Source organism: Erinaceus europaeus, chromosome 7, assembly GCF_950295315.1.
Source record: "Erinaceus europaeus chromosome 7, mEriEur2.1, whole genome shotgun sequence".
NCBI lineage: Eukaryota > Metazoa > Chordata > Mammalia > Eulipotyphla > Erinaceidae > Erinaceus > Erinaceus europaeus.
The window spans coordinates 110,052,189-110,196,367 of NC_080168.1; the positions used below are offsets into that span (position 1 = coordinate 110,052,189).

A 144,179-nucleotide genomic window follows, 5' to 3' on the forward strand; every position below is an offset into this window, starting at 1 on the left:
CACTGTCTGGCATCCAACCCAGGAGGACCTCATACTTAAAGATCCAATACTTTGTCTACTGCACCACCTCCTGGACCACTCCCTTTTTGGTATTAAGAGGATCATGAAACAAAACACTTAAGAAGCCAATACTTCGGTATAGCATCCAATGTAAAAGGCACAATAGGGATCACAAGAGAAAATGTTCTCTTCTACTGCAGTCTGTCAACCAACCACTTAGACTCCTGCTCTGGAGGCACTAAAACCACAACACTCATTCCTTGGGTGTCCTCCCAAGATGGCGATCAGCTGTGAGTGGGCAGCTCCTACACGCACCGCACACCGGAGGCAGGTGTGTACGTATGCGTGCACCTCTTTCTTTCTGCAAGTGGTAGCATGCCATACACAGTCCTTTATTTTTTAATATTTATTTATTCCCATTTTTTGCCCTTGTTTTTTTTATTGTTGTAGTTATTATTGTTATTGATGTTATTGTTGTTGGATAGGACAGAGAGCATTGGAGAGAGGAGGGGAAGACAGTGAGGGGAAGAGAAAGACAGACACCTGCAGACCTGCTTCACCACCCATGAAGTGACACTTCTGCAGGTGGGGAGCCACAGTCCTTAACAATTCATTTATTTCGTGGTAGCAAGAGGCAGGCTAGAGCAGCACTCTCATGCATCGACAGAGATGGAACTTGGACCTTGGGACCTCTAAGCGCTGCACCACCTCCCGGGCTGCAATGCTCTCTTATGCCTTGTTTTATTGGGTTTGGTAGATATTAATAAAGGTTTTTGTGAGTGGTTATGGTCACTTACACTTCAACAAAATGGTATCATGCATTTTTTATTTAATTGTTTATCCACATTGTTGACTCATAGATTTTCTCATTTATTCAGTAGATTTTAACCTAGTGCTCTATTTAGAGTCATGCTAATGCACACATATTTTATGTCTACATAAAATGTATGCATATTTATAGTGTATAAATAGATGGATTTTTGTCAATTTAACACTGATTTACAATATTTTAAGACTGTAGGAGTAGAGCTTCACACCTGTGTGTTTGTGTATACACAATGCAAGCACCAAAATTCCTTGAACAGCATACCAGCTAGAAACCCTTTCCCCCTGCCCTCTGAGAGCCACTGTGATTTTTCAGAGTCTAGGAGTCTTTGAAATTCTTAGTATTTGCAAGGCTGTTTGTTACTTATATCCACATCAAGTTGTCTTTTATGTTTCTGTTTCACCAGCACCATCACTTCCGGTTCCATTCATTTTTGTCCTGAACACAATGTCGTCTTTGTTAATGACTCCTTTGAGTATATATCCCATAATATCTTTACCCAGTTATCTGGTTATGGAAATGTGTTGATTCCATATTTTAGTTACTGTGAACATAGGAGTACACACACACACACACACACACACACACACACACATACTTTCAAATTAGTGTTTTGGTATCCTTTGACTATATGCCTAGGAGTGCTATTGCAAGATTGTATGGTAATTTCATGTTTTTAAGGCTCTACCTTGCTAGGGAAGTAGTTCAACTAGTATAGCCTTGGACTTGATGCCCAGGGTTCATGGTCCATGGTTCTATCTGTGGCATCTGCCATGCCAGAGTGTTGCTCTGGCATCTCTTTCTTGTTCTGTCTCACATGAAACTCTCATATTAATAAACAGATACATTGTAAGAAGGAAGGAAGAGAGGAAGGAAGAGAGGAAGGAAGGGAGGAAAGAAGGGAGGAAGGAAGGGCTGGGTGGTAGAACACCTGGTTCAATTCACATGCACATAGTACAAGCTCAATGATCCCGGTTCAAGACCCCAGATCCCCCACCTGCAGGGGGGTCACTTCACAAGCAGTGAAACAGGTCTGCAGGTTTCTATCTTTCTCTCCCCCCTGTCTTCCTCTCCTCTCTCAATTTCTCTCTGTCAAAAAAAAAAAATGTCATCTGGGAGGTGGTGCAGTGGATAAAGGACTGCACTCTCAAGCCAGAGGTCCTGAGTTCAGTCCCCGGCAGCACATGTGCCAGAGTGATGTCTGGTTCTTTCTTGTTAATAAATAAATAAAATATTAATAAAGAAGAAGGTGAAGAAGGAGGAGGAGAAAGGAAGGGAGAAAGGAAGGAAGGAAGGAAGGAAGGAAGGAAGGAAGGAAGGAAGGAAGGAAGGAAGGAAGGAAAGGGGACTTTCTATATTGTTTTCCAAGGGACTACACCAATTTGCATTCTTGCCAACAGTATATCAGAGTTCCCTTTCCTCTGCAACCTAGCTAGTACTTGTTTCCAGCCATGTGAGGTGGTGTTTCATTGTGGTTTTAATGTGCATCTCTCTCTTATTTATTTATTTATTTTTATTGCCTCCACTGTTCCTGGAGGTCATTTTCTTCATTTTGTTGTCCTTGCTGTTACTGTTATTGCTGTTGTTTTTGTTGCCATTGCTACAGTTGTTGGATAGGACAGAGGGAATTGAGAGAGGAGGGGAAGACAGAGAGGGGGAGAGAGAGATAGACACCTGCAGACCTGCTTCACCGCTTGTGAAGTGACTCCCCTGTACTTTGGGAGCCGGGGGCACGAACCGGGATCCTTACTCAGGTCCTTGTGCTTTGCGCCACCTATGCTTAAGCCACTGCACTACTGCTGGACTCCCACACTCTGCCTTTTTAATTGCCTCCTGGAGCTTTAGATTGCAATAACAGTAGCAGTGGGGGTGGGAAAGAGTTTTATAAAGGAGATATGGGGCTGGGCGGTGGCACATTGGGCTAAATGCACACAGTACTATCACAAGTACCTGGGTTTGAGCCCCCACACCTCACCTTCAGGAAGAACGCTTCACAAGCAGTGAAACAGGTCTTTCTCTCCCTCTATCTTCCTTCCCTCTCTCAATTTCTTTCTGTCGTATCCAATGGAAAGAAAAGAAAGAAAAAGAGAAAAAGGTCGCCTGAAGAGGTGGATTTATAGTGCTGGCAACGAGACCCAACGACTAGAGGCACAAAAGGAAGAAGGAGAAGGAAAAAAGGAAAGGAGGAAGGGTGGAAGGAAGGAAGGAAGAAAGAAAGAAAGAAAAAATGGCCACCAGGAGGAATGGATTCATAGTGCCAGAAGCGAGCCCCAGTGACTGGAGGCAAAATAATAATAATAATAATGATGATGATGATGATGATGATGATGATAATATAGCATTGTTCTTTTATTTTTCACTTAAATTTTTTAGTAAAAATATGCATGACAAAAGTTGCCATTTTGGTTTTATTTTTTCTTTTTTTTTTTTTTCTTTTACCAGGGTACTGCTCAGTTTTAGTTCTAGTTTATGGTGGCAGTGGTGGGATTGACCCGGGGCCTCTGAATCTCAGGCATAAAAACTGTTTGCATAACCATTGTAGCTATCTCCCTAACCTATTTTAAAAAATTACTCATTTTTTGGAAAAAGAAATTGAGAGGAATGGAGGAGATGATAGGGGAGAGAAAGAGAGAGAGAGAGGGAGAGAGAGCTGTAGCCCTGCTTTACAACTCATGAAGTTTCCCCCTGCAGGTAGGGGTCAGGGTCTTACACCCGGATCCTTGTGCGCTGTGATGTGTGTGCTCTACCAGGTGCGCGTCACCTGGCCCTGCACTAGCCCATTTTAAAGTGTATAATTTAAGGCTAATTTTTGTCATCTCCAGAATTTTTTCCCCAGCTGATGCTCTGTCGCCACTAAATAACAACTCATCATTGGCCTTTGACAGTCACCTTTTATTTTTATTTTTTAAGATTTTCTTTATTTATTTATTAATGAGAAAGATAGGAGAGAGAGAAAGAACCAGACATCGCTCTGGTACATGTGCTGCTGGGGATTGAACTCAGGACCTCATGCTTGAAAGTCCAGTGCTTTAGCCATTGCGCCACATGCTGGACTACTCACCTTTTATTTTTAGATGATTAATTACTCTTGAGTCTTCTGGTTCTCATATCTAGATATCGGTTACCGGATTAAAGAGATTTTAAGATGGAGAACATAGTTCTGGCAATTTAATTCCTGAGGTGATAGGTTTCTGTGAGCAGTTAAATACATGAAACTAGAACATTAGAGAGTATTCTGGAGTAGAAATAAATATTGGCGACATGTTTAAAATATGTAGTATATAAAAAAATTGAATAAAGGCTCAACATGGAGGGTTCATGTCAAATTTCACCAATACTGAATCTCTAACCCAATTATAGTTCCAGTTTCTCTTCAAAATTAAATTTGAAATCAGTGAGCCTGGAGTTTCTGGGTCAACACACTCTGCAGTAATTTGCAAAATTAAGGCCCCCTCTTTGCCCTCAGGGAAGGTCACTCCCCAGAAGTCTTTTTTTTTTCCCCACCTTTTAAAAACCTTGCATTTTGCGGGAGTTGGGCTGTGTAGCGCAGCCGGTTAAGCGCAGGTGGCGCAAAGCACAAGGACCAGCATAAGGATCCTAGTTCGAGCCCCGGCTCCCCACCTGCAGGGGAGTCATTTCACAGGCAGTGAAGCAGGTCTGCAGGTGTCTATCTTTCTCTCCTCCTCTCTGTCTTCCCCTCCTCTCTCCATTTCCCTCCGTCCTATCCAACAACGATGACAACAACAATAATAACTACAACAATAAAACAACAAGGGCAACAAAAGGGAATAAATAAAAATTTTTTTTAAATGATATTTCTTAAAAAAAAAAAAACACCTTGCATTGTGAACAACTTGCAGAGTCTTTTCCACTTGCTAGATGGGATGTTACCCAGATTCTTGTTGTTTATAAAGTAAATTAGATCTCTAAAGTTATTTGCATTTTTTTCTTTAAGAAGATGGAACAGGTCCTGACCTCCAACCTAGCAACTCGGATACATTGAAACATCCCCAAGCAAACACCTGGGAACCCACTTCATCTTCTGTTTTGATCTTTACCCAATCCCCTTAAGCTGTGGTATAAATTCACCTGGTATCTCCTAATAGCGTTCAAGCATCTTGACTATCTCCCCTTTCATATCCCACATGTTTTGTCTTCCTAACCTTCTTTCTAGCTTTGGAATATTCAGTCTACAATATTCAACTGCTGTGAGGAAATAAATTCTCTTCTTCCCCCGGTGTAAATTGTTAGTGTGAAGTGTTTATGCTTATTTCTCAAACTGTGTTGTTGGCTTCTGGACTCTGAAACTTTGAATCAGATTCAGGATGGCCCCGAGGTAGAGTCTTGTTAACAAGTACCTCCCAGGCATGTTTCTGAACTGGTCTCTTCATGCAAAATATTACGATCTATTCAACATGGGCGCACAGCTTCCAGAGGTCCATCCTGGCTCAGGAGGGACTAGGATTGAACCTGGGAACCTCGGGGCATTCAAACCAGTTCTCCCCAACCGAACCTACTCCCTAATTACTTTATTGCGCTTTAAATGGAGGCACATGTGTGGTTTATGTAGGTGCATCTAAAACTAGGTTGGGATAGTACCAATTTCTCTATGCATATGCATTCTGCAGCATGTCCACAAGGTGGCGGCAAGACAACACTGTTAAGGTTTTTCCAAGCATTTTGACGACCATTGAGAGCACAGCCTTTGTATCAATGTATTTTTCAAGTGTGTATTTTACTAGTCCTTCCAGATACTGTCCCTTTTACTATTATGTATTGAGTGAATTTTTATGATTTCTTGATATTTATTTTTTTATTTAGTCATTACTGTATCTCAGAAATTTGGCACTTAGATTCCACAAATCAAGATCAACTCTGATTTCAGGTTAATATGGACAGTGAGCATAAGTCAAGGGGAGGGTAGGAGAGACAGGTGGATGTAGAAGGAGAGAGACAGTGCGGGAAGTTGGCACTACTCTTACGACTCCAACTCTTACGAAGCTTACGAAGCTTCCTCTGTGCAGATCCTTCATGTGGAGGCCAAGGGCTCAGCCCTGGGGCCCGGGAAATTCAATACATGCTCTCCACTAGTGAGCCACCGACCCAGTGGCTCTCATGTTTAAGATGAAGGTGCACTGTAGATGAAGGTGCAATGAGGTAGATAGCATAATGGTTACGCAAAGAGACTATCGTGTCTGAGGCTCAGGAATCCCGGGCTCAATCCTCCGCATCACTATAAGCCAGAGATGATCACTACTCTGGTTAAAACAAACCAACAGAAAAACTACATTGGGATCCATTTCTCTACTCAAATGCATTCTACAATATGTCCACAAGGTGGCAGAAAAACAACACAATCCAAGAGATTACTGTGCATTTTGAGGAATTCTAAGGCATGTTGAGACATTCAGATTGTCCTTTCCACTACTAAGACAGTTCCCAGGAGATTATATTTTGCTGTAAATGAAGGAAGTAGTAGAGTTATTAATAAGCATATAGAACACCTGATTTTTTTCTCTTCTCCTTTTGGATGCATTCTTCAGTTTGTCCACAAGGAGGCAGAAAAACACCCTATGAAGAATTTGTAAGCATTTTCGGGTGTATTGAGAGAGCACTGACTTTATACGTAGCGGATTTTTTAACTTACAAGTCATTCCAGAAATCGTTCTATTTACTTTAACACATTGAGTGAATTCTAAATCATTGTTTATTTATTTGCTTTTATTTGACAATTATGGCACTTGCAGGATTCCACAGATCAGGGTCGTCTGCTTTGTCAGGTTGCAATAGGTCGTCAGTGCAATTCAGTAAGGGAGATGATAGGAGAGCAGATGGGGACTGAAGGAGAGAGATGGAAACAGTGAGAGAAGTCGAGGCACCACAGCACAGCTTGTGAAGTTTCCCCTGTGTAGTTGCACTGAGTCCCAGCAATAACCCTGGTGGCAATAAAACAAATAACAAATAATTAAATAAATATTTTAAAATCCAATAAAGGCTTAACAACAAATAAATACATTAAAGGTTCAAGGATAAAAGATATTTATTTATTTATCTATTTGGATATTCGAATTCGAATTTCTCTACTCAGATGCATTCTGCAGCATCTCCACAGGGGGGCAGAAAAGCACCAATGTCCAAGTGATTTCCTAGCATTTTAACGAATTTGGAGAAATACTGAGACATTCAAGTCCTGCGGTACACCATGGAGACATCTGCCAGGTGGTTTTGTTCTGTTTTGAGTGAAGGCACTAATGTAGCTATTAATTTACTAAGAGGGCATGGGATATATGGGATATATATTTGGTAGAGACAGAAATTGAGAGGTAAGAGGAGATAGAGAAGGAAAGAGAGACAGCTGTGGCTCTACTTCACGACTTGTGAAGCTTTCTCCTTACAGGTGGGGACCAGGTGCTTGAAGCGGGATCCTTGCACACTGTAATGTGTGTGCTTACCCAGGTGTGTTACCACCCAGCCCTGAACACAGATTCTTTTCACCTGTGAATCACAGACATTATTCCAAAAACTCTTTTGTTTCCTACGGCATATTGAGTGAACTGCTTTTATTTTTATTACTTCCGTTATTTAGTAATGACTGTATCTCTAGAATTAAATGCCTAGAGGAGTCACAGGTTGTGAACAACTCCTTCTTCCCATTTCTTTTGAGGGTGCCAGGAAGAAAGACAGAAGAGAAAGATGGAGGTATAAAATGAGACAGAAAGTGAGAAAGGAGAGATACCGTCGCTTGCTTAGCTCCCTCCGTGCAGACACCCACTAGTAGTAGGATGCTAGAGCAGCATTGCACATGCATGGCAAAGTATTTATCTAATGACCACATTGTGATCTTACACAATTCCCTTTATTCAGGTGGCTTCTGCAGCGTGTCCACAAGGCAGCGCAAAACACCGCAGACATATAGATGGCTGGGCGTTGTAATGTATGCTCTCAGCCAGGGGTGCCAGCACCTGGACCCATACAGTAGATTTTCACATGTGAATTACACAGATTATTCAAGAGACAGTTCGTTTTTCATGGAGTATAGAACCAATTGTCTTGAGCAAGCATTTATTTTTCGTTTAGGAATGACTGTATATCTGAGATTAGGTGCCTGCAGGTTTCTGTGCATCATGATCACCTCCCTTTTCCTGTGAATTTAGATGAAGTGAGTTACAGACAGAGCTGAGTCAGATGGAGCTGGAAGGAGCGAGAGACGTGAGACCTAACAGCTTAGCTCCACCTCCTGTGACACCCCCGTACAGATGCCAGTATGTGGTGGTCAGGAGCACACAGATGGTAACCTGGGTGTGGGCAATGTCCAAGCACTCGTGTACTGGTTTCCTTTCTTTCCTGAGCAAGAAGTGGCAGGATAAACTGTTGGGTTTGTGGACTGCAGGGCTAGGACTCCTGGCTCCTCTCTTTTCTCACTGTTGTCAAACTGTCATGGAATGCCTCTGTCCTATGCAAATAGCTCTTAAACTCAAAGACAGAGGAGAGCACAGTGTAGAAACCTACCTGCTTGTTGACAAGACAAGACCCTCCCTCAAAGCTACCGTGGATTGATTTAACTGTTTCAAACAGCACAGCTATGGCTGGGCTGTGCCTCCAGGCTGTGGAAGACTGCTTTGGCCTCCATCAGCCCCTCCCCTGGGATGCATTGGATCGACCTTTTCGTGGTGCATCCCGTGAGTACCCATTCATTGGGGAAACTGACGATCCTTCCTAGCCGACTGAATCCACATGGATCCCAGTCACTTTCAAAGCCAGCAACAAGCAGCTCCTGACAGCTTTCAACCTGACGCTGTTGACTGGCTACGGAAGAAGGGCAAATGCTAGAAGAAGAAGCCCCTCCCCTGGTGCATTTCTGGACAGGCTAAGTATAAGAATTTTAAAGCCATTTGCCCTGTTTCTTGAAATGCTGAAGTTTTTTATTTTATTTTGTCAAACTAAAGACTGCTAGAGCAATGGACACGCACACCAGAGGCCAAGGGTGGTTCCTGGTGTTGTAAATGTTGTTCAATTAAAATTACTTGTTGCAAGGGTAGAAAACATAATGGTTATGCAAACAGACTCTCATGCCTGAGGCTCCAAAGTCCCAGGTTCAATCTCCTGCACCACCATAAGCCAGAGCTGAGCAGTGCTCTGGTTAAAAAAAAAAAAAAAAAAATTACTTGTCAAGGCAAAAGATAAGGAGTTGAAGCAAGGCATTTATTCTTTTTGCAAAAGGGTGTGCCACCAACAGTGGCAGTCAGGCAGCGCACTCCCTCAGCCTTCTCCCATCTTTTATACCTGACACAGAACTGTTTCCTCCAGCCCTGGGCTGGGCTTCAGAGCTCACAGTCTCCCCATTGTCTAAATAGGAGAAGAGGAGGAGTCTGAGGGTCTCTGCCTGAGGGTTAGCAAGCACTGCAAGGAGCTATGATCTGACCTAAAGAATACAAAACCACTGGCCACAGGTGGTCATAAATAACCATTTATAAGAAGAAGTTTTGTACTAAACAGTTGTTCTATTTGTGTTCCTTTGAAGAGAAGACAACCCTCTCTCACACTGGCAAAGCCTGACGCCATTGGTAGACTTCAGTCTTCCAAATTCAGAACCATCCAATTAATAATTGAATAGTCTATTGAAATAGCACAATGGGGGAGGGGGAGGCAGGGCAGTAGCACACCCAGTGAAGTGCTCATGGTGCAAAGCACAAGGACCCATGCAAGGATCCAGGTTTGAGTCCCCAGCTCCCCACCTGCAGGGGAGTCGCTACGCAAATGGTGAAGCAGGTCTGCAGGTGTCTTTCTGTCCTCCTCTTTGTCTTTCCCTCCTCTCTCAATTTCTCTCTGTCCTATCTAACACAGCAACGACAGCAACAACAATAGTGGAAAAAAGATGGCCACCAGGAGCAGTGGATTCATAGTGTAGGCACTGAGCCGCATCGATAACCCTGGAGGCAAAAACAAACAAATAGCACTACAGGGTGGGGGAGATAGTATAATGGTTATATGAAAAAGGCTTTCATGACTGAAGTTTCAGAGGCCCGGGTTCAATCCCCCACACCCCAGTAAACCAGAGCCGACCAGGGTTCTGGTAAAGTTGATAAAATAAGCAGCATCATAGATAATAAACATATTCTCTTTCAAATTAGTAACAATCTGTTAAAGTACATGCGAGGTAGAGATTAGCATTTCCAGCTTCCACACCTGAAGTAGAAAGCAACTTGATGTTCTTCTCCTGAAAACAGCCTGAGGGCCTGAAACTGCAACTCTACTTCCGAGCCCAGGCCCCTGGCCCCAGGCCCCTGGAGAAACCACAAGCTAATCACACGAGAAGACCCAGCCTAGCAATACCCCAGGGAAATGGACACATTCTAGAAAGAATAAAAATGACCAGCTGGCTAGGAAATGGACATTTGCAAGGAAAAAAAAAAAACATTCAAAAGACCTGTTCTCCTCTGGGGGTCCTGGAAATACCAACTACAATTCCTACTCCAGAAGATGAGTCACTTACAGAGAGATAGGGAATGGGTTTTCCAGCCTAAGGACACTGCATACAGGAGGGGAAAGGGAGCCTTTAAAAGTAGGTACAAAAAAAAATTTAAAGAAAAAGTAGGTACAGACTTTGGGGGAAGTAGATTTGAGATTGGGGGTATCCCAGCTTCCATGTTATCCAGTGGCTTACGTTTTTATTATTTTTATTGAAGAATGTTTGTTTATTTGTTTTTCTCTCCTCTCCTCTCCCAGATAACTAGGAATACCAAAGGAGACCACCCGGACCTAAATAAGACAGGACTAGAATGACCACAGGAACCCAGTAAATCACCCGTGAGTACAAACACGCGTGGCTGGTGACAGAGAGGAGAGAGGGGCCTAAGGAGAGATTAAGTGACTGCTAACAGTTCAACAGTTTATCAGTGGAGACACCACCTCCAGTCTGCTCCACAACAAGGGGACAGCTTAAGGGAGGAAAGGACTCCCCAGAGACTCACCAAGTGCAACTCTGAGTCTCCATTGCTACTACCCTCAGAATCTGGAGCAGCAACAGGGAGGGACACCAGGGGACAAAGATCTAACCAGGAAACTCAGGAGAAGACCTATACCTCGGTGGCATAGCTGAGGGGCTGTGAAAGTCTCTTTGCATAACCACTGGATTATCTCTGCCACACCCTGCTTTATCTCATGGTCAGGAGTCAGTGATTAAGCTAAGAAACCTATTGACAGTTTAAAAGCCCTCAGGCTCCCATAGCCTACAGGGAAGAAAAAAAAAAAAGAGGCTTTTAAACCACTGAGCTCCAACTCAGGGATTGAAAAAACTGTTAACTTCCACCACGGTAAACCCTTTAATTAAATTATTTAGACACAAGTCAATCCAGGCAATAGTGATCAATAATTTGAAAAGTACTGATAAAGGGAACTCATAACATAATATATAAAATGGTTAAAACAACAAGAAAAAATATTGGAGACTCGAACCAGGACAAGAGTCCAGCTAAAAGTCCTCCAGAGGGTGAAGCACAAAATAACGAGTTCCACATCCAAACATTAGCTAAGGAAATAATAACAGGAGTGAGTAAAGAATTTGAAAAAATTGTAATCAGAAATGCAGGAACAACAAATGAGAATATGGAAGAAAATACTAATTATCTCATGGTTATTAGAGAGCTGAAAACTGAAATTGCTGAGCTAAGAAGGCAACTAGCTGAACAAGCTAAAACAGTATCAGAGCAGGGCAACAAAATAGATGAACTCCAGAAAGCAGTAGAGGGCAGAGAGAATAGAATCTATGAGGCTGAAAACAGAATTAGCAAGATTGAGGATGAATTAGAGACAACTAAAAAAAGAAGTAAGAGATCTCAAAAAGAGATTAAGAGATGCTGAAAACAACAACAGAGTCCTATGGAATGACTTCAAAAGAAACAATATACACATTATTGGCATACCAGAGGAAGAAAGAGAAGGAGAGGAAGAAAGCATTCTCCAGGCCATAATAGCTGAAAATTTCTCTAGTCTAGACAACACCAAAGACATAAAGATTCAAGAAGCCCAGAGGGTCCCAAACAGAATTAACCCAGACCTAAAGACACCAAGACATGTCATACTTAGAATGGAAAGGAATAAGGATAAAGAAAGGATCCTCAAGGCTGCAAGAGAAAAACAAAGAGTCACCTACAAAGGAAAACCCATAAGATTAGCAGCAGACTTCTCCATACAAACACTACAGGCCAGAAGAGAATGGCAAGATATCTATCGAGTGCTCAATGAGAAAGGCTTTCAGTCAAGAATACTATATCCTGCTAGACTGTCATTCAGACTAGATGGAAGCATCAAAACTTTCTCAGACAAGCAACAGTTGAAGGAAGCAACCATCACCAAGCCTGCCCTGAAAGAAGTTCTGAAAGGTCTCCTATAAACAACCAGACCACCACAAATAGGACATATATCAAAACACTCTAAAACTCTTCAAGAATGGGGTTAAAATATCTTCAATCTTTGATATCAATAAATGTGAATGGCCTGAATTCACCTATTAAAAGACACAGAGTAGGAAGATGGATGAGAAAACACAACCCAACAATATGTTGTCTACAGGAAACTCACCTAACTCAACAAGACAAACACAGACTTAAAGTGAAAGGATGGAAAACTATCATACAAGCCAATGGCCCACAAAAAAGGGCAGGAACAGCTATTCTCATATCTGACATGATAGACTTTAAAATACATAAGATTAAAAAAGATAGAAATGGACACTACTTAATGCTCAGAGGATCAGTCAATCAAGAGGACTTAACAATTATTAATATCTATGCACCCAATGAGAAGCCATCTAAATACATCAAACTTCTACTGAAAGAGCTACAGCAATATATTAACAGTAACACAATCATAGTAGGGGACTTCAACACCCCACTCTCTCAACTTGACAATCATCCAGGAAGAAAATCAGTAAAGACATAAGGGAGCTAAATGAAGACATAGATAAACTAGAACTATTGGACATGTTCAGAGTCATTCATCCCAAGAAACTGGAATACACATTTTATTCAAATCCACATGGATCGTTCTCAAAGATAGACCATATGTTAGGCCACAAAGACAGCATCAGCCAATTCAAGAGCACTGAAATCATCCCAAGCATCTTCTCAGACCACAGTGGAATTAAACTAACACTTAACAATCAACAAAAGATTAGTAACAGTCCCAAAATGTGGAAGCTCAACAGTACACTTCTTAACAACTTCTGGGTCAAAAAGGAAATCAAGGAAGAAATCAAAATGTTTCGAGAGTTCAATGAAAATGAAGACACAAGCTATCAAAATATTTGGGACACAGCTAAAGCAGTCCTAAGAGGGAAGTTCATAGCTATACAAGCACACATTAGGAAACAAGAAAAGGCACAAATAAACAGCCTGATTGCACATCTTAAAGACCTAGAAGAAGAACAACAAAGGAACCCTAAAGCAACCAGAAGGACAGAAATCACTAAAGTTAGGGCAGAAATAAATAACATTGAGAATAGGAAAACCATACAAAAGATCAATGAAAGTAAATGTTGGTTCTTCGAAAGAGTGAACAAAATCGACAAACCTTTAGCCAGACTCACAAAACAAAAAAGGGAGAAAACCCAAATAAATCAGATAGTAAATGAAAGAGGAGATATCACAACAGACACCGCAGAAATTCAACATATCATGCGAGGCTTCTATGAACAACTATATGCCACCAAGGAAGAGAACCTGGAAGAAATGGACCATTTCCTAGATACCCACCAACTTCCAAAACTAAGTAAAGAGGAAGTGGATAACATGAACAGGCCCATCACAGCTAATGAAATTGAAACAGTTATAAAAAATCTCCCCAAAAATAAAAGTCCTAGACAAGATGATTTTACAAATGAATTCTATAAAACCTTCAAAGAAGAACTTATACCTCTACTTTTAAAAGTCTTCCAGAAGATTAAAGACACTGGAATACTCCCTGCCAGCTTCTATGAAGCCAACATTACCCTGATACCAAAAGCAGACAGCGACAGAACCAAAAAAGAAAACTACAGACCAATATCTCTGATGAACATAGATGTGAAAATATTGAACAAAATTCTAGCCAACCGGATACAGCAGTATATCAAAAAGATTGTTCATCATGACCAAGTGGGGTTTATCCCAGGGATGCAAGGTTGGTTTAATATACATAAATCAATCAATGTGATCCACCACATCAACAAAAGCAAGACCAAAAGCCACATGGTCATATCAATAGATGCAGAGAAAGCCTTTGACAAAATACAACATCCATTTATGATCAAAACACTACAAAAAATGGGAATAGATGGAAAATTCCTGAAGATAGTGGAGTCTATATATAGCAAACCTACAGCCAACATCATACTCAATGGTGAAAAACTGGAAGCATTTCCCCTCAGATCAGGTACTAGACAGGGCTGCCCACTATCACCATTACTATTCAACATAGAGTTGGAAGTTCTTGCCATAGCAATCAGGCAGAAGCAAGGAATTAAAGGCATACAGATTGGAAGAGAAGAAGTCAAACTCTCCTTATTTGCAGATGACATGATAGTATACATGGAAAAACCTATGGAATCCAGCAAGAAGCTTTTGGAAATCATCAGGCAATACAGTAAGGTGTCAGGCTATAAAATTAACATTCAAAAGTCAGTGGCATTCCTCTATGCAAACACTAAGTTAGAAGAAATTGAAATCCAGAAATCAGTTCCTTTTTCTATAGCAACAAAAACTATAAAATATCTAGGAGTAAACCTAACCAAAGAAGTGAAAGACTTGTATACTGAAAATTATGAGTCACTACTCAAAGAAATTGAAAAAGACACAAAGAACTGGAAAGATATTCCATGTTCATGGGTTGGAAGAATTAACATCATCAAAATGAATATATTACCCAGAGCCATCTACAGATTTAATGCTATCCCCATCAAGATCCCAAGCACATTTTTTAGGAGAATAGAACAAATGCTACAAATGTTTATCTGGAACCAGAAAAGACCTAGAATTGCCAAAACAATCTTGGAGAAAAAAGAACAGAACCGGAGGCATCACACTCCCAGATCTCAAACTGTATTATAGGGCCATTGTCATCAAAACTGCTTGGTACTGGAACATGAACAGACACACTGACCAGTGGAATAGAATTGAGAGCCCAGAAATGAGGCCCCACACCTATGGACATCTAATCTTTGACAAAGGGGCCCAGACTATTACATGGGGAAAGCAGAGTCTCTTCAACAAATGGTGTTGGAAACAATGGGTTGAAACATGCAGAAGAATGAAACTGAATCAATGTATTTCACCAAATACAAAAGTCAATTCCAAGTGGATTAAGGACTTGGATGTTAGACCAGAAACTATCAGATACTTAGAGGAAAATATTGGCAGAACTTTTTCCCACATAAATTTTAAAGACATTTTCAATGAAACGAATCCAATTACAAGGAAGACTAAGGCAAGTATAAACCTATGGGACTACATCAAATTAAAAAGCTTCTTCACAGCAAAAGAAACCACTACCCAAACCAAGAGACCCCTCACAGAATGGGAGAAGATCTTTACATGCCATATATTAGATAAGAGTTTAATAACCAATATATATAAAGAGCTTGCCAGACTCAACAACAAAACAACAAATAACCCCATCCAAAAATGGGGGGAGGACTTGGACAGAATATTCACCACAAAAAAAAAAAAAAGAATATTCACCACAGAAGAGATCCAAAAGGACGAGAAACACATGAAAAAATGCTCCAAGTCTCTGATTGTCAGAGAAATGCTAATAAAGACAACAATGAGATATCACTTCACTCCTGTGAGAATGTCATACATCAGAAAAGGTAACAGCAGCAAATGCTGGAGAGGGTGTGGGGTCAAAGGAACCCTCCTACACTGCTGGTGGGAATGTCAATTGGTCCAACCTCTGTGGAGAATAGTCTGGAGAACTCTCAGAAGGCTAGAAATGGACCTACCCTATGGCCCTGCAATTCCCCTCCTGGGGATATATCCTAAGGAACCCAACACATCCATCCAAAAAGATCTGTGTACACATATGTTCTTGGCAGCACAATTTGTAATAGCCAAAACCTGGAAGCAACCCAGGTGTCCAACAACAGATGAGTGGCTGAGCAAGTTGTGGTCTATATACACAATGGAATACTACTCAGCTGTAAAAAATGGTGACTTCACCGTTTTCAGTCGATCTTGGATGGACCTTGAAAAAATCATGTTGAGTGAAATAAGTCAGAAACAGAAGGATGAATATGGGATGATCTCACTCTCAGGCAGAAGTTGAAAAACAAGATTAGAAAAGAAAACACAAGTCGAACCTGAAATGGAATTGGAGTATTACACCAAAGTAAAAGACTCTGTGGTGGGTGGGTGGGTGGGGAGAATACAGGTCCATGAAAAATGATGAATGAAATAGTGGGGTTGTATTGTTAAATGGGAATCTGGGGAATGTTATGCATGTTCAAACTATTGTATTTACTGTTGAATGTAAAGCATTAATTCCCCAATAAAGAAATAAATTATTTTAAAAAAAAAGAATATTTGTTTATTTGGGGTAGAGACAGAAACTAATATAGAAAAGAGGAGACAGAGAGAGACACCTGCAGTACTGCGTCACTGCGTGTGAAGCCTCCCCTCTGCAGACGGGGACTGGGATCTTGACCCAGGTCCTTGCACATGGTGCCACTACCTGGCCGCTAAATGAAGCACTTTTCCTAGTACAAACGAATTGATGAGGCTCTTAAGGGTCATGAACAGGTGAATCCAGAGATGCGTCTATGTTGGCTCTACTGCAGTTGGTGAAACCTAGAAAGGACTTCCCCTGTCCAGGGTTCATATCCCATGGTGGAGATAGGCAGGTGCAGGAGATACTGGCTCATATGCTAAACCCAGGAAATCTGGTGCTGGTAGACTAATGGGAAAATCAGAAGACTGAAGTTTAGTGAATTCTAAGTAACTCCAGTCTTTAATAGAAAAATTCAGCTGGGGGGAGGGGTGGAGATAGCATAATGGTAATGCAAAGACTCTCAGGCCTAAGGCTCCAAAGTCCCAGGTTCAGTCCCCTGCTGAAGCTGAGCAGTGCTCTGGGAGGAGGAGGAGGAGGAAGAGGAAGAGGAGGAGGAGGAGGAGGAGGAGAAGAAGGAATTCAGCTATTGGTGTAAAACTGATTTCTTTAATGAAAATGTTTGGTTGAAAGGGCATCTGGTCTTTGAGGCTGTGGCCTCTTAAAATGCTGGGAAATACAGGTCTCAAACATTGCTGTTCAGTTGTGGTAGGTATTTATTTATCCATCTGAGGTCTAGGCTAAAATGGTCATGTGAGAAGCTTCAATGTTTATGTGAAAATACAGCTATTTTGATAGTTTGATCCCCTTTGGAAGCAGGGGAGGGGCTGTGTGTGTGTAGGCCGCTCATTCAGAGGGTGGCAGATGCTGTAGCTGTGCTGGGTGCAGTTGGAGCAGGTCAGCAGGAAGGTGACTGAGTATGCAGTGTGAGGGCACTCACTGGTGTGATCCCCTCTGACTAGGGGTGGGCTTGCTGAGAAAGCAGAGTAGTTATCTGGCTACCCACTCTCCCCTGTGCATCCTATTGTACTCCTCTGCATGCCTGTCCTCCCCTCCCCTGACTTGGCACAGATGCTTAGTGGTGGCTGACTGACTTGTCCTGCTCCACAGAAACTCTTGGCAGCTCCTTGTGGTTTCTCTGTATATCTAGGCTGTTGAAAATGAAACATCCTGGGGGACAAACATTCTTCCTAACTTGTGTTTTAGGCTAAGTATTTTTGCTCAGCTGTTTCTAATTGTACATGGAGATGTTTGTCTAATTAAAAAACAAAAGTTCCTGCTTCTAACTGTGCATGGAGATATTTGTGTGGTTAAAAACAAAATAAAACAAAAAATATGGGCTGGGATAGATAGCATAATGGTTATGCAAAGAGACTCTCACTCCTGAGGCTCTAAAGTCCCAGGTTCAATCCCCTACACTACCATAAGCCAGAGCTGAGCAGTGCTCTGGTAAAAAAAAAATAATACCTGCAGTCCTAGGTTCAGATCACAGCACCATCATAAGCCAGAGGTGAAGAGTGGTGTGTGTGTGTGTGTGTGTGTGTGTGTGTGTGTGTGTGTGTGTGTGTGTGTGTGTTTCTGTGCCGCTCTCATTTAAAAAAAAAGGAAAGTCTTGGGAGACAGCACAAAAGCTATACAGAAAGACTTTCTTGCCTGAGATTCTAAAATCTCAGGTCCAATCAGTCCCCAGCACCACCATAAACCAGAGCTGAGCAGTGCTCCAGTAAAAGTAAATATATTTTTTTTAAAAATCCTAGCAGTGAAAAAATGGGTTCTTCTTGGATAAGAAATGCTAGTGTAAAATATGAGTCTCATGTACACATATGTTCTTGGCAGCACAATTTGTAATAACCAAAATCTGGAAGCAACCCAGGTGTCCAACAACAGATGAGTGGCTGAGCAAGTTGTGGTCTATATACACAATGGACTACTACTCAGCTGTAAAAAATGGTGACTTCACCGTTTTCAGCTGATCTTGGATGGACCTTGAAAAAATCATGTTGAGTGAAATAAGTCAGAAACAGAAGGATGAATATGGGATGATCTCACTCTCAGGCAGAAGTTGAAAAACAAGACCAGAAAAGAAAACACAAGTCGAACCTGAAATGGAATTGGCATAATCCACCCAAGTAAAAGACTCTGGGGTGGGTGGGTGGTGAGAACACAGGTCCATGAAGGATGATAAATGACATAGTGGGGGCTGTATTGTTAAATGGGAAACTGGGGAATGTTATGCATGTACAAACTATTGTATTTACTGTTGAATGTAAAACATTAATTCCCCAATAAAGAAATAAATTTTTTTAAAAAAGGCATTGGACTGAGCTGATAGCATAATGGTTATGCAAAAGTCCTTCTTGCCTAAGGCTCCTAGGTCCCAAGTTCAATCTCCATCATCACCATCAGCCAGAACTGAGCAGTATTCTGGTAAAATAAAACAATAGTAATTAAAAAAGGAATAAGTAGGGAGTTGGGTGGTAGCGCACGCAGCAGGTTAAGCACACATGGCACAAAGCGCAAGGACCAGTGTGAGGATCCCGGTTTGAGGCCCCAGGTCCCCACCTGCAGGGGAGTCACTTCACAGGCGGTGAAGCAGGTCTGGAGGTGTCTATCTTCCTCTCCCCCTCTCTGTCTTCCCCTCCTCTCTCCATTTCTCTCTGTCCTATCCAACAAAGATGACATCAATAACAACAATGACTACAAACAATAAGGGCAACAAAAAGGAAATAAATAGATATTAAAAAATCTTTTAAGAAAGGAATAAATAAATTAAATCTTACCCTTATGACATTTGATCAAATATCATCATAAAAGTGGAAGAATAATATGCTTCATCCCATATGTCATATATTTGGATTTGCCTCCAAACACTACACAGTCAATAAGCCTTCAGCAAAGATTAAGGCTTCTTTTTTTATCTTGTTTTATTTTATTTTTATTAGTGATTTAATATTGATTTACAAAAGTGCATGTCAATAGGAGTATAATTCCACACTGTTCCCACAAGCAGAGTTTTAATTCCTGATTCCTCCATTGCAAAAAATATTCTCCCATGGTTGCAAATATGGGTTAACTATCATCTCAACAACTATCTGTCTGTATTTGTACATAATTGACCCCTTTTTCTTCATCTCTTTCCCTCCAAGCCATTCATAACCTTATTACTACATCCAAAAGTTCCTCCCTATCTCCTCCTCTCTCTGTGGGTTCTGATGGGCCTGGAGTTGTTAGCTCAGATCTACAGGGATGCAGAGGTCACATAGGCTCCTGAGCTGAATATGGGCCCCAGATTACATTAAATGGATGGGGTTTACAGTCAACAATATTTATACACCTTTCCCATATTTGGGAGCTACTCTCTTCCCTGATCCAGCTTTCTGGTCCTTTTTCCAACCATGACATCACCTCTCCAGACAATAACTTGGGTCCACCTACATATCAGATTTCAGGCTCAGAGAAAAAAAAAAAATTAGTATAGCCACAGGCTCTTTTTTAAAAATTTTATTTAACTTATTTGTTATGCAGAACTTTTTTCTGCATAAATTTTAAAGACATTTTCAATGAAACGAATCCAATTACAAGGAAGACTAAGGCAAGTATAAACCAATGGGACTACATCAAATTAAAAAGCTTCTTCACAGTAAAAGAAACCACTACCCAAACCAAGAGACCCCTCACAGAATGGGAGAAGATCTTTACATGCCATACATCAGATAAGAGTTTAATAACCAACATATATAAAGAGCTTACCAGACTCAACAACAAGACAACAAATAACCCCATCCAAAAATGGGGGGAGGACTTGGACAGAATATTTACCACAGAAGAGATCCAAAAGGCCGAGAAACACATGAAAAAAATGCTCCAAGTCTCTGATTGTCAGAGAAATGCAAATCAAGACAACAATGAGATATCACTTCACTCCTGTGAGAATGTCACACATCAGAAAAGGTGACAGCAGCAAATGCTGGAGAGGGTGTGGGGTCAAAGGAACCCTCCTGCACTGCTGGTGGGAATGTCAATTGGTCCAACCTCTGTGGAGAATAGTCTGGAGAACTCTCTGAAGCCTAGAAATGGACCTACCCTATGACCCTGCAATTCCCCTCCTGGGGATATATCCTAAGGAACCCAACACATCCATCCAAAAAGATCTGTGTACACATATGTTCTTGGCAGCATAATTTGTAATAGCCAAAACCTGGAAACAACCCAGGTGTCCAACAACAGATGAGTGGCTGAGCAAGTTGTGGTCTATATACACAATGGAATACTACTCAGCTGTAAAAAATGGTGACTTCACCATTTTCAGCCGATCTTGGATGGACCTTGAAAAAATCATGTTGAGTGAAATAAGTCAGAAACAGAAGGATGAATATGGGATGATCTCACTCTCAGGCCGAAGTTGAAAAACAAGACCAGAAAAGAAAACACAAGTCAAACCTGAAATGGAATTGGAGTATTACACCAAAGTAAAAGACTCTGTGGTGGGTGGGTGGGTGGGGAGAATACAGGTCCATGAAAAATGATGAATGAAATAGTGGGGTGGTATTGCTAAATGGGAATCTGGGGAATGTTATGCATGTAAAAAAAAAAAAAAAAGAAGTAGAAACGCAAAGCAGAAATTGACTGAGTTTGGAGTATGGCACCAAAGTAAGAAAGCAGAAGTATACTAGAGTTTGCAGTGAGTACCTCCCTAATACTTCCTCTCCACTTTTCCAAGCTTTGGGTCCATGATTGCTCAACAATTTGTTTGGCTTTGTATGTTAACTCTCTTTTCAGTCACCAGGTTCCAGGTGTCATCAGGATGCCGGCCAGACTTCCCTGGATTGAAGACACCACCAATGTGTCCTGGAGCTCAGCTTCCCCAGAGACCCATCCTACTAGGGAAAGAGAGAGGCAGACTGGGAGTATGGACCGACCAGTCAACGCCCATGTTCGGCGAGGAAGCAGTTGCAGAAGCCAGACCTTCTACCTTCTGCAACCCTCAATGACCCTGGGTCCATGCTCCCAGAGGGATAGAGAATGGGAAAGCTATCGGGGGAGGGGGTGGGATATGGAGATTGGGCGGTGGGAATTGTGTGGAGTTGTACCCCTCCTACCCTATGGTTTTGTTAATTAATCCTTTCTTTAATAAAAAAAAATTTTTTATTTAACTTATTTGTAAAACAGAAAATATTGAGGAAAAAAAAAAAAACAACATAGTATAAAAGGGGTAAAAATTCCACACATTTCCCACCACCAGGTTCCAGGGTTCCCCTCCACTGGAAGCTTTTCTATTCTTCATCTCTCTGGGAGTATGGACCCAGGATCATTATGGGGTACAGAAGGTGAAAGAACTAGCTTCTGTAATTGCTTCTCCACTGGACATGGGCATTGGCAGGTCTATCTATACTCCCAGCCTGTTTCTATCTTCCCCCACCACTAGGGAAAGATAGAAAAAGGCTTCTTTCTTAACCAAGTGGCACACATAATGCCATAGGCCTGCAGTTTCTCTCTGGTCTTTATCCATTAAGCACTGTGCTTGAAGCATGCTCTTAGGTGAACTCTGTCATCTCCTGCAATTGGGAAAATCATTCCTCCCAACTGAGAGCCCTGCTTCACCACTTCTGAAGCATTCCGCCTGCAGGTGGGGACCAAGGGCTTGAAACCAGGTCCTTGTGCACTGTAACATGTACTCAACCAGGTGTACCACCATCTGTCTCCTGAATACACTTCTTCAAAGAAGATATTCAAATGGTCAATAGACATATGAAAAAATGCCCAACATCACTGATAGCAGAGAAATGGAAATCAAAACAACAAATGAGATACTATCTCAGACCTGTAAGAAGGGCCTATATCAAAAAGAACAGAAACAATAAGTGTTGGCAAAGATACACAGTTGGTGGAAATGCAAATTAGTGTAGCCCATGTGTCAAAGTTTGGAGATTCTTGAATACATTAAAAAACAACTTAACATATAACCCAGCAATCCCTTTCTTAAGCATCTATCCAAAGAACACAAATACATAAATATCCAAAAAAAAAACCTATCCCACCCACATTTGGAAACAGTTCTAGTGCCAACAGCAAATGAATGCTTAAAGAAGTTGTGACATGTGGTCAGGGAGGTGGCACAGTGATAAGGCTTTGGACTCTCAAGCATGAGGTCTTGAGTTCCATCCCGGGCAGCACATGTGCCAGAGTGATGTCTGGTTCTTTCTCCGCCTAACTTTCTCATTAATAAATGAAATTTCTTAAAAAAAAAAAAAAAAAAGAAGAAGAAGTTGTGACATGCAGGGCCAGATGGTGGCATATCTGATTAAGCACACATATTACAGTGTGCAAGGACAAAGGTTCAAGCCCCTGTCCCCACCTGCAGGGAGGGGGTAAGCTTCATGAGCAGTGGAGCAGGGCTACAGTTGTCTCTCTTTCCCTATCTCCTCCCTTAATTTTTTTGTCTCTATCCAATCATAAATAAGCAAATAGAACTTGTGACACAATGGAATCCTACACAGCTGTAAGAAACAACAGCACATTCTCCTTTCCTTTCCTTTCCTTTCCTTTTCTTTTCTTTTCTTTTCTCTTTTTAAAACATTCTCCTTTTCTACACTATGTGTGGTATCAGGTTGAGCAAGATAAGCCAAGAGAAGGATGAATACTAGATAATCTCACTCATAGATGGGATCCAAGGAACTACGTAAAGAAAAATCCAGGGTGAATCCCAATGGACTGCAGTCCATTGCAGCAGATTTGGGGACTCAGAAGCAGGAAGGGAGGAGTACTAAGGAAGTTTGGGGACCTAAGACCTTATGGTGGAACAAGATAGTGGTTTCGTTGAGGGTGAAGCTGACTGATACCTATCTTGGTACCATCAGAGTCCCATGTGACAACAGAAGTACTACAAATCAACATTTCTGAAGTAAAGTGATATTGGAGTTGGAAAAAATTAAAAAATGCAACCATGGCTACCCATAAAATATATTCAAACAAAAAACAACCATTACCAAGATAGCCAAATTCTATAAATTTTTTAAGAATTAATATTACTAGGAGGGCTTTGTTAAGCACACACACACCTTACCATGTGTTAGGACCCCATTACCATGTGTAGGGACCAGGGTCTGAACCCCTGCTCCCCACCTGCAGGGAGGACACTTCATGAGCAGTGAAGAAGGTCTGAAGGTGTTTTTTCTACTTCTCTGTCTTTCACTTCTCTCTCAATCTCTCTCTGTTCTATCAAATAAAATAGATTTTAAAAATATTTTTAATACTTTTTAATTGTTTTCTTTATTTTATTTATTCCCTTTTGTTACCCTTGTTGTTTTTATTGTTATAGTTATTATTGTTGTTGTTATTTTTTAAAGATTTTATTTGTTTATTTATTTTAACCAGAGCACTGCTCAACTGGCTTATGGCGGTGTGGGGGATTGAACCTGGGACTTGAAAGCCTCAGGCATTAATGTCTTTTTGCATAACCATTATGCTATACCCCCACCCTTATTGTTGTTATTAATGTCGTTGTTGTTGGATAGGACAGAGAGAAATGGATAGAGGAGGGGAAGACAGAGAGGGGGAGAGAAAGACACCTGTAGACCTGCTTCACCGCCTATGAAGAGACGCCCCTGCAGGTGGGGAGCCGGGGGCTCGAACCAGGATCCTTACACAAGTTCTTTGTGCCACCTGCGCTTAACCCACTGTGCTACCGCTTGACTCCCAATAAAATAGATTTTAAAAAAGAAAGAAGGAAAGAAACCTCCAAAGGAATGCTATGGAGGAAAAACAAAAACAAACAAAAGACCTACTTGTTTTCTTTGCAACACTAGTAAATGAACCAGAGGCCTTGTACACACTTGACATCTCCAAGCAGTCTCTCCAGGCCATTTTTATTTTTTTAACTTTATTTACTGAAAGGTAGGGGAGAAAGCGGGACAGCGTGAAAAGGAGAAACGAGAGGCACCAAAGTACTACCCCACATCCGTGGAGTTCCCTTTCTTGCTACTCATGGTACTCCCACGAAGTATGGGGGGGGGGGGTGAAACCAATAAATACACTGTGCCTGCCACGTGTGTGCTCTAGCCACCTGAGCAGTCACCCAGAAAATTTCATATATATTATTGGATAGAGACAGAAAAATTGAGAGAGGAGGGGTAGAGAGGGAAAGAGACAGAGACAGTGACAGCACTGCTTCACCACTCATGAAGCTTCCCCCTGCAGGTGGGGACCTGGGTCCTTATGCACTGTAATGTGAGCACTTAACTACGTGTGCCAACCCCTGGTCCCAAAAAATATCTTTCTAATTCTGTGAAAGAACATTTATCTGGGTAAATAAAAGCATCCCGCCGTGATGTAATAAAGAAGGTTGGCTGAGTCTTCAGCAGGCTTTCCAGGGAAACAGAAACACACATACCATCAGCACTCCGCCCAACACCCCCCCCCCCCCCCCCCAGCCGCGCAGAAGCAAAGCAGCTCTGGGCAGGATTCTTGAGCCAGGTTTCCCAAGGCATCTATGGCAGGAAGCAGCTCTGCGCTTCCCCTCCAGGGCCGAAGGCGGGACAGAGCCCTGGAGGGACTGCAGCTGTGGCTTCTTTACCTGGCTTTGCCCACCTGTTCCACCCAGACCCCCACCCCCACCCTAGCAAACCCTTCCCCACCCGCTTCCCTCTGCACCCACCCATCCACCTAGCACCAGACTCCTCCTGGCTCCCTCCAAAAATACTTAGTTTTGAACATTTGAATCCACCAATCAGCGCGGCGCACCGCACTCCTGTGGGCGGCCAGGCGGGCGGGGCGCGGGGCTGCGGGCGGGGGCGGCGGGCGCCCGCCCCGCTCACACGTGGCCTGGGCTGAGTGGTATATAAGCTCCCTCCTCGCCAGCCTCGCTCTCGCTTCTCTCCCGGACTCCTTAGTAGTCTGTTAGTGGGAGAACTTCATCGTTTCATCGTCCTCCTCTCCAGTCCCGCGGAGCCCTACAAGTTCTAGTCATGGTAAGTTGCGGGGAAGGAGGGAAGGGGGGGTTGCGGGGGAGGAGGGAAGGGGGGTTGCGGGGGAGGAGGGAAGGGGGTTGCGGGGGAGGAGGGAGGGGGGTCCCCGTCCCCGGGTACCCCCGGAGTCCTTGGGTCTCTGTGTGTGTGGGGGGGGGACGGTGCGGTGTGAAGGAACCACTGGACCAGACTGCGCATGGGGCAGAGTTCAGGCTGCCAGCACCTATACTGGCTGGTCCTTACAGGGGATCTGAGTTCATCCGGGAGACTCCTTTTAGGGTGCAAAGTTCTCCCCTTGGTGGATCCTCTTGTCAGGGTCCCCAGCTACCCAATGCAGGGACGGGGAGCTTCCATATTGCTTAGGACTTAAGGAAACTAAAAAAAATCCGGCCTTTCCCCTTCCCATGATGACCTCACCTCCCCTTAGGCGGCGACCCTGGGAGCACTTCCTGCACTTTCATACTGACATACTAAAACTTGGGGTGCGCCCTGTGACTCTGTTGTGAGTCACCTGTGCTCAGGGGTCTGGGAAGACCTTAGTTGCATCTGTCCACCCGTAGGCCAGAGGCAGGCGCCTCCTACGAAGGGAATTACTATTGGCCCCTTTGTCTGGCCCCGCATCTCTATTGTTTAGTGGTCAGTGGCTGAGCCCGTCTATTTAAAGCAGGCTTTTAAAAAGTTCATAAAAGGACATTTTCTTATAAAAACTACGGAGCAAAAATAATACTGACAGTTTTAAAAAAAGAAATACTCTTGGTTTTAAAGAAGCATGGAATTATACGCGGCTTGAGTAGTCTATAATTTCCCAGAGGTATTGAAAACTCTTGACTTTCTTCCAAAAGTTAGCCATGTTTTAAAACGATTATGTGTCAAATGTTTCGTATCCAAAGTATCTTTGGAAGAACAATACAAGAGTAATTGGCCTGTTGCCAGTTCAGAGACTGCCACAGTTAGAAAAAGTATCTTTTAAAAAAAAAAAACTTTGATTTGAGAAACACCAGAGCACTGCTCAGATCTGGTTTATGGTGGTGTGGGGGATTGAACCTGGGACTTTGGAGCCTCAGGCATGAAAGTCTGTTTGCATAACCATTATGCTATCTCCCCCACCCAGAAAAAGTATTTCTGACTGTAAGAACTTAGTTTTTTCACCCAAACTTACTGGGTGGGAGGTAAACAAATAGTAGCAACATTAAAGGCCACAGAGTCACAGACGAACTAGTTAAATTAATAGGGTTTCGTATTTTTTGAAGCAAACTGCTGCTTGCTTGACTATTAGAACTAGACTAAGTGGTTTCACCTGTGTGGCACTTACCTGCGGGCCAGGGGGCCACAGGAGACCAAAGCTCTCAGCTTTGCTGGGTGCAATTTATAGGCTAATGCAGTGCAGGTGAAAGGAAGTTGGGGGAGCTCCAGAGGTTTCATAGAAGAAATCCTTAGTTTCTCGCTGACAAGATCTCAGATTTTTATATCCCTGGCCTTGGGGACTGTCATAAACAGAAAGATAACTCTCCAGCTTTCTGGGGCTATGAAATAGCCAAAGTTCAGTTAAAGGCAAACATGATGCAATGGTGGACTACTCCTACTTGTGGGTTTTACTAGAACCACCCCCACCTCCCTTTCTCCCACACTGAAAGAGGCAGGCCAGTGCTCACTGGTCATAGTGAGTTTGCTGACTTGGTTAAAGTACCATGATTGTTTTATGAGTGGAGGTGGAAGATCATAAGTCAGGCTGTGTTGACTGGGGATTTTATTATCTCAGGTTATGGAAATGGGCCCTTGCAAGGCTTTGCTAGTGTCTTTTTCCTATTTACAGCTTTAAAACACTCCAAATCTTCTGGCTTTGTGTGTGTGTGGGGGAATGGAATGGGACACCTGTTGGTGATAGTTTGACAAGTCTCAAAGAAATTTATCTTGATTAATGGTAGATTACAACTAGTACCTCTCCCCCTTCAGTGTATAGTAAGATTCTGTGCCCATGCCCCTATTTTACTAACTAGAAATGAGCTTAAGTCCTGAGGGATCTTGTTTGACAAAGTATCAAAAATTCTTGAAACCATGGACTTTACATTTTTGCAGATAACTAAGTGTTTTTGCAGAGACTTTCTTTCCTGACATCTGATGTTCCTTGTTTAACCCTGGGCGCCACCATAAACTGAACAATGCTCTGGTTATAAAAGAAAATTCCACAGGGCTGAACACAGCCTCTGACCACAGTATTCAAAATACAGCTAATTGCTGCTTATCTGGCATTTTCCCCATGAGTCATTTAACTGTAGTTTGCTGGTTCAAGCTGGTTTTTAAAAAGGGGAAAGGGAAAAACTCTTGTCTTCCCCAGGGTTAGGATTAAAGGGCCAAATGAGCTTACCAGTTAGACAACAGAGAGTTAGTGAAAGCTTAGATGCATGCATTTCAGGGCTCTGTAGTCTTTTTCCCTGATGCTGAGGGAAAAGGCCCACCTCTCTCTGCTAATAAAATAGTGTGGGCCTGAGACTGAATCCTAATGTGGCCACAAAATCAGGATGTGGTCTCTGGTTTTGTTTAGCAGTTCATTAACATCTTTGGTTTTCCGAAGCATTGTCTGAGTTCTTTCGCAAAACTTGCTTGGGTAGTCCCTGGATAGGAGTGCCCATCAGAAAGGTAGTTATCCAGAAGGTTATTTTAGGTGTTAATCATTCCTAAATAGTCCATATTCTGTGTCTTATAAAGGCATCTTCTCTCTTACCTTCCTACAGCGTGAGTGCATCTCTATCCACGTTGGCCAGGCTGGTGTCCAGATCGGCAATGCCTGCTGGGAGCTCTACTGCCTGGAACACGGCATCCAGCCTGATGGCCAGATGCCCAGTGACAAGACCATTGGGGGAGGAGATGACTCCTTCAACACTTTCTTCAGTGAGACAGGCGCTGGCAAGCATGTGCCCAGGGCAGTGTTTGTAGACCTGGAACCCACAGTCATTGGTGAGTTGTTTCTCTTACAGTGTGGGTGAGATCCCAGGTGTGGGACAAGGTGTGTCCAAGGGCTCCATTGATTCCCAGGGTTGGGCAGTCTTACACAGAGTTAGTGATGGGTGGCTGGTGTAATTTCCTCTGCAGACGAAGTTCGCACTGGCACCTACCGCCAACTCTTCCACCCTGAGCAGCTTATCACAGGCAAGGAAGATGCTGCCAATAACTATGCCCGTGGCCACTACACCATTGGCAAGGAGATTATTGACCCTGTCTTGGACCGGATTCGGAAACTGGTAAGTGAACACCAGTATTTTAAAATAGGTTGGGAGTTCTTAAAAGAGTTTTAGCTGAGACCAAACTATAAGTTATTTAGGACAACTACCTGTTTATCTTATGAAGAAATGGACAGCTGTGCTCCTTCAGTGAGGGCAGTTTATCTGGAGTCAAGGTGAAAACTAGGAAGCCTTAACAGTTTTAATGACATTTAAGACCACTAACCATCCTTGTTCATACATTGATCTCAGGTGATTGGGTGGAATAAGGACATCCAAACACCTCATCAGAGTTTTTTGATGAGGCAGGTTCCTGGAATTATCATAATCACCTTTATCATCTTTTACTATCTAGTCCTTACTGTGGTGAGTACTAAGTTCTCTTAGCAGATGAAAATTAAGCAGAACTTACCCTCCCACTTCCAAAACTGGCTCCTAAAGGCATTCCTGACCCCCTGATTCCTTTGCCTTCAGAAGTGAAAGTTCGTTTTAAAATGACTTTTACCCAGAGGGATAGAGAATGGGAAAGCTATGGGGGAGGGGGTGGGATATGGAGATTGGGCGGTGGGAATTGTGTGGAGTTGTAACCCTCCTACCCTATGGTTTTGTTAATTAATCCTTTCTTAAATAAAAAAAGAAAAAGAAAAATAAATAAATAATAAATAAAATGACTTTTAAACAAATTCTCTCAACAAGGATTTATTGTGAAAGTTTCTCTATATCAATTAGAAGTTCCTTACAATTGACTATTTTTGTAGGCGTTATTCACATTTTTTTTTAAATTTATTTTTTTAACCAGAGCACTGTTCAGCTCTGGCTTATGGTGGTGCGGGAGGATTGAACCTGGGACTTTGGAGCCTCAAGCATGAGAGTCTGTTTGCATAACCATTATGCTATCTACCCTCCGCCCATCTTTTTTTTTTTTTTTTTTTTTTATGGTTCATGGTATCCATGAATTCAAAGGAACCATTGAAGCTTTCCCCAAAACTTAAAATCTAATCTTTATTTTTTTCTGCAGGCTGACCAGTGCACAGGGCTTCAGGGCTTCCTGGTTTTCCACAGCTTTGGCGGGGGAACTGGCTCTGGGTTCACCTCTCTGCTGATGGAGCGTCTCTCTGTCGACTACGGCAAGAAGTCCAAGCTCGAATTCTCCATCTACCCAGCCCCCCAGGTCTCCACAGCTGTAGTGGAGCCCTACAACTCCATCCTCACCACCCACACCACCCTGGAGCATTGTGACTGTGCCTTCATGGTTGACAATGAAGCCATCTATGACATCTGTTGTAGAAATCTGGATATTGAACGACCAACCTATACTAACCTCAATCGCCTTATTAGTCAGGTAGTGTCCTCCATCACTGCTTCCCTCAGGTTTGATGGAGCCCTGAATGTTGACCTGACAGAATTCCAGACCAACCTGGTGCCTTACCCCCGCATCCACTTCCCTCTGGCCACCTACGCCCCTGTCATCTCCGCTGAGAAAGCCTACCATGAACAGCTTTCTGTTGCAGAGATCACCAATGCGTGCTTTGAGCCAGCTAACCAGATGGTGAAGTGTGACCCTCGCCATGGTAAATACATGGCCTGCTGCCTGTTGTACCGTGGTGACGTGGTTCCCAAAGATGTCAATGCTGCCATTGCCAGCATTAAGACCAAGCGTACCATCCAGTTTGTGGACTGGTGCCCCACTGGCTTCAAAGTTGGCATTAATTACCAGCCTCCCACTGTGGTCCCTGGTGGAGACCTGGCCAAGGTCCAGCGGGCTGTGTGCATGCTGAGCAACACCACGGCTGTAGCTGAGGCCTGGGCCCGGCTGGACCACAAGTTTGACCTGATGTACGCCAAGCGTGCCTTTGTTCATTGGTATGTAGGTGAGGGCATGGAGGAGGGAGAGTTTGCTGAGGCCCGTGAGGACATGGCTGCCCTGGAAAAGGATTATGAGGAGGTTGGAGCAGATAGTGCTGATGGAGATGATGAGGGTGAAGAGTATTAATCTGACTATGGAATCTTGCACTCCTGTTTGTCTTGGAATTGTCTTTATTTGTATTTTGAGACTGTTGTACCCCTAACCTGTCAATAAATTTGTATGTGATTACCAGAATGGTCTCTTCCATGTAGTGGTAACTTTTTTAAAAATTTACTTATGACAAATACAAGAGAGAGAACCAGATACCACTCTGGTACATGTGCTGCTGGGGATTGAACTTGGGACCTCATGCTTGAGAATTCAGTGCTTTATCCATTGCGCCACCTCTGGACCACATGTAGTGGTAACTTTTAACCTGTTCTAAGGCCATTGGAAAGAGGAGGCTGGGTCTAGATTTCATCTGGTTATTTAGATCAGTTCAAGTGCCTGCTGTGTGCCCTGTTCACTCTTGGGTGTGGTTTAGTAAATCTGAGTGGCTGGGGGAAAATATCCTCCCATGTCCAGGGAGATTTCAGAATGGTGTTACCAACAGCCTTTCAGTCCTGAGGTTAGAGGGTGCTCTTGGATTCCATCCCTAGTACCACCACAAACCAGAGCTGGCTCCAACTTCAAGTAGAAACAGTCTAGTTATTCTCAAATGAAAAGTTGTCAAATAATAAGGTACTTGAGCACATTTGATCATTTTCACCAAGAATAGAAAATATATATATTGAGTTGCACAGTTGCTATCTGAGGCAATCATCCTAGGCCTGGAAGAATACAAATGCTAAGTCTTTATATTTCTGTAGCTAGTTCAAGTTGCAGGAGAATGGAATGTTGGGAGGGGATTGGAAGCCATAGGCCTCTTGCAAGATTCTTCATAACAAAGTTTAGTTTTTTTCTGTGACTGGCTCAAACTGCAAATTCTCTGTTCTGTGAGTTACATTTAATCTTTTGTTTTTAACCAGATTTTATGGTAGTTGTGGAGGATTGAACTTGGGACTTTGGAGCCTCAGGATGTGAAAATCTTCCCACCCTACATTTACTTCTGGTCATATTTACTGAAATAGATGGTTCCATGGTCCTTCTGACTTGAATGTTTTTTTTCTAGACATTTAAAAATGTCAGTGGTGATTTGCAAGATGTAAAGGTTATAGGGCACTATTTCACACCAAGTTATGTGCCCTACTCTCCCAATAATAAGCACCATTAATTCTCACTCTTAGAAATACATGAACATGCCAAAGTAAACTGATCATTTTTAAGAATATGATTCTCAGCCTTTTTATTGTAGAAAGGATCTTTATTTTGTCATTACAGAGGCTTTAACTTCCCAGGCCAGCTTTTTCAAACGGAGGAAGAGACATCACAGCTCTTAAGCTTTCTCTGGTGACATAACTCATGCCCTGTACGGGTGAGGTGGGGGGGCCTCTACCCTGGATGGTGTGCATGGCCAAGCAGGGCTCTCCCTTGTTAACTAACCAACCCCTGTAAAAGATTTTAGCAGGGCCAATGAAATAGCTCACTTGGATAGTGCACTGCTATGGGACCCAGGTTTGAGCCCAGCCCCCACCGCATTGCTTTAGCCATTGTGCCACCTGGATCACTATGCTAGAATTCTAAAAATACTGCATAGTTTTCTTTGAGATTTCACAGTTCCATGAGGTGGAGGGAATCTGCCTAAATTACAGTTGATAATTGACTATTTTTATTGTACTGCAAGAGGTCAATGCAGTTATGTATGAAAAGAGAACCCATAGTCCCAGACATTCCAAGCAAGAATTCCAATAAATAAATAAAAGCAATAGTTATTCATAGGAAGGCGTTCCCCTCCATTACATCTGATGCACAATTCTTACACTTAAAGTGCTCTAAGATAACATACTGGTTATGCAAAAAAACTTTATGCCTGAGGCACCTGGTGTCAGGTTCAATCCCCAGGACCACCATAAACTGGAGATGAGCAGTGCTCTGTTAAAATTTTAATTGATATTTGGAGAATACCATGCTGAAGCTGCCTTTTCCAAACATATATATATATATACATATATGTATATATGTATATATATATATGAAAAACTTGTTTAGAGACTATTTAAATTCCCCTGCCCACAGACTTACTAAGAACAAAGAGCATTTTCGAGAGACTAGCCAGATGGGGCAAAGGTCTTTAAAATTACATTATGCATGCTCTGATTCTTGTTGGCGTAAAAAATTCTGATCAACCTTTGTCATTCTTTTGGCTGGAAAAAAAAATGCAAGTGCCCCACCCAGTGTGTTATTCTTTTGGTCCCTAAAATTACTTGGGAAGAAAAAATTCTTTGTTCCAGATTTTTCTACATGGCTACTCATAAAAATTCCACCGTGGTGCTAATATGCTGGATATATCTGGATTTTACAAGACCCTCTCCTGGGAGGAAGGGGATCTAGTTACTGATGGACCAGTATTTTGCCCAGGAAAGAAAGGTTCTGGCACCAAGGTAACATTCACATTCAATCTGCTTATCTAAAAAATCAATCAGTAATTGTTTTTAAAAAGTGAACTGTTGGGCAGCATAATGGTTATGCAAAGAGACTCTCATACCTGAGGCTCTGAAGTCTCAGGTTCAATCCCCTGTACCACCTTAAGCCAGAGCTGAGCAGTGCAGTGCTCTGGTTTATAATAAAAAATAAAATAAAAAGTTGCAAGAAAAGGTCTCAATTCTGAGAAGTGTTTGGTTCTAGATGAGCTGTTATATATACACCACCTCCTCAGGGAACCCTGTTCTTAGGGAAAGGAGGAGACTTTACTCCTTTCATTATCCATCTCCAGTGCAGGGCTGAGAACTCCACCTGTACTTTCATCACTGCTCACGGGAAGATCAGCATAGAAGACTCAATGGCTTTGTTCTGCATGGAATGCATTTTGCTGAGTGCAAGGTGAAGGGAGGTCACACAAAAAATTAACCTGGGAGTGTGAGGTGTTAAATTGTGACATTGGGTGTGACTTGACATGAGGCCATTAAGTTCTGTTACTAGTTTCCAAACTCAGATCAGTTCTGATTGATCTGAAGACCTTTCTGTGTGGGAGGTCTTTTCACACAAGGGCCTAAGTCCATTTGCAAATACATTTATATACATTTGTATATTTATATATATTCAGTGTATGTCTGCATTTACCATCATTTCAGCCCTAATAAATATATATATATATATATATATATATATATATATATATTTTTTTTTATCATGATTTCAACTTTTTGAAAAGTGTATTTTAGTAAGGAAACTAGTTGTGGGGGATTGTGAACAGTTTCTCCTGGTTGTTCTCTTGGACAATTCTTCTTCTTCTAGCGTTTGCCCTTCTTCCGTAGCCAGTCAACAGCATCAGGTTGAGCCTGATGTAAAGTTTCGAGACCTCCTTTGAATCTGGAGAGGTGGCAGTTGTTTACTATGTGGGTCATAGTCTGTCTGATAAGGAAGCAAAGTTAGGGGCTGACTGAGAGTGAAAATGAGAGGAACATTTTGGAGATTGAAGAGTAGTGAAGGAGAGGGTCCGGGTGGTGGTGCACCTGGTTGAGAGCACATTATAATGTGCAAGTACCCAGGTTCAAACCACTGGTTCCCACCTGAAGGGGGAAAGCTTTGCAAGTGGTGAAGCAGTACTGCAGGTGTGTCTCTTTCCCTCTCAACCTCTCCTTACCCTCTTAATTTCTGTCTCTGCACAACAAATAAAAATAATTAAAAAAATTTAAAGGAGATATAAAAAAATTACAGAAGAGTGGAGAGGTTACGGAAGGACATTATAACCGCTGAGCAATGTAAGGCCCACTGACCCACAGGAATTTCAAATGCATCTGTTGGCCTGTCACAACCATGCCTGCAGGGGTGGAGTGGGCAGGACTAGATTTAATCAGCTTTGAATTTTGCTAAGTGAGCACAATGAAGAAAATGAAGCAAGGGAATGGTAGGAGTAAGCGAGAGCTAACTGTTGGGCTATGAGAAAGACCTGTGAGGGGGCCAAGCCATAGCGCAGCCAGTTAAGCACACATGGCCTGAAGTGCAGGACCAACGTAAGTTAGATCCCGGTTTGAGCCCCCGGCTCCTCACCAGCACAGGGGTCGCCTCACAAGCAGTGAAGCAGGTCTGCAGGTATCTATCTTTCCCCCGTCTTTCTCAGAGAGAAACTGATATTTCTCTTTGTCCTCTCCAACAACGACAGCAATAACAACAATAATAATAACAATTAAAAAAAAGACCTGTAACTTGTCAGCCCCATGCCATGGAAAGGTTGTCAGGGTTGCATTTCTAGTACTAGAGAGGAAGGAGGCAATGATGGAGTAGTGGGATGCTTAAAATTGGAATCATCATGAGAGATGAAGTGCTTAGCAGAGCTAAAAATGTAAATAGGAGATAGCATAATAGTTATACAAAAAGACCTTAGTACCTGTAGTTTCAAAGTTCCAAGTTCAATCGCCTACACTGCCATAAGCCAGAACTGAGCAGCACCCTGGTTTAAAAAAAAAAAAAAGGTGGAATGGAAAGCGACATGGGGGGAGGGATGACCAGGTAGTGGCACACCAGGTTAAGCGCACATAGTACACAGCACAAGGACTCTTGCAAGGATCCCGGTTATAGCCCCTGGCACCCCACCTGCAGAGGGGTCACTTCACGAGTGGTGAAGCAGGTCTGTAGGTGTGTATCTTTCTCTCTGCCCCCTCTATATGTTCCCCTCCCCTCTCAATTTCTCTCTGTCCTAACAAAATAAATTTAAAAATAAATAAAATGGGCACAGGATTCCTAGTGCAGGCACCAAGGCAAAAAAAATGACATGGGTAAACAAAAGAGGAGAAAATACAATAATAACTCAAGGAAATGATACTATGTTAGTTGGTTTACTCCTACATTTTGCAGACAAAGAGACTTAAGATTCAAGAAAAAAGAAGCATTAGTTTCTAAATATCCAAAGAGCTAAAGATAGCTCATCTTGTCATGTGTATATCATGCTTGACACCAGGGAAGCTCCATGAAAGATGGAGCAGTGCTGTCATGTCTCTTCTCTCTGTCTCTCTCTTCCTCTCTGTCTCAAATTGAAAAGGAAACATAAAGGTTTGCTGGAAGTAGTGAAACCTCACAGGCATGAGGCCCAGCAGGTAAAAATAAAGTGGCTCAAAGGTGGCACAGTGATCGAATTCTGGATTTGCAGGCATGAAAGTCTCAAGTTCAATTCCTGGTATCACCTGTGCCATGGTGGTGCTTTGATTCTCTCAAAATAAATAAAATAAAAGGAAAAGAGGAAGGAGGGTAGGAATGAAGAGGGATTCAGAGTGGTATACCTGGAAGAGTATGCATTACCAGGTGCTAGGATCCAGGTTCAAGCCTCCTGTCCTCACCTGCAAGAGGAAAGTTTTACACACAGTATATCAGTGGTGCAGCTGTTTTACTTTCTCCTTCTCTCTTTCCCTATTTATCTCTGCCTCTATAAGAAAAATAAAGAAAAAGAAAAAATAGCCACTAGAAGCATTAAGTTGCTTAGCAGGCACTGAGCCCCAGAAATAAGCCTGGTGGGCAGATAAGAAAAGGAAGCAGGGAGAAAGAGAGAGAGAGAAGAGAGAAGAGAGAAGAAAAAGAGGACCCTAGAGTATGAGAGCAAAAATAAAAACTAGAGCATAAGTAGAACATTAATAAAATTTGAAGAAACACCAGGGATAGAGGGCAGATAATACAAGTATAAGAAATAAATACTTTTTAAAGAATTTATTTATTTATTCATGAGAAAGATAGGAGGAGAGAAAGAACCAGCCATCACTCTGGTACATGTGCTGCCGGGGATCAAACTCAGGACCTCATGCTTGAGAGTCTAGTGCCTTAGCCACTGCACCATCTCCCGGACCACAAGAAAGAAATATTTTGTTGAGGGTAGTACCATTATCAGAGCTCAGGTTGTATTTCTTAATCCCATCACTAAACTAGGACTCTAGGTTACCTACTAGGAGTGAACAGGTAACTGTAGGTTAGGAACTTGAAGGAAACAGAAGAGCTGAAAAAAAAAAAATCAGATATACCTTGAGTAATAGAAGATAGGTTTAAAAAATCATACTGTGTGAAATGAGAGAAGTTGAAATCTGAAGAAGTTGAGAGATTGTATTCATGCCCTGTACCTCTCTGTAATACAGTGTACTACTGAGGTGGGTTAATTATCTAATTACATACAAGGCCGATCACATAGACATTTTACCACTGTCATTATAAGCACTACAACTATAGAGCCTCTAAGATCCTCTTGAGCTCCAGATCCAGATCCTCACAGTTACTATTCTGAAAGGATCCAACCTTCTCAACAGGACTGACAAATCACTTGCATCCACATTTTGTCACATGGGAAGCACAGCTTTCAATCCCTGGCTCCCTGTGGCCACTCATGGATGGCACCAAAGGAACTCCATGCACAGTGGAATGATGATGTTTTCTCTCTTTCTCTCAACCTCTCTTTCTCCTTCCCTTCCTCTCCCCCTCTGCCTTTCCCCCCTCTAGGTATGTAGAATTTCAAATTCTACATACCTAGAGGGGGGATAAAAATGTAGCCCTTTAGCAGGGCCAGAAACCTCTGGGTATCAACCTCAAGGAAAAAGTAACCCCAAAGCATAGAGAGTTTGCCTTGTGAGCCCTAAGAAAGGAATGATGTAGATACTGAGACCTGAAGGTGATTAGCTCAGTCTGGGTCAACAAAATAGCTGACATCAAACTGTTTGGAAGATTTGTGAGAACTATGGTGCTTATCATTCGGAGGTTGGAGGGTGGGGATATGGAACTTTGGTGGTGGATGTGGTGTGGAATCTTAGATTTAAATCTTAGAAGATTTAAAACATAATTAAAAAAAAAAAGAAAGTACCACATCCCCACCTGGAGGGAGAAAGCTTCATGAGTGAAGCAGAGCTGCAGGTGTCTCTCTGTCTCTCCCCCTCTCTGTCTCCCCTTCCCCTCTCAATTTCTCTCTGTCTCTGTCCAATAATGAATACTTATTTTTTAAATAAAGAAACTTTATTTTAAAAAAGAAATTACCACAAACTGTAAGTTCTAAATAACATACATTTTTTTTGGAGGGTTTATGCCCTATTAACAGGCTTATGTTGATGTTCCTGATAGAAGTGACTGGTGATGGTAGAGAGAAGGATCTATTAGAGGTCTAGGAAAATTGATATATATATATTAATTTATTTCTTTATTGGGGAATTAATGTTTTACATTCAACAGTAAATACAATAGTTTGTACATGCATAACATTCCCCAGTTTCCCATTTAACAATACAACCCTCACTATGTCATTTTTTTTAAGATTTTTTTTTATTTATTTCCTTATTGGTGAATTAATGTTTTACATTCAACAGTAAATACAATAGTTTGTACATGCATAACATTCCCCAGTTTCCCATTTAACAATACAGCCCCCACTATGTCATTTATCATCCTTCATGGACCTGTATTCTCCACACCCACCCACCCACCCCAGAGTCTTTTACTTGGGTGCAATATGCCAATTCCATTTCAGGTTCTACTTGTGTTTTCTTTTCTGATCTTGTTTTTCAACTTCGGCCTGAGAGTGAGATCATCCCATATTCATCCTTCTGTTTCTGACTTATTTCACTCAACATGATTTTTTCAAGGTCCATCCAAGATCGGCTGAAAACAGTGATGTCACCATTTTTTACAGCTGAGTAGTATTCCATTGTGTATATATACCACAACTTGCTCAGCCACTCATCTGTTGTTGGACACCTGGGTTGTTTCCAGGTTTTGGCTATTACAAATTGTGCTGCCAAGAACATATGTGTACACAGATCTTTTTGGATGGATATGTTGGGTTCCTTAGGATATATCCCCAGGAGAGGAATTGCAGGGTCATAAGGTAGGTCCATTTCTAGGCTTCAGAGAGTTCTCCAGACTGTTCTCCACAGAGGTTGGACCAATTTGCATTCCTACAAGCAGTGTAGGAGGGTTCCTTTGACCCCACACCCTCTCCAGCATTTGCTGCTGTTACCTTTTCTGATGTATGACATTCTCACAGGAGTGAAGTGATATCTCATTGTTGTCTTTATTTGCATTTCTCTGACAATCAGAGACTTGGAACATTTTTTCATGTGTTTCTCGTCCTTTTGGATCTCTTCTGTGGTGAATATTCTGTCCAAGTCCTCCCCCCATTTTTGGATGGGGTTATATGTTGTCTTGTTGTTGAGTCTGGCAAGCTCTTTATATATGTTGGTTATTAAACTCTTTTTTTAAAAATTTATTTCTTTATTGGGAAATTAATGTTTTACATTCAACAGCAAATACAATAGTTTGTACATGCATAACATTCCCCAGTTTCCCATTTAACAATACAACCCCCACTATGTCATTTATCATCCTTCATGGACCTGTATTCTCCCCACCTACCCACCCCAGAGTCTTTTACTTGAGTGCAATATGCCAATTCCATTTCAGGTTCTACTTGTGTTTTCTTTTCTGATCTTGTTTTTCAACTTCGGCCTGAGAGTGAGATCATCCCATATTCATCCTTCTGTTTCTGAATTATTTCACTCAACATGATTTTTTCAAGGTCCATCCAAGATCGGCTGAAAACGGTGATGTCACCATTTTTTACAGCTGAGTAGTATTCCATTGTGTATATATACCACAACTTGCTCAGCCACTCATCTGTTGTTGGACACCTGGGTTGCTTCCAGGTTTTGGCTATTACAAATTGTGCTGCCAAGAACATATGTGTACACAGATTATTTTGGATGGATGTGTTGAGTTATTAAACTCTTAACTGATGTATGGCATGTAAAGATCTTTTCCATTCTGTGAGGGGTAGAGAAGATTTCAACTTGGTGATATAATCTACTTTTTAGAAAAATAAAATACATAGTTATAAAATGTTTTGATTCTCTTTCTATCCTAAAGTAGTGGGAGAAGGTGCCACCAAGGGAATGGTTACTAATTACAGGAAGGATTAGTAGACGCTTGGTGTGAGATGATTCTGCTCTAGTATATGGAGTAGAAATGCAGGGGAGGGGGTTGGGCTGTAGCGCAGCAGGTTAAGCGCACATGGTGTGAAGTGCAAGGACCACTATAAGGATCCCGGTTCGAGACTCTGGCTCCCCATCTGCAATGCAGTCACTTCACAAGTGGTGAAGCAGGTCTTCAGGTGTCTATCTTTCTCTCCCCCTCTCTGTCTTCCCCTCCTCTTTCTATTTCTCTCTGTCCTATCCAACAACAACAATAATAATATAAGAATATACACAACAACGATAAAACAAGGGCAACAAAAGGGGAAAAATAAATAGCCTCCAGGAGCAGTAGATTCATGGTGCTGGCATCAAGCCCCAGCAATAACCCTGGAGGCAAAAAAAAAAAAAAAGAAAGAAAGAAAAAAAGAAAGAAAGAAATGCAGGGGGAAATACAACCTACTCAACTATTTCAATTAATCACTGTATGGAAACAGTCCTAAAGCATTATATTTTCTGGGTATATAAAACATATCAGAACAAGTCAAATGATATTTCAGAGAAAACAAAATAGGAAACTTCAGAGGTGAAAGCCAATCTTCTCTTTCGATCACCCAGAATGGAAAGCCCTATCAAAAGAGAATTGACACTGAACCCTGCTCTAAACACAGGAAGAGAACTTTGAACACAGTTGTAAGAGGAGCTGGAGACAGAGATCACTGGGTGGGGCATGTTCCTTGCCAATCTTGTGACCCAGGTTTGAGCCTCTGCACCACATGGAAGGCTCTATGGTATCAGAGGAAGCTCCAGTTCTAAGACCCTATGTCTGTCTGCCTATCTCACTGTCTGTCTGTCCATTTATCTGTCTATCTGAAAAGGTAGCCCCCACAAAAAAAAAAAAAAAATATATATATATATATATATATATATATATATATATATATATAACCCAGGGTGGTGAATCCACACATATATGAGTCCAAGTGGTGCACCTCCTAACAAAGTCACAGAGCCTACATATAGATCAGAGCCCATGAGACAGAACACATGTGCACATGTACCCATAAGTTAGGGGGAAATACACACCTTAAAGCAAAAGTGCACCATAGTTTCTAGTGACTCTAAACAGAAAGCAAATAGGAAGATCTAAAAAAAAAAAAAAGACTGTAAAATGATACTTATATACTTTCCCCATATTTGGGAGCTACTCTCTGCCCTGTTCCAGCTTTCTAGTCCTATTTCCAACTCAGACACCATCTCTCCAGACAATACCTTTCGTCTACCTGCATGTTAGCTGTCAGGCTCAGGCAAAAATTAGTAAAGTCATGGGCCCTCTGAAATATACCTATAATAAACCTATTAGCTTTTTCCAAAATGGGGAAGTCAAAACTCATCTGCTATAATCTTTCCTTTAGGTTCCTGACTATTAAGCAATTAGTTTTCTTTATATCTTAATGCTTTTTGAGCCACTAAGTTGCAGATGCTACCATGATGCCCACCTGACTTCCCTGGACAGAGAACCTCACCAGTGTACACTGGATCCCCACCTCTCCAGAGCCCTACCCTACTAGGGAAAGATAGGGACAGGCAGGGAGTATGGATCAGCCTGATAATGCCCATGTTCAGAAGGGAAGCAATTACATAGGCCAGACCTTCCACCTTCTGCACCCCATAATAACCCTGGGTCCATGCTCCCAGAGGAATGAAGAATGGGAAAGCTTTCAAGGGAGGGGATAGGATATGGAACTCTGGTGGTAGGAATTGTATGAAATTGTACCCCTCTTATCCTATGGGCTTGTTGATATTTTTTATTTTATAAATAAATTAATAACAATAAAATGCAAAAAAGAATTATAAAGGCTGCCAATATTTACATGATAATATGGGCAGTAAATAAAAGAAGTTACTATGGAATGTTTTCTTTTTTATCTATTGTTTTATTAGTAATTTAATAATGGTTAACAAGAATGTAGGATAAGAAGGATACAATTCCATATAATTCCCACCACCAGAGTTCTGTATCCTATCCTCTCCACGGGAAGTTTCCTCATTCTTTTTTTTTTTTTTTTTTCCTCCAGGGTTATTGCTGGGCTCGGTGCCTGCACCATGAATCCACTGCTCCTGGAGGCCATTTTTCCCCCTTTTTGTTGCCCTAGTTGTTGCAGCCTCGTTGCGGTTATTATTGCCATTGTTGACGTTGCTTTGTTGTTGGATAGGACAGAGAGAAATGGAGAGAGGAGGGGAAGACAGAGAGAGAGGGGAGAGAAAGATAGACACCTGCAGACCTGATTCACTGCCCGTGAAGCGACTCCCCTGCAGGTGGGGAGCCGGGGGCTCGAACCGGGATCCTTCCGCTGGTCCCTGCGCTTTGCGCCACGTGCGCTTAACCCACTGCGCCACCGCCGGACTCCCAGTTTCCTCATTCTTTATCCCTCTGAGCCTATGGACCAAAATTCTTTATGGGGCCCAGAATGTGGAAGAAGGTCTGGCTTTTGCAATTGCTTCTCCGCTGAACATGGACATTGGCAGGTCAACCAATACTCCTAAACTGTTTCTGTCTTTCTCTAAACGGGTAGGGGTCTGGGATGGTGAGGTTCCAGGACACATTGCTGAGGTCATTTTGGTGAGATATACCAATTCCATTTCAGGTTCTACTTGTGTTTTCTTTTCTGATCTTGTTTTTCAATTTCTGCCTGAGAGTGAGATCATCCCATATTCATCCTTCTGTTTCTGATTTATTTCACATAACATGAATTTTTCAAGGTCCATCCAAGATAGGCTGAAAACAGTGAAGTTACAATTTTTTACAGCTGAGTAGTATTCCCATTGTGTATATATACCACAACTTGCTCAGCCACTCATCTGTTGTTGGACACCTGGGTTGCTTCCAGGTTTTGGCTATTACAAATTGTACTGCCAAGAACTTATGTGTACACAGATCTTTTTGGATGGGTGTGTTGGGTTCCTTAGGAAAAACCCCCAGGAGAGGAATTGCAGGATCATAGAGTAGGTCCATTTCTAGCCTTCTGAGAGTTCTCCAGACTGTTCTCCACAGAGGTTGGACCAATTGACATTCCCACCAGCAGTGTAGGAGGGTTCCTTTGACCCCACACCCTCTCCAGCATTTGCTGCTGTTATCTTTTCTGATGTATGACATTCTCATAGGAGTGAAGTGGTATCTCATTGTTGTCTTGATTTGCATTTCTCTGACAATCAGAGACTTGGAGCATTTTTTCATGTGTTTCTCAGCCTTTTGGGTCTCATTTGTGGTGAATATTCTGTCCAAGTCCTCCCCCCATTTTTGGAAGGAGTTATTTGTTGTCTTGTTGTTAAAAGTTACTATGGAATGTTTTCTCACAAAATAAAATAGCATATAAAGTAGAAGACAGTATCCTGTTATTTTGTGTGTACAAGGGATAAAAAAGGGGGAAAGCTGTTTAAAACAAAAACACAGATTTTTTCCAAAAGTTTATTTATCATCAAGAAGGTGGTTGAAGGTTCCAGATGCTAGCAGGGTGCGACCAGACTTCCCTGGACAGACAACCCCACCAATGTGCCTTGGAGCACTGCTTCCCCAGAGCCCTTCCCCACTAGGGAAAGAGAGGCAGGCTGGAGTATGGATTGACCTGTCAATGTCCATGTTTAGCGGGGAAGCAATTACAGAAACCAGACCTTCCACCTTCTGCATCCCACAATGACCTTGGGTCCATAGTCACAGAGGGATAAAGAATAGGAAATCTATCAGGGGAGGGGTTGGTATACGGAGGTCTGGTGGTGGGAATTGTGTGAAGCTGTACCCCTCTTATCCTATGGTTTTGTTAATGTTTCCTTTTTATAAATGAAAAATTTTTTAAAAAAGAAGGTGGTTGAACTTAATTTTAAGGAGACAAACATATAGCTATTCTTTAGAGGTCTTGAAAGTAGGAGAAATTCTCCTTTTTCTGATTTTATTAGTAGTAGCCTGGCCTTAAGACAATAAATTCAATAAGTTGTTTTTCTAACATATCCTGTCCTATGAGCTAGGGCCAGTAATAGGCTAACACACGACTCAAGTAAAAGTGGAAGTTTAGGCATTTAATCTTGGAATTTTGTATCTTGTGGTTTAAGGAAAATTACTTCAAGTCTCAGGATCTTATTTCACATATTGCATAATAAACATCTTTGTTAAAATTTAATTTCAAAAAAACCTCTCCAAAGCACTATTGGATTAGAAGACCATTTTGTTATATGTTGTTATAAGAGCCCAAAATATCTTTACACCATTATTGTTTGTTACATGTAATTTACAACTGGACACAAATGAATTCTTCAATGTCACTGACATCCTAACTTAAAAAATAGAAATTAGGGTCACTGAAATAACTCAGTTGGCCAGAATGCTGCTTTGCCATGAGTGCAACCCAGGTTTGAGCCCAATCTCTAGCACAGTGAAGGAAGTTTGTGTTGGGTGTGGTCTTTTTCACAATCTGTGTGTCTTTGAAAAAAAGAAGAAGAGAAAAAAAAAAAAAAACAGAAGCATAAGGTCCAGTTTTATCTGGATTATTTTATTTTTTTAAATTTTTTAAATATTTTTTATTTTTTAAATTTATTTCTTTATTGGGGAATTAATGTTTTACATTCAATAGTAAATACAATAGTTTGTACATACATAACATTCCCCAGTTTCCCATTTAACAATACAACCCCCACTGTGTCATTTATCATCCCTGGATTATTTTCTATTTACTAATGTCCAGACAGAAATTTCAAGTCCAAAAGCTCCCTGGGGCCTGAGTAGATACATATCACTCTTTCCCTAAAGCATTGTTAATTCCAATAAAAGATCCAAGTATTGTTTTATCTACCATATGTATCACTGATTCTTTGGATGCTTTGTCTGACTGAAGCATGGTTTCAAATTTGCCTGAATGAAAATAAAAATTGGACCTAGGCAGGCTACCTTCCCCCCACTGGTATAGTGCATGGGTGAGGCCCTCATTTCCTTTGGAGGGGAAGGGGCATTAAAAAAAACAGGTTGTGGGAGTCAGGCGATAGTGCAGCGGGTTAAGCACTGGTGGTGCACAGCTCAAGGACCAGTGTAAGGATCTCTGTTCGAGCCCCTGGCTCCCCACCTGCAGGGGAGTCGCTTCACAAGTGGTGAAGCAGGACTGCAGGTGTCTTTCTCCCCCCTTCTCTGTCTTCCCCTCCTCTCTCCATTTCTCTCTGTCCTATCCAATGACAATAATAACTACAACAATACAACAATAAGGGCTATAAAAGGGAATAAATAAATATTAAAAAACAAGAAAAAAAACCGGTTGTAAAGTTTAAAAAAAATTTTTTTATGAGAGACACACCAGAGCACCATCTAACTCTGTCTTATAGTAGTGCCAGGGATTGAACTAAAATAAGTGCTAGGGAGACAGCATAATGGTTCTGCAAAAAGACTTTCATGTCTGAGGCTCGAAGGTCCTAGGTTCAATCCTTAGCACCACCATAAGCCAGAGCTGAGCAATAACAAATAAATAAATGAAAGTTAATAAAAAGTGGTCTGGGAGTGGCTGATGACGCACCTGGTTGAGTGCACATGTTACAATGTGCAAGGACCCAGGTTCGAGGCCCCAGTCCCCACCTGCAGGGGGAAAGCTTCACAAGTGGTGAAGCAGTGCTGCAGGTGTCTTTCTGTCTCTCACCCTCTCCAGCCCTCCCCTCCCTCTCGATTTCTGACTGTCTCTATCCAATAAATAAAGATAATTTAAAAAAAAGTGGTCTAGGAGGGGTGCAGTGGATAAATCACTGGACTCATAAGCATGAGGTTCCATGTTCAATCCCCAGCAGCCCATCTACCAGAGTAATGTCTAGTTCTTTCTCTCTTCCTATCTTTCTCATAAGTAAATAAAATTTATTTTAAAAAGATAATAAAATATAAAAGAATATATATTGTTATGTTAGCATGAAGTTGCAAAGAAAAAAATAACTAAAAGAAAGGATGATTCTGAAGAAACTTTTGGGGAGGATCTGACTAGCATCTGTGAGAATCTTGAATGCCTCAAGAAAGGACAGCACCCCCGCCCCCACTGTGTGGTCTTCAACTAGTTTAATTTCTCTGAGTCCTGGTTTGCCCTTTTGTAAAGCGGAAATAACAAACACGGTTTGTCTTGTGGGTAGAATGTTATTAGTATGGTGGATAAAGCCAACTCTTCTGCTTAGTGAGTAACCAGAAAATGGGATCTGATGCGCAGGAACCTGGGCTCTAGCTTCTGCTCCACATGGGCTTCATGAACAGTGAAGCATGTCTGTAGGTGTCTATCCTCTCTCCCTCTGTTTCCTTCTTCCCTCTCAATTTCTCTCTGTTCTAGCAAATTAAAATAGAAAGAAAGGAAGGAAGGAAGAATGGAGGCAAAATGGCTGCCAAGCCCTAGTAATAATCCTAGTGGCAATTTAAAAAGAAAGAAAGAAAGAAAGAAAGAAAGAAAGAAAGAAAGAAAGAAAGAAAGAAAATAAAGAAAAGGCAGTTACCATGACAAACTGGAAGTCTGCTTTGTCATCGACAGGAAAGAAACCGTTGTGCTGGTGAAATAGCTCACTTGGATAATCTGCTGCTTTGCCATGTGCACAGCCCCAAGTTCAAGCCCAGCCCCCACCACACTGACGCTTTGGTGTGGAATTTTTCATCCTCTTTGTATCTAACCCCCCTCAAAAATCAAATTAAAAAGATTGTTAGGAACAAAAAATAATTATCTTAATAAAAGACAGAAAAGGAGCCAGGTGGTGGCACACCAGGTAGCCAGGTAGTGTGCAGAGTGTACACATTATAGCATGCAAGGTTCAAACCCCAGGCCTCCAGTGTTGGGGAAGCAGGGAGAAGCTTTACCAGCTGTAACACAGTACTGCAGGTGTTTCTCTCACCTATCTCCCTCTTTATCTTCCCCTTCTCTCCCAGTTTTTGTCTTTATAAAAAATAAATTATATATATACATATATACATATATATATATATATATATATATAATGAAAGAGAAAGATAGGAAAGTGAATAAAGAAAAGCAATCAAAGGGGCGGGGCAGTGGCTCACCCTGTTACGCGCACATAGTACTAAGCGCAAGGATTCACACAACGGTCCCGGTTGGAGGCCCTGGCTCCCCACCTGCAGGGGGGGGGGTCGCTTCACAAATGGTGAAGCAGGTCTGCAGGTGTCTTTCTCTCTCCCCCCTCTATCTTCCCCTCCCTTCTCAATTTCTCTCTGCCCTATTGAAAAAAAAAATAGAAAAAATGGCCACAGCAGGAGCAGTGGATCACAGCACAGGCACCAATTCCCAGTGATAATCCTGGAGGAAAAGAAAAAAGAAAAGAAGAGAAAAGAAGGGGAAAAGAAAAGAGAAAAGCAATCAAACAGATGAGATATGTTTAGGGCCAGATGATGGTATTTAAGAGCCTTGAGGTGAGCAGACACCTGTGGCCCAGCTATTAGGCTGCAAAGGCCAGCAGTGCTGGGCGGGTAGTCCAGGCCTTCTAGGGAGTTCTGTGGCAGGGTGGCTAGCAGCTACACAGGCCCCAGTCCCCATGGCAGGAGGAGCCTGAGGGGAGCAGGAGGGGAGGTGACTGTTGTTGCAACTCCCTTTACCTGTGACTGAGCTCCCCAGGCTTTGCCTACCTGCCACCCCAGCTCCCTACTCACTGAGGCCAGTGCAGATGCTCCTCTAGCCTTTTCCCTTTCATCTTGCACATGCTCAGGCCCAGGTATCTCCTCTTCCTAGTTCTCTTGGCCCCTTTGAAGAGTTTGGCAAGCATGGGCCCAAGCTCCAGCCCTCTGCACTTACGGTCAGATGAGGAAGGGTATGTAAGTCCAGTGAGGGGGGTGGACCACTCTGCTGCATCTCTCCCAGATTCCTTGGACCACCCTGAACACGCCCGATCTCGTCTGATCTCGGAAGCTAAGCAGGGTCGGGCCTGGTTAGTACTTGGATGGGAGACCGCCTGGGAATACCGGGTGCTGTAGGCTTTTATTTTGACTGGGTACTGGGGGATCAAGATCAATAACCACAGAAGGGCATGGAGATGGGGTCTTTGTCCTGGACGGCGGACGAGAAAGTTGCCGGAGGACCTTTTCGTCACCTGCCTTCTCCAGTGCCCCAGAGCTCTGTAAGTCCTCGTCATGGTGAATCTGAAGAGGCTGGAGGACAGGGTGGTTCCAGGGCTATCTGAAGGGGTGGCAGGAGTTCCGCTGCACTTTGAGCTGCATAAAGGCTGTCACCTTGTCTGGTCTAGTAAGACAAGGTCACCTGGGTGATTCCTCCTGGTGCTCAGGAAACCCCAGCAAGAGGACCCCCTCCCATGGCTTACTGCCATAAAGATTTATTTACAGAAACTGAAGTCCTCCCCCTCCCTTCTCCCACAATGATTTACTTTCCCACTGCCTTAGGGAGGGACTCTTGGAACACCTCCTATGCTTCCACAGGAGATGCTAGTACTCTGGCATGCTCTGGCCAGCACCCCTGTGAGTCTATGATAGGGGGTGGCTACCTCTGCTGAGTCACCTGTGTCTAGAGCTCTAGGGAGAACTTCAGTTGCATCAGGCGGACTCCTCCTATGAAGGGAATTATTAACTGTTGCTTTGTCTAGTCTTGCATTTCCACTTTCAGTGACTTGTCTATGTCTGAAGAATTCTATTTAAGCCAGGTTTAAAAAAAAAAAACAAGTTCATGAAAGGATGGTCTCCTATAAAACCGCAGAGTAGGCCAGGACTAACAACTTCTTGGGTTTTAAAGAAGCATGAAATTATATACAAGTTGAGTATTTTTTATATAACTTCCCAGAGATATTAGAGACAACTGTCTTTGAGTTTGTCTTCCTAAAACAAGTCATATTTTAAAGCAATTGTGTGTCAAATATTAAAACAGTATCTTTATATTCTTTTTTTAAATGGGTGATTTAATAATGGGCTTTTAAGTATCTAATGAAGAACAAGTAACAGTGAGTAGTTGATCTATTGCTCCTTCAGAGACTAGCACACAGTTACAAAAGTATTTCTTTCTTTTTTTAAAAAAATTATTTCTTTACTGGGGAATTAATGTTTTACATTCAACAGTAAATACAATAGTTTGTACATGCATAACATTCCCCAGTTTCCCATTTAACAATACAACCCCCACTATGTCATATAACAAAAGTATTTCTGACTGTAATAATATACTTGAGTGCTTTTCACCAAAAGATACTGAATGGAGCAGTATCTAATGAGTCCTACTGGTTAAATTAAAACTCTTTTCTTTTGTTTTTGATGAGACAGCTGCTACTTTTGAATTAGATCTATACTGACTCCACCTGTGTGCTGCTTACCTGCCTAGAGTCCAGGGGAATGCAGGAGAGCAGAGCTGTTGCCACATGGCTTTGCAGGATGCAGTTTAGACTGCAGCAGATAAAAGAAAGTTGGAAACCTCAAAAGGCTCTTCTTCAATGAAAGAAGTCCTCAGTCCCACTGACAGCATCTTTTCAGGTATTTCATAACCCTGGTCTTGGAGACAGCCATAAACAGATCTCCAGTTGTCTCCAACTGTCTGGGGCTGTGAAATAGTTAAAGTCCAGTTAAAATTGAACATGATGTAGTAGTCTACTCCTACTTATGGGTTCACACAAACACAGTCTGAATGAGACAGGCAGAGCACACTAGTGACAGTGAGTTTGCGACTTGGTCAGAGCACCATGATTGTTTTATTGGGAGAGGATGTGGAAAGAAGGGGATCAAAAGTCAAAGGTTGTGATAACTGGGGATTTATTGTCTCATATGGAAATGGGCCCTTAGAAAACTTAGCTAGTGTGGAAAGTTCTTTAGTTTCCTTTTCACACTTTTTCAAAGCTTGAAATCCTCTGGCTCAAGGGGAAATGCTATGGGATATTTGCTGGTGATAACTTGGAAGTCTCAAATTATCTTCTATAACTTATGATTAATTACAATCAGCACACTTTTTAAAATTTTCTTTTATGCGTTTAGATATAAATTTCCTATTCATTCTTTTTGCTAACTGGGGATGAGTTTGGTAACTAATGGGTGACCTTGCTTAGCAAGAAAAGGAAAGTAGTTTCCTGGTATCATTAAGTTCTCAAAAACTGTAGAACTTCTTCACTCCGATAAATAATATGTATTTTACTAGGAAACAGCAAAGTCTTTGTGACACATCACTCTTCCCTCAGGAGTGTTGGTAGTAAAAGGAAAATGTTCTGAAAAAAAAAAAAAAAATCTGTTCCACAAGGTTATATGCTGCCAATATTTAGAATGTATCTAACTTCTGCTTATCTGGCATTTTCTCCATGAGTCATTTGACTGTAGTTTGCTGCTTCAAACTTGTTTAAATAGAAAAGGAAAAGTTCTTCTAAAAGAATAGGATTAAAGAGTGGTCCGGGAGGTGGTGCAGTGGATAAATCGCTTGACTCTCAAGTGTGAGGTCCTGAGTTCAAGCCCCAGCAGCACATGTACCAGAGTGATGTCTGGTTCTTTCTCTCTCCTCCTATCTTTCTCATCAATAAATAAATAAAATCTTTAAAAAAAAAGAATAGGATTAAAGAAAGGCCAGATAACCTCAAAAGTTACAAGGTTAACAGAATGAGTCAAAGCTGGGAGGAGGAATATTGCATGCATTCAAGGACTCACCGGGCTTTTCCCCAGATGCTGAGGGAAATGGTGCAAGAGCTATTTCTCTGTCATTGTAAATTGGTGTAAGCCTGACTCTGAATATCAACTGTGGCCACTAGGGTGTGGTCTCTAGTCTTGTCTAGCATTTCATTAATGTCTCTGGATTTCCAAAGCATTGTCTTTGAACTGTCTTTCACAAAACTTGTTTGGGAAATAGTCCCTGGGCAGGAGAGGCTTCCAGAAAGATGATTATCCCAAAGGTTGGTTAGTTAGTCAGGTGTAAATCATTCCTTTTCTTTTTTGTTTATTTGGTTTTTTATTTTTATTAGTAATTAAATGGTTTAAAAGATCATAAGATTACAAGAGCAGGTGTAGTTCCACACCACACAACCACCACAGTTCAGTATTCTCACCACCCATCTCCCTTCAAGAATAACCACTATAATTTTCACAAAGTCTGGCCTTTTTTCCCCTATACAAGTCCGTGTGTTTCAGTTCTTTATATTGAACATATAAGCTAAGCCATCTGGTTTAGAAATGTAAGTAATTTGACCATGGGTATAAACATAGTAATAAGAGTCCTTGAACACATATATCAGATTAAATAACCTCAAAGTATTACATATGATAAGAGGGATAAAAAAAAAACCAGAAAGAGATGTAGGAGAGACTCAAACATACTAGAGAGAAAAATACTTCATTTAAAGTGACATAGAGAACTGTATATGTTATACATAAAAGTATTACATAGATTTTATATCAATACATCTAAGAGGTTTTTAAGAAATCTTTATTGGGGGGATTAATGATTTATATCAACAGTAAGTGCAGTTTTTGGTCCATGTCTTAAATTTCTCTGCAAAGTTTCTCTTAAAGTTCTCTGCAAAACACTCTAACCCCTCCCCCCACCTAGGTGGTTCTCCACCATCATGCACCAGGATCTGAACTCCTAATAGTCTTTAAAAAAACAAACAAACAAAATTATTATGAGAGAAAGATACAGAGAGACAGGAGGGACCAGAGTATTGTTTATAGTGATGACAAACAGTACAAAAAAAGACATAGACCAACATACTTTTCTTTTTTTAATTAAAAAAATTATATTTACTTATTCCCTTTTGTTGCCCTTGTTGTTTTATTGTTGTAGTTATTATTGTTGTTATTATTGATTTCATTGTTGTTGGATAGGACAGAGAGAAATGGAGAGAGGAGGGGAAGACAGAGGGGGAGAGAAAGATAGACTGCTGCAGACCTGCTTCACCACTTGTGAAGCGACTCCCCTGCAGGTGGGGAGCTGGGGACTCGAACTGGGATCCTTACGCCAGTGCTTGCACTTTGCGCCACCTTCACTTAACCCACTGTGCTACCACCCGACTCCCTGTCTCACTGTTCTTTTCTTGAGCAAGATCTATCCATTTCTTCTTCTCATTTCATACTTTAAAGTTTTTTCATGTCTTTTTTAAATGGTTATATTTTTAATTTTTTATTATCTTTATTTACTTATTGGATAGAGATAGCTAGAAATTGAGAGGAATGGGGAGATAGAGAGGAAGAGAGATGGAGAGACACCTAATGCTGCTTCACTTCTTGCAAAGCTTTCTCCTGCAGGTGGGGACCAGGGACTCAAACTTGGGTCCTTGCACATTTAACATGTGCACTCAACCAGGTGCACCACCACCCGGCCCTTCTTGTCTCATATTTTTATGGCTGTGTTCCAGGGTCTGTTTTACTGAGCATCATCACTTTGTTGAGAGTTCAATGTTCCTTATTTATTTCTCAGTGACATTTCTTTCAGTAACTCTTGCAAAGCACGTCTGCCCGTGGCAAACTCCTTTTGTTTTTCTATGTTTGATACTGTTTTGATTGCTCCTTCACATTTGAATGATAGTCTTCTGGCATAAAGTGTGTGTGACTGGCAAATTTTATATGAGTGTAGCCAGTCTGTCTTCTATTTCTGATGTTCTCTTATACATGGGTTAAGTATACTTACTTTACTTGCTATTTGAGACTGGAATGTATTTATAGTGTCCTTCATACCCTCTTGTTTTAAAACCTTGAATATACCACTTCCCTCTCTCCTGGCCTCCACGGTTCCTGCAGTAAAGTCTTCTGTGAATCTCACTACACTGCATGCACACATGTGTGTGTGTATGTCTCTGTGTGTGTGTGTGTGTGTGTGTGTGTGTGTGTGTGTGGAGAGAGAGAGAGAGAGAGAGAGAATCACTTTTTTCTTTCACTTTTGATAATTTCACAGTGATGTTTCTTAGTGTAATCCTATTTGAGTTTAGAAATTTGAGAGTTCTGTCTCCTTCCTGAACATCTACCTTCTGACCATATCCCACATTTGGAAATGTTTCTATTATCTTTGAATGTAGTTTTTTTCTCCCTTCCTTTTTCTCCTTTCCTTCTGAAACACTCATAATCCTGATATTACTTTTCTAATAAAGTCTTCGATCTCTTGAAGAGTTGCTTCATTTTTCCTAAAGGTTTTTTCTCCTCCTACTTTGAATTCAAAAAGTATAGCTAGGGGGTCGGGCGGTGGCACAGTGGGTTAAGCGCACGTGGCGCAAAGCGCAGGGACCAGCGGAAGGATCCCGGTTCGAGCCCCCAGCTCCCCACCTGCAGGGGAGTCGCTTCACAGGCAGTGAAGCAGGTCTGCAGGTGTCTATCTTTCTCTCCCCCTCTCTCTCTGTCTTCCCCTCCTCTCTCCATTTCTCTCTGTCCTATCCAACAACAAAACTACGTCAACAATGGCAATAATAACCGCAACGAGGCTGCAACAACTAGGGCAACAAAAGGGGGAAAAAATGGCCTCCAGAAGCAGTGGATTCATGGTGCAGGCACCGAGCCCAGCAATAACCCTGGAGGAGAAAGAAAAAAAAAAAAAGCATAGCTAGTTTGTTTTCTATTTCTGCTGTTCTCTCTTCTACATGGGTAAGGGTACTTCCTTTACTTGTTATTTGAATTGGAATGTATTCAAAGTGTCTTTCATCCCCTATAACTCTGTTTTCAAGTTTTCCATTTTCCTACCAAGGGATTCTTTAAAGTCATAGATTTCTTTCTTAATCTGTTTCTCCATATAAAATTGAGAGCTTTGTATTTCTTCAAATTTCCTGACAGTGCGTCTGCTAAATTCTTTCTCTAGTGATAGCTCTTCTGTAACTGCACCGTAAGTTTCTTGGTTTTGCAGCACCCGCATTTTCCTAGTTTTACCATCTGTTTGGTTTCTGTTGTTGGCCAGCAAATGGTGCTGGGTTCTGCTTTGTATGTGAGTTGCAATGGGGATGAAATAGTACTGCAGTATTATGACACCTGGTGTCCCTTACACAGAGTCTGTCGCGGACAGGGGAGGGGGAGGAGGATTCCAGACCTCCTACTCTTTCCAGACTGATACCTAAAATTGGGAACTCAAAGTCACTTTCCGACCTGCAGGATAGTCTGACCCCACTCACCAGGGTTTCTATGGCATTTGGGACAACTTAGAGTTTGATAAGTTTGCTGGTTTCCATGAAGGTAGAAAATTCATTTCCCTAGTGCTCCTGGAGGCTCTCTGGGGTTCACTCAATAGACTGTGGCTTCTAGATCTCTACACAACAGTAGCTTAAACTCTTTTTCTCAGGCCACTAGGTTCCTGAATGGTTCCCAGGAGGCCCTTTAATATCCACCAGGTGGATTTGAAGCAAATGTAAATATGGTAGCTGCTGTTCAAGCAATGCTGCATTTCTTTCCAGAGCACTGCTCAACTCTGGTTTATGGTGGTATGGGGGATTGAACCTGGGACTTCAAAGCCTCAGGCATGAGAGCTACTTTGCATATCCAGTATGCTGTCTATCCCTAGTCTCAGTGCTGCATTTCTGCTAATGTCTTTCTCTCCTTCCCCTCCTGGTCTTGCAGTCCATACTGCTGCCTTTCAAATAGTAACGTTCCTTTCTTTACCAGAATCCCCAGCTGTTCTCTGATGAAATTTTTTTTTATTTATTTTTTATTTAAGAAAGGATTAATTAACAAAACCATAGGGTAGGAGGGGTACAACTCCACACAATTCCCACCGCCCAATCTCCATATCCCACCCCCTCCCCCGATAGCTTTCCCATTCTCTATCCCTCTGGGAGCATGGACCCAAGGTCATTGAGGGTTGCAGAAGGTAGAAGGTCTGGCTTCTGTAATTGCTTCCTCGCTGAACATGGGCGTTGACTGGTCGGTCCATACTCCCAGTCTGCCTCTCTCTTTCCCTAGTAGGATGGGTCTCTGGGGAAGCTGAGCTCCAGGACACATTGGTGGTGTCTTCAATCCAGGGAAGTCTGGCCGGCATCTCTGATGAAATTTGTTGAGTTATTTTGTTATAATAACAACATTTGTTTTCTGATGAAGAGACAACTGTCTGTGAATAGGCCACCATAGCTCCACCCTGGAAGTCTTTTTATTGCTACCAGGGTTATCGATGATCTCCTTACCTACAGGAATACACTATTCCTGGTTGCTATTTTTGCCTTTTTTTCATTTTATTTGATAGTATAGACAGAACTTGAGAAGTAAGGGATGGGTAGAAAGAGAGAGATAGAGACACCTTCAGCTCTGCTTTACCACTTGTGATGTTTCCCTCGAACCAGTTTCTTTGCACATGTTAATTTGTGCACACAACCAGGTACACCACCACCCAGCACCCTGAGTATCAATCATTTCTAAATAGTTCACCAGCAGAGGGGATAAATAGCACAGTGGTTATCCAGAGACTCTCATGCCTGAGGCTCCAAAGTTCCAGATTCAATTTCTCCCCCACCACCACTACCACCACAAACCAGAACTGAGCTGTGCTCTGGTTAAAAAAAAAAAATGCTATATATATATATATATATGCATATTCTTCCCACCGCATGAGTGCTTCTCCATCCACATTGGTCAGGCTGGTGTGTCCAGATCAGCAATGCCTGTTGGGAGCTCTACTGCCTGGAACATGGCATCCAGCCTGATGGGCAGATGCTGAGTGACAAGACCACTGGGGTTGGAGATAACTCCTTCAACACCTTCTTCAGTGAGACAGGTGCTGGCAAGTATGTGCCCAGGGCAGTGTTTATAGACCTAGAACCTATAGTCATTGGTGAGTTGGCCTCAGTAACCTGGGTGAAATCCTAGGAGAGTGTCCTGGTCCTCCACAGACACCTTAAGGCTAGGTAGTCTTTTTTTTTTTTTCCCTTTTTTTTTTTTCCCCTTTTTTTTTTTTATTTAAGAAAGGATTAATTAACAAAACCATAGGGTAGGAGGGGTACAACTCCACACAATTCCCACCGCCCAATCTCCATATCCCACCCCCTCCCGCAATAGCTTTCCCATTCTCTATCTCTCTGGGAGCATGGACCCAGGGTCATTGAGGGTTGCAGAAGGTAGAAGGTCTGGCTTCTGTAATTGCTTCCTCGCTGAACATGGGCGTTGACTGGTCGGTCCATACTCCCAGTCTGCCTCTCTCTTTCCCTAGTAGGATGGGTTTCTGGGGAAGCTGAGCTCCAGGACACATTGGTGGTGTCTTCAATCCAGGGAAGTCTGGCCGGCATCCTGATGATACCTGGAACCTGGTGACTGAAAAGAGAGTTAACATACAAAGCCAAACAAACTGTTGAGCAATCATGGACCCAAAGCTTGGAAAAGTGGAGAGGAAGTATTAGGGAGGTACTCACTGCAAACTCTAGTATACTTCTGCTTTCTTACTTTGGTGCCATACTCCAAACTCAGTCAATTTCTGCTTTGCGTTTCTACTTCTTTTTTTTTTTTTTTACATGCATAACATTCCCCAGATTCCCATTTAGCAATAAAACCCCCACTATTTCATTCATCATTTTTCATGGACCTGTATTCTCCCCACCCACCCACCCACCCCAGAGTCTTCTACTTTGGTGTAATACTCCAATTCCATTTCAGGTTCGACTTGTGTTTTCTTTTCTAATCTTGTTTTTCAACTTCGGCCTGAGAGTGAGATCATCCCATATTCATCCTTCTGTTTCTGACTTATTTCACTCAACATGATTTTTTCAAGGTCCATCCAAGATCGGCTGAAAATGGTGAAGTCACCATTTTTTACAGCTGAGTAGTATTCCATTGTGTATATATACCACAACTTGCTCTGAATGACTCTGAAAATGTCCAATAGTTCTAGGTTATCTATCTCTTCATTTAGCTCCCTTATGTCTTTACTGATTTTCTTCCTGGATGATCTGTCAAGTTGAGATAGTGGGGTGTTGAAGTCCCCTACTATGATTGTGTTACTGTTAATATATTGCTGTAGCTCTTTCAGTAGAAGTTTGATGTATTTAGATGGCTTCTCATTGGGTGCAAAGATATTAATAATTGTTAAGTCCTCTTGATTGACTGATCCTCTGAGCATTAAGTAGTGTCCATTCCTATCTTTTTTAATTTTATGTATTTTAAAGTCTATCATGTCAGATATGAGAATAGCTGTTCCTGCCCTTTTTTGTGGGCCATTGGCTTGAATGATAGTTTTCCATCCTTTCACTTTAAGTCTGTGTTTGTCTTGTTGCGTTAGGTGAGTTTCCTGTAGACAACATATTGTTGGGTTGTGTTTTCTGATCCATCTTCCTACCCTGTGTCTTTTAATGGGTGAATTCAGGCCATTCACATTTATTGATATCAAAGATTGAAGATATTTTAACGCCATTCTTGTAGAGTTTTAGAGTGTTTTGATATATGTTCTATTTGTGGTGGTCTGGTTGTTTATAGGAAACCTTTCAGAACTTCTTTCAAGGCAGGCTTGGTGATGGTTGCTTCCTTCAACTGTTGCTTGTCTGAGAAGGTTTTGATGCTTCCATCTAGTCTGAATGACAGTCTAGCAGGATATAGTATACTTGGCTGAAAGCCTTTCTCATTGAGCACTCGATAGATATCTTGCCATTCTCTTCTGGCCTGTAGTGTTTGTATGGAGAAGTCTGCTGCTAATCTTATGGGTTTTCCTTTGTAGGTGACTCTTTGTTTTTCTCTTGCAGCCTTGAGGATCCTTTCTTTATCCTTATTCCTTTCCAATCTAAGTATGACATGTCTTGGTGTCTTTAGGTCTGGGTTAATTCTGTTTGGGACCCTCTGGGCTTCTTGAATCTTTATGTCTTTGGTGTTGTCTAGACTAGAGAAATTTTCAGCTATTATGGCCTGGAGAATGCTTTCTTCCTCTCCTTCTCTTTCTTCCTCTGGTAAGCCAATAATGCGTATATTGTTTCTTTTGAAGTCATCCCATAGGACTCTGTTGTTGTTTTCAGCATCTCTTAATCTCTTTTTGAGATCTCTTACTTCTTTTTGAGTTGTCTCTAATTCATCCTCAATCTTGCTAATTCTGTCTTCAGCCTCATTGATTCTATTCTCTCTGCCCTCTACTGCTTTCTGGAGTTCGTCTATTTTGTTGCCCTGCTCTGATACTGTTTTAGCTTGTTCAGCTAGTTGCCTTCTTAGCTCAGCAATTTCAGTTTTCAGCTCTCTAATAACCATGAGATAATTAGAATTTTCTTCCATATTCTCATTTGTTGTTCCTGCAGTTCTGATTACAATTTTTTCAAATTCTTTACTCACTCCTGTTATTATTTCCTTAGCTAATGTTTGGATGTTGAACTCGTTGTTTTGTGCTTTGCCCTCTGGAGGACTTTTAGCTGGACTCTTGTCCTGGTTCAAGTCTCCATTATTTTTTCTTGTTGTTTTAACCATTTTATATAAGTTAACAGTTTTTTCAATCCCTGAGTTGGAGTTCAGTGGTGTAAAAGCCTTTTTTTTTTTTCCCCTGTAGGCTATGGTAGCCTGAGGGCTTTTAAACTATCAATAGGCTTCTTGGCTTAATCAATGACTCCTGACCAAGAGATAAAGCAGGGTGTGGCAGAGATAATCCAGTGGTTATGCAAAGAGACTTTCACAGCCCTTCAGCTATGCCACCGAGGTATAGGTCTTCTCCTGAGTTTCCCGGTTAGATCTCTGTGCCCTGGTGTCCCTCCCTGTTGCTGCTCCAGATTCTGAGGGTAGCAGCAATGGAGACTCAGAGTTGTACTTGGTGAGTCTCTGGGGAGTCCTTTCCTCCCTTCAGCTGTCCCCTTGTTGGTGGAGCAGACTGGAGGTGGTGTCTCCACTGAGAAACTGTCGAACTGTTAGCAGTCACTTAATCTCTCCTTAGGCCCCTCTCTCCTCTCTGTCACCAGCCACGCGTGTTTGTACTCACGGGTGATTTACTGGGTTTCTGTGGTCATTCTAGTCCTGTCTTGTTTCGGTCCGGGTGGTCTCCTTTGGTATTCCTAGTTGATCCGGGAGAGGAGAGGAGAGGAGAGAAAGCGATCTGCTGCTCGTAGCTCTGCCTCCGGAAGTCGAATCCAAGGCTAGGTAGTCTTATACAGGGCTAGTGGTGAGACGCTGCTATGATTTCCCTTTGCAGATGAAATTCACAGTGGCCCCTACCACCAGCTCTTCCACCATGATCAGCTCATCACAGGCAAGGAAGACGTTGCCAACAACTATGCCCATGGGCACTACACCTTGGCAAGGAGATTACAGACCCTGTCTCAGATCAAATTTGGAAACTGGTAAGATAACATCACTTGCTCAATGTAGGGTGGGAAATTTCCCTGACAGTTTTAGGAGAGCCCTAACTACAAGAATTCTTTGCGTACTGATGACCCTCACTGAACATCTAGACTTCTAAACCAAGATGATATTAGGCTATGGTACAAGTATTTGCAGCAAGACCAGTTTCTCTTTTATCTATTTCTTTGTCTTATTTTAATGACATTTAAGACCAGTAACCATCCATGTTCATAAATGGGTCTCAGAGAGGTCAGTGGAGAATGTCCACAAATCTGAGCACCTTTTTTTTTTTATTTTAAGAACAAAACAGGTATATTTCTATTAGACCACCTGATACAGAGGATAGTGTGGTATGAATGGATAGTATGAATGACAAATAATACAAATATATTTTCTTTGACATAAGCAAAATACTTACACAGCTCAACAGATCACTCAGAAACAAACTCTTGCTTGATTGTATTACAATCAAGTGATGAGTGAAAACAGAGCTGAAGCACAAACACCTTTTTGACATGTCTTTGGAGATAGGTAGGAAGACACTGCTTGGTTTTTAAAAAACTAACCTTCCTTAAGGCCTAGTCATATTAAGTGTAAATGATGTAAATGAATCCACCATTACCAGTTGTCATTATCATATCAATGTCACCTGTGTATTCTGAGATGATGCAAACTCCTGCCAGTATACCTGGGAAGGGTTGCTATATTACAGTTACATCTGAGTTCTTGGCAGGCATGAAGAGAAATACGGAGCAAGTTTTATATACTATTTAGAACATATCTCTAATATTCCATTAAATAAAAATGTTATCCATTTCACTTTGGTTCATTTTCAGTTTTTATGATGTACATAGTTATTTGTTTTGCTTTATATAATCCTGCCACAAAGTATTAAAGCCTAAGATACTTATCACTCCTCTAACATTTGCACTTTCCAAGTTTTATATTCTACATCTCTAGTATGTCAGCAGTTCTCAAATATTAAGAAAATAATAATAAATGGGCAAAAACTCTTCTAAAAATGCAGATGTCTATAACAATAATGGTACAAGATGGGAAGGAAATACCGAGGAAAAGGAAAAAAAAAACATATTCATGTGCAGGGAATGTGCTTCAAGTCTTTGGATTTAAAAACAACTTCCTCATAGAAGTTGTCTACAATGGAATTTTCAGAAAACTTCTTTTGCCACCCTCTTCCCCCTCAATGACCTGAAAAGCCCTACTCCAATTTTCTGGATATTATAGTTATAAGATGCTATAAATGACCAAAGTACAGTTGGAGGGAAAAGAATGAATGTCTTCCATTCAGCGATAGTTTATAGCATAGCCTCATTAGGTGGTGAATCAGTAAAAGCCATTCAAGTACCAGAAGTGCTCTGAAGGGTACAGGTAGAAAAGTACTGAGCACAATACCTGTCTGTATCAGTAACAGGATTTCATGGTTAGGAAATTTTTCTAAACAGGAAAATTGCTCCTGGATAGATTGCTTACTCCATCATTAAATGTGGCAGAATTAAAAAAAAAATAGAGTGAAAACAGAAAATCAAGGCAGAGAACACAAAGAACCAAGACAATGCTATAGGTTCAACAGTATTTCATGAGGCTAAAAAAACTTGTTAACTTTTGCAAGCCCTAGCAAAATATCACTCTTGTTTATAAATCACTTATATATCATATGACCACATGTTAAATCCTTTCTTTCCAAGTACTGAAGAATCCTATATTCAGCCTTTAAGCATTCTGCATTTCTTTGCCAATCTTGTAGCTAAGTATCTTGTTCCAGTCGATTTTGGTGCGGGTAACTGGAAGCTGCCGGCGCAAGGCCTTGAATGTGGTGTCTGACATTGTTTGATAGTTTTCACTAATTGCTGTCTGATACTCATTTTCTGCATGCTCTATGATTTTAATAAACTCCTTGGCAGTTTGGGCTTCATTCAAAACAGTTACTGAATCCTGTACATCTTTATGACTAACCAACTGAACATTGCCGTCTTCATTATAGTGAACCTCAACCACTTGAGCTGTAGGTGGTGTGATGGTGAACTTCCACTCTGATCTCCAATGACCATTCCAGAAGTTTTTAGGCTGAAACTGGTAACTTTCAATACATGCAATAATGGTCTGCTGTCCATCTATAGTTTTAGCATAAACAGTACAGAAGCCATTGGAATAATGGTCTTTCACATAGGCTCTTAAAGCACTGTCACAGGATTCTTTCCAAGATTTCAGACCTCCATCTGCTTCTTCTGGATGAGGGTCACTTGCTTCTTTCTGTAAATGATCAAATTTAAAGGAAATTTTGTTTTTTGGATCTAAAAATCTGCTATTGCCCAGGTCACCATGTTTTGTAATTAAGACCTGTTCTTCATATCCTTCTATCTTCACTGGTGTGAGCTGATCCATGTTATACTGGGCAAATGCATGTGCTGCCCCTTCCCTGAGGAGATTGTCATTATTAAGTAGCAGCCGGACATCGTTGAATACTTCATTAAATTCCCCTGGGGGTGCATGGGTGATGAATTTAGCAGCTATGCTACCTTCTCCTCATCCGACACCCAATGCTCGAAGTCGGCCATCTTGGGCTGCTCTGGTCCAGCCCGGCCCCGGCACGAGGCAGGCCAGGAAGGAAGCTGAGTGATGGAATCGCTGTGGGGGCCGTCGGAAGGACCCTCCCGGAAAAACTCTGAGCACCTTTTGATAGGTGAGTGTTAGCTACCAAATTTTTTATCATCCATTCATAGAATACTAGTTTGCTAGCCAACACTGCCCATATAAGTAGGAAGCCCCAATGAGGTGTGTGTGTGTCTTGAATTGTGATAATCATTTTTATCAGCTTTCTGGTAACTACTCCTTACTGTGCTGAGCACTGTTCCAAGTTAGCATTTAATCAGTGAAATATATAAGACTGCAAATTAACTTTGTTAAAACCATACAGCAAGGAACCTGCTAGAGCCAGACCTAAACCCAACCTGACTCCAGCACCTGACTCCACTGGAACTTGACTGTTCTGATATATTCCTGCTCAGAAAGCTGCTACCAAATCTCTTTCTTTCTTTCTTTCTTTCTTTCTTTCTTTCTTTCTTTCTTTCTTTCTTCCTCCCTTCCTTCCTTCCTTTCTTTCTTTCTTTCTTTCTCTCTTTCTTTCTTTCATTCATTCATTTCTTTTAGTGCTTTTTTTTTCTTTATTGAGGGATTAATAGTTTGCAATTGACAGTAAACTGTGGTAGTTTGTACATGTGTAACATTTCTGTTTTCCACATAATAATCTAACAGCCCCCCTTTCACCCCCATCTCCTCTGCTATCATGTTCCAGGACCTGAACATATGACCCCCCCAGTCTTTTACTTTGGTGCATTACACCAACTACAGTCCAAATTCTGCTTTGTGTTTCCTCTTCTGTTTGCTAAATCTTTCTCTTTTTTAAATTTTTTTTATTTAAGAAAGGATTAATTAACAAAACCATAGAGTAGGAGGGGTACAACTCCACACAATTCCCAACACCCAATCTCCATATCCCACCCCCTCCCCTGATAGCTTTCCCACTCTCTATCTCTCTGGGAGCATGGACCCAGGGTCATTGTGGGTTGCAGAAGGTAGAAGGTCTGGCTTCTGTAATTGCTTCCCCGCTGAACGTGGGCATTGACTGGTCGGTCCATGCTCCCAGTCTGCCTCTATCTTTCCCTAGTAGGGTGTGTCTCTGGGGAAGCTGAGCTCCAGGACACTTTGGTGGGGTCTTCAATCCAGGGAAGCCTGGCCAGCATCCTGGTGGCATCTGGAACCTGGTGATTGAAAAGAGAGTTAACATACGAAGCCAAACAAATTGTTGAGCAATCATGGACCCAAAGCTTGGAATAGTGGAGAGGAAGTGTTAGGGAGGTACTAGTGAGTACAAACTCTAGTGTACTTCTGCTTTCAGGTATATATTTTGCAGTAGTTTATGGATACGTGTGAACATAAGCTCTCTCTCACAGAAACTGGTGTATATCTAGGTTTTGGGACTTTGTTAGAAAGTGAACCACCTGAGATGAAATTAGAGTGTACTATAAAAGGAAAGGTCTCACCCGAGTAATGAAGCTGAAGGGTTGTCATTCCACACGTGAGGTCTCCGGACACAGTCTGAGCTGAAGCATGTTGAGGTGGCAATTGTTGTGTTGGTTAGGTTGTGGCCGGCAGATGCAATATTATTTGATATGGATTGGGAGAGGCATACGGGAAAGTGGGCCCTATCCAAGGGTTCCAGGACTGGGGGAAGTAGGGGCTCTATAGTGGAGATGTGAGGTTCCTGCTGTCTTAGGGTTCAAAAATACAATAGATAGTTAATGTTATCATCACATTATTTGGTAATTGGGTTAACTTTGAAAAGTCCTTTTGTTAGGGTTTGCTGTACAGTACCCAGTATCTTGTATATAGCTGTGCTATTGGATGCTTCTAATCTACTTGGTCTAGGCTTTTGAGAGAGTCCGCATATCAAATACACAGCCTATATATTAAAAAGATTCAGTTTGTGTTTTGAAAAACTTTGAGACATACAATTGATTTTCCCCCTCTCATATTAATTAACTAGTGATTTATATGTCTACATTTTACTAGGAGTGTACATAAACACCATTCCCACCACCAAAAGACTGTGACCCATCCCTCCCACCCACTCCCAACCCCCACTGGCCCAGGAAGCTGCATGTCTACCCCTCACCACAGGGCTTTTACTTTGGTGCCCTACTTACAATTTGGTCAGGTCCTGCTTTTAGTTTCCCTTTCAGATCTTCTTCCTCAACTTCTGTTGATGAGTGGGATTATCCCATACTCATCTTTATCTTTCTGACTTAGCTCACTTAAAATAATTCCTTCTAGCTCTGTCCAAGATAGGTCAGAGAAGATGGGTTCATTGTTCTTCATAGCTGCATAGTATTCCATTGTGTATATATACCACAGCTTTCTCAGCCACTCATCTGTTGTTGGGCACCTGGGTTGCTTCCAGGTTTTAGCTATTATGAATTGTGCTGCTACGAACATAGGAGTACCCACCTCTTTTTTGTTGGGTGTTATGGAGTCCTTGGGGTATAACCCCAGGAGAGGAATTACTGGATCATATGGAAGGTCCATGTCTAGCCTTCTGAGAGTTTTCCAGACTGCTTTCCACAGAGGCTGTACCAATTTACATTCCCACCAGCAATGTAAAAGGGTTCCTCTGTCCCCACATCCGCTCCAGCATTTGTTGCTGCTGTCCTTTTTGATGTATGCCATTCTTACAGGAGTGAGGTGGTATCTTAGTGTTGTCTTAATTTGCATTTCTCTGACAATCAGTGACCTAGAGCAGTTTTTCATATGTTTGTTAGCCTTTTGGATCTCCTCTGTAGTGAATGTTTTATTCATATCCTCTGCCCATTTTTGGATGGGGTCATTTGCTTTTTTGGGCTAAGTTTGCTGAGCTCTTTATATATTTTGGTGATTAGTTTCTTGTCTGATGTATGGCATGTGAAGATCTTCTCCCATTCTGTGAGGGGTCTCTCTGTTTGTTTAATAGTTTCTTTGGCTGTGCAGAAGCTTTTCAATTTGATGTAGTCCCATTGGTTTGTTTCTGGTTTAGTCTTCCTTGCAATCGGGTTTGATTCATCAAAGATGTCATTGAGGTGTAAGTGGGAAATTGTTTTACCAATGTTTTCCTCTAAGTATTTGATTGTTTCTGGTCTGACATCTAGGTCTTTGATCCATTTGGAGTTGATTTTTGTTTCTGGTGAGATAAAGTGGTTCAATTTCATTCTTCTGCATGTTACAACCCAGTTTTCCCAGCACCATTTATTGAAGAGAGCCTCCTTTTTCCATTTAATCCTTTGGGCCCCCTTATCAAAGATTAGATGTCCATAGGTGTGGGGATTTATTTCTAGGCTTTCAGTTCTGTTCCACTGGTCTGTGTGCCTATTTTTGTTCCAGTACCATGCTGTTTTGATGATGATGGCTTTATAATATAGTTTAAGGTCTGGGAGTGTGATGCCTCCATTTCTGTTTCTTTTCCTCAAGATGGTTTTGGCAATTCTAGGTGTTTTCAGGTTCCAGTTAAATGACTGTAGTGTTTGTTCTATTCTTTTAAAGAAGCTTGGTGGAACTTTGATGGGTATTGCATTAAATTTGTATATGGCTCTGGGGAGAATATTCATTTTGATGATATTTATTCTTCCAATCCATGAGCATGGGATATATTTCCATTTCTTGGTATCAGTTTCTATTTCCTTGAGTAGTGACTCATAGTTTTCAGCATACAAGTCTTTCACTTCTTTGGTCAACTTTATTCCTAGGTATTTGATTGATTTTGCTGAAACTGTAAATGGGAGTGATTTCTGGATGTCTTCTTCAGATTTAGTGTTTGCATAAAGAAATGCCACTGATTTTTGTACATTGATTGTGTAGCCTGATACCTTGCTATATTGCCTAATAACTTCCAGTAATTTTCTGCTGGATTCTTTAGGTCTTTCTATGAATACTAACATATCATCTGCAAATAGTGAGAGCTTGACTTCTTCCCTTCCAATCTGTATTCCTTTGATTTCTTTCTCTTGCCTGATTGCTATGGCAAGAACTTCCAATACTATGTTGAAGAGTAATGGTGACAGTGGACAGCCCTGTCTAGTCCCCGATCTGAGGGGGAATGCTTTCAGCTTCTGTCCATTGAGTATGATGTTGGCTGTAGGTTTGCTATATATAGACTCCACTATCTTGAGGAATTTCCCATCTATTCCCATTTTTTGTAGAGTTTTGAGCATGAATGGGTGTTGGATTTTGTCAAAGGCTTTCTCTGCATCTATTGAGATAATCATGTGGTTTTTGGCTTTGCTTTTATTGATGTGGTGAATGACATTGATTGACTTACGGATGTTGAACCAACCTTGCATTCCTGGGATGAATCCGACTTGGTCTTGATGAACAATCTTTTTGATATGTTGCTGTATCCGGTTGGCCAAGATCTTGTTTAATATTTTGGCATCTATGTTCATCAGAGATATTGATCTGTAGTTTTCCTTTTTTGTTCTGTCCCTATCAGCTTTTGGTATCAGGTTGATGTTGGCTTCATAGAAGGTGGAAGGGAGTATTCCGGTTTCTTCAATCTTATGGAAAAACTTAAGAAGTATGGGTACTAACTGTATCCTGAAAGTTTTGTAGAATTCGTTTGTGAAGCCATCTGGTCCAGGACTTTTGTTGTTGGGGAGATTCTTAATAACGGTTTCAATTTCTTATCTGTGATTGGTGCATTTAGATTTTATAGTTCTTCTTGGTTCAGTTTTGGAAGGGCATATGCTTCTAGGAATTGTTCCATTTCTTCCAGATTCTCTAGGTTGGTGGCGTAGAGTTCTTCATAGAAGTTTCGCAGGATTCTCTGGATTTCTGTTGTGATATCTCCTCCATCGTTTACAATTCTATTAATTTGAGTCTTCTCTCTTTTTTGATGGGTGAGTCTGGCTAGGGGTCTGTCAATTTTGTTTAATCTTTCAAAGAACCAACATTTGGTTTCATTGATCTTTTGTATGGTTCTTTTATTTTCGATGTTGTTTCTTTCTGCTCTAACTTTAGTGATTTCTGTCCTTCTGGTTGCTTTAGGGTTCCTTTGTTCCTCTTCCTCTAAGTCCTTGAGGTGTGTGGTAAGGTCGTTCATTTGAGCTTCTTCTTGGTGTTTAATATGTGAGTGTATGGCTATAAGTTTCCCTCTCAGTACTGCTTTAGCTGTGTCCCAAATATTTTGATAGGTTGTGTCTTCATTTTCATTTTTTTCAGGAACATTTGAATTTCCTGCTTGAGTGAGTCTCTGACCCAGTGGTTCTTAAGGAGTATGTAGTTTAGTTTCCAAATTCTGTGACTTTTAATAACTTTCTGTTTGTTGTTAAATGTTAGTTTTACTCCACTGTGGTCTGAGAAGATACTTGAGATGATTTCAATGCTCTTGAATTCATTGGTGCTGTCTTTGTGGCCTAACATGTGGTCTATCCTTGAGTATGTGTGTTTGTATGCTTTTAAAATCCCCTTCTGTTTCATTTGGTTTAAATCCCCCCTGCTTAACACTATTCTATTTACATAACCACTTCATTCTATTTACATAACCTCTGTTAACAAGCACCACCTTCCCTCCAGGGCATTGGTGGTTTAGTGGTAAAATTCTCACCTGCTCTGCCCCCTCTCCTTGTCACACCCTGATCCTCTCCTGTCACACTCTGATTTTCATCAGTCACTTTTCTCTCCACCCTCTCTATGTCACATCCTGTTTCCACCCTACCTGGCAAGTATATATAAAGACAGCATGGTGAGTTTTACAGTACCTTGAGTTTAGCTTAGCTCAGCTTAGATTGTGCTGCGTCCTCCATGAATAAAGAGATACTGCGTACAGCTCAACCATGAGTCCCTGGTTGTCTGTTACCCGCCCGTGAAGCTAGCCCGGCGAAAACAACATATGTGTTACGTGGATTTAAGAAGAAGGTGTATTCCAGTTTTTTGGGGTGAAGGAGTCTGAAAATGTCCAAGAGGCCTAGTCTGTCAATCTCTTCATTCAATTCTCTTGTATCTTTATTGGTTCTCTGCTTTGTTGATCTGTCTAAGTGTGAGAGTGGGGTATTGAAGTCTCCCACTATTATTGTATTACTATTGATGTATTTTTGAAATTCTTTCAGTAGGTGCTTGATGTATTTAGATGGTCCCTCATTGAGTGCATAGATGTTAATAATTGTTAAGTCTTCTTGGCTGAATGATCCTCTAATCATTATGTAATGTCCTTGCCTATCTTTTATTACTTTATTTAATTTAAAACCTATCGTGTCTGAGATGAGAATGGCTGTTCCTGCCTTTTTTTGTGGTCCGTTACCCTGTATGATAGTTTTCCATCCTTTCACTTTAAGTCTGTGTTTATCTTGTTGTGACAGATGGGATTCTTGCAAGCAGCATATGGTTGGGTTATGTTTTCTGATCCATCCCCCCACCCTGTGCCTTTTGATGGGTGAGTTTAAGCCATTGACGTTTATTGATATTATGGATTTAATGTATTGTAGTGCCATTGTTCAAAAAAAATTTTTGTTTGCTCTGATATATTGCAAGTATTATAGTGATGTTCTTGTTTATAAGAGGTCTTTTAGAACCTCTTTCAGGGCTGGCTTGGTGATGGTTGCCTCCTTTAACTGTTGTTTGTCTAAGAAGGTTTTGATCCCTCCATCTAGTTAGAATGAAAGTCTAGCAGGATATATTATCCTTGGTTGAAACCCTTTTTCATTCAGGGCTCCATAGATATCTTGCCATTCCCTTCTGGCTTTTAGAGTTTGAGTGGAGAAGTCTGCAGATAATCTTATGGGTTTTCCCTTGTATGTGACTTTTTGTTTCTCTCTTGCAGCCTTTAGGATCCTTTCTTTATCCTTACTTCTTCTCATTGTGACTATGATGTGTCTTGGTGTCTTCAGGTCTGGGATGATTCTGTTTGGTACTCTCTGGGCCTCTTGAATCTTGATGTCCTTTCTGTTATTCAGGACCAGAAAGTTTTCTTCTATTATTTCCTCTAGAATGTTTGCTTCCCCTTCCTCTCTTTCTTCCTCTGGCAGGCCAATTATACAAATGTTACTTCTTTTGAGATCATCCCATATGTCTCTGTTGTTGTTTTCAGTGTCTCTCAATCTCTTTTTAAGCTCTTTCACCTCTTTCTTAGTTTTCTCTAACTCATCCTCTGTCTGACTAATTCTGTTTTCTGCCTCTGTTAGTCTGCTTTCCCTTGCCTCAGCTTCTTTCTTCATTACAGCTATTTCAGCTTTCAGTTCTCTAATTGCCTCAAGATAAACAGTATTTTCCTTGGGGGTCTCAACTGTTGTTTCCCTAATATTACCATTCTTTTCCTCCAATGTTGTTTTCATTTCTGTGATTAATAAGTTTATTGTTGCTTGCATACTTTTATTATATATGGTTCCTTCTGGCTGATTTGTAGTTTCTTCTGGGCTCCTATCTTCATTCATTGGAGTAGCAGTTTTATTTGTTTTTGATCTACCCATTTTTTTTATTTATGTGTTTCTTTTTTTTTATGCTCTGTTGTTCCTCAGTTGTTGTGTCTTGATTACAAGTAACACTGTACTAAATACCTTTATGACAATTGCACTCACCAACCTCAGGAATTACAGTAGCAACTGAAGCAAGTATTGAAGCAGTTTAATCGTTACCAGTTAGCCAAACAATTTCTCCAGTCCGTGAATAAATAGTAACCAAATCCCAGTGAAGAAGAAAGAGAAAAGAAAGGATAGCAAGAATAGACAGTTATGCAAATCTACTATCCACTGTATATTCTAGGGGTAACAAGAGGGGAAAGGGAACTAGAGCAGAGATACACACATAGAGAGTCCACTCTGAGTCAGATTTCTTCCCCAAAATAATTCACAAATTCAGAAAGGCAAAGAAGAAGGAAGAAGTGTATGACAAGATAAAAAAAAAAAAAGAGGCAAGAGAGAGAAAAGGGAAAAGATAAGAAAAAGAGCTGTAATTAAAGAGCAGTGAAAGGAAATTCCCAAATGTGTATCAGTGAATTCAAAAAAGCACACTGTTTGTTGGTGTGGGGGCTGGGGGCTGTGACTTTGGAAGCTGTAGGATTAAGGAAGAAAGGATGACAATAATGAGAAAAAGAAAAAAAATAAAGAAAGAGAGAGAGAGAGAAAAAAAGAAAAAGATAAGAAAAAGAACAGTCATAAAAGGGCAGTGAAAGGAAAGGGTTTTTTATGTATTTGTTTTTAATTATTTAATTAGCTATGCAGGGTGAGGTGGGGAGGTTGGCTACTTAGAAAGAAAAAGGGCCAGAGGTTTCAGAAGGGTATAGACTTAGAATTAATGATACTCCCTGGTGGGACAGGAATTTGGTAAAGAAAAGGAGCTCCTAGCAGGGGATCCTGCTAGGAGCTGGTCCCCAGGGACTGGTTATGGGGGGTGGGCGGGGAAGGAGGTATGCTTAGAAATTAAAAGGAAGAAAAGAAAAAAAATTTCCCCTTTTTTCCTACTCTCATTCTTAACCCTAATTAAGTTATAGTCATCTCCTTGGTGTCACCGCTAGGACCCCTTATTGGCTGGCCTACTAAAGGCAGAAAATCCTACCGTTTCCAGGAGATGTGGTCAGAGCTCAGCCACTAGCAGCTTCTCAGTCCGCCATCTTCCGGGAATCTCCCTTGCTAAATCTTTCTAAGGTATCCATGATACAAAGGCAGTGGTTGCAGGCTGTCTTGGTCACTCTCCAACTGATAAGTTTCCCTTGCTCTGTGGTCACAGCAGGGGCAACAAAGGTTACCTTCTCAGTTTCAAAACTAAACCCTACAGTCATTACAGATCTTGTGATTCCTTTAATTTCAGAAATGAAGATAGTTTACTTTTAAAATAGCCTTTTTACTGGGGCTATGGACTGACCTGCCATCATCCATGTCTAGCAGAGAAGCAATTACAGAAACCAGAACATTCACCTTCTATACCCCATAAGGAACTTTGGTTCATACTCCCAGAGGGGGAGGAATATTAGGGGAAGATGACAAAAGGGCTCTGAACTCCAATTCCACCAGGACCCAGAGAGAGAAGAGGAAAAAAAGAAGGGCATTTGAAAGTAGTAATATTTATAGGAAGAAAAGTGAAGACTACAGTAAAAAGGGCAAATATATGTAAATATAGCTAGTTATAGAATTAAGTCAATCGGGGCCTGGTGGTGGTACACCAGGTTAAGCAGACATATTACAAAGCACAAGGACCCACTCAAGGATCCCGGTTTGAGCCCTCAGCTCCCCACATGCAGGGAGATCACTTCATAAGCGGTGAGGCAGGTCTGCAGGTATCTGTCTTTCTATCCCTCTCTCTATCTTCCCCTCCCTTCTCAACTTCCCTCTGTCATATCAAAATAAATTTTTAAAAAATAATCATAGAAGCAGTGGATTCATAGTATAAGCACCAAACCCCAGAGATAACCCTGGAGACAAAAAAAAAAGGAAATAAGTCAATCCATATCTGTGACCTTGGGACTACTAATGCAGTTTCCAGTGGAAGAGGAATGGGGATGTGGAACTCTGGTGGTGGTAACAGTGTGAAATTATACCCCTGTTATCTTATAACTTTGTAAATCAATATTAAATCACTAACAAAAAATAAAATAGCCTTTTTAGTGGAATTTCCCCCAATAAGTAATAGATTGTGAAGTTTCTCTGAATAGTTAGAAACTCCTCAGACTCTTGGCGGTTTTACAAGCACTATTCAGATCTCTTTTTTAAACTTGTTCACTGTAATCAGAGATTCAGAAAAGTCGTTGTAGATATCTCCAAGATTTTATTTATTTTGCAGGCCAACCAGTGCACAGGGCTTCAGGGCTACCTGGTTTTCCACAGCTTTGGTGGGGGAACCGGCTCTGGGTTCACCTCTCTGCTGATGGAGTGGCTCTCTGTCAACTACGGCAAGAAGTCCAAACTCGAATTCTCCATCTACCCAGCCCCCCAGGTCTCCACAGCTGTAGTGGAGCCCTACAACTCCATCCTCACCACCCACACCACCCTGGAGCATTGTGACTGTGCCTTCATGGTTGACAATGAAGCCATCTATGATATCTGTTGTAGAAATCTGGATATTGAATGACCAACCTATACTGCCATTGCCAGCATTAAGACCAAGCGTACCATCCAGTTTGTGGACTGGTGCCCCACTGGCTTCAAAGTTGGCATTAATTACCAGCCTCCCACTGTGGTCCCTGGTGGAGACCTGGCCAAGGTCCAGCGGGCTGTGTGCATGCTGAGCAACACCACAGCTGTAGCTGAGGCCTGGTCCCGGCTGGACCACAAGTTTGACCTGATGTACGCCAGGCGTGCCTTTGTTCATTGGTATGTGGGTGAAGGCATGGAGGAGGGAGAGTTTGCTGAGGCCCGTGAGGACATGGCTGCCCTGGAGAAGGATTATGAGGAGGTTGGAGCAGATAGTGCTGATGGAGATGAGGATGAAGACTATTAACTTGATGGCTGCATTTTGCACTCCGATCTGTCCTGGAATTGTCTTATCTGTGTTTCCTGAAGCAGTCTGTTGTGCTATTAACCTGTCAATAAAATATTTGCATATGAATGTCAGTTTGGTTGCTTCTTATTTAAATTAATTTTGAGGTAAAAAAGGAGAGAATGAATGACACCATAGCACTGATGCTTTCTTTCAATATGGTAGATCATTTACTCAAACCTGGGTCACACACATGGCAAAGTCCCACACCATCTCAGTGAGTTCTTTAGCTAGCCCTTGGTTACATCTATATCCTCAAAAACATTTCCCCCTCTTCAAGCCCCTTTGGGAACAGATGAAATGGCTAAAGAGCCACCTGATCATTGGATCAGTAGTTCAAGTGATTGCTGTGTGTTCTTTGCTGTGGTTGTGGTCAGGTATGTTTCAGCAACTCTGAATTGTGTGTTGATAAAAAATCCTCTCTAGTGTGCCAGGGAGATAGTACACTGACATGCTCAACAGACTTTTAGCCTGAGGTTCCTTGGTCCCAGTTTCCACCCCTAACATCACCATAACCTGAGTTGAGCAGTACTATGGAAAAAAAATTGGAAAGTGTAATAAGTTGGGCAGCTTTGACTGGTTATTTTTCCAAGTTCCACAACACATTGTCCATATCATCTTTCATCTGTGGATGTTAAAATGCGCATCTGAATCTGCAGGTCTTAGATAAGGCTTCAGACAGTGCTGTTGACTTAAAAATTCGTTTTAAGACTGGCCAGCTCCTCATGGGGCGCGAGCGCTTCCACACTACGATAATCATCTCTGGCATTATGCTATTCTACTGCAGAATACTGTGCCCCAGTATGGTTCCGTAGCCCCCATGTCCACTTGGTTGATTCCAAATTATATTCCTCCATGAGGATAATTTCTGGAACCATCCATTCCACCCCGGTCCCATGGCTGCCAGTTCTTAGCAACATCGCCCTGCCAGATATTCGTCGGGATGTGACATCATCTAAGTTCATTTCCCACGTCTACGCTCGACCGGACCTGCCAATATATGCAGATATCTTCGCCCACCCTGTTCAACGCTTGACATATCGTCATCCAATCTGGTCCCCTACGCCTACACTGAACTTCTCTGTTCCAGTCTCTTGGAAACAGAGTTGGCAGTCAGCTGAGGTAAAGAACAAACACCTCATCACAGACCCCTGCAAGCGTCAACCTGGCTTTGACCTAGCACGTTATGATTGGGCCCTCCTCAATCGCTATCGAACAGGCCATGGCCAGTGTGCCACTATGTTCCATCGCTGGGGAGCCAGAGACGACCCGAACTGCCCCTGTGGCTACAGACAGACTATGACCCACATAGTCAACGACTGCCACCTCTCCAGATTCAAAGGAGGTCTCGAAACTTTACATCAGGCTCAACCTGATGCTGTTGACTGGCTACGGAAGAAGGGCAAATGCTAGAAGAAGAAGACTTGTTAATGAGAGAAAGAGCAAGGGAACCAAATATCACTCAACACACAAGATGCAGTCAAACTTGGGACCTTGGGTTGAGAGTCCAAAGCTTTATCCAGCATACCACTGCCATTTCTGGGCCTTTTAATTTTTATTTTTTTCTCCTCAAGCCTCTATTTCTGATATGTTGCTACAACATGTGGAGTAGCCAGTGATATTAGTCATAGGGTATCATGACCAGTAAGTTGTTGATCTGTAATTTAAGTCAGTAGCCATAATGTTAGAAATAATTGCTAACGATATTAATATATAGTCACATGGAAACAATTTGGAATTGTGCTGGTTTCTTTCATACTTAGCCAAAAGCTACTGTGGCAAATAAAATTGTACTAAAGTTCCTATTTGGAGAAAGTGAAACTTTTTGAGTCAATATTAATAATAGTCCCTGGCTGTTATAACTGGTACTTGACTTATTATGTATTGGGGAAATACTTGATGTAGAGGAATAAGGAGAACTGAATAATGTGTAGGCAAGATTGGAAAGAAGGCAGTTCCCTGAGTTGGACCTTCTTCCAACTACCTCTTCAGAAGCAATATAACCAGGGATGAGCAAAGAAATCCAGGGCACTTGGGTAGCTGGAGAACTTAGTAACCGGTTTTCAGGTACAATTGGTGTGGTCAGCAAGGCTGAATAGAGTAATAAGAATCATATGATGACCACAGGCCAGGTTTCATGCAGAAAGGAGGAAATAATTTTGGTACTTAGGTGCTCACCTGACTGGGAATTGCTGGGGCTGAGAGCCTACACAATGAATCCATTTTCCTCTTTTTATAGTTATGATTGAGACAGAAAAAAAAATAAAGGTGAAGAGAGAAAGAGTGACATCTACAGCCTGTGCTACAGCTTGTGAATCTTCTCCCATGCAGGTGGGGACTGAGGGTTCAAACCTGGTTCCTTGATCATGGTGACATGTGCACTTTACCGATGTACCACCTCCTGACCCCAGCTTGCCTTTTAATGATCTACTTTATCCACATGGTGCTCAGGTACTATCTTTTCCCAGGCTCTTTTCTTTCCTTTTTCTCTTCTTTTTTCCCTTTCATTTCTTTTTTTCTCCATTTATCCATTCATCCATTTCTCATTTCTACTTCCTTTACTCTTTGAAGAGAGCACGTTCTGTCTCTGAGCCTAGTACAGAATTGTTTTTAGCTTGAGAGATGCTTCAAAATTGTGCTCAGGGTGTCATACAACTTTCATCATGAGAGAAATTATAATAGTATGAAAATCAGTATTCCGGATTATAGCAGGATTTATAAGTACATATAAAGTGGGAGAAGTCCACACGTGTCCCATAATGAGACTTCACTTTTCCAGCTGCTTTTTTTTTTTTTTTTTTTTTTTTTGGTGTCCAGGTAAGTCCCTTTTGTTGGTGGAATAACTGGTTGCTTTTTGTTTGAAGCCCTCACACCAGGGTTCAGCCCAGGCCCTTTCTGAGAGCAAATCCAGCTATTGCTTCTTATCAGATTCTGGCAAGAAAGTGAACCCAGCCTCAGGAGAAGCAGTTGGAGCCCTTCCCAACCTGGGAGGTCTGCCAATTAACACAGTGTGAGCATTGCAAGGCAAAGGAAGGGCATTCCCAAGTAAGTAGAAAGGAGCAGATCAACCCTTTCACTACAGCTGACATCCCACAACCCCAAAAGATTCGTCTCCTAAGGCAGCATTTCCCCAGCATAGTGCCCTGAGAAATGGACTTGGTGGCTACTGGGTAAAGTACCTCAGCCTTCAGAATGGTGCAAGGGACCCTGGGGAGCCTGAAGTCCCTGAGCTAGTGACCTCTGATCAAGGCCACCCCTTTACCAATGCCTCAGTCAGCCTCATGTGTGATTTTTTTTTTTCTAATTGTGCCACTATGTGAAAATAGACTGAGACTTTCAAATGACCTGCAATGGTGTACAGGTGAAAGAAGGTTAGAGAAGACTTTACTGAAAGAAAATATTCCAGGAGAACCCAACTAGGAGCAGGATGTGTTCTTTAATGATGATTCTCCTCCCATGAAGCTGGAGCTGGGAAAGAATGAATGGAAGTTAGGTCACTGCTTTGTAACTAATGATCTTATTCTTACTATTACTGGGACTCTACCTGCATGGCAACAAGTCCACCACTCCCAATAGCACCCCCGCACCCCAACACTCACACTTTTTTCCCTTTTGATACAGAAAAAAAAATTCAAGTTAGAAAAAGGAGAAACACAGGGAGAAAACAACTAGAGCACTGTTTCACCACTTCAGAAACTCAAACCCCCCCCCCCCAAGCAGGTGAGACCAGGCTTGAACACCTATCTTTGAGCACGGTAATGTATTTGCTCTGCCCAGTATGCCACCATCTGAACTCCACTGACAATCTTCTGATCTGCCCTAGAGCAAATGACAAATCTGAACTATAGTCATTCCAGAGGAGGCTTGATGGGGATACCTGAAGAAAGCATGGAAAGGGGCACACTCAGACACTGGCTGGGGTTCCATTTATGACTGTGTAGACAGAGGTGTCCATCAGTAGGTGAATGTTCATGAAAACTGCTATGCACACACACACACACACACACACACACACACACACACACACACACACACACACTTATTCATTTATGTAACAACAAAAAGGAAGGGAATCATTTGTGACAATAGGAATGGACCTCTGGAACATGATGGTAAGGGAAATATTCAGACAGAAAAAGACAGGCACCAAAAGTAATTGCATAATGTCAAGTTGTGTGTACATTTTTTCCACACTATAGGACTATTGATCTCCGGGAGGCTGGCACTTTTCCTCTGACTGCTGAGACGTGACTAGTATTTATGAAAAGTCCATCTGTACTATGTAAAAGGCTCATTCAGTACTACATACTGATGGTCCTGTCCCATCATGTGAGTCTCCTATGAAGACACTTACAGATTTCTAACCTTCATTTTTTTATTCAAGATCCTTGGTTTAGACCAGTTCCACAGAAAGGTCCGGTGCTCCCTGTTCTGACTGCAAAGCTGCCCAATCCTTACTGCCCATATTTTCTTTGTCCTGGAGAAGAAATGCAGCCAGCAATGTCTATAGAGAAAATACCATCACAGACTGGATTCTAATCCCCAGGCATCCTGCTGCACAAATTCCTTACCCAGAGCATACCTGCACTGGCATACAGACCCTGCAAAGGTAAAGAGATTTGTGGGGTCTGCAGACCTCCAATAATGAAGCTTGTTTTTCCAAGGATAAGACATTCTGGTAAAGAAAGAGCAGAGCAAGAAAGAGCCTATTTCAGCAGACTACCATGCATGGGAAAGTTAAATCATTGGACCTGTCTGTCATCCAGCAGAAATGGAAGAATATCCCAGAGAGACCAGCAGTACCCCAATCTCCACCCCAGACACAACAGGATACATTTGTTTTAAGAGGAGGTAAGTAGAGTGACGGTGAATGAGAGGCTACAGGGAAGAGCCCTGGAATTGTGGAATACATGCTTCTGGTTCCACCAGATAAAACCCAGAGTTGTGGAATACGTGCTTCTGGTTCCACCAGATACAACTCGGAGTTGTGGAATACGTGCTTCTGGTTCCACCAGATATATCAATACTTCTGTTACATCCAGATACCTTTGGGAATGGGTTAATGTAGAGATAGAAAGGGAAAAATCCCAGTAGGGGCTGTGTGGTGGCACATCTGTGTGAGCACACATGTTACAATGCACAAGGACCCACCAGGTTCCAGCACTCGTCTGCAAGGGGGAAAACTTTACAAGTGATGAAGCAGTGCTGCAGGTGTCTTTCTGTTTCTCTCCCTCTCTACATCCCCATTCCCTCTCGATTTCTGACTGTTCCTATCAAATAAATAGAGAGAGAATTTTATTTTTTTAATTTTTTTTATAATTTATTTCTTTATTGGGGAATTAATGCTTTACATTCAACAGTAAATACAATAGTTTGAACATACATAACATTCCCCAGATTCCCATTTAACAATACAACCCCCACTATTTCATTCATCATTTTTCATGGTCCTGTATTCTCCCCACCCACCAACCCACCCCAGAGTCTTTTACTTTGGTGTAATACTCCAATTCCATTTCAGGTTCGACTTGTGTTTTCTTTTCTGGTCTTGTTTTTCAACTTTGGCCTGAGAGTGAGATCATCCCATATTCATCCTTCTGTTTCTGACTTATTTCACTCAACATGATTTTTTCAAGGTCCATCCAAGATCAGCTGAAAACGGTGAAGTCACTATTTTTTTTTTTTTTTTTTTTTTTTTTTTTTTTTAAATATTTTATTTTATTTATTCCCTTTTGTTGCCCTTGTTGTTTTATTGTTGTAGTTATTATTGTTGTTGTCGTCGTTGTTGGATAGGACAGAGAGAAACGGAGAGAGGAGGGGAAGACAGAGAGGGGGAGAGAAAGATAGACACCTGCAGACCTGCTTCACCGCCTGTGAAGCGACTCCCCTGCAGGTGGGGAGCCGGGAAGTCACTATTTTTTACAGCTGAGTAGTATTCCATTGTGTATATATACCACAACTTGCTCAGCCACTCATCTGTTGTTGGACACCTGGGTTGCTTCCAGGTTTTGGCTATTACAAATTGTGCTGCCAAGAACATATGTGTACACAGATCTTTTTGGATGGATGTGTTGGGTTCCTTAGGATATATCCCCAGGAGGGGAATTGCAGGGTCATAGGGTAGGTCCATTTCTAGCCTTCTGAGAGTTCTCCAGACTGTTCTCCACAGAGGTTGGACCAATTGACATTCCCACCAGCAGTGCAGGAGGTTTCCTTTGACCCCACACCCTCTCCAGAATTTGCTGCTGTTACCTTTTCTGAGGTATGACATTCTCACAGGAGTGAAGTGGTATCTCATTGTTGTCTTTATTTGCATTTCTCTGACAATCAGAGACTTGGAACATTTTTTCATGTGTTTCTCAGCTTTTTGGATCTCTTCTGTGGTGAATATTCTGTCCAAGTCCTCCCTCCATTTTTGGATGGGGTTATTTGTTATCTTGTTGTTGAGTCTGGCAAGCTCTTTATATATATTGGTTATTAAACTCTTATCTGATGTATGGCATGTAAAGATCTTCTCCCATTCTGTGAGGGGTCTCTTGGTTTGGGTAGTGGTTTCTTTTGCTGTGAAGAAGCTTTTTAATTTGATGTAGTCCCATAGGTTTATACTTGCCTTAGTCTTCCTTGTAATTGGATTCGTTTCATTGAAAATGTCTTTAAAATTTATGCAGAAAAAAGTTCTGCCAATATTTTCCTCTAAGTATCTGATAGTTTCTGGTCTAACATCCAAGTCCTTGATCCACTTGGAATTGACTTTTGTATTTGGTGAAATACAGTGATTCAGTTTCATTCTTCTGCATGTTTCAACCCATTGTTTCCAATACCATTTGTTGAAGAGACTCTGCTTTCCCCATGTAATAGTCTGGGCCCCTTTGTCAAAGATTAGATATCCATACGTGTGGGGCCTCATTTCTGGGCTCTCAATTCTATTCCACTGGTCAGTGTGTCTGTTCATGTTCCAGTACCAAGCAGTTTTGATGACAATGGCCCTATAATACAGTTTGAGATCTGGGAGTGTAATGCCTCCGGCTCTGTTCTTTTTTCTCAAGATTGTTTTGGCAATTCTAGGTCTTTTCTGGTTCCAGATAAACATTTGTAGCATTTGTTCTATTCTCCTAAAAAATGTGCTTGGGATCTTGATGGGGATAGCATTAAATTTGTAGATGGCTCTGGGTAATATATTCATTTTGATGATGTTAGAGAGATAATTTTAAATAGAAAGAGAGAGAACCCAGTTAAAGAGTGTCTCAGTTAGCAGAGATGCTTTTCTAATTCCTCACCGATCTAAACTTTATGAATTTTCTTTGCGATCACACTTGCCCATATCATTTGTGGAATCTGCATAAGAATACTAACAGATCTTTTTTGTTTGTTTGTTTCTTTATTGCAGGATTAATGGTTTATAGTTGACAGCAAAACACAATAGTTTGAATATGCATAATATTTCCCAGTTTTCCACATAACAATTCAAGCCCCTAGGTCCTCCTCTGCTTGTGTTAGACTAGACTCTCCTCCCCACCCCAGAATCTTTTACTTTGCTGCAGCACACCAACTCCAGTCCAAGTTCTGTCTAGGGGTTTCCCTTCTGATTTTGTTTTTCAATTTCTGTCTATAAGCTGGATTATCACATATTCATCCTTCTCTTTCTGACTTATCTCACTTAACATGATTCCTTTAACCTCCATCCAAGATTAGGATGAATAAGGTCACCATTTTTAATAGTTGAGTAGTATTCCATTGTGTATAGAGACCACAACTTGCTCAGCCACTCATCTCTAACAGATCTTTCTACTTGCTCGCTGCACTTATTGAGTCACTGTAGAACACTGGGCACTTTTACTTTAAGGTGTATATTGTACCATAACTTATGGCTACATGTATATATTCTTACCTTTAGGTTCCTGATTATTTTTAAAAAATTGTTCTTCTTTATATCTTAATGATTTTTAGCCATCAAGTTGCAGTTGCTACCATGATGTCAACCTGACTTCCTCAGGCACACGACCTCACCAATGTATTCTGGAACCCCACCACTCCAGAGACATGCTCCACTGTCACAGTCTCTCTACATCTGAATTTCCTTGGATTTCCTGTTTCATTTCTGTCTGGCTGATAGGCATGGTTAGCTGTTTAGTTCTGTTTCTCTGCTTGCACGTTCATTGTGCTGGCTATTGATGGCCAGCAGGTGGTGCTATTGTGATCTCTAGGCTTCTCTTGTTTGTATGATCCTTGGTGGATGGGATGGGGGGGGGGGGTCTTTGCTTTAGGCTGTCTTGTGGTCACAAATGCTCTGTTTTATGTTGTGTCCTTGCCTTAAATTCAGAAGACTACCCCCCCCTCGCCAGTCAAAGATTGAGGGGTTTTAAGCCCCTTTCTCTTTCTTCTGGCACTAGGAGCAAACTTCACTGCTTGCTGCCCTTTGTGCAAAATTGCCAGAATGGCACAGCTCAGTGCTGTGCTGCCTGCAGCTCTGATTTGACAGTGCTGTCCTGCAACCCGTGCCCCTTACTGCCCCAGCCTCTTGGGAGCACCCACCAGAGGCTGCACATCTTTCGGCCATAGATTATGAGTTCAGCTGGGCCTCTTGTTGTATTTATTTGTTGTGTTGGAGGGAGAGATGATCCAATCGCAGTTATTCCATAGCCATGCCTACCAGAAGTCCCCTGGTCTCTCTCTCTCTCTCTCTCTCTCTCCCTCTCAGTTCACCTCTGACTTATCAAAATTAAAAGAAATTTATGACTCAGAAGTTACATTAAAATGGGATTAATAAAATTCAAAGTTTCTGTCATTTGACTTGACTAAAACAACAGGTAAGGACTCCTAAATAAAACAAATTTGGGGTGTTGCTGATAATTAGTTTTATTTGGAAGTAAATAACTCAATTTGAAATATTTGGTATGCAAGGTAGTAGTAATCGAAGAATCTCAAATGGAGAAATCATTGGCCCATATCAGCACAATCAAATGTTGAAGCCCAAGGTGGGAAAGTATCCATTAGTGGGAAAGTAATTTTTTCAGTATGTCAAGAACTGCAAACAAAAACAAAATGCATTATAAGGAAGATTCCAAAAAAGAATGAAGAACATGACTTCATTAACTGCAACCTACAATGAGATTAATATTAAACAGCGTTGAATTCAGAAGAATCAAAAAAATGTTCATCCAAAGAACAGCCATGAATGGATGTCAGCAAAGCTGGAAGTTTAGATACAACAAGGGCAACTGTACTGGTTTTCCTTATGCTATGCAGTGAATTAAACCAGTTTTCAGAAGCTATAGGAAAATTAAAGGGACCAGACAGTGGTGCAGCTGATTACCTTGTGCAAGGATGCGAGTTTAAGCCTTTCCTTCAGTCCTCACTTGCAAGAGGGCAGCTTCACAAGCAGTGAAACAGTGTTGCAGGTGTCTATCTCTCTTTCTCCTATTTAATTCTAGATTTCTAGCTGTCTCTATCCAACATTATATATATATGATAAGTAAGCATTCTCACCCATCAGATACCAAGTTCAGTCTCTGAGCAAGGTGCGAAGTAACATCCAAAATGCTGTATAAAACAATACCTGATAAAAATTTCCTCTGCACTTTGTGTAAAATCAAAACCACCCCTTTTTACTTTTTCCAGAGCACTTCTCAACTTGGTGATGCTGGGGATTAAACCTGAAAGTTCTGAATCTCCCGGCATGAAGGCATTTAATAGCCTTTTGTTACTTAGCCTATTTTGTTAAATAGCCTCCTGTTATTTCCCCAATCGCAAGTCAATCTATTTTCTTATTTTTAAAATATGTAATTTATTCATTTATTCCATGGATAGATATAGAGAGAAATGGAAATAGAAAAGGGAGACAGAGATGTAGAGATATGAAGGCACGACTACAGCACTGAAGCTTTCCTCCGCAGGTGGAGACCAGGAACTTGAATCCTGATCCTTGCACAATATGACGTGTGAGTTCAACCAAACATACCACCCCCTGGCCCCACTAATTCTTTACAATATTGCCTATATCAGAGGAAATTTTTTCACAACAATTTTTTTTCATTTTTTAAAAATATTTTATTTATTTATTTATTTATTAATGAGAAAAATCAGAGGAGAGAGAGAAAGAACCAGGCATCAATCTGGTTCATATGCTGCCAGGGATCAAACTCAGGACCTCATGCTTGAAAAGCCGATGCCCTATCCACTGCGCCACCTCCCGGACCACTTTTTTTCATTTTTATCTTTAAAATGTTTTTTTTTCATAGAGTAGAATTTTGAGGAAAAAAATAGATCTGAAATATGCTCTACCTTAATCATCAATAGATTCCAAATCCTTTATAGTGCCCTGAGCAACATGTAAAAAATATTCTGCTGAATGTATGTCTTTTTGTCAAACTAGTTTCTATTTTTTTAAGTCTTTAACAGGAAAAAAAAAAAAAAAGCTTCCCAATTAAAATAAAAACCCAAACATACAGTTACTAACCCAGCTGAGGCACATCAGTGAGTCTTGCCAATGACATTTCCAACAAAGATGAATGTGCCCTCTTAAAGGACAGCATTTCAGAGCTACAAAGGGAAAATCTGGCAACAAGAGACTGCAAGCTCTTGACTCCTCCGACAATCATCTATTGTCATTCTTTGTAAATAATCATCATCATTGAATACTGAAAGGCTAGTGAGGGGGTTTCTCATAGTTTCTACTCTCTGGCCTCAGAATATAGTTGAAGATTTAATGAAGAACCCAAAGGATGGGTGGCCTTACGAGTGGTGGGGTATTGGTCAGGTTCATCTGTGGTTGTTTCATCATCAGGAGCAATGTCCGTTTCAGCTTCAGGTACATCTGAATTAGGAGAAACTATTCAGGTCAGAACATAGGCTCTTCTTCAGAGAAGGAAATTTATGCACTCAGGTTTGAAAATACGTTTCTCATACTGACTGATCTGCAGAGGTTAGCAATTTTGTCATTTCTTTAATCTGACGACTACCCACTACCTATTTGCTTCATTCTTCCCAACTCCTGGAATAGAAATAATATGGAGAATAAGAAGCTGAGATAAGTAAAAGCACAAAACTTCACATCTACATATATTCAAATGGGCTACTTCTCAGAGACAACAAAGGAAACCCCCAGAAGACTGACATTCTGGTAGCTTCCCATAGACTTACACTCAATGATTTCTTTGCAGGGGGATGAATATGAGTAGAGGGGTAACCTCCAGAGGAGATGGAAAGAAAATATAGAGAGATGTAGCTAAGAGGAAAGTAAAAGATATGGCTCTTTAACTCAGACTTGCATAGTGAGAACTATGTGGTTATAGGGCAAGGAGGGGTGGGCACAGAACTTTGCTGAAGGGTGTGGTGACTTACATCCTCTGTGTGTAGGATATTACACCCCTGAAGCCCTATAATTTGATTAAACCACTTATTATTAATCAGTAAACCAGTATAAAATGAAGAAAGTAAAAATCCATTCATTTCTGCATTGGAAATTTTACCTCCTTATAGTCAAGTAAAACTACCACCCTCAGGTCCAAGTCTGGAGGGTTCTGCATATATATCATCCTTTTGTAGAAACAAGGAGGCTCTCTACTCAGTTGTAACTGTTAAAGTAAACAGAAGACACAGTGGAAGAAATTGGTACCATTCTAGCAATAAATGAAAGCAGCAAATACCCCACCACTCCATGTTCAAGAATAACATGGTAAGATTAATTAAAGAATAACTTCCTGTGATGTGATTTATGCAAGAATGTTGTTAAATATCAAGAGATAGACCATATTTGTGAGTTGAAGCCCCGCAGTAGTTGGCTAGCTCCTTCTCATTCCACGCTCTACACATGCTTTCTCGGTCCCATTAAGGGAAGACCACTCGCAAAGCTTTCTCCCTGCAGGTGGGGACCAGGGGCTCGGACCCAGGTCCTCGTGCACTGTAATACATGCGCTCAGCCAGGTGCAACACCACCCGACTCCAAAAGAGAAATTTTTAATTGAATGCCACAATGAAAGGAGGAAACTTTACAATTTCCACACAGCTGCAGCACATGAAGCATTAAATGTGCAGGACACTGTGAGTAAAGCCTGGATTGACTGTGAACTTTCATTCACAACCTTGTGTTTCAGGTCAAAGAAGAAAAGCATATATTAGACCAGAAATACATCATAAATGCTTTAACAATGGCCAAATAGCATAAAGCCTTGCTTATACTCTATCTCTGTAGTGCTCATCCTGCTGTTACCTTACCATGTTCTCCTGATGCCTCATTTCAACATCAGCTTCTTTATCTTTCCCTCCCTCATGATTCAAGATTCAAGTTGCCTCTCATTTACACACCGATCAAACATTCAGTCCTTGAAACATGATCACCAGCAAGACTACATGCATCTCCCCCAAATTCCCAAGTCACAGTTGATACATTTCTCCTTGTACTTCCTCTTGGGGGGAACTGAGTGATTAATTTACTTTTTCTGTCAATCTGTGATAAAGACTCTAAACTCTTATGATGACTAAGAAGAAATAAGCAGATTTTCTAAATTCACAACGAGTTCTGGAATCAAGAGTATTTCTTCCCCTCTCATTTCCTTAGAGTGTTTTATAAGCTGCCCCTCATGGATGCTGTGACATGAGGCTGGATGGAAACCAATCATTTTAGGAAGGAGATGAATTGCTAGTGCACACTCACCGGTGAGCGGCTCAGTTGTATTAGAAGAATCCTCTGGGAGGAAGGGAAACATAAAGAAAAAAAAAAGCAATAAGACATATGTTAACACCTGATTTGGAGAGGGTTATATGGAGAGAATGTGGGCAACACTGCACAATTTCACAAGAGAAACATTTAGACTTAAGTACACCTGTCAAGGAGAGAGGGCATCAGAGACTCAGTGCAGTGGGGAAGAAGATTCAAGATGGTGGTGGGAGTGTGGTGAAGACACCTACTGCCAGGAGATAAGAAAATGAACTCATATGACAACAACTCTCTTGTAAATTATTGCTACCTTAATAAAATGATTTAGAATGGCCATTGTGAAGATAAAATACATGTAAAGATACCATAAATCTCACAAAGCATTGCTAAAACAAAGTATGGTCAGATTTATATTCTAAGCTAAAACTCTAAGTACATATGTTGGCACTAAAGTAGTTCAAAAGTTACAAGTATGCAAACAGCTGGCTACATGATGAAAAGTTTAAGGGCATAATCAACTGTCTTTGATGGTCAATTACAGAAATCATAGAAGAGAGTGTGGAGTAAGGACAACATATGCCAGCATTCTAGGCCCAAACATGCACCCACACAGAGTTTCTAGATTCAAGTTTGCTTCCAGGTAAGAATCTTTACTCCCCAATTTTGTTTTCAGGAATGACATTTTACTTACTGCCCAAGACCAAGAAGGTGGAAGATGCCACCAGCACTAGGAGCACCAAGAGCTTCATGATGTTCAGTTGAAGAGCAGGAAGTGTAGACCTGAGAGCTTCTGAGACCAGGGGAAGGGAAGTCTCTGCCTTGAGAACCCCACATCCTGATATTATGTAGGGACTGTGCACCAGTCAGAAGCTGCCAGACCAGAATCGAGGTTATTTAGTGTCAGGACATGTGGAAACTCAGAGAAACCACTAGATAATCAGTGTTGTACCTAGAGGCCATATGGGTATGGTCATGCTTTCAACCTTAACCTTGTAATTCTGATGTGTTTCAGTTGAAGAGTTTACCATTCCAAATATTTTCCAGGTAACAGTGTACCTCTTCCACTTCCTTCTCTGCCATGATTGTTAGCTTTTTGAATGGCTGGAGAAACCACATATCCACATTTCCTGATTTACTTACATTTCTGGAACTTCGGTCATAAATACAATATTTGTAAGTTCATAACTTGTTTTATCCCAATCTCTCCTCAAAGAGGAACAGTCTGGGAAAATCTTCCAAAATCATAGAAAACAAAAAACACATTCATTGTGGGGCTGGGTGGTGACATACCTGGTCAAGTGCACAGGTTAGAATGCTCAAGGACCCAGTTTCAAGCCTCAGGGGGGAAAGTTTCATAAGTGGTGAAGCAGGGCTGCAGGAGTCTCTCTGTCTCTTCCTCTTTATCACACTATTTCAAGCCTCAGGTTTTCACCTGCAGGGGGAAAGTTTCCTAAGTGGTGAAGCGGGGCTGCAGGAGTCTCTCTGTCTCTTCCTCTTTAACACACTATTTCAAGCCTCAGGTTTTCACCTGCAGGGGGAAAGTTTCCTAAGTGGTGAAGCGGGGCTGCAGGAGTCTCTCTGTCTCTTCCTCTTTATCACACTCCTCCCTCTGGATTTCTGGCTTTTTCTATACAATAAATAAATAAAGATAATAAAAATAAATTATTTTTTAAAAACACGTGTTCATTGTAAGCCAGCCTCTACATTCTTAAAGCTCTGGCCTCCCTCTGTACATATAGATAATATCATCTGACACAGAATGAATCCTTTCTAGACTTAAGATTTCTTTAAAATCAGAGATAAGCTATGATAATTTACTGACCAGCGAATCCATTGAGTCAGTTTATTCATTCAACAAATTTTATTGAGCTATATCATGGTAGACACTAGAGAAGTTGTAATGAACAAGCACACAAGAATGCCATGCAACTCATCCTACATGTGAGAATCCAACATCACTAAGTGCAACAAAGAGAAGGATAGGTAAAAGGGAGCAGAGAGAAGCAGCATTGCAAATGTCACTTTAAGTCAATTTTGTCCAGCTGATTGGTCAGATACAGTACTTGTTATGTTAATTCCCATTGCCTCAGTTATAGTAAATTTGAACATGCTTAGATATTTACTGACCATTTTAATTCCTCATCTGTGATTTCTCTTTTTAATGTTTAAATACAATATAGCTTCTGCTCTTAAGTGGTTATAACTCATAAAATACTGATTATGATTTATATTTTTTTAAAATTACTGACTTAGGGGGTCAGGCAATAGTCCACTGGGTTAAGTGCACATAGTACAAAGTGCAAGGACTGGTGCAAGGATCCTGGTTCGAGTCCCCAGCTCCCCACCTGCGGGGGGCGGTCACTTCACAAGTGGTGAAGCAGATCTGCAGGTGCCTATCTTCCTGTTCTGTCTTCCCCTTCTCTCTCTATTTCTCTCTGTCCTATCCAACAATAAGAAAAAAAAATGGAAAAATATGGCCACCAGGAACAGTGGATTCCTGGTGCAGGCACTGAGCCCAGCAATAACCCTAGAGGCAAGAAAAAAAATTAATGACATATTTTCACATACCAACAAGGCTAAGCCAAAGAGATAGCTCACTGTGCTAGGCTCATGCTTTACAATGAGCCTAGGCACCACATGGGATGGACTATAGAACCAGAGGAACCTCTGGTGTTACGATAGCTCTTCCTTTGTCTACTAATTTTATTCACAATGTAAGTGGGATGTCTTGAGTGGTTCTGCTTACATGTGTGCCAAGTGCGATAAGGACCAAAAAAAATGCAGGATATATACAGTCAGGGTAAGACAGGCCAGAAATTATGGAATAGCTCTACCGAAGCTGCCATGTTCTAGCATATGCATTGTAAGAGTCTGAGAATTCTAGACCTGCAACCACAAATCTTGTTGTTGTTTTTTCTTTTTCCTTCTCCCCACCTGTAGGGGTGATGCTTCACAAATGGTGACCCCAGAGTTCTGAGGTATGGAAGTTTTGAGGTACAGAAGGTGGGAGTTCTGGCTTCTGTAATTGCTTCTCCATTGGACATGGATGTTGGCAGGACAATCCATAACCCCAGCCTGTTTCTATCTTTCTTTAGTAGGGTTAGGACTCTGGAGAGGTGAGTTTCTGAGACACATTGGTGAGGTCATCTGCCCAGGAAGTCAGGATGGAATCATAGTAGCACCTGAAAATTGTGGCTGAAATGCAGTAAGATAGAAAACAGAACAAAATGTTTAATAAACAGGAACCATAAAGTGTAGGTACTTGCGTGGGGGACCTCACAGCAGAGGTAAGCCTTAGTACTGGCCTCTCATGTTAACTCTAGTGACTAACAACAAGAAAAGACCAGGAGACCATATAGTCACAAATGATCCGTTTATTGTATGGAAGGCAGGATTTAAGTAGCAGAAGGGAACAAAGGACATTTTTTACATGTGACAATAATGATGGGTTTTAAAGGTCAGAACCCTCATGGTAAAGGATCTAAGGAATGAAGAGAATTGATAGGGGTAGAGGAAAGTTCAGGAATGATTAGTGGCTGTTGGGTAAGAGAGTCAATTAATTGAAGGTATTTAGAAAAGCATGTTAATTATACCAGCAAGGGAGAGGCAGACAGAGAAAAGCCTTTTGGTCAAGGCAGAATATTGATATATGGAGTATATGTGATCAAGGAATGAGGAAATGAATAGTGGGCCTTACTATTATTCTACTGACAGAGTAGCATGATGGAGTATAGTTTGTATGTGATCAAAGATGGTAAACTTGTAGTGAACTTTAAGCAGGAAACCATTTGGTTTGTAATAAGGGAATGAGTTGAGTGTTAGGGGGTGTAGGTTTTTGTGATGCTTGGGAGACTGACAAGAGGAAACTGAGTCAGGAAAGCTTTTCCCTCCATGTTCAACCCCTGAAAGGGAGACACTGACAGGTGGGGTATCTTTTCAGACCACCATTTTTATGATGGGAGTTCCCCTATGCTCTTACCATGCTTTCACAATTATCCCACAGTAAAGTAGGAAGAGAGCAGATGCAAGTAGGGAGCTTAGGGTAGAAGGAAGCTAGGAAGTCTATTTTAGGAATGTTCCTAGGAGCCTATGTCTTCATAATCTTTGCTTGAACTTGATAGTTAAGATGATGGTAGACCAGAAATATTATCTGGGAAGATGGCATCAGAGTTGAGAGTTGAACTAGGAAGCAGGATTATGGCAGAGAATTGCTCACAAACTTGAATAAGATATATAACTATCCATTCATATTAGCATTAGAGGCTGTATACTCTCTGAGTTCCTGTGAGACAGTTCACAGTCCATGGTCACATCTGGGGAGATCCTAAGCTATGCTTATTTCAGTTAGTCTGCAGAGTAGGATGACTCAGACTTCCTCTAGAGAGTGGAGAAGTCCCTACATTTGCATGGAGGACTTCCTTTCTCATTCCTTCACCACACTGAGCCCAAGGTTATTCTATCAATCTTTGAGCACATTAGCCCCCTGGACACCTAATAATGATCTCATCCAAGAGTTTCATTTCATATTGGAGGCATATCGTTATGAAGGTGTTATCAAACTTCCCATGAAATATTTCCCAACTGCCTTCTGCTACCTAATTCTACCCCAACATTTACCTCATCAGTCTTTGAAACCACTGCCTTGTTTGATGTTTATTCTGCACACTGTCAAATATTGATTCAAAAGCCTGCTCTAGTTTTTTTAATAGTATGTAGCCATTATCTGGCTTTATCTATGAGATCTATATATGATGTATAAACAAGTAAGTATATGTGTTCTATAAATGTATTAGTGTCATATTTTGTGATAGCAACAGAGAAACACTGACAGAACCCTGGGAGCAACAAGTAGCAATCTCTCTATACTTATTGATAGGACATTTGCATTAGCACAATTGTAAGGATTTATGCATGAGGAAGTTTGTTTCTTCATTCCATATGAAACTTGTCAAGCTTTCTATATTTTTGGCCTTTCAATAAATTCTAGAAATAGTTTATCATTTTCTACACACACACACACACACACACAAAAATTCAGTGGGTGGTCTGGGAAGGTGGCGCAGTGACTAAAGCACTAGACTCTCAAGCATGAGGTCCTGAGTTCAGTCCCCAGCAGCACATGTGTTGGGAAATTGTGAGAATGTGGTAGAACCTGGCAGGGCTTGACCCGAGGAGTATATCTATCCTGTCAGTCTCTCTCTTTACCGAGAGGTTGAGCAAGGAGGGACAGGAGTAACACCAAAAGTTTGCCCCATCTTATCAGACTCCCTGCCTCACAAAGCACCTTGCATTCCTGATACTATGGCCATTAGATAAAAAGAAAGGGGGAGATGTCAGGAAATTGTGAGGAGCCACACAAAACACCCTGCATTTTTCTGCCTCCAGAAGCCTGGCATTCCTTAAAACATTAAGCCAGCTCCCCCTGCTCCACCCTGCATTCCTGATACTATGGCCTATTTACATAATCATTGTTTTTCCTGAAAAGTTCCCACCCATTCTATTTCTTTGATCCATCTTCTTTCTACCCTCAAGACCCTTCCTGCCTGCAGGGTATTATTAATCCTACCAGTTAAAAACCTCTCAACAGTTGCTAAGAAGTTCCTACCTTTCCAGTCCTTTTGCCTTTCTCCGCCCCTTTCCTAGCCATTTCTGTTTCTGACTTGCCACTTCCCGTTCTGCCCTTTAGAAGCCTGGGCTCCCTGATCAATAAAGAAGCACATGTACCAGAATTATGTCTGGTTCTTTCTCTCTCTCTCGCCTATTTTTCTCATTAATAAATAAATAAAATCTTTAAAAAAAATTCAAAGGTTGTGAATAGTATAAGTAATTGTTTCTCTAATGTTGTTACTTTAGAAAATTCTAGATTCAAATAAGCATCAGTCCCAGTTAACACCCAATATGTGCATGTATACCCTCAGGATGTGGCCAAAAGGACTGCATATACACCTCATTTTTTCTGGAAATTTCTAACTCCTTCTATTATGGCAGATCTCAGAAACCACCAAAAGAGGTGTAATGTGATTCACAGCCCCTTATCAGGTAATTTTACTCATGGTGACTATTATTAAGTTATTTGCTTCCTGATAATATTGGATGCATTTATTTCATTACAATAAGATCCTTTTTATTGTGCTCAAGAAGGAAACTTTCTTTTTCTTTCTTTCTTTCTTTTTTTTTTTTTTGCCTCCAGGGTTATTGCTGTAGCTTGGTGCCAACACTACAAATCTACTGCTCCTGACTGCTATGTGTGTGTGTGTGTGTGTGTGTGTGTGTGTGTGTGTGTGTGTGTGTGTGTGGATAAGACAAAGAGAAATTGAGAGAGGAGGGGAAGATAGAGGGGGAGAGAAAGATTGACACCTGCAGACCTGCCTCATCACTTGCAAAGAACCCCCCCACCCTTGGCAGGAGTTCATTTGCCTTGCTGAACATTCTCAGAAGTGCATGGCCAATTGGTAGGAATACTGACTTTATAATAAAAAAATCAGTAATACATGTTAGGGTTTTCACTGAGAAGATTATAGGATCAGTATTGAATTACTATGATTGGAAATAAAAATGTGAGAAATAGCATATTTACAAAGTTAATTGTTGGTATGCTTCTAAATTCTGCTTCTAAGACCCCTTCTGTTGGATTTCTTGACTTTGTAGTCTATTTACATAATCATTGTTTTCATTGGTTTAATCCCCACTGGTTGCACACTATTTTCCTTCTCCCCACCCCTATCCTATGTACTTCCTTTTCCTGACACAAGTGCCTCAGGAGATATAAAAGACAGGGCTTTCTAATGGAGAGAGATTAGAAGATATTAGATTGTTGAACTGCATCCCCGCTTGTCAATAAATGAGATACTGCTTCCCAGCTCAGCCATGAGTCCCTGGTCGTCTCTCTACCGCCCGTTAAACCAGCCCAGCAGTTAATACTTTTATTCTTGGGGGGTAAAAATTATGAAAATATCCCAAAACCTAGATATACACCAGTTTCTGTGAGAGAGAGCATATGTTCACACGTATCCATAAACTACTGCAAAATATATACCTGAAAGCAGAAGTACACTAGAGTTTGCAGTGAGTATCCCCCTAACACTTCCTCTCCACTATTTCAAGCTTTGGGTCCATGATTGCTCAACAATTTGTTTGGCTTCGTATGTTAACTCTCTTTTCAGTCAACAGGTTCCAGATGTCATCAGGATGCCGGCCAGGCTTCCCTGGACTGAAGACCCCACCAATATGTCCTGGAGCTCAGCTTCCCCAGAGACACACCCTACTAGGGAAAGAGAGAGGCAGACTGGGAGTATGGACTGACAAGTCAACACCCATGTTCAGCGGGGAAGCAATTACAGAAGCCAGACCTTCCACCTTCTACAACCCACAATGACCCTGGGTCCATGTTCCCAGAGGGATAGAGAGTGGGAAAGCTATCAGAGGAGGAAGTGGGATATGGAGATTGGGTGGTGGGAATTGTGTGGAGTTATACCCCTCCTACCCTATGGTTTTGTTAATTTATCCTTTCTTAAATAAAAAAAATTATGAAAACATTTAAATATATATATATATTTACTTATTATCAGATAGAAACAGAGAGAAGCTGAGAGGAGAGAGGGAGAGACAGAGAGATACCTGCAGCACTGCTTCACCACTTCTGAAGCTTTCTCTCTGCAGATGGAGATCAGAAGCTTGAACCTGGATCCTTGCACACTATAATGTGTTCACTGAACCAGGTGTGCCACCGCCAGGCCCCTAAATTATGAAAAGTTTAAGGGTAGAGTCAACTCCATCTTGAATGGTCAGTCACAGTGGTCATGGAGAAGAGTGTGGAGTAAAGACAGGAGGTGCCACCTGAAAGTCCAACACACATCTACACAGAGTTTATTGTGTTCATATAGATTCCTACCCCACATCAATTTTGTTTTCAGGAATGATGCTTTACTTAGGGCCAGAGACCAAGAAGGTGGAAGCTACCTCCAGTGCTGGGAGCACCAAGACTTTCATGATGTTCAACTGATGAGGGAAGGGAAGGCTCTGTTTTGAGAGTTCCACAAACTGATATAATATAGAAATTGTAAGCCAATCAGGAGCTTCCATCCCTGATCTAGGTTAATTAATGCCAAAAAATGTTGAAACTCAGTGTTGTCAAAGGTCCTTTCAAAAGATCATCCCTTTAACCTTCATTAAATACTTTGCCATATAAAATATCTTCCAAGCAACAACTTTCCTCTTCCTCTTCTTTCTTCTCCTCCTTCTCTTTGATGCTGCCTCACCCCCACCTGTGTTCAACTTGTGGGATAGAATGGCACTGATTATCACCCTTGCTCAAAGGCCGGAAAAGCACCGTACCACATTTCCTGATTTTGTTACATTTGTAGAACTTCTTTCAGGAACACTATAGTTGTAATCTTATCATTTGTTTCTTTCAATGTCTCCTCAAAGAGGAATAGTCAGGGAAGATTTGTCTAATTGCAATAAAAAACAAAACAAACATATAAAAACTCACTCTTTGTTAGTCAGATTCTTTATTCTTCAAACGATAGCTCCCTCTGTACATGATGTTATCAGACGCCAACTGAATCCTACATGGAAAGGTTCTCTTTGGATTTAGGAATTCTTCAAAATCAAACAAAATGTAACTTGTCCAAATGCATCCATTGAGTCAGCTTATTCATTCAACAAATATCCATTGGTCATTATTATATGCTAGACACAGTGATAGACAGTAGAGAAGCTGTAAGAACAAGCACACAAGAATTCCGTGCCACTCATCCTACATATGAGAATCCACCACTACATATGAGAATCCAAACATCACTAAGTGCAACAAAGGGAGACAAAGGTAGAAGGAAGAAACAAAGAAAGGAAAGAAGGGCAGAGTGTATTGTGTGTAATATTACAAGACATAATAAGCAATCTCTCTATGGAACCCAGATTCAAGGTGACTAGTCATCCAAAGGCAATCACTGAAAGAGGTTTTGGGAGAAAAAGTTTTTTTCCAAGTATTAACTTTTTTTTTCCAAATCATTTCACTGAGGTGGGGGGGAGAAAAAAATTACAGTATAGTTTTTGACAAATGGGTACAATTTCTCATCTCCTCATGAAAAGTGACTGCAGAACAGTGCCACCCTCCACCCCCAGTGAAGTTCTTCACCATATTGTACCTTTTGTTACACCCATTCAAGATGGAGACACACCCTAGGTGTGGGCCAGAGAGGAAACCTCAGGCATGAGAATAATTAGCATAGCCATTGTGCGATCTACCATTTCTAATAGAGTAGGTAGTGTTTTACATATCAACAAGTCTATTTAACCTTTTGTTTAGACCAACTTAGTTAAAATATATTGATTGTTAACTAATTTTTACCTCAGACTTTAAATGTAAGTTAATTTTTATCTTATCTGTTTTGGTATCCTAGAAACGTTTATGTATATAAACACATAACTAAGGAGGCACAGGTGGTGGCACACTTGGTAGAGTGTTCATGTTACAATGTGCAAGAACCTTGGTACAAGCCCCCAAACCCCATCTGTTGGGGAAAAGTGTCACAAGTGGGGAAGCGGTGCTGCAGATGTCTCTCTTTCGATCTTTCCTTTTTAAAAATTTTTATTAGTGATTTAATATTGATTTACAAAATTACAAGCTAATAGGGGCACAACTCTGCACCATTCCCTCCATTGTAAGCTGCAGCAGTTCTCTTAATGTTGCAGATAAGCATTAACTATTATTTCTACAACTATCTGTCTATATTTGCATATATTTGCCCATTTTTTCCCCAGTGGTCCCATCTTTTCTTCCTGTCCAGTCACACATGCACCTATTACTACATCCAAATGCCCCTCCTTTTTCTTCTTCTCTCTGGAGTTCAGAGCCCCATGTTCATCTTTCCCCTATCATTTCCACATTTGGTCCACTGGAAGTATAGACCAAAATTATTTTGGGGGGTCAGAAGGTGAGCGTTCTGGCTTCTGTAATTTCTTCTCCACTAGACATAGGCATTGGCAGGTCAACCCATAGCCCTAGCCTGTTTCTCTTTCCCTAGTGGGTAGGACTCTGGAGTCTCTTTCCCTTTTCTTTTTTTTTTCTAAAGGGTTATTTCTGGGAATCCACTGCTCCTGAAGGCTTTTTTTCCCCTTTTGTTACCCTTGTTGTTTATCATTGTTGTTATTATTATTGTTATTGCTGTCATTGTTGTTGGATAGGACAGAGAGAAATGGAGAGAGTAGTGGAAATTGGAGAGAAAGATTGACACCTGCTTCACCACCTGTGAAGTGACCTCCCTGCAGGTGGGGAGCTGGGGGCTCGAACCAGGATCCTTATGTCAGTCTTTGCGCTTCACACCATGTGTGCTTAATTCATTTTGACGATGTTAATTCTTCCAACCCATGAACATGGAATATCTTTCCACTTCTTTGTGTCTTTTTCTATGTCCTTCAGTAGTGAATCATAATTTTCTTATTTTTTATTGAGGAATTAATGTTTTATATTTGACAGGAAATACAATAGTTTGTGTTGTATGCTTTACATTGGGTTCTAGTTCTCCCCCACCAAGAGAATTGGATCAGTCCTGTTAGTTTCGCTGGCCCGCTTGGCCCCGCCCCAAGGAACCCCGCCAGAGTTCCAGAGTTCGGGAGTTGGAGAGTTGCAGAGTTCGAGTAAGAGAGAGTGCTTGCGCCGCCACAAAGAGACAGCAGAGTTCTGTTTGGTGATTAGTTTGGTTTAGTTTATGAATCGTTGTTCCTGAATAAAGAAATATAGCTTCACTGCCCAGCCGTTGTCTCCGCATCTCTGTTACCCGCCCGTGAAGCTAGCCCGCCCAGCTAGAGCCACCGAATTTTAACAACAAATGGCACCCACGTGGACCTGACCTGCGCATCTCTCAGATAAGTAAAGACAATTTGGCTACCTATGCACTATGGCCTTCTCTTCTGCTTGTTAAGAGATCTCCAAAGGCCTCTGCTCTTTCTTCACGAGACTGTTTTGCTGTTTCTGAAACATTTATCTCTGGACCACTCTGTGGCTTCCACTTGCTCAGGCGCACTCAGAACAGCCAGCAGGAATAGCCAGCAGGCGGGAGGCAAGGCGCAGAGCTGCTGTTTCCACCTGGTTAAACAGCCAGCCAGCAGGCTGCGCCCAGACAACCCCGCGCACCGCGCCAGCAGCCCCGCAGCTCCGCAGCCCGCAGAAGCCTGACGCCAGCACGCAGGAGCCTGATGCCACCACACAGGAGCCCAATGCCAGCACACAGGAGCCCGATGCCACCACACAGGAGCCCGATGCCAGCACGCTGGAGCCCGATGCCAACATGTTGGAGCCCGATGCCACCACGCAGGAGCCCAATGCCAGCACGCAGGCCAGCCCACAGGAGCCGGCTCTCCACCGCATGGTGCAGGGCACTGGATGCGTGATCCCTCCACGCTGCTCGGCCACTGCGAGCAGGGCAGCAGACATGGCAGGGCCATGGGGCAGGGCCGCAGCGGCCTATCATGGCCGCCACCCCTGGGCACCTAGGCCCACGCCTTCTACAAAGCTGGCCTGCCTGCCCTCTTGCTATAAATTCTGGAACGATCCCGGACCTCCCGGACCCCCGGGCTCCCTGCTGAAACTGGGCACATGAGATCTCCAGCTGCCGGTCCGGTCTGAAAGCAGACAAGCTTGAGTACACAGAGATTTGTGCAGAGATCGCAACCTGCAATTCCTAGAAGTGAAGCTGCCCAAGAGACCACCACTGGACAATGCACCCCCCCAACAACTAAGACAGTACATATCTAAATTCGTGTTTAAAATGACATGTCTTTGTAACAAAGGTTTCTCTCCTTGTGTATTAATGACCATGTTTATGTGTATATTTAAAGTTTGGTAAACAGTAACTTTAAGGCTAAATTCTTACTAGTCAAAGTTAAATGAAAAAGGTTTTCAACGTAATTCTCATAAAGACAAAATTAACTTACATTTAAAGTCTGAGATAAAAATTAGTTAACAATCAATATATTTTAACTAAGTTGGTCTAAACAAAAGGTTAAATAGACTTGTTGATGTGTAAAACTCTCGATTACCTTCTCTATTAGAAATGGTAGATCGCACAATGGCTATGCTAATTATTCTCATGCCTGAGGTTTTCTTTCCTGACTCCACCTTGAATGGGTGTAACAAAAGGTTAAAAGACGTTGTTGATATGTAAAAGTCTCAAATTCCTTCTCTATTAGAAATATGCTAATAACAAGTTTTGTTTCATAGTAAGTAAATTGTAGCCAGCTGCCTTTGGGACTCTAGGCCGTTCCCCGCCCCCATGCAAATGCCCGTCAAGGCAAGTACGCCCCCCAGAGGCAAGAAATGTTTTTTTTAAGCTGATTAAGTTTTGCCCACAGAGACAGAAATGGCCCCCTCAGGCCTTCCCTTGGCAGCACACTGGTTCTTGTTACTTGCTTACATGTTTCTCCATGTTTGTGCCAGTTTCTTTTTTAAAAAATGCCTGTACGATATAGGTTTCTGTTCACCCCACACCCTTGATACTATAGTCATTTAGTTAAAAAGAAAAGGGGGAATTGTTATATGCTTTACATTGGGTTCTAGTTCTCCCCCGCCAAGAGAATTGGATCAGTCCTGTTAGTTTCGCTGGCCCGCTTGGCCCCGCCCCAAGGAACCCCGCCAGAGTTCCAGAGTTCGGGAGTTGGAGAGTTGCAGAGTTCGAGTAAGAGAGAGTGCTTGCGCCACCACAAAGAGACAGCAGAGTTCTGTTTGGTGATTAGTTTGGTTTAGTTTATGAATCATTGTTCCTGAATAAAGAAATACAGCTTCACTGCCCAGCCGTTGTCTCTGCATCTCTATTACCCACCCATGAAGCTAGCCCGCCCAGCTAGAGCCTCCGAATTTTAACAACAAGTTTGTACATGCATAACATTTCATAATTTTCAATATACAAGTCTTCACTTCTTTTGTTAAGTTTATTCCTATATATTTTATTGTCCTGGTTGTTATAGTAAAAAGAATTGATTTCTGGATTTCTTTTTCTTCTGACTTAGTGTTTGCATAAAAGAACCCCACAACTTCTGTATGTTAATTTTGTACCCTGATAATCAATGTATTGCTTGATAATTTCCAGGAGCTTCCTGCTGGACTCTTTAGGTTTTCCTTTGTATACTATGATATCACCTGCAAATAGGGAGAGTTTGACTTCTTCTCTTCCAATCTGTACCCCTTTAATTCCTTACTCTTGTCTGATTACAATGGCAAGAACTTCCAACACTATGTTGAATAGTAATGGGCAGCCCTGTCTAGTACCTGATCTGAGCAGAAATGCTTCCAGTTTCTCACTACTGAGTATGATGTTGGCTGTAGGTTTGCTATATATGGACTCCATTAGCTTAAGGCATGATGTTTTAAACTGGGGTCAGCAGTTTTTGCCTAAAGACCAAATTTGCAAAGAATTTAGTCTTGTAGAGCTTGATTTCTGTTGACCTACACATTCTACTGTGCTAATCTTCAATTATCCCTCAACAACCCATGATTGAGTCAGAACATTTTGTTCTGAGACTACATTAACACTGAACAGGAAGCTGGCTTGAGCACTGTAGTCTTTTGAACCACCATTTGGATAAATAGCTTTTGTGGTTTGTTACAGCTTAATTTGTTCCTCTTCTTCTTTCTCTTTGGTGATCACTATGCACTATTTAACAAATATTTCCACATTCCAGTCAGTGGAACTGCCTTCTTATGTTATAGTGTAAAACTTATTTTATTTATTTTTTATTGTATTTTTTCTTTTAGAAAAATTTTTATTTATAAAAAGGAAACACTGACAAAACCATAGGATAAGAGGGATACAGCTTCACACAATTCCCACCACCAGACCTTCATATACCAACCCCTCCCCTGATATCTCTCCTACTCTTTAACCCTCTGGGAGTATGGACCCAAGATCATTGTGGGATGCAGAAGGTGGAAGGTCTGGCTTCTGTAATTGCTTCCCCACTGAACATGGGAGTTGACAGGTCGATCCATACTCCCATACTGTCTCTCTCTTTCCCTAGTGGGGAAAGGCTCTGGGGAAGCTGAGCTCCAAGGCACATTGTTGGGGTTGTCTGTCCAGGGAAATCTGGTCGCATTCTGTTAGCATCTAGAATCTAGTGGCTGAAAAGAGAGTTAATATACAAAGCCAAACAAACTGTGGGACAGTTATGGACCTGAAGGCTGGAATAGTGCAGGTGAAGCACATTGGGGGGGTCCTCCATTTTGTAGATAGCTAGTAGGCATATTTTAGTTATATTTCAAAGGGCCTGTAGCTATACTAGTGATTTTTTTTTTTTTGCCTGAGCCTGAAATCTGATATGCAGGTGAATCCTAATTATTGTTTGGGGAGATGATGTCATAGCTGGGAAAAAGACCAAAAAGCTGGATCAGGGAAGAGAGTAGCTCCCAAATATGGGAGAGGGGTATAAATATTGTTGACTGTAAATCCCATCAATTTGATTTGATCTGGGGCCCATAACTACCTTAGGAGCCTGTGTGGCCTCTACATCCCTCTAGATCTGAGCTCACATTCTGTGGTCATGAGTAGGAACATTCCATGCTGCCCCAATATCGACCCATTTTCCTCAGGTAGCATAGAGTATGGAACATTCTCTACCATTGTTGATCCAGGTTGAGGGCAAGGTCTATGGGGGCCCACAAAGGGGTCTATTTTGTTGTTCCTGATAGAGATGGCCAGTAACAATGGAGAGAGGGATTTATTTGAGGTCTAGGCCCATCAAGTCTGTTTGGGAGACTCAGGACTCCCCCCTTAGGGCCCCAGCTGGTGGAATAGCCTGATAGTAACTAAAGAGTCATCATTAAAGTATGCCAGTCTCTTGCTCTTATTCAGCTTTTGCAGTCCTTGCTTTGATGAGGTTAGCTTTGGAGTGAGAAAACCACTATTTCATTATGAACTTGAGACTGACCCACTACAGACTATTGTGTATTTTTGCTTTCAGGTATATATTTTGCCCTAATTTATGGATACATGTGAAGATATGCTTTATCTTATGGGACCTGGCCTATATCTAGGTTTTGGGACTTTGTTAGGAAGTGAACCTTCTGGAATGGAATTAGAGAATACCGTGAAAGGAAAGGTCTCACCTGAGTGATGAGGATGAAGGGTTGGCAATCCTTGCCTGATGTCTCTGTACACAGTCTGAGGTGAAGCATGCTGAGATGGTACTTGTTGCATTGATTAGGTTGAAATCAGCAGATGCAGTATCATTTGGCCTGACTTGAGAGAAGCATGCAGGGAAGTGAGCCCCACCCCAGAGGTTCCAGGATTGGGAGAAACATAGGCTCTATAAACAAAGCGGGAGATTCCTCTTTTCTTAGGGTTTAAGAAGACAATAGACAGTTATTGCAATAATCACATTGTTTGGCAATTGGGTTAACTTTGAAGAATCCCTTTGTTAGGATTTGCTGTATCATACATACCCTCACCATATTTCATGTCCTTTGACATTGTTTGCATATAGCTGTGCCACCAGTTGCTTTTGTTCTCCCTGGACTAAGCTTTTAAGAGAGTCAACATATCAAAGACTCAGTCTATGTATTAAAAAGACTCAGTCTGTGCTTTAAAAAGTTTGAGATATTCAATCAACTTTCCCCTCTCATATAGATTCAATAGTGATTCATATGACTGCAAATTTATAGATGTGTACATAAACACCATTCCCACCACCAAAAGACTGTGTCCCATCCCCTCCCCCTGTCCCCCAACCCCCCACACCCTTCCCCACCCCGTGAAGCTGAACATTCACTCTCACCCTCCACCCAGTGTTTTTTCTTTGGTGCCCTATTACAAAACTTATTTTATTTTTATATTCTCTACATTTCATATTAGTTAGTCTACCTATATAAATAGAGATTTTTATATGGAGTGAGGTAGGTGGTCAGTATTCATTTTTGTCTATATGGATATTTTTATTTTCCTGCATCATTTACTTAAACATCTGTTTTCTACCAAGCTTCCTTAGAAATGTCACTTTCTATAGTCCTATCTTTCCGTGCCTTCTAAGTCACACTTATACCTTTATTACTTCCAAGCCTCCCTCCTTTTTTCCTCTTCTCTCTCAGATAAGAGAAACAGTGCCTGACTTCCTCTGGTGTTTTCAAGATAAAGAGGACATTTCTTTTTCAAAGTTCATCATCTAGGGAGTGAAATGGCCTTACCTACATGTATAGAGGGCAGTCAAAGCTTGAAGAACATACAACCTGTTGTGAAGGCAGGCTTTAGGCATTTCTACCTGATTATTCCCCTTTGGTCAAGTTTTTAATCTCCTAAGGTCAAGGAAATGAGCCTTACAGAGTTAAGTAAATCAAGAAAACAGAAGATGAGATTTTCAGCTTATCAAACAAGCTGGCAATCATGGTGTCACTCTATCTTACAAGGTAAGAGGAAGTCTGGAAGAAAAGTTATCACCTAAAAAATCTTTAGTATGGAAAATGCATGAGCTTTACATGTTTCAGAATTAGGGGGTTAAAGTTAGGATATTTCCAAAGTGTCTCAGGTGGTGCCTTTGCTCCTCTATTGGATTCTCCAGATGCCAGCATTTCTTGGCATGAATGAACAGGATCCTGAGCTAACAGCTCCTGACTGGCACTCACTTCCTCCTAATATTGCCAAGTGAATTCTGGGATCAGAGTATGGCCTTCTCATTTCCTCTGAAAGTTCTATCTATGCTCCCTTCTCTTCACTTAAATATGAAAATCTTGGCATTCCTGTGGCAGTTTCCACCTTCTCAGTCTCTGGCCATAAGTAGACTGTGACCTGAAAATCAGATTTAGAGGGAAAGAATAGAAAGATCTATAAATTCAGGACAGGGTCACCAAATAAAGCACTCACATTATCATACATCAGGACCCAAGTTCAAGCCTTTAGTCCCCACCTGCAGAGGAGGAGGAAACTTCCCAAGTGGTGAAGCAGTGCTGCATGTGTCTCTACTCTCTGTCTCTCTCTCTGCCACTCTATATCTCTCTGTCTCTTACCCTCTATCAAAAAGAAATTGGGAAATTTCTTTAATGGGAAATTGGGAAATTTCTTTAATTTTAATGGCTTCCAAGAACAATGGAATTAGATATTCCTGGGGTTTGCCCCAGGAATAACCCTGGTGGTTAAAAAAAAAAAAAAAAGAGTAGAGCAATCAGGCATTGGTGCACTTGGTTAATCACATATGTTACCATGCACAAGGACCTGGGTTCAAGCCCCTAGTCTCCACATGAAGGAGAGAAGTTTCACAAGTAGTAAAAAAAAGTGTGGCAGATGTCTCTCTCTCTTTCTCTTTCTCCCTCTCTCCCTACCTCTCTATCTCCCTTCTCTGTCAATTTTGATCTTATCTAATAAAATAAATTAATTAAAATTTAAAATAATAAATAAAATTTGAAAGGAATAAACTCTGCATAGCTGTGTGTTTTCTGAAGGTTAGAGCACTCGCACCTCCTGTCCTTACCCCCACTCACCCATTTCATGACCAATTTGACAACTAATTCTTGGTCAAATTGACTCTGTCCTTGGGTTTTTCTTAATTTTGTGAAACTTAGATCAATTATAACCTAGTACCCAATATTACTATTAGTATCAGTAAGTGTGCTTAAGAATTTAGTTAGAGCTTTACATCAAGAAAATAGAAGTGACCACAAAGTGTGTGTGTGTGTGTGTGTGTGTGTAAGGGGGGTATATTGTCTATGATTGTTTTTCCTCTCAGCAAATGCACCAAAGACCAAGTTTCACTAACTGGGAAAAACTTAGTATTGCTATTATCCTCTTTCTTTTTTTTAAAGTTTTCTCTTGGATATTTATTTATTTATTTATTGGACAGAGACAAAGGGAAATTGAAAGAAGAGAGAAAGATAGGGATAGAGACAGAGAGAGACCTGCAGCACTGTTTCCTCTCCACACACACACACTGCACGTGGGGACCAGGGGCTTGAATATGAGTCCTTGTGCATGGGGATGTGTGCACCACCACTTCTTTCCCTTGAAATTTCTTCATCTCTATCCCAAGGAAATAAATACGATTGCTAAGTCCTGCGCTTGAAGGGAGTGGGAGCCCCCTACTATGATTGAGACAAAGAAAAAGATCAAGACACAAAAGAAAGAGTGCAAACAGGGAGGCAGAGTTCCACAACCTTCTTCTGGTACTCACGTGGGGGGCCTCACAGCAGGGGCAAATCAGTACTGGCCTCTCCTGTTAACTCTAGTGGCTAACAACAGGAAAAGACCAGGAGACCATTTAGTTCCAAATGATCTGTTTATTGAACAGAAGGCAGGGTTTAAGTAGCAGAAGGGAACAAAGGACATTGTTCACATAATGATAATGATGTGTTTTGAAGGTCAGAACCTGCATGATGAAGGTTCTAAGGAATGAGGAGAATTGATAGTGGTAGAGGGGAGTACTAGAGTGATTACTGGAAAGGGCGAAGTAGACAGAAAGGAGCCTTGAAGGCAGAGAGATAAGATACAGGAGTTAGGTCAAAGTGGAGGAGGGGGTTAAGGAAATAGAAAGGAGAGCCTTTTGGTCAAGGCAGAATGTTGATATATGGAGTATGTGTGATCAAAGCAGGTAAATTAGAGTGAACTTTAAGCAGGCAAACCATTTGGTTTATAACAAGGGAATGAGTTTAGTGTTAGGGGGTGTACATTCTTGTGATGCTTGGGAGACTTACAAGGGGAAACTGAATCAGGAAAGCTTTACCCCTCCATGCTTGACCCCTGAAAGGGAGAGACTGACAGGTGGGGTATCTTTTCAAACCTCCATCTTTATGATGGGAGTTTCCCCACGGTCTACCATGCTCTTCACAATATTCCCACAACCTTCCAGTGAGGCTGTGGCCCAGAAGACTACCATCAGCACAATCAAGGGCACGTGATTGGGATCATGGTTGTTTGAGGATTCAAATGCTTCTATCCTAAAATACACTCTTTACTCAGGGACACAGAAAGCAAATGTTTTGTGACCATGATTTAGGAAACATCTAGGAACAACACAAAAGTAGGAGTGGCTTGAATTCAGGTTCCTTGTTTGCAAATGGAGATAAATGGCTTGCTGTTTTCTTCATCCTGTTTGTCTGTACTTGTACCAAGCTTGAAATTGTATGTTCTCTAGAAGATTTAAAAAAAAATGCCTTTGAGGAAGACTGGTCCTGAAATGAGTGTAGCCTAGAGTGTTTCCAGCTGTGACCATGAACTGAGAGCTCAGACTGAGAGCTTACACAGGCTCCTGTGCTAAATATGAATAGACATGGACCCTAGGTCAGATATATGGGAAAGATAGAAACAGACTGGCAGTACAGATCAACCTGACAACATCCATGTTAAGTGGAAAAGCAATTACAGAAGTCAGATCTTCCACCTTCTGCCCCTATAAAGAATTTTGGTCCATAGTCCCTGAGAGGGATAAAGAATAGGGAAACTTCCAATGGAGGGGATGGGACATGGAACTCTGGTGGTAAGAACTATATGGAACTGTACCCCTGTTATCTTACAATCTTGTTAATCATTATTAAATCACTAATAAAAATTATTTTAAAATTATAAATAAATGTTAACATCCTTGCCTCTGTGGTTATCTTTAAACAAAAAGTTCTCCAATCTACTTCCTATTTTTCAATTTTATTCACAAATATTTTGAGATGTTTTGAATTCAAAAACTGTCATTTTTTTATGATTTATGTACTAAGGACAAAACCATACAAAGACACTCACTGACCAGAATAATGAAGCAGATTACATCATCAGTGAGCAGCTGAATTCAGAATGGCAGGCATGTGCATGAAATTTTTCATTTATTCTCATTGTCCTTCTTATCACCTATATAATGTGCACATCCTTCCTATAAAAAAGTACATTTAAGACTCTAAACAAAAGTTAACTCAGCTGTCCCTAAGTAGCAGCCAGTACAGCATTGAAATATTGAAAACTGGAGTCTCCGTAATGCATAAGGCATTTTTACAGAACCAGATGACTTTAGATGTACTTACAGCCTCTCGGGCTGGTGCATGTACCATTATGAATGTTGCTTTTATATACTTAATGCTTCTTCCAATGTTCCTCACCTCCTAAATTACATATATAGACCCAAATTATAATTGCTTTCCATGCTAAAAATTCTGCCTACTCAGAAGTTGAAAAACAAGATCAGAAGGGAATACACGAAGCAGAACTTAGACTGGAGTTAATGTATTGCACCAAATTAAAAGAGTCTGGAGTGGAGGGGATGGTCCAGGTCCTGGAACATGATGGCAGAGGAGGACATAGTGGGGGTTGGATTGTTATGTGGAAAACTGGGAAATGTTATGCATGTACAAACTATTGTATTTTACTGTAAGCTGTAAATTGTTAACCACCCAATAAAGGAATAAAAAATTCTTCCTAGTTGAAGTTGAGAAACAAGATCAGAAGAGAAAACACAAGTAAAACCTGAACTGGAATTAGTGTATTGCACCAAAGTAAAAGACTCTGGGGTGGGTGGCTAAGAGAATACAGGTCCAAAAAAATGACAGAGGACCTAGTGGAGGTTGTATTGTTGTGTGGAAAACTGAGAAATGTTATGCATGTACAAACTATTATATTTACTGTTGAATGTAAAACATTAATTTCCCAATAAAGAAATTTAAAAAAATAGCAAGTTGCCGTCTGTATACACAATGGAATACTACTTGGCTATTAAATATGGCAATTTCACCTTTTTCACCCCATTTTGGATGGAGCTTGAAGAAACCATGTTAAATGAGATAAGTCAGAAACAAAAGGACGAATATGGGATGATGTCACTCATAGACAAAAGTTGAAAAACAATATCAGATAGGAAAACACTAAGCAGAACTTGGACTGGAGTTGGTGTATTGCACCAAAGTAAATTCAGGCCCTGGAACATGATGGCAGAGGAGAACCTAGTAGGGATTGAATTGTTACGTGGAAAACTGAAAAATGTTACACATGTATTAACTATTGTATTTTTACTATTGACTGTAAACCGTTAATCCCTCAATAAAGAAATTAAAAAGAAAAAAATTCTGTGGTCCGGGAGGTGGCACAATGGATAAAGCATTGGATTCTCAAGCATGAGGTCCCGAGTTCAATCCCCGGCAGCACATGTACCAGAGTGATATCTGGTTCTTTCTCTCTCTCTGCCTATCTTTCTCATTAATAAATAATTAAAATCTTTTTTTAAAAAAAGTAATTATCTGAAAAGTAAAAAAGAAAAAAATTCTGCCTGTTTTTTCTCTCCATTGTTCTGTTAATGTCTGTATAGCAATCAGAAAGGCACTGCAACGTTATGGAATAGCGATCCAACATAGAGGCACTTGTGTCAGCAGGGATCCAGTCATTATCTCCTCAATTAACACACCTCCTTGACTGACAATGACCCCGTAAGCATCAGCTAGTAGCTTACAGACAACATGGCCGCCTGCACTTAGGCACTAGGCATCCTCTTTGCCTACAGAAGTCAGACAACAAGAATGAAGAACTGTTGTCCTGGCATCATCCATACCCACTTAGCAGAACAAGGACATCAAGTGCTTGAATATCTGGCCCAAATGAGCTGGTGATGATTCTAGTGTATCCACCTCCTTTCTCAGCTCATAGGAGCCTAACACAATTGGCATCGCGGGTCTTTTGCTTCTTTAGATATTCCAGATGCGATACTCAATCCCCCCCCCCCCCCCCCCCCGCTTCTCTTCTCTCAGTTCATCACAGTCCTCTTTGAAAAGTAAACTTTTGCTTTCTATACTTAAGATCACAACTTGGTTTTCTCTCCATTATTCTCCTCATGTTTAAATATTGTTCAGTCAACGACTCAATGATTGGAGACAGAGTGAAGAGGAAAGCCCACCTAAGACATATGATGTGGCCTCAGTGTCACACCCACTGCTCTAGCACTGAGCACTCTCCAGGACAAGGTCTGTCCTTTCCTTAGGTAAAATAAAAATCAATTTCCACCTTTTCATGAGAGAGAACAAAAGTCCCTAATATCGCTGTGCTTAACCTGCCCAGGAACTGAATGCATCGTAGTAAAAGAAACCATCTTTTAAATAATTTGTGGGGGACCAGGTGGTGGCGCACCTAGCTGAGCGCACATGTTACAATGCTCAAGGGCCTGGGTCTGAGTCCCCAGTTCCCAAATGCAAGAGTAAAGCTTTGCGAGAGGTGAAGCAGAGCTGCAGGTGTCTCTCTGTCTCTCTCATTCTCTATCTCCCCTTCCCTCTCAATTTCTGGCTGTCTCTATCCAATAAATAAATATTTTTAAATAATAATAATTTGTGCGATTCACATGTTAAAGTCCACTATGTACAAAACTTGAGATCCACGTATTTCACAAAATGCTAGGAAGCAACCTGGTGTCTTGCTGCCACCTTGTGGATGTAGTGCAAAATGCATCTGAATCCAGAGAATTTCATAAAATCTAGTGTATCCTTTATATATTAATAACAATGTATATGGCTTCACTTAAAAATATATAGTAATAACATAACACCCAAAGAATGGCTCATTCGGGAGTCGGGCTGTAGCTCAGCGGGTTAAGCGCAGGTGGCGCAAAGCACAAGGACCGGCATAAGGATCCCGGTTCGAACCCCGGCTCCCCACCTGCAGGGGAGTCGCTTCACAGGCTGTGAAGCAGGTCTGCAGGCGTCTTTCTCTCCTCCTCTCTGTCTTCCTCTCCTCTCTCCATTTCTCTCTGTCCTATCCAACAACGACAACAACAATAATAACTACAACAATAAAAAAAACAAGGGCAACAAAAGGGAATAAATAAATAAATAAAATAAATATTAAAAAAAAAAAAAGAATGGCTCAGTCATGGAGAGCAGGCCTTGAATGGCTGAAGTCCAGGGTTCAAGCACGTGACCACCACATGAGGTCACTAGAAGTGAGGCTGTGTTGTACTGTCAGCCCTTCCCTCACAGTCTCTCTCTCTATCCTTCTCTTTCTCCTTCTTCTCTGCCCACCCCACTTCTGTCTCTTTTTCCCCAGCCTCTCCTGTGAGGTCACACACTCATTCTGAATAAAAGGAGTCATTCACAATCCATGGACTCCTGCAGATGCCTATTTTTGAGATGTAGTAATGGTTAAATTCAAGAATAATACAAGCCTTACAGGTGATCCATTAAATACATCATGGGGGGGGAATGTTGCTTGTTTGATCCGTGTAATGCATACATTAAAATCCACTGTTACGGATGGGCAGTGGCACACCAGGTTAAGCACATAGAGTACTAAGTGCAAGGACTCACACAAGGAGCCAGGTTTGAGCCTCCAGCTTCCCACCTGCAGGGTGGTCATTTCACAAGCAGTGAAGCAGTTCTACAGATGTCTTTCCTCTCTTGCCCACCCCCAACCTCCCCTCCTCTCAGTTTCTCTCTGTCCTATCCAGTAAAATGAAAAAAAAAAAAAGATCGCCAGGAGCAGTGCAGTGAGTTCATAGTGCCCACACTGAACCCCAGCAACAGCCCTGGGAGCAAAATAAAACATCCAGTTACAACTGTGCTCTCAATATCTGCTAAATGCTTAGAAATAACCATGTGAACACACCACCGAATGCATCTGAATGCTGAGAAATTGGTAAATCCCAATGTAGTCTTAAGAATGACAATATATGTGTCTTTGCTTTAAAAATAATAGAGCAACAGGGCAATAGTCCAGTGGTGGAGAGCACCACTTCAGTGTGTGAGGTCCCTGGTTCAAGCAAATGGCACCACATGAGAGAATCTGCAAAGGGGAAGCTTCTCAGAGACAGAGCGATGTTTCAGGATCTGTCCATCACCCACTGGAACTCTCTCCTTCTACCTCCATCTCTCTGCTTCTCCTCTGAGAGTCACACCCTCACTCTAGACTGGAAGATCAAAGTGTCAACTACTATCTGGGGAATCCTGCAGGATCCATTTCCTGAGCTATAGTATACAGGTTAAACAAATGAATAACTTAAACTCAATTTTGTCAGTACCTCACAGGAAAACAAACGATCTCTTGAATAGTTTGTTGGACTGACATGTTAAAATCCATTGAGTCCAAATGGTGTGGCCTCAAAATTCCGTAAAATGCTGGGAAATAACCTGGACAGTGGAGATTTTCTGCCACCTTGTGGACATGTCACAGAGTGCATCTGAATAGAGAAATTTGTAAAATCCAGTGTAATCTTTACATATTAATAACTGTGCACATATTTTCATTTAAAGATGAGAAAACAAACAACAAAAAAGAGCACTCAAAGATGACTCAGTGTTGTAAAGAAGTCCCCAAATTCCTAAAGTCCTGGGATAAAGCACCCATCTGTCGGGCCTTAAGCCAGCCCCCTCCGTCCTCCATTGCTGACACTAATGGTCTATTTACATAAGCATTGTTTTGCCTGTGACCCACCCTGCCTGCAGGGTATTAATTATTCCCACCTGTTAAAACCTTCGCAACAGTTGCTATGGAAGCTTTCTACCTTCCTGCTCTTTCCTTTTCTCCACCCCCTTTCCTAGCCATTTCCTTTCCCAATTTGCCACTTCTGTTTCAAAATATATAAAAGCGTTGTCTCTGATCAATACAGATGCATTGTGTTCCCACTCTGCCATGAGTTCCTGGTCTCTCTCCTGCGTCCTGAGTATGCAGCAGCCCAGGTTGGCTCTGGTTGAGTTCTCTCCAACCCAGAGAGCACGTGCCCGGGAAGAAACACCCTCATGCTAGCCCAGTACCCATCCCCCATATGAAATCATCTGCTCGTGGGAAACTTCACATAGGCAGAGCTGAGCTGGAGTGTCTCAGTCTCTTTCTTTATCTCTTTCTCTTCCTACCTCCATCTCACTCTATACCCCCTTCTCTGACTCACATCCTCCATCTAAATTAAAAGGAAAAAGAGTCCATCATGATATCTGTATTCCTGTAGGTACTTATTTCCAGACATATAATAAATTAATTAATTAATAACAGTTCTGCAGTCAATCCTTTCAGCATGTCACAGGAAAAGGAACAATTTCTTGAATAATCTGTGCAATTCACACGTATAAAACCTGTACTCTCCAGAGTTCATGAGTGCTGGGAAACAACCTGGAATGTGATGTTTTTTGGCCACCTTGTGGAATGCATCTGAATAGAGGGGGGGGAATGTTTAATCCCAAATGTAGTCTTTAGATATGTAAAGAGTAAAGAGCTGATTTTTTTTTTGCCTCCAGGGTTATTGCTGGGGCTTGGTGCCTGCACTACAAATCCACTGCTCCTGGAGGCCATTTTCCCATTTTGTTGTCATTGCTGTTGTTGTTGAATAGGACAGAGAGAAATTGAGATAGGAGGCGAGACAGAGAGAGAGAGAAAGATAGACATCTGCAGACCTGCTTCACCGCTTGTGAACTGCCCTCCCGCAAGTGGGGAGCCTAGGGCTCGGACCTGGATTCTTACTCTGGTCCTTGCACTTCACACCATGTGTGCTTAACCCGTTGAGCTACTGCCTGACCCCCAAAGAGCTGATCTTGAAACTATATACTGCTCAGAGAAGTAGAGAGATCTGATTCATTCATGGGCAGTTAGATAACCACATGTCTTCTTCTTCTTCTAGCGATTGCCCTTCTTCCGTAGCCAGTTAACAGCATCAGGTTGAGCCTGATGTAAAGTTTCGAGACCTCCTTTGAATCTGGAGAGGTGGCAGTCGTTGACTATGTGGGTCATAGTCTGTCTGTAGCCGCAGGGGCAGTTCGGGTCGTCTCTGGCTCCCCAGCGATGGAACATAGCGGTGCACCGGCCATGGCCTGTTCGATAGCGATTGAGGATAGCAATCGGATAGCACCGGCCATGGCCTGTTCGATAGCAATCATAACGTGCTACGTCAAAGCTGGGTTGACGCTTACAGGGGTCTGTGATGAGGGGTTTGTTCTTTACCTCAGCTGACTGCCAACTCTGTTTCCAAGAGTCTGGAACAGAGAAGTTCAGTGTAGGCGTAGGGGACCAGATTGGGTGACGAGAGAGATGTCAAGCGTTGGACAGGGTGGGCGAAGATGTCCGCGTATATTGGCAGGTCCGGTCGAGCGTAGACGTGGGAAATGAACTTAGATGATGCCGCATCCCGACGAATATCTGGCGGGGTGATGTTGCTAAGAACTGGCAGCCATGGAACCGGGGTGGAATGGATGGTTCCAGAAATGATCCTCATGGAGGAATATAATTTGGAATCGACCAAGTGGACATGGGGGCTACGGAACCATACTGGGGCACAGTATTCTGCAGTGTGTAACCACATGTGAGAAGAATATTCTCAGGAGAAAGGCAGGATTTCTATTCCCTGGGAGACAAACGTGAATGGTTCCAAAGCCTTCAGTGAGACCCATATATAGTAGTGGACCGATGCCACTTGATTTTCATTATTCAACTAGTAAATTCAATAGTTTTGAAAAGGTGTGCTTCACTACAGAACAAACATTGATGTGCCTGGGATATAATTAAAAATTAAGCCTTTGGGAGTAGGGCAGTAGTGCAGCGGGTTAAGTGCAGGTGGCTAAAAGCAAGGACCAGCATAAGGATCCTGGTTTGAGTCCCCGCTACCCACCTGCAGGGGAGTTGCTTCACACGCGATGAAGCATGTCTGCAGGTGTCTCTCTTTCTCTCCCCCTCTCTGTCTTCCCCTCTTCTCTCCATTTCTCTCTGTCCTATCCAACAAGGATGACATCAATAACAACAATAATAACTGCAACAATAAAACAAAGGCAACAAAAGGGAATAAATATTTTTTTTAATTTTTAAAAATTAAGACTTTGTGGTAGTGTGGCTGGGTTTAAGCAAGCAAAGCTTTATTACAATAGTACAGAACGGTATATTTTAGGTACAGCAAAACAAGCAATTATCAGCAGGGGTAAGAATAGGCCAGACCTATGAGAAAGATTAACAAAGTTTAGAGTTACATGTGTATGAGCCCTGGGAGAAGCGGCCATGGTGGAGTGGGCATGTAGGCGCCCAGTCCAGGAAAGAGCGCAGGCATGCAGCAGCAGAGAGCTCAGGAAAACAGGGGCCAGACTCGTGGCCACCTACAAGTTAATTAACTTGGTTGATATCAGTCCATCAGCCAGTGTCAGCCATATGCTAACTGTGTCCAAATAGCTAATGGGAGCATCACAAGAGATGCCAATCATAATCTGTGGGATTCTCCAAACTCCAGACGTGCAGCAGTAGCTAAATACATAAATAATAATGAGTCTTAAACTCAGTTTTCTCAACACAGCACATAAAAGACAATCATTTCTTGTGTAATTTTGTGTAATTTACATGTTAAAACCCACTATGTATAAAACCTGTGCTTTCAGTATTCAAAAAAAAAAAAATGCACGGAAATAACCTAGACAGTGGTGTTTTTCTGCCCTCTTGTGGACACACGGCAGAATGCATCTGAGTAGAGAAATTTGCAAAATCCCATGTACCTGCTAGATATTCATAACCATGAATGTACCTTCATTAAAATATGTATATATCAGAGTATAGTGCCGTAGGTTAAGCGCACATGGCGTAAGCACAAGGACCAGAGTAAGGATTCTGGTTCGAGGCCCTGGTTCCCCATCTGCGGGGGGGGGGGGGGGTCGCTTCTCAGGTCTGCAAGTGTCTATTTTTCTCTCCTCCTCTCTGTCTTCCCCTCTTCTCTCTATTTCTCTTTGTCCTATCTAACAACAACAGCAATAACAACAACAATAATAACAACAAGTGCAACAAAAATGAGAAAAATTAGCCCCCAGGAGCTGTGGATTCATTGTGTAGGCACTGAGCCCCAGCGACAACCCTAGAGGGGGAAATATCTGAGTGTCTAATGTCCCAGGCTCGAGCTGAGAGGAAGCTGCACAAGAGGTGGAGTAGCAATGCAGTGCCACCTCTTCTCTCACAGTCTCTTTCTCTCCGCGCACCTTATCCCTCTCTCTCACCCTCTCCTCTGACTTACACCCTGGATCTGAAGGAAGAAGGAGTCCATCGTGATCTGTGGAATCCTGTAGGTGCCTATGCCCAGACATGAAGTGATGACTAAGTCAATAAATTAGTATAAACAATTCTAAAATCAATTTTCTCAATACATCATAGGAAAAAAAGAAGCATGTCTTGAATAATTTATGCAATCCACGTGTGCTCCCAATATCCCACAATGAGGAAACATCCTAGACAGCGGTGTTTTGCTGCCACCTTGTGGACATCCGAATACAGAGACATTGATAAAATCCCAGTGAAAATCTTTAGATACATGAACGAACCTTCATTTAAAAAAAATAACAGAGCGCCCAGAGAAGTGACTCAGCAGTGCAGAACAAGTTTTGTCTTAGTTCCAGGTTCACGCCCTGCTTAACTTCCTCAATCCTGTCCCCAGCTGTTTCTCAAAACTTTGTCTCCTTGCTAAATATAGTCACTGTATTTTATTTAAATTAATGGGTGCACGCCCAGTGTAGAAAATCTAGGTTTCTCAGAGAAGTAGAAGGACTCGGAGATCATAGGCAACTAGATAAATAGATAAGCAAAGCGGAATCTCCAGGAGAAATGCCAATTTTCACCCCTTGGAGAGTAACCTTGAAAGTGGTTTCAAAGTCTACATTTGAAACCCAGATAAAGTAATGAGCCAGTGTCACTAGAATTTCTTATTCCCCCAGTGGTTCAATTGTTTCAGGAAGGTTTGCTTCACTTCTCTGTTCCTTTCTTTGAAAAGCAAGTAGTCGGAGCAATGGGCATGGCACTACTTGCAAGCAGGGGGTCCTGAATACAATCTCCTGCCTTCCTATGCTCTGGTTCTTTCTCTATATATAGAATATGGTACTAAATGAATTTTTAAAGAAGTGATCACGTAGAAGTCAGTGTTTTAGAAGTAGGGGGTGACTTAAATCAAGGCACTATCAGATGTGTCTGTGGAGGAATCACTGCCTCCTTCACTGAGCCATGTCATCTGCTGTGTTACCCATAGAACAGGGCAGCTTTCTCCGCCTTGGACATGACTCTTGAACTTGGTTCATGTTTATTGTTCTGTAATGTCTTTCTCTATCATCAAGTCCCATTGACTTTTTCACATTCACTAATAATTTGACCCCTCAGATAGTTCAGGTGGCTCAGGTTATTATCTATGAGACTATTGAATGGACGGTGATCCAACATGAAGGTCTTTTGTCAGAGCACCAGAAGCTAACTAGCAGCCCTACTTACCAGCTGATGACCCTGCAAACATCAGCAGGAAGCTGACACATGATACATGATCATCTGCCCAGAGGCACCGGACATCTCCCTTGCCTTCAGAAGGCAGATAACCAGACTAAAGAATGGTAGTTGGCATCATCAGGACCCCTCATCAGAACAAGAACATCCGCAGTTTGATCATGTGACCCATATCATCTGACCACGAGTTTAGTGCACCTACTGCTTTATAGGCTCCTAAAAGCCTAACCGAATCCCTGCCATGGTTTTGGCTTCTTTACACATTGGCCAAGTTTTCTCTCTGTTTCTCACAGTCGTCTTTAAGCTAGTGATCTTATTCTGTCTATATATGAGACACTGCCTACTTTACTCTCTCTTTCTTTCTGTCATCCAATTACAAAAAGCTAAACAAAAAAAAATCTTCTTATACTTAGGAAGAGTGGGGACAAGATTATTCATAAATGCAAGGAGAGTTATATCCTAAGGAACCACACACACCCATCCAAAAAGATATGTGTGTGCCTATGTTGATAACGGTGTAATCTGTAATAGCCAAATCCTGAAGCAACCCAGGTGTCCAGCAGATGATTGGCTAAGTAAATTGTGGTGTATATATACACAATAGAATACTACTCAACTATTAAAAATAGTGATTTCACTGTTTTCAGCCCATCTTGAATGGATCCTGAAGAAATCATGTTAAGTAAGATAAGTCAGAAACAGAAGGATGAATATGGGATGATCTCACTCTCAGGCAGAAGTTGAAAAACAAGATCAGAAGTCACAGTCTTTTGGTGGTGGGAATGGTGTCTATGTACACTCCTACTAAGTTGTAGTCATATAAATCACTAATTAATATGAGAGCAGAAAAATTGATTGTATGTCTCAAACTTTTTAAATCACAGACTAAGTCTTTTTAATTCATAGGCTGAGTCTTTGATATGTTGACTCTCTCAAAAGCCTAGACCAGGGAGAACAGAAGCAACCAGTGGCACAGCTATATACAAGAAGTTGGGTATTGTACATCAAATCCTAACAAAGGGACTTTTTAAAGTTAACCCAATTACCAAATAATGTGATGATAACAATAACTATCCATTGTCTTCTTGAACCCTAAGACAGCAGGAACCTCACATTTCTACTATAGAGTCTGTATTTCCCCCAGTCCTGGAACCTTAGGGTGGGGTGCACTTTCCTGCATGCTTCTCTCAATTCATATCAAATAATATTGCATCCAGGGATCACAACCTAATCAACGCAACAAGTGCCACCCCATCATGCTTCACTTCAGATAGTGTCCAGAGACTTCAGGTGTGGAATGACAACCCTTCAGCTTCATTACTCAAGTTAAACCTTTCCTTTCATAGTATTCTTTAATTCCATTCCAGGTGGTTCACTTCCTTACAAAGTCCCAAAACCTAGATATAGACCAGGTCCCCTGAGATAGACCATATGTTCACACATATCCATAAACTAGGGCAAAACATATACTTGAAAGCAAAAGTACACAATAGTCTACAGTGAATACCCCCCAACACTTCATCTGTACTATTCCAGCCTTTAGGTTCATGATGGTTCAACAATTTGTTTGGCTTTGTATGTTAACTCTCTTTTCAGCCACCAGGTTCCAGATGCCAGCAGGATGCCAACCAGACTTCCCTGGACTGACGACCCCACCAGTGTGTCCTGGAGCTCCACTTCCCCAGAGACCCACCCTACTAGGGATAGAGAAAGGCAGGCTGGGAGGATGGATTGACCACTCAATGCCCATGTTCAGTGGGGAAGCCATTACAGAAGCCAGACCTTCCACCTTCTGCACCCCACAATGATCTTGGGTCCATGCTTCCAGAGGGATAAAGAATAGGAAAGCTATCAGGGGAGGGGATGAGGTATAGAGATCTGGTGGTGGGAATTGTGTGGATTTATACCCTCCTATCCTACAGTTTTGTTAATGTCTCCTTTTTAAAATAAATAAGTAAATAAATAAATAGAAAAAGAGAAACATGTGAATAAATGAGGATCTCAGGGAGTGTGAGGTTTTTGCAATCTTTAACATTACAAATGGCCTTTGTACTTTGAAACATCTAGAATTTGGTCAATATGTGTACTGGAATGTTAATTTACATGTGATAAAATCCCTATAAAGAGCAGAATCCAGTGATTCACCCAGTAGTGCACGAGGACCCAGGTTCAAATCCTCAGCTATCACATGCAAGAATCTGCAGGGGGGAAGCTTCACAAGTGGAAAAGCAGTGCCCTCCTCTCTCTCTCTCTCCTCACACTCTCTATATATTGGAAGGGTGGGGTGGCTAAAAGTGGTGGCACTGAGCTCTCGCAATAACCCTGGTGGCAAGAAACTTTTAAAAAGAACAGAAGTCACCCCATATAGCCAGTAGGAAATCAACACCAGTCCGTGATCCAGCTCCACTAAGTTAGGGGAAACACACTATTGTCGAACAGACTTAAGAGTGTCGTGTGCAGCCTGCCTGTGGTTGAATAGGGAAACTGAGAATCGCTGATGGCTTTTACATTTGATCTTGTCAGCAAAGATACAAACACAAGAGAAGAGGTAGAGTCATCAAAATAAAACAAAAAGAAGGGAAGGAGAGAAGGAAACATGCATGTCTCTGAAGCAAGTTGAGTTAGACCCCTGTTCTCACTACTAACACAGTCTGCCTGTACATGAACGATGCCGACCCTTGATAAGAAGGCATTCCACAACTAATTCCTTCTAGTTCTTTGAAATCCTCCATACAACAGAGCAAGCCCAGAACCACAGGGCATGCTACACACTTTGATTTTATGGACACCCGCCCCTCCCCCAAAAGTGTGACTACTCGTTTATTATGTAACCAGACTATAATGCTTATGAGTCTCTAGCACATTCATCCAATTTGAACACATATAATAAAACAACTGTCAAAGAATTCATCCCACTAAACACCAAACATGAAGGCAAGTGCACAATAAACAAGACAAATTCTGGAAGAGTTGCCAAATGCTTAGACATGGAGAAGGCTGCGAAAATCATACAAATAACAATAGAACCTTTGTTGACTATTATGACTTAGCGGTAACTGTTCACACGGTCAACAGCTATTAAGCATGTGGAAACTTATTCCTAGAAAGTAGATCTAGATTCACTGTTTCCACTTTCACTTGTGCTATTCCTTAGTTTCTTGGCATCACTCATTGGCCTCTAAAAGTTAGACAAATGGCCAAAAACCCTTTTTTTTCTTGGGTGGAGTACTGCTCTCATTGACCAAACTTGTGTCTCATAGAATTTGTGTCAAAATGTGGTGTGTGTGTCTGTGTGTGTGTTTATGTGGCTAACGACAAAGAGAAACCTTCACTCTGACTCCTCCTCCAGTAGTTTGCAAATATAGTTTCATCCCATCTGAGTGAAAAGTTCTAAGACTAAGTCTTGGGCAGTGGAAAGAGGGTGCTGTTCAGGTATGGGGCCTAAAATGATGCACAATGCTCCCAAACATTTTACTCAAAAGCACCCAGGAAAAGATTTGGGAAAACAGCATAGCCTCTCACACATTTTAAAATTGACATTTAAGACTTTTAAAGAAATTATTTAAGTTTAAATAGTTGCAAGTGACATATCTTCCAGCACATTATAATGCTGACATTTCAAATAAAACTGTCACTTCACTCATTTCAATGTATCCAGTGAGATCTAAATGCCATAGCAATTTGACACCCACTATCAAATATTTTTAAGACACAACTTTTTTAACATTAAAATTTTTATAAAATTCCTTCACTCCTTACCCTGAATTTATATTCTGATCCCCCACAGATATTTATCCTATATTTTATGCTTGAAAGCACTTTATATATTTTTTCCCTTTTTTTAAATAATTTATTTCTTTATTGGGAAATTAATGCTTTACATTCAACAGTAAATACAATAGTTTGTACATGCATAACATTCCCCAGATTCCCATTTAACAAAACAACCCCCACTATTTCATACATCATTTTTCATGGACCTGTATTCTCCCCACCCACCTACCCACCCCAGAGTCTTTTACTTTGGTGTAATACTCCAATTCCATTTCAGGTTCGACTTGTGTTTTCTTTTCTAATCTTGTTTTCCAACTTAGGCCTGAGAGTGAGATCATCCCATATTCATCCTTCTGTTTCTAACTTATTTCACTCAACATGATTTTTTCAAGGTCTATCCAAGATCGGCTGAAAACGGTGAGGTCACCATTTTTTACAGCTGAGTAGTATTCCATTGTGTATATATACCACAACTTGCTCAGCCACTCATCTGTTGTTGGACACCTGGGTTGCTTCCAAGTTTTGGCTATTACAAATTGTGCTGCCAAGAACATATGTGTACACAGATCTTTTTGGATGGATGTGTTGGGTTCCTTAGGATATATTCCCCAGGAGGGGAATTGCAGGGTCATAGGGTAGGTCCATTTCTAGCCTTCTGAGAGTTCTCCAGACTGTTCTCCACAGAGGTTGGACCAATTGACATTCCCACCAGCAGTGCAGGAGGGTTCCTTTGACCCCACACCCTCTCCAGCATTTGCTGCTGTTACCTTTTCTGAGGTATGACGTTCTCACAGGAGTGAAGTGATATCTCATTGTTGTCTTTATTTGCATTTCTCTGACAATCAGAGACTTGGAGCATTTTTTCATGTGTTTCTTGGCCTTTTGGATCTCTTCTGTGGTGAATATTTTGTCCATAACCCCCATTTTTGGATGGGGTTATTTGTTGTCTTGTTGTTGAGTCTGGCAAGCTCTTTATATATGTTGGTTATTAAACTCTTATCTGATGTATGGCATGTAAAGATCTCCCATTCTGTGAGGGGTCTCTTGGTTTGGGTAGTGGTTTCTTTTGCTGTGAAGAAGCTTTTTAATTTGATGTCGTCCCATAGGTTTATACTTGTCTTAGTCTTCCTTGTAATTGGAGTCATTTCATTGAAAATGTCTTTAAAATTTATGCGGAAAAAAGTTCTTCCAATATTTTCCAAGTATCTGATAGTTTCTGGTCTAACATCCAAGTCCTTGATCCACTTGGAATTTACTTTTGTATTTGGTGAAATACAGTGATTCAGTTTCATTCTTCTGCATGTTTCAACCCATTGTTTCCAACACCATTTGTTGAAGAGACTCTGCTTTCCCATGTAATAGTCTGGGCCCCTTTGTCAAAGATTAGATGTCCATAGGTGTGGGGCCTCATTTCTGGGCTCTCAATTCTATTCCACTGGTCAGTGTGTCTGTTCATGTTCCAGTACCAAGCAGTTTTGATGACAATGGCCCTATAATACAGTTTGAGATCTGGGAGTGTGATGCCTCCGGTTCTGTTCTTTTTTCTCCAAGATTGTTTTGGCAATTCTAGGTCTTTTCTGGTTCCAGATAAACATTTGTAGCATTTTTTCTATTCTCCTAAAAAATGTGCTTGGGATCTTGATGGGGATAGCATTAAATCTGTAGATGGCTCTGGGTAATATATTCATTTTGATGATGTTAATTCTTCCAACCCATGAACATGGAATATCTTTCCACTTCTTTGTGTCTTTTTCAATTTCTTTCAGTAGTGACTCATAATTTTCAGTATACAAGTCTTTCACTTCTTTGGTTAGGTTTAGTCCTAGATATTTTATTGTTTTTGTTGCTATAGAAAAAGGAACTGATTTCTGGATTTCAATTTCTTCTAACTTAGTGTTTGCATAGAGGAATGCCACTGACTTTTGAATGTTAGTTTTATAGCCTGACACCTTACTGTATTGCCTGATGATTTCCAAAAGCTTCTTGCTGGATTCCTTAGGTTTTTCCATGTATACTATCATGTCATCTGTAAATAAGGAGAGTTTGACTTCTTCTCTTCCAATCTGTATGCCTTTAATTCCTTGCTCCTGCCTGATTGCTATGGCAAGAACTTCCAACACTATGTTGAATAGTAATGGTGATAGTGGGCAGCCCTGTCTAGTACCTGATCTGAAATGCTTCCAGTTTTTCACCATTGAGTATGATGTTGGCTGTAGGTTTGCTATATATAGACTCCACTATCTTCAGGAATGTTCCATCTATTCCCATTTTTTGTAGTGTTTTGATCATAAAGGGATGTTGTATTTTGTCAAAGGCTTTCTCTGCATCTATTGATATGACCATGTGGTTTTTGGTCTAGCTTTTGTTGATGTGGTGGATCACATCGATTGATTTACGTATATTAAACCAACCCTGTATGCCTGGGATAAACCCCACTTGGTCATGATGAACAATCTTTTTGATATACTGCTGTATCCGGTTGGCTAGAATTTTGTTCAATATTTTCACATCTATGTTCATCAGAGATATTGGTCTGTAGTTTTCTTTTTTGGTTGTGTCCCTGTCTGCTTTTGGTATCAGGGTGATGTTGGCTTCATAGAAGCTGGCAGGGAGTATTCCAGTGTCTTCAATCTTCTGGAAGACTTTTAAAAGTAGAGGTATTAGTTCTTCTTTGAAAGTTTTGTAGAATTCATTTGTAAAACCATCTGGTCCAGGACTTTTATTTTTGGGAAGATTTTTGATAACTGTTTCAGTTTCATTAGCTGTGATGGACCCGTTCATGTTATCCACTTCCTCTTTACTTAGTTTTGGAAGTTGGTAGGTATCTAGGAAATGGTCCATTTCTTCCAGGTTCTCTAGCTTGGTGGCATATAGTTGTTCATAGAAGTCTCGCATGATATGTTGAATTTCTGCAGTGTCTGTTGTGATATCTCCTCTTTCATTTACTACCTGATTTATTTGGGTCTTCTCCCTTTTTTGTTTTGTGAGTCTGGCTAAAGGTTTGTCGATTTTGTTTACTCTTTCGAAGAACCAACATTTACTTTCATTGATCTTTTGTATGATTTTCCTATTCTCAATGTTATTTATTTCTGCCCTAACTTTAGTGATTTCTGTCCTTCTGGTTGCTTTAGGATTCCTTTGTTGTTCTTCTTCTAGGTCTTTAAGATGTGCAATCAGGCTGTTTATTTGTGCCTTTTCTTGTTTCCTAATGTGTGCTTGTATAGCTATGAACTTCCCTCTTAGGACTGCTTTAGCTGTGTCCCAAATATTTTGATAGCTTGTGTCTTCATTTTCATTGAACTCTCGAAACATTTTGATTTCTTCCTTGATTTCCTCTTTGACCCAGAAGTTCTTAAGAAGTGTACTGTAGAGCTTCCACATTTTGGGACTGTTACTAATTTTTTGTTGATTGTTAAGTGTTAGTTTAATTCCACTGTGGTCTGAGAAGATGCTTGGGATGATTTCAGTGCTCTTGAATAGGCTGATGCTGTCTTTGTGGCCTAACATATGGTCTATCCTTGAGAATGATCCATGTGGATTTGAGTAAAATGTGTATTCCAGTTTCTTGGGATGAATGACTCTGAAAATGTCCAATAGTTCTAGTTTATCTATCTCTTCATTTAGCTCCCTTATGTCTTTACTGATTTTCTGCCTGGATGATCTGTCAAGTTGAGAGAGTGGGGTGTTGAAGTCCCCTACTATGATTGTGTTACTGTTAATATATTGCTGTAGCTCTTTCAGTAGAAGTTTGATGTATTTAGATGGCTTCTCATTGGGTGCATAGATATTAATAATTGTTAAGTCCTCTTGATTGACTGATCCTCTGAGCATTAAGTAGTGTCCATTCCTATCTTTTTTAATCTTATCTATTTTAAAGTCTATCATGTCAGATATGAGAATAGCTGTTCCTGCCCTTTTTTGTGGGCCATTGGCTTGAATGATAGTTTTCCATCCTTTCACTTTAAGTCTGTGTTTGTCTTGTTGACTTAGGTGAGTTTCCTGTAGACAACATATTGTTGGGTTGTGTTTTCTGATCCATCTTCCTACTCTGTGTCTTTTAATAGGTGAATTCAGGCCATTGACATTTATTGATATCAAAGATTGAGGATATTTTAACACCATTTTTGTAGCGTTTTAGAGTGTTTTGATATATGTCCTATTTGTGGTGGTCTGGTTGTTTATAGGAGACCTTTCAGAACTTCTTTCAGGGCAGGCTTGGTGATGGTTGCTTCCTTCAACTGTTGCTTGTCTGAGAAGGTTTTGATGCTTCCATCTAGTCTGAATGACAGTCTAGCAGGATATAGTATTCTTGGCTGAAAGCCTTTCTCATTGAGCACTCGATAGATATCTTGCCATTCTCTTCTGGCCTGTAGTGTTTGTATGGAGAAGTCTGCTGCTAATCTTATGGGTTTTCCTTTGTAGGTGACTCTTTGTTTTTCTCTTGCAGCCTTCAGGATCCTTTCTTTATCCTTATTCCTTTCCAATCTAAGTATGACATGTCTTGGTGTCTTTAGGTCTGGGTTAATTCTGTTTGGGACCCTCTGGGCTTCTTGAATCTTTATGTCTTTGGTGTTGTCTAGACTAGAGAAATTTTCAGCTATTATGGCCTGGAGAATGCTTTCTTCCTCCCCTTCTCTTTCTTCCTCTGGTAAGCCAATAATGTGTATATTGTTTCTTTTGAAGTCATCTCATAGGACTCTGTTGTTGTTTTCAGCATCTCTTAATCTCTTTTTGAGATCTCTTACTTCTTTTTTTAGTTGTCTCTAATTCATCCTCAATCTTGCTAATTCTGTTTTCAGCCTCATAGATTCTATTCTCTCTGCCCTCTACTGCTTTCTGGAGTTCATCTATTTTGTTGCCCTGCTCTGATACTGTTTTAGCTTGTTCAGCTAGTTGCCTTCTTAGCTCAGCAATTTCAGTTTTCAGCTCTCTAATAACCATGAGATAATTAGAATTTTCTTCCATATTCTCATTTGTTGTTCCTGCATTTCTGATTACAATTTTTTCAAATTCTTTACTCACTCCTATTATTATTTCCTTAGCTAATGTTTGGATGTTGAACTCGTTGTTTTGTGCTTCACCCTCTGGAGGAGTTTTAGCTGGACTCTTGTCCTGGTTCGAGTCTCCAATATTTTTTCTTGTTGTTTTAACCATTTTATATATGTTAACAGTTTTTTCAATCCCTGAGTTGGAGCTCAGTGGTTTAAAAGCCTCTTTTTTTTTTCTTCCCTATAGGCTATGGTAGCCTGAGGGCTTTTAAACTATCAATAGGCTTAGCTTAATCACTGACTCCTGACCAAGAGATAAAGCAGGGTGTGGCAGAGATAATCTAGTGGTTATGCAAAGAGACTTTCACAGCCCCTCAGCTATGCCACCGAGGTATAGGTCTTCTCCTGAGTTTCCCTGTTAGATCTCTGTCCCCTGGTGTCCCTCCCTGTTGCTGCTCCAGATTCTGAGGGTAGTAGCAATGGAGACTCAGAGTTGCACTTAGTGAGTCTCTGGGGAGTCCTTTCCTCCCTTCAGCTGTCCCCTTGTTGGTGGAGCAGACTGGAGGTGGTGTCTCCACTGATAAAACTGTTGAACTGTTAGCAGCCACTTAATCTCTCCTTAGGCCCCTCTCTCCTCTCTGTCACCAGCCACGCGTGTTTGTACTCACGGGTGATTTACTGGGTTCCTATGGTCATTCTAGTTCTGTCTTGTTTCGGTCCGGGTGGTCTCCTTTGGTATTCCTAGTTGATCGGGAGAGGAGAGGAGAGGAGAGGAGAGGAGAGGAGAGGAGAGGAGAGGAGAGGAGAGGAGAGGAGAGGAGAGGAGAGAAAGCGGTCTGCTGCTCGTAGATCCACCTCCGGAAGTCGAATCGATCAGCACTTTATATATTATTTCATCATACTTTTCTGCAAAAATTACATTATTTAAATCTTATAGTCACAATATCCCCAGTAATAAATTTTTATTCTGAATTTAGTTGTTATTACTATTTTATCTATTCACTGTGATCAAAGTAATACATGTAAATTATAAGTCTTAACAAATATCTAACAAAGTAGTCAATGGGAATGTATTTAAAAGGACATTTTTTTCCAAGTAGGCTATGTATTTAAGAATAGCTGTTACTTAATGCTTCTAATTTTTGTAAACACTGAAAAGTGTTTTCAAATAAATTAGTTGGTAGGAAAGGAAAAATTTCTATTTTAATAGTGTCACTCAGTTCTTTGAAGTCTTTCTAAATTATGTTTGCAAAAAAATCACATAATCAACCATCTGTTATCCCAAATTAATATTTTACCAACTGGAAAAGCTTTATAAAGCACTTGATTTGCAAAATGACTTGCTAGTTCTTAGAATCATTCACTTTCTAGCATGGCACCAAGTTTCAAAGATCCTGAAGTCTGATTTCTAGAGGTTTATACATATCACTTTACATATCTGTTCTGCGGGGATGAGAACTGTGCTTTCATGTCTAAAATGGAAGATGGGTAAGTGCAAAGAGAGGAGCTGGGGAGGCCAAACCAGTAAGGCTCTGTGATCACAGAAGCTGGTCCTCAGCCAAATAACATTCAGGAAGAATTATGTAGGAAGTGAGGATTTGCAGGTGCATTTTCTTTTAGCTCTCTGCAATCGTTTCTGAGATCAGATAGATGAGAGAGGGCGTGTTCAGGGTGGTATGGCTGTAGACAGTGCTCTGTAATTGTAAAGCACTCTCCATTTAAGATTACTCTTCTAGCACAGTCTGATAGATATCTCTCATTCTGAAAACAAGCACACGATGATAGCCAATTCTATTAACCTAATTAGGTAATCACTTTACAACTGACTACCAAGTAGCAGACTGTAAAAATGCACCAAGCCCCAGTGATAACCCTGGAGGCAAAAATAAAAAAAATCTCTTCAGATACTGGCGTTTCTAAATGGAAGCAAGATTTCCAAATCAGTAGGAGAAAAACTACAGAGGAGGGGACAAGGAGAAACCACGGTAGAAAATCATAACCCATTTATGACTTGGCAGAAACGTAACGAAAAGGACAAAGGAGAGCCAAACACCGCCAAGTTGCAGATGCTACTGTGACTCCATCCTGACTTCCCCGAGCAGATGACCTCTCCGGTGTGTCCTGGAACCTCACATCCCCAGAGCCCTACCCCATTAGGGAAAGATAGAAACAGGTTGGGGGTATGGATCAACCTGCCAACATCTATATCCAGTAGAGAAGCAATTACAGAAGCCAGAAGCCCAGCCTCTTGCACCCCCAAAAGAATACTGGCCCATACTTCCAGAGGGGGAGCAAAACGGTAAGGGGAAAATGACGAAAACTGCTCTCAACTCCAATTCCATCAAGATGCCAACACCTGGAGAAAGAAGAGGAAAAAAAGAAGGACACTGGGAATAAGCAATAATTGTACATGTAACTTAGTCAGGAATGGAAGACAAGACCATAGGAAAAATGGGAAAAATATATATAAATACAGATAAATAGTTATAGAAATAATAGTCAACCCATATCTGTAACCTTGGGAGAACTACTGAAGTTTCCAATGGAGGAAATGAGAGCAAAGAACTGATGGTGGGAACAGTGTGGAATTATACCCCTGTTGTCTTGTATTTTTTAAATCACTAATAAAATAAATAAATAAAAATAAGACAGAAGAAAAATGTAAATAGGGGCCAGGAGGTGGCGTACCAGGGTCAGTGCACACATTGTGGTGCACTCAAGAACTCAGGTTCAAGCCCTCTCTCTGGTCCCTGCCTGCAGGATGAAAGCTTCATGAGTGGTGAAGCAGGGCTGCGGTGTCTCTCTGTCTCTCTCCCTCTCTACTCCCCCTTCCCCTCTCAATTTCTCTCTGTCTCTATCCAATAATAAATAAATAAAAATATTAATAAAAAAGAAAAATGTAAATAAGATGCTTTGCCAGGCTGACAAAATAGCCAACAGTTCAGAGCTATGCCAGTGAAAACAATCCAGGCTTATGACATTTGCAAGTGCAAAAACTAACATTCCAGATCTAGTCATTCTGAATGAGAATATCAAAGGATAAGGGTCCACACCTGTAGACTGAATAGGACAAGAACGCTCCCCCTGAGGCCAGGATGGCTAGCAACACACTCCTTCCCCTTATTTTCTCACAAAATCCAATTTCAACTGAAATGTATATAACCAGTGCACTCCTGCACAGCAGGGCCTGCCGGCTCTCGCTCTTTGCTTACATTGTCACCCTGTCTCACCCTTTGAGCCATTTGGCTCCTTTTTACTATCCTACCTTCTCTTCTCTTGATGACTATTTCTTGTTTATTCCAAAAATGAATTTTCTATAGCCTCTGCTGCATGTTGCCTTATTCTCTTCTAGATCCCCTGTGAATTTCCGGCCAGATGGTGGCACAAATATGTCTGCAGAGGACAGAAGAAAAACTAGAATCGGATGTTTCATCTGTGGACCTGAAAAAGGAGGCCTCAGTAAACTCATGGAGATACAAGATAGCGATATTAGTGGTTCCAATGCAATTCTTCAGAAAATGACACTCTGGATCCTCTCCCTCATAACTGGATGTGTAAGCTTTGGGCATAGATACAGAAAGTGACAGTAACCGATAGAATCCCACCCCTGCTGCAGCTGCTAGAAATCCAATCAGGAGACACCCAGCCCCTGGGGAAAAAGTCACAAAGTGGAACTGGCAAGGGGAACAGGGGAGAGAAAAAAAATTGAGAGTGGCAATTAAACTATTGGTTAATTTATTTATTTACTTTATGGGGCAGAGAAATTGACTGTACTGGTAGAGTATTGGACATGCCTGCCTGTTCATAGGCTTCTAAGCTGAATATGGGCCCCAGATCACATCAAACCGATGGAGTTTATAGCCAACAATATTTATACCCCTTCCCATATTTGGGAACTACTCTCTTCCCTGATCCAGCTTTCTGGTCCTTATTCCAGCCATGACATCATCTCCCCAGACAATAACTTGGATCCACCTGCATATCAGATTTCAGGCTGGGGGTGGGGGTGGGGACACACGTATAGCCACAAGCCTTTTAGAATTTAACTAAAATATGCCTACTAGCTATCCACAAAATGGAGGACCCCCACCCCCAACTCTTCACCTGCACTATTCCAGCCTTTAGGTCCATGATTGGTCAACAATTTGTTTGGCTTTGTATGTTAACTCTCTTTTCAGCCACCAGGTTCCAGATGCCAGCATGATGCCAACCAGACTTCCCTGGTCAACCCCACCTATGTATCCTGGAGCTCTGATTCCCCAGAACCCCACCACACTAGGGAAAGAGAGAGATAGGCTGGGAGTATGGATCGACCTGTCAATACCCATGTTCAGTGGGGAAGCATTACAGAAGCCAGATCTTCCACCTTCTGCAACCCGCAATGACCTTGGGTCCACACTCCTAGAGGGATAAAGAATAGGAAAGCTATCAAGGGACAGGATGGGATACAGAGATCTACTGGTGGGAATTGTGTGGAGTTGTACCCCTCTTATCCTACGGTTTTGTCAGTGTTTCCTTTTTATAAATAAAATTTTAAAAAAGAAATAAATTAACCCATTCATTCCAAGAATGGACTTGAGAAACTTGAAGAAAGGCAAGAAGTGAGACATTTATGAGTTTCTGAAAAATTAGATATTGGCCCAACCTATATCAGTGATGTTGGAGCACGCTAGCTTGAGATAAACAAGTATTTATTCCTTATTGCAAAATCCTTCCTCTAGTTCGCCCATTGGCTAGGCACTTTTGGAATTCACAGTCTAGTCCTAATGGCACCTAGCAATAGAAAAAAATCTATTAACACACACTTCCTCATTATTCACTTAGTAACTGAGGAAGGGAGTCTCTGGTCTCTCTTCTGAGGTTAGGTAACTAGGTGGGGAGAGACTGGTTTTTCTTGTAAAATAAGCTATGTAATATGTCTATTTTTTTTATAAATACCGATATATTTGTAAAATACACATATATTTTTTTTTACAAGTGTGCAATTTGCACTTGTAAAATAAGTGTAAGTTTAATAGCTTACTTCCTGTGGAGGGAGATGAAACAGTAACGTGTCATTTTCTGATTTTTTATATTGAATACTGTGAAATTCAAATAATTTTTACTTCTTACACTGTCCAAGGCCCAGAGTTCAATCACTAGCATCATATATACCAGAGCTGAGTGGTGTTCCAGTCTCTCTCTTTCTCTCTCTCTAGATTATAAAATAAATAACATACATATTTTACCAAATTATTTTTTAATGCAGCACCAGGGAATGAATCTAGGGTTTCACACATGAGTAATAATGCTGAGTGACCTCCCTAGCTCATTTTTTTAATTGTTATGAAATTTTAAATTTCTTTATTGGGGATTAATAGCTTACAGTCAACAGTAAAATACAGTAGTTTGTACATGTGTAACATTTCTGTTTTCCACATAACAATTCAACCCCCTCTGGGTCCTCCTCTACCATCATGTTCCAGGGCCTGGACCCTGCCACCATCCATGGAGCTTCCCTGGTGTGTCCATGGTGTTACCATGTAGTGCCAAGTCTAGAAACTAGGGCTTTACACACGACATGGCAAATTATATACTCCAGGGTGACCTATCACCTGACACCTTGTTTTATTTGAGGTAACAGTGTTTTATGTGGTTGTGTTTTATGATTCCAGTGTCACACTTCTTTAAAACATGTGACCGTACTCCACCCACCATTAAAGTGCCAGTATTAGTCCCTTTAGGCTCCCTTACCCTTTAAGGCCCGTATCCTCTCCCACACACCCTTCTTTGGTGACCTTAGTCATAAAGTCAGTCTAAGGGTTTTCAGATGATTCTGTTTCCTTGCTTTATTTCTTTCTATACCTTATAAAAAAGAAAATGTTCGTAGTAGTTAATATCTCCATAGGATCAAGTGGTTAACTATTCCAAGACACTGTATTGGTGTGGAGACATAAAGGAAAAATAAAAATGTTCAGAAATGGGTTTTTTTTGGTTTTGTTTAGTTTTTTTTTTTTTTTAATGATTGCCACTATCTTAGGGGCCAAGCGGTAGTACATCTGGTAGAATGCATGTTATTATGTGTAAGGACCTGGGTTCAAGCCCACAGTCCCCAGCTACAGAGGGGAAGTTTCTCAAATAGTGGAGCAGTGTTGTAGATGTCTCCCCTTCTCTTCCCCTCTTTATGGTCCTCTTCCATCTCAATTTCTCTCTCTTATACATCTAGTCACTATCTTAAATTGGTATATACTGCCACCTGGTGTTCATTTCTGCAGTCACCAAAGGTTTAAGGAAAGATAAGAGGAAACAGGCAGGAAAAATCCTCACTGATTATATTGGAAGCAATTGAATTAAGTCTACCTTGACATAATTTATAAACTTTCCTGGCACTTTCAAAGAAATGGCATGGTCAACATCATTTGATCTCAGGTTGGTGTATATGTAATATAGCACTATGATGGTAAAAGAAAAAAAAGGAAAGAAAGAAAGAAAGAAAGAAAGAAAGAAAGAAAGAAAGAAAAAAGAATCCTCACAACCTAGTTGCCTGAGTCTGAATTCTTTTTAATTTTTTTTAACCAGAGCACTGTTTATCTCTGGCTTATGGTGGTGTGGGGGATTGAACCTGGGACTTTGGAGCCTCAGGCATGAGAGTCTGTTTGCATAACCATTATGCTATCTACCCTTTGCCTGCTTGAGTCTGAATTCAACTTGGTCAGTGGAGGACCTTTGGAAAGGTTTGATTTGCTTATTTGTTTGTTTTTTGCCTGTTCTCCAGTTACCTGTGGCAACCCCAAACCTTATTTCCTCATATAATTTTGGAGGGTTTTTTTCCCCCTCTCTTTTACTCTCTTCAGTCACTTGACTTTACTGAAGTTTCACATACTGCAGTCAGATGTGCCCAAGTGAAGTACAATCCCACATATTTTGATAAATGAATGAACTCACTGCCTCCACAATCAAGACACAGAACATTCTCAACTCTCCCCCAAAAGCTCCCTCCCACACACCTGCAGTTATTATCACTTGCCATTTAATTTATGTTGACTTCAGTTTCTTCATCTAAAGAATGAGGCTAATGAAAGCACTTAAAGAATAAGTTTGAGAATCAGCAAATGTGAATCAATTGGAACAACGCCTAGCACGTAGTAAGTAATCCATAAAGTTAGTTGTTACTCCTCCAAGGGGTTTCCCATAGGTTTGTTAAACTTAACATAAGAAAACAAATGGTGGGGATCGGAAATTGGTTCACCTGGTTGAGTGCACATGTTACAATGCACAAGGATACAGGTTCAAGCTTCCAGTTCCCACCTGCAGAAGGAAATCTTCATGAGTGGTGAAGCAGTACTGCATGTGTCTCTCTTTCTTTCTTCCTTTCAATTTCTGGCTTTCTCTATCAAATAAATAAAGATAATAAAAAATTAAAACAAAAAAAATAGAAAAGAAATGGTGAGCACTCTCACCTCCCTCTCCATGCAGGTCCAGAAAAGAGTGGCACGGTCATGAATGGTTGGATTTCATGGTGTCATCTGGATCCAGTACCTAGTAGACAGAAAATGAGGGTGTAAACCGGCCTCTGCTGCTCAGTGACATCAGCTCAGTTTCTTCTGGCTACTTTAAGTGTGGCTCAACACTATCATGATCCTTACTGCACAGATTTGGGCTTAAGAAGAACCTAGTTGAACAACCTTCAAGGATTTCTCTTTTCTTATAATCCCTGAGTGACAACACATCCAGCCTTTTGTCTGATCTTATCCTGTCTCACTCCTTCCCTTTCTCACCTGACTTTAAGCAGTTTTCTGCATGTGCACACACACACATGCCATATTCTGCTCAGGGGACATGTACTCTATCCCTTCTGCATGGGTAGAACTTCCCCAAATATCTAGCAGGCTCAATCACTCTAATCCTTCACATCTCTCCTTAAATGTCATCTCCTCAGAGAAGTCTTCCCTAAACACACATCATAAAGGGAAATGTCACATTCTAGCTCATTCCAGCTTTCTTCAAAGCATTTAACCATCTAACATTATGTAACATATATAGCAACATATAAACATTTCCTTGTTTGCCTACCTACATTGGAATGTAATTTTTATGATAGCAGGAGCTTTGTTTACTACAACAAAGTTAAACACAAACCTCTTCTCGGTGTGCCCAAGTTACTAACAAAATCAGACTCGGAACCATCCTCCTACATTCAAAACCATTATCTGTGATTAGGACTCGTGTCCAATAAGCCCAACCACAGAGAGAAATGCTTCCCCATCAGAAAAAAATGTCTGTATGTCCCCTGCTTTCAAAACTACTTTAACTGAATCATCTCGATCAGCAATTTGTGTTTCCCTCCCTGTAAATCTGACAACTTGTAGGGACGACATTGTAACCTTCAGATCTGGGTGCTTTCTCTCCTTATTGCAACATCCTGAATAAGCTGATAATCAAATCAGTCGTCTCACTTGTCTGGCTGCTGTTTAGATAACCATCATGTAAACCAATGCTTGACACAGAGCAATCAGTGAAGGTTTTAATGAGTCAACCACAGAGGAGTTCTCCATGTGACCATGTCCTGCTTCCTGGGGCTCTGCACCAGAGTTTGCCACTATAGCCCTGGTTAGTCAGGAGAAGAAGGTGAGTTAAACTGTGGTATTGCTTGCTCTTCACTTTTGCTTTTCTTCTCTTGCATCCAGATAGACACTCCACCAGGATCAATAAAGACTGAAGGAGAGACTAGAGTGACAAGAGGACACTGATTATCTGGCCCCCTAAGAGCTTAATAGTCCTCATTATTTAATCATCCCAAGAAAGGCAACACCTAAAGTGATGCTGAGGAATTATTTTGATGCAGTCTCTGCCCCCAGGTTTTACCACACCCCGCGAAATCCTAGCAGTGCCCCTTTCAACCAATCCTGTCCCCACATGTCACCCCTGGTTGCTGCCCAATAAAAGCTCTCCCACTTCCCCCGACTCCGGACTCTCTCTCTCGGCGCTCTCTCTCTCTCTTTCTGTCTCCCAGGTGGTGAGGTAGCTGGGGACAGCCATTTTGGGCTGACTCCATGTGGCCTGAGCCATCCCCTCCTGATCCAATAATAAAGATTTGGGTACCCCACTTGCTCCGGACCTCCTCTCTCTCTTCTCTGCAGTGCAGCTCAACACCAAAGGATGATGACATGGATTTTAAGTATTTCAGTAGAGGCATGTACCTGGTGTGTGGAACAAATGTTCAAAAAAAGAAATGTTTAGAAAGCAGACCACCCAGGACCAAAACAAGACAGGACTAGAACGACTTCAGGAACCCTCCAAATCACTGGTGAGTGCAAACACGTGTGGCTGGTGGTCAGAGAGGAGCCTAGGGAGAGATTAAGTGGCTGCTAACAGTCCAGCATTTTATCAGTTGAGACACACCTCCAGTCTGTTCCACCAACAAGGGGACAGCTGAAAAGAGGAGAGGACTCCCCTGAGAATCACCAAGTGCAACTCTGAGTCTACCTCAGAATCTGGAGCAGCCGCAGGGAGGCCCTATGCTGACACCAGGGGACAGAGAACTAACTAGGAAACTCAGGAGAAGATCTATACCTTGGTGGCATAGTGGTGGGGCTGCAAAAGTCTCTTTGAATAACCACTGGATTATCTCTGCCACACCCTGCTTTATCTCTTGGTCAGGAGTAAGTGATTAAGCTAAGAAGCCTACTTACACTTTAAAAGCCCTCAGGATCTCATAACCTACAGGGAAGAAAAAGCACAAAAGAAGCTTTTAAGTCACTGAGCTCCGAATCAGGGATTAAAATACTATAGAAGTAACTGTTAACTTCCACAACTGTGAACCATTTAATTACCTTACTTAGACACAAGTCAATTCAGGCAATAGTGACCAGTAACTTGAAAAGTACTGAGAGAGGGAACTCATAACATAATATATAAAATGGTTAAACCAAAAAGAAGAAATATTGGAGAAATGAACCAGGACAAGAGTCCAGTTAAAAGCCCCCCAAAGGTTGAACCACAAAAAAATAATGAGATCAACATCCAAACACTAGTTAAGGAAATAATCAGAGGAATGACTAAAGAGTTTGAAAGAGTTGTCATCAGAAATACAGAAACACAATGTACAAAAATCAGTGGCATTTCTTTATGCAAACACTAAATCTGAAGAAGAAGACATCCAGAAATCACTCCCATTTACTGTTTCAGCAAAATCAATCAAATACCTAGGAATAAAGTTGACCAAAGAAGTGAAAGACTTGTATGCTGAAAACTATGAGTCGCTACTCAAGGAAATAGAAACTGATACCAATAAATGGAAAGATATCCCATGCTCATGGATTGGAAGAATAAATATCATGAAAATGAATATTCTCCCCAGAGCCATATACAAATTTAATGCAATACCCATCAAAGTTCCACCAAGCTTCTTTAAGAGAATAGAACAAACACTACAATCATTTATCTGGAACATGAAAACACCTTGAATTGCCAAAAACATCTTAAGGAAAAAAAACGGAAATGGAGGCATCCCACTCCCAGACCTTAAACTATATTATAAAGCCATCATCATCAAAACATCATGGTACTGGAACAAAAATAGGCACACAGACCAGTAGAACAGAATTGAAAGTTTTTCAAAACACAAACTGAATCTTTTTAATATATAGGCTGTGTAATTGATATGCAGACTCTCTCAAAAGCCTAGACCAAGTAGATCAGAAGCAACCAATAGCACAGCTATATACAAGATACTGGGTTCTGTACAGCAAACCCTAACAAAAGGAATTTTCAAAGTTAACCCAATTACCAAATAATGTGATGATAACATTAACTATCGATTGTCTTTTTGAACCCTAAGACAGCAGGAACCTCACATCTCCACTATAGAGCCTCTACTCCCCCCAGTCCTGGAACCATTGGATAGGGCCCACTTTCCCGTATGCCTCTCCCAATCCATATCAAATAATATTGCATCTGTCGATCGCAACCTAACCAACACAACGATTGCCACCTCAACATGCTTCACCTCAGACTGTGTCCAGAGACTTCACGTGTGGAATGACAACCCTTCAGCTTCATTACTCAGGTGAGACCTTTCCTCTCATGGTATACTCTAATTCCATCTCAGGTGGTTAACTTTCTAACAAAGTCCCAAAACCTAGATATACACCAGTTTCTGTGAGAGAGAGCTTATGTTCACACGTATCCGTAAACTACTGCAAAATATATACCTGAAAGCAGAAGTACACTAGAGTTTACAGTGAGTACCCCCCTAACACTTCCTCTCCACTATTCCAACCTTTGGGTCCATGATTGCTCAACAATTTGTTTGACTTCGTATGTTAACTCTCTTTTCAGTCACCAGGTTCCAGATGTCATCAGGATGCCAGCCAGGCTTCCCTGGACTGAAGACCCCACCAATGTGTCCTGGAGCTCAGCTTCCCCAGAGACCCATCCTACTAGGGAAAGAGAAAGGCAGACTGGGAGTATGGACTTACCAGTCAATGCCCATGTTCAGCAGGGAAGCAATTACAGAAGCCAGACCTTCTACCTTCTGCAACCCACAATGACCCTGGGTCCATGCTCCCAGAGGGATGGAGAATGGGAAAGCTATCAGGGGAGGGGATGGGATATGGAGATTGGGTGGTGGGAATTGTGTGGAATTATACCCCTCCTACCATATGGTTTTGTTAATTAATCCTTTCTTAAATAAAAAAGAAAAAAATACAGAAACAACAAATGAGACTCTAGAAGAAAACACTAATTATCTCAAGGTTATTAGAGCTGAAAGCTGAAATAGCTGAGCTAAGAACACAACTTGCTGAACAAGCTAAAACAGTATCAGAACAGGGTAATAAAATAGATGAACTCCAGAAAACAGTAGAGGGAAGAGAGAATAGAATCAATGAGGCTGAAGAAAGAATTAGCAAGATTGAGGATAAATTAGAGACAACTAAAAAAGAAGTAAGAGATCTCAAAAAGAGATTAAGAGATACTGAAAACAACAGAGACCTATGGAATGATTTCAAAAGAAACAATATACGCAGAGGAAGAAAGAAAGGGAGAGGAAGAAAGCATTCTTCAGGCCATAATAGCTGAAAACTTCTCTAGTCTAGACAACATCAAAGACATAAAGATTCAAGAAGCCCAGAGGGTCCTAAACAGAATTAACCCAGACTTAAAGACACCAAGACACATCATATTTAGAATGGAAAGGAATAAAGATAAAGAAAGGATCCTGCAGGCTGCAAGAGAAAAACAAAGAGCTACCTACAGAGGAAAACCCATAAGATTAGCAGCAGACTTTTCCACACAAACACTACAGGCCTGACGAGAATGGCAAGATATCTATGTAGTGCTCAATGAGAAAGGCTTTCAACCAAGAATACTGTATCCTGCTAGACTGTCATTCAGACTAGATGGAAGCATCAAAACCTGACAAGCAACAGTTGGAGGAATCAACTATCACCAAGCCTGCCTTGAAAGAAGTCCTGAAAGGTCTTCTATAAACAGTCAGACCATCATAAATAGGACATATATCAGAACACTCTAAAACTCTATAAGAATGGTGTTAAAATATCTTCAATCTTTGATATCAGTAAATGTCAGTGGCCTGAATTCACCTACTAAAAGACACAGAGTAGGAAGATATATCAGAAAACACAACCCAACAGTATGCTGTCTACAGGAAACTCACCTAACTCAACAAGACAAACACAGACTTAAAGTGAAAGGATGGAAAATTATCATATAGGACAATGACCCACAAAAAAGGGCAGAAACAGCTATTCTCATTTCTGACACTATAGACTTTAAAATAGATAAGATTTAAAAAGATAGGAATGGACACTACATAATGTTCAGAGGATCAGTCAATCAAAAGGATTTAACAATTATTAACATCTATGCACCCAATGAGAAGGCATCTAAATATATCAAATGTCTACTGAAAGAGCTACACCAATATATTCACAGCAACACAGTCATAGTAGAGGACTTCAGCACCCCACTCTCTCAACTTGACAGATCATCCAGGCAGAAAATAAGTAAAGACATGAGGGAGCTAAATGAGGAGATAGATCAACTAGAACTATTGGACATTTTAAGAGTCTTTTATCCCAAGAAACTGGAATACACATTTTATTCAAGTCCACATGGGTCATTCTCAAGGATAGACCACATGTTAGGCCACAAAGACAGCAACAGCAATTTCAAGAGCCTTGAAATCATCCCAAGAATCTTCTCAAACAACAGTAGAATTAAACTAACACTTAACAATCAACAAACGATTAGTAATAATCCCAAAATGTGGAAGCACAACAGTACACTCCTTAACAACTACTGGATCAAAGATGAAATAAAGGAAGAAGCCAAAGTGTTTTCAGAGTTCAATGAAAATGAAGACACAAGCTATCAAAATATTTGGGACACAGCTAAGGCAGTACTGAGAGGCAAGCTCATAGCATACAAGCACACATTAGGAAACAAGAAAAAGCACAAATAAACAGCCTGATTGCACATATTAAAGACCTAAAAGAAGAAGAAATGAACCCTAAAGCAAACAGAAGGACAGAAATCACTAAAGTTAGGGCAGAAATCAATAACATTGAAAATAAGAAAACCATACAAAAGATCAATGAAAGTAAATGTTGGTTCTTCAAAAGAGTGAACAAAATAGACAAACCTTTAGCCAGACTCACAAAACAAAAAAGGGAGAAGACCCAAGTAAATCAGATAATAAATGAAAGAGGAGATATCACAACAGACACCGCAGAAATTCAACATATCATGAGAGGCTTCTATGAACAACTATATGCCACGAAGCTAGAGAACCTGGAAGAAATGAATGATTTTCTAGATACCTACAACTAAGTAAAGAGGAAGTAGATAACATGAATAGGCCCATCACAGCTAATGAAATTGAAACAGTTATCAAAAATCTCCCCAAAAATAAAAGTCCTGGACCAGATGGTTTTACAAATGAATTCTAGAAAACTTTCAAAGAAGAACTAATACCTCTATTTTTAAAAGTCTTCTAGAAGACTGAAGACACTGGAATTCTCCCTTCCAGCTTCTATGAAGCCAACATCACTTTGATACCAAAAGTAGACAGGGACACAAACAAACAAAAAAAAAAAACTACAGACCAAGATTTCTGATGAACATAGATGCTAAAATATTGAACAAAATTCTAGCCAATCGGATACAGCAGTATATTAAAAAGATTGTTCATCATGGCCAAGTGGGGTTTATCCCAGGCATGCAAGATTGGTTTAACACACATAAATCAATCAACATGATCCACCACATCAACAAAAGCAAGACCAAAAACCACATGGTCATATCAATAGATGCAGAGAAAGCCTTTGACAAAATACAACATCCCTTTATGATCAAAACACTACAAAAAATGGGAATAGATGGAAAATTCCTGAAGATAGTGGAGTCTATATATAGCAAATCTACAGCCAACATCATATTCAATGGTGAAAAACTAGAAGCATTTCCTCTCAGATCAGGTACTAGACAGGGCTGCCCACTATCACCATTACTATTCAACATAGTGTTGGAAGTTCTTGCCATAGCAATCAGGCAGGAGCTAGGAATTAAAGGGATACAGATTGGAAGAGAAGAAGTCAAACCCTCCCTATTTGCAGATGACAGGATAGTATACATAGAAAAACCTAAGGAATCCAGCAAGAAGCTTTTGGATATCATCAGGCAATACAGTAAGGTGTCAGGCTACAAAATTAACATTCAAAAGTCAGTGGCATTCCTTTATGCTAACACTAATTTAGAAGAAGTTGAAATCCAGAAATCAATTCCTTTTATTATAGCAACAAAAACAATGAAATATCTAGGAGTAAACCTAACCAAAGAAGTGAAAGACTTGTATACTGATAATTATGAGTCACTACTAAAGGAAATTGAAAAAGACACAAAGAAGTGAAAAGATATTCCATGTTCATGGGTTGGAAGAATTAACATCATCAAAATGAATATACTACCCAGAGCCATATACAAATTTAACGCTATTCCCATAAGATCCCAAACACATTTTCTAGGAGAATAGAACAAGTGCTACAAATGTTTGTCTGGTACCAGAAAAGACCTAGAATTTCCAAAACAATATTGAGAAGAAAGAACAGAACCAGAGGCATCACACTCCCAGATCTAAATTGTACTATAAGGCACTGTCATCAAAACTGCCTGGTACTGGAACATGAATAGACACACTGACCAGTGGATTAGAATTGAGAGCCCAGAAGTAAGCCCCCACACCTATGGACATATAATCTTTGATAAGGGTGTCCAGACTATGAAATGGGGAAAGCAAAGTCTCCTCAACAAATGGTGTTGGAAACAATGTGTTGAAACATGCAGAAGAATGAAACTGAACCACTAGATTTCACCAAATACAAAAGTAAATTCCAAGTAGATCAAGGACTTGGATGTTAGACCAGAAACTATCAGATACTTAGAGGAAAATATTGGCAGAACTCTTTTCTGCATAAATTTTATTTTATTTTATTTTATTTTTTTACTTTCCAAAACATTTATTTTCTTTTTTTTCTGGTTTTTCATTATTTTTTTAAATTTTTTTTTATTTAAGAAAGGATAAATTAGCAAAACCATAGGGTAGGAAGGGTACAACTCCACACAATTCCCACCACACAATCTCCGTATCCCATCTCCTCCCCTGACAGCTTTCCCATTCTCTATCCCTCTGGGAGCATAGACCCAGGGTCATTGTGGGTTTCAGAAGATGGAAGGTCTGGCTTCTGTAATTGCTTCCTCGCTGAACATGGACGTAGACTGGTCGGTCCATACTCCCAGTCTGCCTCTCTCTTTCCCTAGTAGGGTGGGTCTCTGGGGAATCCACATATATTTTAAAGACATCTTCAGTGAAACGAATCCAATTACAAAGGAGACTAAGGCAAGCATAAACCTATGGGACGACATCAAATTAAAAAGCTTCTGCACAGCTAAAGAAACTACTACCCAAACCAAGAGACCCGTCACAGAATGGGTGAAGATCTTTACATGCTATACATCAGACAAGAGGCTAATAACCAGAATATATAAAGAACTTGCAATCTCAACAACGAGACAACAAATAACCCCATCCAAAAAGGGGGGGGGGGGAGGACATGGACAGAATATTCACCACAGAAGAGATCCAAAAGGCTGAGAAACACATGAAAAAATGCTCCAAGTCTCTGATTGTCAGAGAAATGCAAATAAAGACAACAATGAGATATCACTTCACTCCTGTGAGAATGCCATACATCAGAAAAGGTAACAGCAGCAAATGATAGAGAGGGTGTGGGGTCAAAGGAACCCTCCTACACTGCTGGTGGGAATGCAAATTGGTCCAACCTCTGTGGAGAACAGTCTGGAGAACTCTCAGAAGGCTAGAAATGGACCTACTCTATGATCTTGCAATTCCTCTCCTGGGGATATATCCTAAGGAACCCAACACACCCATCCAAAAAGATCTGTGTACACATATGTTCTTGGCAGCACAATTTGTAACAGCCAAAACCTGGAAGCAACCCAGGTGTCCAACAACAGATGAGTGGCTGAGCAAGTTGATATATATATATATATATCATAGTATATATATATCTTGTATATATATATAGTGGAATACTTCTCAGCTATAAAAAATGGTGACTTCACCGTTTTCAGCCGATCTTGGATGGACCTTGAAAAATTCATGTTAAGTGAAATAAGTCAGAAACAGAAGGATGAGTAGGGGATGGTCTCACTCTCAGGCAGAAGTTGAAAAACAAGATCAGAAAATAAAACACAAGTAGAACCTGAACTGGAATTGTCATATTGCACCAAAGTAAAAGACTCTGGGGTAAGTGGGTGGGGAGAACAGATCCATGAAGGATGACAGAGGACCTAGTGGGGGTCATATTGTTATATGGAAAACTGGGAAATGTTATGCATGTAGAAACCATTGTATTTACTGTTGAATGTAAAACATTAATTCCCCAATAAAGAAATGTAAAAAAAGGAAATGTTTAGGGTTGGGTGGTAATGGAATACACATTATCACAAAGACTTGGGTTCAAGCCTCCTGTCCCCACTTGCTTCACAGTGAAGCAGTGCTGCTGGTGTCTCTTTCTTTCTTTCTTTCTCACTCCATATCTTCCCATCTCTTCTCAATTTCTCTCTGTCCCATCAAGTTAAAAAATAATAAATAAATATTAAAAGAAATTTCTAGCTTATGAGCGAGAGTATATGTGTCTGATAAGAACTTCGTACATGCTTTTAAGATTTATTCAAAGTATTCATGAGGGCTTAGTACTGGGAATGAGAAGCAGGAAGAAGATGCAAGTTATAGAACATATGTCACTAAGGACTCCTTTACTCTATTAGAATCTACTCTTCAACTTTTGACTTTGCTGAATAGCTAACTTCATTTATGACATTACCAAACCTCTTCATGACCAAAAATCACAGTATCTACTGTCCCAGTGATCCAACTGTGCTATTTATAATACATGCATTGCTAACTTTCACATACTCTGTTGAAAGAAGATAATCTTCAAATATGCAAAGAAAGGTCAACTGAGAAAAATTATGAGGTCCAAGTCCTGCACATTCCAAAGAAAAGTCTGACCTTTGACAGACTCCTGGGATTTAACCTGTAATAGTCTTCTTAGTAAGAGTGCCACTTAATATCCAGGAAGTTGGACAATGTCAAATAGTCTGTGCTACAATGTGATTGATGGTGAATGCCTGTCTGTTCTCTTGAGTACTTCAGCCACACTGTTTAGGTTTCTTCACAGGTGCTCCTTGCCTACATGACTTAGTCCCTAATGAAAACTTCATAAGTCTGACTTCTGAGATTGCTGGAACATTCCATGAAAAAGAGGAAGCTTCATGAGTAGTAGAATATTGCTATGGTGTCTTTAATCTATGTGTTTCTCTCCCCCTTTGCCTCTCACTATCTATCTGGGAAATTTATTATTACTATTACTATTATTATTATTATTATTTTGTCACTAGAGCTTCCCCACTCTAGGTTGACTTTTTCAGACAGAAAGAAACAGAGGTAGAGATACAGAGAAAGGAAAAGAAACCACAGAAGCAAAGCTTCTTTCAATGTAAAGAACAAGCTCAAACCTGGATCACATGCATAGAGATCAGGCATTTTTTTACCAGCCCTGGAAAAAATGTAAATAATAATTATTGATAATAATAGTGATAGTAATAAAGAGTCAACCTGGAAAGGTGCAATCATGCAGGTGTAAAACCACAGTAAAAGCAAGAAAGACAGAGAGAGAGAGAGAGAGAGGGAAAGGGAGAAAGGTAGAGAGACAGCACAACAGTAAAAAAAAAACAGAAAACTGACATTTTTCCTGTGGTCATGCCTTCTCTTCTTTTTAAAGTCATACCTACACCTATGTCCTTCTTTTTTCCCCTCTTCTCTCTCCTGGTTTTGATATCAAGAAAAACAATAAAATATCTAGGACCAAACCTAACAAAAGAAGTGAAAGACTTTTACATTGAAAACTATAAGTCACTATTCAAGGAAATAGAAAAAGACACAAAGTGGAAAGATATTCCGTGTTCATTGATTATAATAATTGACATCATCAAAATGAATATTCTACCCAGAGGCATATACAAGTTATAACAATACCCATGAATGATCCCACCCAAAAAATTTTAAGAGACTAGAACAAAAGCTACAAATGTTCATCTGGAACCAGAAAATATCTAGAATTGCTAAAACAATCTTGAGAGAAAAAAGAACAGAATTGGAGACATCACACTCCCAGATCTCAAGCTGTATTATAGGACCATTGCAATCAAAACTGCCTCATATTGGAACAAAAATAGACACAGTGACCAGTGAAATAGACTTGAGAGTCCAGAAATAAGCATCCACCCCTATGGACAACTAATTGTTGACATAGGGGCCCAAACTACTAATTAGGGAGATTCTCTTCAACAAATAGTGTTGGGAAGCATTGGATTGAAACATAAAGAAGAATGAAACTGAATCACTACATTTCACCACACACAAAAGTAAACTCAAATGGATCAAGGGCCTGGATGTTAGAGCAGAAACTATCAAATACTTAGAGGAAAATATTGGTAGAACTAATTTCCATCTAAATTTTATAGGTTCAATTTTAGAGATATAAATTGTATATATACAAAATTTTATATTTTATGTATATCTTGCTTTAAAAGATAATAAATAGGGTAGTTAGGTGGTAGCGCAGAGGGTTAAGTGTAGGTGGCACAAAGCGCAAGGACCTGTGCAAGGATCCAGGTTTGAGTCCCCAGCTCCCCACCTGCAGGGGAGTTGCTACGCAAATGGTGAAGCAGGTCTGCAGGTGTCTATCTTTCTCTCCCCCTTTCCATTTCTCCTCCTCTCTCCATTTTTCCCCTCCTCTCTCCATTTCTCTCTGTCCTGTCTGGCAACAAGGACACCAATAACAGTTATTATTAACCACAACAAGGATAAAAGCAAGGGCAACAAAAAGGTAAGTAAATAAATAAATAAAATATTTATTAAAAGAAGAAGTTGAGAAGTAAGAACAGAAAGGGAAATACAAAGCACAACTTGGACCTGGTTTGGCAAATAAAAAAAAAAAAAAAAGATAATCTGGGAGTCAAGCGGTAGCGCAGAGGGTTAAAGCACAGGTGGCGCAAAGCGCAAGGATCAGCGTAAGGGTTCCAGTTCGAGCCTCCAGCTCCCCACCTGCCTGGGAGTCACTTGACAGGTGCTGAAGCAGGTTTGCAGGTGTCTCTCTTTCTCTCCCACTCTCTGTCTTCTCCTCCTCTCTCCATTTCTCTCTGTCCTATCCAACAATGACAACAACAATAATAACTACAACAATAAAATAACAAGGGCAATAAAAGGGAATAAATTAATAAATATTTTTTTAAAGACTATCTAAGAAAATGTGAAAATGTTTCCTTAGAACTGTGAGTCTGTGAGAGCTAAACATTTAAACTAAAATCATGTTTTCATTTATTACTGTACTCATTACTTATAACTTTATTTATTACAAAGTTACTACTATGGACCAATGAATACTCTCAGTAGGATTTTTGAGATTTACCCCAAGGGTATTAATCCTAAGTACATAGTTCTTTCTAGAAAATATGCCACTCAATTTTAATTTAACTTGAGTCTGGTGCTTTAGACCACTCCACCACTCTGACATTAATTGTATTTTATAAATATGATTCAGTGCTCTGTTTCAGTAAGTAAGGTGGATCACAGATAAATTCATCTTGCTCTCCTTCTCTTATTTTAGAGAGATCTCTGGATCTCACATAGCTATACTGAGTTGGCTGACGAAATGCTGACAAACGAAAAGCAATAAGGAAATGTGCAATTGTCAGTGCCGTGTTCAGTTCATGACCTTCAGTTGTTTGTTCAGGAAGTAATAAATCACAGTGTAATCAACAAAAATCACTGGATGAAAATGGGGAAATAATGGGCCACTTTCATATTTTTCTGGCTGCCATTAGAGATACTTTGGAAAATTTTCAGTATGTTATTATGGCAAAAAAAAAATGAAATGACAGCTATTGTTTTGGGTTGTTTTGTTTTTTCTTCCCCCAAGGGTAAAGAAGTGAGAATGGTAGCAGACAGAGGAAGAGTGAATGATGGACACAGTATTGGGTGTATTTTGAAACGCCTTACAGATTTAGAGGTAAAAATGCAAATAATCCCACCACATGGTAAATACCCCGATGAATGTATATGTATTCATGAACATCACTCACTGGCTGTGGTCTGTCTCTTTAGCAGCAAATAGCACGCCTGTTTCCTCTTTCACAGGGTAGTCCATAGAGCAATAGAGGACATGGGATTTACCGAAAACTGTCAAGAGTGTCTGTGTTAGATGAATAAATGAACTAAATCCTGAGGAGATTGTACTCCAAAGCCAAGGTTATAGACTGTCCTCTGACATTAGGTTGGAATGGGAGAAAAGAACAGGTATGTGGGAGAGAAAACCATATTTTTTTTTTGAGAAAACCATATTTTTATGTATCTTTTTAGCTAATGCGTTCTTGCAAAACACCAGAGTTCATACTAGTTATTACAAATGCCTCAGATAAAGGAGAAGGAAGACACCAAATATATGGAGAAATTTCAAAAGGATAGTTAAGAAAAATTCTATGAAACTTGGAAAGCAGACAGTTATTATCCTTTCAAAATATTTCTGTTGGTAGGATATTATCTAGCAAGCCCAGGGACGATCACAGATTCTCTTCAGAACAGAGTATTGTCTGACTTTTTTGGAGTGCTTGTGCTCTATAAAGATGGATGCTAATTTGGAAAATATTAGTTAAACTGTGAATGAGTTTATGTCCCAAAGAAGAGATAATCCTGAAGGGAGAGTCATATAGGACATTGCCAGTTTTATGAATGATTGCATCATCTTAGGTGATTTTTTTCCTTACTTAAACATATAGCCTATTTTTCTCCCCTGTCTTGCTGGTTTCCTCATTTATGAGTTGAGTGAGTCTTATAAGTTCTCATAAACCATTCTGTAAATATCTTTTGAAGAATGTGGTCTGATGGAATGGAGGGGAAAAGTCAAGAATTTTCTTATCAGCTTATTCTCAGTAGAGTGGCCCTACACTTCTCCCTCTGTCTTGTAAAGTAACACAGAAGGTACTGTTTACTCTCCCATGACAGAAATTGAGGCAAACTAAGTATAGCAAGTGCTGCTAACTGATGGAGGAGTAAAAAAATACACAGCATAATCCAAATAGGGTAACTTCCGCCTCTGAGCTGCAGATGCCTCCTTTGCTAAATGAAGGCTTGCACTTAATTATACCCCAGCATTCCCCTCAAAGGAATCACTCTGAGCCCCCTTGAGCAAAGACAGAGGGTAGGATGAGGAATCAGGTTACAGAACTCTGGCCACTTGCCCCCAGGGCTAGCACCAGCAGAGGCTGTGTTTCAACCATTTTAAATATCACTTTTCAAAGAAAGATCTAATTTGAAAAAAAGAATATTATGGGTTATCTCCA

General features: G+C 41.0%; 2 protein-coding genes, 1 long non-coding RNA gene and 2 pseudogenes across 3 annotated transcripts; 3 read left to right on the forward strand and 2 right to left on the reverse strand.

Moving 5' to 3' along the window:
* The first annotated feature begins 25,204 nt into the window (after positions 1-25,204).
* LOC103109125 (tubulin alpha-1C chain) lies at positions 25,205-30,687 on the forward strand. The gene is made up of 4 exons (XM_007518132.3): positions 25,205-25,371; positions 28,101-28,323; positions 28,459-28,607; positions 29,605-30,687. The coding sequence occupies exons 1-4, from the start codon at positions 25,369-25,371 to the stop codon at positions 30,577-30,579; spliced, it is 1,350 nt and encodes a 449-aa protein (XP_007518194.3). The 5' UTR covers positions 25,205-25,368; the 3' UTR covers positions 30,580-30,687.
* Positions 30,688-47,325: 16,638 nt separating this feature from the next.
* On the forward strand, positions 47,326-47,439 carry LOC132539643 (5S ribosomal RNA; annotated as a pseudogene).
* Positions 47,440-53,574: 6,135 nt separating this feature from the next.
* Positions 53,575-71,613, forward strand: LOC103109254 (tubulin alpha-1C chain). The gene is given in 6 exon segments (XM_060193527.1): positions 53,575-53,580; positions 54,947-54,976; positions 54,979-55,165; positions 58,478-58,576; positions 58,579-58,625; positions 70,939-71,613. Coding segments are annotated over 6 exon segments (1,026 nt in total). The 3' UTR covers positions 71,596-71,613.
* Positions 60,192-61,217, reverse strand: LOC103109255 (F-actin-capping protein subunit alpha-1-like; annotated as a pseudogene).
* Positions 71,614-80,318: 8,705 nt separating the features above from the next.
* LOC132539317 (uncharacterized) lies at positions 80,319-85,068 on the reverse strand. Its single transcript, XR_009550567.1, has 4 exons — positions 84,981-85,068; positions 84,287-84,319; positions 82,370-82,447; positions 80,319-80,659 (listed from the first exon to the last, which is right to left on the reverse strand). It is a non-coding gene; the product is annotated as an uncharacterized LOC132539317 (long non-coding RNA).
* Positions 85,069-144,179: the final 59,111 nt, after the last annotated feature.

Bases quoted from the DNA above. Each gene is read 5' to 3' on its own strand.
- LOC103109125 (XM_007518132.3), top strand. The intron at 28,324-28,458 runs GTGAGTTGTTTC...TTTCCTCTGCAG, and splicing joins CCTGGAACCCACAGTCATTG to ACGAAGTTCGCACTGGCACC. The intron at 28,608-29,604 runs GTAAGTGAACAC...TTTTTTCTGCAG, and splicing joins TGGACCGGATTCGGAAACTG to GCTGACCAGTGCACAGGGCT.